Genomic DNA, 144,179 nt, shown 5'->3' with positions numbered 1-144,179 from the left:
CTACTTTTCACTCTTTTTATCCCTTAAGTTCTCTCAGCTACATAAGATATTGCTGAAGATGAAGATACAATTTATACATCGATATTTTAACGCTGTTTTTCTTTTATTTATGACAAATGAAGGCATATGTTTTAAAGTCTTTTAGCAGAACAGCTTCTTATCTGCATATCTAGACAACCAGGGAGAAACTCGTACTTGTTTCAAATCAAATTTCAATGTCATTCCATTTAATTCACACTTCAAGATGACAGTAATAAATTTATTTAAGTCATTTAATTCCTTGTAAGGTACATTTGTAATTATTCCTGTTATAAATGAGTCTCGGAATTTTATGCAAATTAGTTTTCCGTTTAGCAGAGACAAGTTTTATACAATTATTTTCAATTATTTGTTGTACTCTATGCCACTACTAAAATTTGAACTTAAATGAATTATATTACTTTTAATTAAAAAGCGTTTAAAAGATAACATGCACATACCTTAAATTTTGCCTTATTTTTCATAAACTGTATTAAGGTCAAAATGAATAGATAAGAAAGGCGTTAAGCGTTATTTTTATCAATGATCAGAATAACCGAGTTCAAAAATAGACAGTCATAATTATTGCGACTTACATCTACTTTAAATGATTAACTACTAATGTTGATTTTGAAATTTCAGACATAATTATTACAGTTTTTTCTGTTCATGAAAAACCTGCTTTAATATCAAATAAATTCACAATGCTTGTGCAATGCCCTTTTAACAATTTCCGCCAATAATATTTTGCAACTTATCATTCAATGAATAAGATTTAATTAGCTACGATATTGTCTAAGCAGTTACCTATTTTTGTGAATAACCCCTTGTAAGTACTATATGTAGCTGTAAGCAAAGCATCGTAATGTTTATTAATTTTGTTTTTATTTACTTTAATTAACCCCGAATACTAAAAGAGCATCGTTTTAACATTTTTGACGACTCATTGTATTATTACAACAAATGTTGATAATTTCAGTAAAATAGTTGTAAAGCATTATACTTGTGTGTTTAAGGTCCACGAAAATTATTCACACTGTTGGCCCTTCCCTTTTGTATAGTATGAAATTATGTTGATGTAAAATAATTTATGTATATTCATATATGCAATAAAATATTAAAACATGATTTAACTTCCAACTCATGAAAACGATCCTTTTGGCTTGTAATACTAATATGAATCAATTTTAATTGCTAACTACATTGAATGTATTCGTAAAACGATATGAAAAACATGAGATTTTAGGTTTATTGGCTCGTCTTAAAGGGATATTCAGGCAAAATATTGACAAAAATATTAAAATGATCTTTTCTAATCAACTCGCGCTAAAATGACATTTCTAAAAGTTCCAGCATGAATTTCTGTTTAAATTTTATTTATTTTGGGTTTGAAGCATAAATATATCTATATATGTTGAACAAAATTTAGACGCCAATAGAATTCATTTGATATGTTCTTTAACGTTTCCAGAGTTCACTGTGACAACTATTGTGAAATGATAACGCTCTAACTTGTTCCTTTGACTGTCTAATATATTCATTTTGAGGGCATTTACAGAATTAGGACTGAAAAATTCAAAACTAAGAATTGAAAATTTAGCCCGTGTCTCCCTTTAAACAATTTTATGAACCATTGACCTTTATTCGAACAAATCAAAGCAATGTATATTAAATTTCTCAAAATGCATTAATCGTAGAAAAGTTAGATTTCTTCCTTTGTCTGGAATTTATATCATCTGTCAGAGAACGTAATATAATTTCAAAATAGTGAAGGTCGACCATTGAATTAGTGCAGATGCAATTTGGTGCATTAAAGGCATGTTCTCGATAATTGCACTAGAATAATATTAGACCGACAGGCATCCATTAACTAAATAGAAAATGAGCTTACGAAATGTTATGCATTGAGAAATTACTTTATGTCAAACAAAGACACTTCCGATACTGATTTTGAAAGCTTTTCCTTTATAATATGATATATTCTATTCTAGAAAGGTTTTTTTATCTGTATTGATAGCTATTCAGTTAAAAATAAAATAAATCAGTTTGATTTAAGATTTAACAAAAAATTAATTTTGACCTTGATTGATTGATAACTTCTGTTAAAAACTAACTATATCAGTTTAATGTAAGATTTTCGAAAGAAATTTATGATGGTTTTACTTGAATTAAAATAAGTATGAAATAAATGCCAGACAATCATGTGAATGATATTATTCTGATGAGCAGAATAAAAAACTGTTATTGTTATATATAATGTCTCATTCTTATTCATTGGATGTAATTGGCTATAAACATGGGCTTCATTTATATTTTGGGTATAAATGAAAATACATTAAATATATGCTTGTTCTTACAACCAAAGGGACATAAATGTAAATGAAGGGAAATATATCTCCCAGCAGAGTAACATGAACCGTAGATATTGAATGAAAGGCAATGTTCAGTTAGTTGTTCCTTCATGAGTTGATTTGAATATTGCAACTAACTTAAAAGAACCCTTAAAATAGGGAAAACGGCAAACCTAGAATGTTCTTGAACAAAATAATATTCATCATTTGTTTTCAAAGAATGTTTTATAAGAATGTCCTAAACAAATACAAAACCAGTACATGTTTTTTGTTTTTTTTATCAATATTTGAAAACTTTATGGAAAATGTACCAGTTGTAGACTATTTACTTCAAATATTTACATGACTACAAGATAGTCTAACTGTTTCAGGAATCATTGATTACGTGTTTTTGTAATGCTATAATACATGAATTCATTAATTGTTTAATGTTAACTGTAACATCACCAGCCTGTCCGTCAGGTTGAATATTTCAAGTATGGTCTATCACATTACAGTAAATATATGTTTATCAGACAGTAATGTAAAATGATGCGTCTCGATTCGACAAGCACTATATTGTGTATTGTTGTTTGAAATAAATGAGAACAGCATATTGTTCTTATTGTTTAGAGATATACATTGCTTAAATTTGATATTAAAAGATATCGATAATTGCTACTCAGTCTCTTTGTAAATTTAAAATAATTATGTTTTGACTTTACACAAAGTAGATATGTAATGTTTCAAATTCTGCACACTATACGTGGTCATAATAGGAATATATTACAGTATATAACATCTTTAGAAAAGCAGACAATTTTTTAAGAAAAGACAAACTCTACTTGACCTGCTATAGGAAACGTAGCTTATCATACATATTTTATTCATTCTTTATTCCAATTAGATATATTCATTAAGAATTTCAAAGATTTAAGTAAATTAATTTCTGTGATTAAAATATCATACTAGATAAGCATAGTATATCTTTAAACAAAAAGTATGCATTGCATATGACTAAGCTTGAGAAGCTATTTGCAACTTTTCACAGTGATTGATAATTTAATAATCATTTAGTCAGTAGAATTGGATAATCAAATTAAATAATGAAATACACATATGCATAGAAATTATTGTGAAAGTTTCATAACTGTACAACCTTGAAATGAATACTCAAAACTTGAACCCTTACCAAAATTTAAATCACAGTCCAGGTACTCACATAAAATCTTTGATGTAAGACTAAATAAAAATAAATTTCAAATAAAACATTTACGTTATATAACGGATGCATGTTTGATCTTATTTTGCTTGTAAATTTTCTTTTACAATAGGGAAATTTCTGAAATTTGTTTGATTTTTAGAACGATCCTTTTTAATAATAAGTGTTACATTGAATCGGCAAAACTGCAAATCCTTTTGTACAGAAAAATAAAACAATCATCGCACCAAAATCAAAATGAAGATTGTATAATTTATATATACATTTTTAAATTGACTAGGAAACTACCCGCCTGTATGACTGAAATACTGTTGGAAAAAGGCGTAAAATGACACAAACAAACAAACAAACAATAAATTATATAACATCCCATTTGTTAAAGTGCACATTTGCACATCCCCTTACACAACCCAGAAACCAAAGGTTATTACAAGTATTTGATGCAATATGAGTACAATACGGTACATTAAATGCATGTAATTGATTTTTTTGGTATTAAGACATATGTCAGACAATATCCCATTAACTAAAGGAGAAAATAATATTACGAAATGAGTTACAATGCATTGATGAATTACTTAATGTCAAATAGGCAGAGAATTGTCTGATATTGATATTGACTATTTCCTGAATAATATCCTATCTTCCATTACACTAGGAGTTTAGTTGTTAAAGTAATGTGCAGTCAAATAGTTGATGTATGAAAGAAATATAATAGATAATTACAACAGTGGCTGACTAGGATTAAAATCAGTTTGATATGAAGTAAAAATGAGACCCTTTTTTGTTTTGTTTTTGTTCACAAGTCAAAGTAAGAAATTTTCAAAGTACAGCTCAGAAAAAAAAGCTGTGCTACTGGACTTGTTTCGCTTAAAGAGCTTGCTCACAGATAGGAAATTTGCTGATGATCAAGTTTAATTAACAAAATGGAAATTCCTTTCCAAATTTGTATTTGATGCCACATATTATTTGTACTTCAATATTCCAGGTACTAACATTGATTATTCGTAAGCCGTTGACCCATTTAGATGCATCCACGATAATCAAATAATTAATGGAAATTAGGAAATGAATGTCCTTGTTAAATAAGTAGTCAATGATGTAACTGAAAATTATGATTTATTTTATCGCCATATAATATATTGTATTCCATGTTTGCACCAATCAAACAAATCTCATAAAGCAAAATTTAGTGTTTTTCCAGACGATAATGTAAGATGATTGGTCTGCCTGATTACTTTACTTAATTGTTTATTGTCGTCTGCAGGTAACTACAAGGTTTGAACGCCGCCTTTCCTTGATGATCTTGTTTATCATATTTTATAAAATCATTGTATACATTATTATTAGGAATTTTCCAATTGAAAGAAATATATGCTGTTAAAAGATGTTTAAAATAATTTTGGACCTTTGGCATTTAGTTATATACGAGGAGTGTAAAATATAAATGCATGTAATATATGATAAACAAGATCAACAAGAAAAGGCGGCGTTCAATGAATGCAACCCCCGACCGACCAAGCAATAAGAACCAGCGGCAAGGAGCCCAGGAGGACCCAAACTAAAACAGGACATGACACAAGCACGTACAAGATGACTTTTCATAGGTTTCACTGATTTTTTTTATTTTGTTCCCTCAAAATATTCTCCTCCAAAGCAATGCATATGTCGATCGAACCAAATGTATATAAAACCAACCTACAAATTACAGTTAAAGAAATATTTGACAATTTAATATCAATATATCAATTTTTACTCTACACTTTTAACATTGTCAAAATGTTCAAGTAAATGTTTAAGTATGTTTTATACCCAATGATTCTCCTAGAATCGAAATTTAAAAAAAAAGAAAACTAATGTCAGTCTGCTTCTAACGAAATGGTATAATGTTACAATGATTGCGTAAATATAGTGAAAACATGATCTCAAACAATTCCGTGATACTTCCTGACAAGCAAAACTTGGAATATAAAAAACAAGATCAACAAGGAATGATGGCATTCAATAAACGCACCCTAAAATCCTGAAACGAGATTGTCACACTAAATAGAACCAAAATTCAAAGTTGGCTATAATCAATCATAGTTTATTATAAATGATAGGTGGAGGAATGTTTGACACAACAAATGATATATAACAAACAAATGCATAATATAGACCAATGCAATGTTACAAATGTAATACAAATATTTCAATACATAAAACATACTAATAGATGCACCCTGATTTGTAAGACTTGTACTTATCAAGTGTCGTGTGGCAGCTTAAAAAAGTTGCCTCTTACTTCACTTCAGTGTTGTGATATTTTTCTGGTCCTTCGAGATCATTGATGCCAGCACTATTAAGTGTTGAGAATTGAGTACCGCTCAAACCGGTGCTATAGGGGGGCGTGAGGGATGTTGCACTTATTCATTATCCTACATGTACAGACTCAATCAAACCGAGTCTGCAATTTTCATGTTATTTTGTTGTGATTAATGCTTAAGAGGGATCGCTTTGTTTCAAGATTTGTTTATGCTTTTGATAAGTTCAAATGAAATTGGAAAAAAACAAGATAATAAACAATAATGATGAAGAGTTTTGGTTATTTAAATAAGAAATGGGGACGGGACTTTGTAAAATCAGCCTCAAATTTATAAGACATGCGATGTAGCCATTTGAGTATAAAAACACATGTGGCAAGTTTAAAATAGATATATATGGACCTTTAGAATTATATCACCATTGTTGCACATTGTTAGTATACTTGATGTCATAGCAATCAGTTAAGTTTTGCAAGTACTTTTGAATAACCGTGTTTTCTGTAAGGACGTAAAGACGAATGCATCTTTGGATATTTTGGTGGCTACGTTTTATTCTTTTTTATCCCTTCAGTTCTCTAAGCTACATAAGATATTGCTGAAAGATGATGATACAATTTATCCATTAATATTAACGCTGTTTTTGTTTTAGCTATGACAAGTGAAGGTACATGTAGCAGAACTGCTTCTTTACTGAATACCTAGACAGACAGACAGAAACTTGTATCTGTTTCAAATCAAATTAAAAAGTCATTCCATTTAATGCACACTTCCAGATGACAGTAATTAATTTCTTTAAGTTATTTATTTCCTTGTAAGGTGCATTTGTAATTATTCCTGTTATAAATGAGTCTCGGAATTTTATGCAAATTAGTTTTCCGTTTTGCAGAGACTAGTTTTTTATAATTATTTTCAATTATTTGATGTACTCTATGCCACTACTGAAATTTGAACTTCAATGAATTATGTTACTTTCAATTAGAGAGCGATTTAAAAATAACATGCACATTACTTTCATTTTGCCTAATTTTTCATGTACTGTATAATACGATAATAAAGGCCAAAATGAATAGAAAGTCGTAAAGCTTTATATTTACCAATGATTATGTGGAATGCCTGCGAAAAAAATTACATTTTTGTTTGATATTACTTAAAACCTTACCTAGTAACCCCAACTTATATGATTTGTGTGTTGAATTTAAAGTGAGAACTTTAACATATAGTGGTACAATGACATTTGTCAACATCAACGAATGCGTGTAAGGTAGCAAAACAATGATCATAATAGCCGAGCTCAAAAATAGACAGTTATAATTATTGCAACTTACATATACTTTAAATGATAAACGATTCCCCTTTATTTTTTGCATTTCAGACATAATAATAAAAGTATATCTGTTCATAATAAACCTGCTTTGATATCAATAAAATTCACAATGCTTGCGCAATGCCCTTTCACAATTTCCGCCAATAACATTTTGCAATTCATCATTTAATAAATAAGATTAAATCAGCTACGATATTGTCTAAACTATTAATTTTATTTATCAGTAGTACATGTAGCAGTGAGCAAAGCATCATACTTGTATGTGTAATCAGTGATAAGAAGCTTCTATCCCATGCAGGGAAAGGTCCACAAAAAGTATGCACACTGTTGGCCCTACCCTTTTGTATAGTTTGTAATTATGTTGATGTAAAAGAATTTATGTATATTTATATATGCAATAAAATTTTAACACATGATAAAACTTCCAACGATGAAAACGATCCTTTTTGCTTGTAGTACATATATGAATCAATTTTAACTGTTAACTACATTAAATTTATTCATAAAACGATATGCAAAATATGAGATTATAGGTTTACTGGCTCGTCTTAAACAATTTTCTGAACCATTAACCTTTATTCGAACAAAACAAAACAACTTATATTAAATTTCTCAAGATGCATTAATCGTAGAAAAATTAGATTTCTTCCTTGTCTGGAATTTATATCATCTGTCAGAGAACGTAATATAATTTTAAAATAGTGGAGGCCGACAATTAAATTAGTGCAGATGCAATTCGGTGCATTAAAGGCATGTTCTCGATTATTGCACTAGAATAATATAAGACAGACAGACATCCATTAACTAAAGTAGAAAATGATCTTGAAAATGTTTTACATTGAGAAATTACTGTATGTCAAACAAACACATTTCCGATACTGATTTTGAAAGCGTGTTCTTTATAATAGGTTGTACACTATTTTTCTAAAAAATGTTTAATATATATTGATTACTATCTAGTTAAAGATAAAATATACCAGTTTGATGTAAGATTTTACAAAAAAAAAATTATCTTGACCTTTATTGATAAATATTCTGTTAAAAACTAAAAATATCAGTTTAATGTAAGATTTTCCAAAGAAATTTATCTTGATATATTTGAATTAATATAAATATGAGATAAATGCTTTTTGATCTTTCCAGACAATCATGTTAAAGATAAATGAATGATATTATTCTGATGAGAAGAATGAATCAAAGCACAGAAGGCGCTGAATTTGTTTGGGTCTCAGAATGTAAGAACAGGTACAGGTTGTGAGATTATATGTATAGTGCCACCAATGCTTTCCATCGTTTTAATTGTAGTAAATTGGCTATAAGACTAATTGCAACACTGATATTCAATCCAATGTTTATTTGACTTAAATCATTTGAAAAAGAAATGAGTTGCCTTTACTGGAATTTGAACTCCAGACCTCTCGCTTCCTAAGCGAGCGCGAAAACCCTTCAGCCACGGTGAATGTATATGTGAACGGCCTGAAGAAAACCATAAAGGGCTGCAAGTTCTGTGGTATTTTCTGATTGCAATCTAAATCGTACTGTACATCTGTATGTATTTTCCTGTATAAGTTTATTTTTATGTATTATAATTCATTTTGCAAGGCACCAGTGTTTGATACATACGGAATTCTGCATAACTAGAGTTGCATCAAAAAATCATTTATGTTCATTTTTAACGACAGCCACAATTTATCCGTGCATATCATGGCTACTTTCATTAACAAAGACACTTAAAAGGAATTTAAAAAAAAGTTTCCTCGACTGGGATTTGAACTCCAGACCTCTCACTCACTAAGCGAGCGCGTTACCCCTGCACCATGGAGAAGTTATACAAACGTTGTCTGAATAACATCAAGTCATTCTAAGTTTAGAACTTCCATTGCATTTTCGGGTTTGTAATTCCTTATTAATTTCGAGGTATTTTGTTCAGGTAAACCTGTTGTTTAAAATTGAAGTAAATAATTTAGCGAAAATCTTCTTGCCCAAACAGTCCGACATGTAGAATCGATATATTCCACTACTCGGTTTGTGTAGTATTCGGTAATCGACATCGCTAAAAATAGTATTTTCATTGATAAAATCATATTCATCTGCGTAATTTGTGATTGTGCATTTATTGACAATTCTATAAGCCAACGCTATTTTTAAAAACTTTGAATGCGTTGTAATTTGTTGGATACTTGTAACAAAATAAAAATATTTCTTTCTTTTAAATCGCTAGTTTTAAGCTGTTTTGAGAACTACTTGTTGTTAGGTTTGTCGTAAACTTCTGTGTCAGAGATTGAATCTCCGCTTTGTATTTACTTATTTTCGATCAGAAAATACAATAAAACAATATTAGAAATATTCGACCATTCGGGAATTATTTTGCTTGAAAATTAATGTGCCTGACTTTGACCATCTTTACGCAGTGATCTCCCCTGAATTTTTCGGCGTTAGTGTACATATAAAGGGAAGTAACCGCTTCCAAAATGTGGACTACTTTCGGCATTTGCAATTAACAGCATTAGACTCTGAAATGTATATACCATTATTTGTTTGGTCTGACGACCCAAACAAATAAAAACCTTATTATAACATCATATAAAATGTGTTGTATTCTAATACTGTGTAACATTAAATGTGATTGCCTATATACATTGATTTTATTTATATCATGAGGATAAATGAAATATGACAAACAAGATCAACAAGGAAAGGCGGCGTTCAATGAACGCAACCACCACACGACACAGTAACAAGAACTAGTGGCAAGGAGCACACGAGGACCCCAAACAAAAACAGGACACTGCACAAGGCAGCGCACGGACAGGCTATTCACTAAAATGATACGTAAGAAGAATTAATTTGTAACTGATAAAGAATTCAAAGAAAACAAATAAAGATGCATTACATCTATGGTTGTTTTCATAACCTTTACAATGCTTTTCGCATTCAAATACATTGAATGTGATTGGCTATAAACATTGGCTTGAGGATACATAAAGAAATGCATTACATAGATAAATGATTAATCTCATAAGTCTGCAATGTCACTTCTATGCTGACGATTCTCAAATATACATTTCTTTCAAACCGTTGGACAACACCAAAACTGAACTTGTACTTGATTCTGTCTCAAACTGCTTAAAAGAAATAACATTCTGGATGAACAGCAACATTCTCAAACTGAATTCAGACAAAACAGAACTTATAGTCCTTTTCGTCGGGTAGCAATACAGACTCAGTGAAAAATTAACTGTCAATGTGGACCCAAGTTGAATCAAACAGTCATCAAGTGTAAGGAATTTGGGTGCATTCCTTGATTCAAGGTTAATATGGAACATCATGTTAGCTCCGTGGCAGATCTTCGTATGCCCAAATAAGTAAGATAGGACGTATTCGAAAATATATCAACGAAGAAGCCTACAAAAAACAAACTCGTTAACTCTCTCGTGACATCAAGACTGGATTATTGCAATTGCTCTTTCTATATGGTATACCTCAACAAACCATGAAAAAACTTCAACTTGTTCAAAATACTTCAGCCCGTGTGATTAAAAACGTACATCTAGGAAAGATCATATTACACCAGTGATGAAAGATCTTCATTGGCTGCCAATCGAATATAGAGTGAATTACAAGATCTTATTACATACTTTCAAGTCACTGAAACAACAATCTCCATCATATATGCAGGAAATGATTCAAGTTTATTCCACTTCCCGAAATCTGCGCTCTTCGAATGCACCTGTACGATTAGTGCAACCAAAAACTAAACTGAAATTTGGGTGAAAGGAGTTTTTCGGCATCAGCTCCTAAGCTATGGAATTCCACTACCAAGTCATCTAAAAAACTGTAACACAGTAGAAAGTTTCAAAAAACATTCTTAAAACACCTACTTCAATTTAGCTTATGGAAAATAATCAGGCTGACTGTTATGAATGAATTTTATAAACAGTGAATACGAAGTATCTGTTATTTTTGAATATTAGTTTTATTTAAAAAGTTTTATTTTTTTTTTAAACAAACAATTTTAAATCAATTTAGTATTTCTATTGTTTTATAATGATGATTTAGCAAGATCTTATCTATTATTATATATTGAAGACAATTTTAAAGTATGACAATAATATTTTAAAGTGAGTTTTAAGGATCTTTAAGTTATATTGTATTAATATGTAAAAATAATTCCATAATTTATACTTTTAATTAGTTAATGCAAAATATTTTTAATGTTCATAATCCTGTTCATTTATATTGTTTTAGACATATATGATTGATGTAAAGCGCCTTTGAACATTTTAATGAAAAGGGCGCTATATAAATGTGGTATTTATTATTATTATTATTATATTATAACCAAAGGGACATTAATGTACATTAAAAGGAAAATATTAATTGTAGAGTAACCTGACCAAATATTTATTGCATGAAAGACAATATGCAGTCGTTTGTTTAAATGTTGAATAGACTAATGCATTTCTCACAACTGAAACAAAGATCTTACCTCAAGAAAACCTCAAAGAACACAACAAGGAAGACGACTAAAGTTTCGAAAAAGTTAATAAATGCAAATGATTTCGAAGAATTAAATAGACCAATAGTAGTGCTGCTACATGTATATATTCAGACTGCAATTCATTGTCACAAAAGAACTACAATTATGAGGAAATTGTTTGCAAATGTGAGATACACGATTCGATAAAACATATATTTATAAAGGCCATAAAATGTTCTAGAACAATTATTATTATTCATCATATTATTATCCACTCTAAGTCACTTAAAACTATATCAATATATGTTTTCAAAGAAGAGCTTTTTATATAAGCATACAATACAAATTCAAATATGTAACATTTCTATTGTTTTTTTTTTATCAATATTTGAAAACCTTATAGAAAATGTGCAAAATGAAGACCTTTTTACTTAAAACGTTTACATAACTGCAAGGTAGTCCGACTGTTTCATGAATTATTGATTACGTATTTTTGTAATGCTATGCATGAATACATTAGTTGTTTGAAGTTAACTGTAAGACCATTAGGCTGTCTGTCAGGTTGAATATTTCATGAAAGGTTTATCATATTACAGTAAAGATCTGTTAATCAGACAGTAATGTAAAATGATGCGTCTCGATTTGACAAACACTTTTATTGTTTATTGTTGTGTGAAATAAAACGAGAACAACATATTGTTTAAACTGAAAGCATATATTGCATATGAAGATCTGGGGAAAGAGTAATCCCTCGAAAGCACTAACAAAACTACATGAAAATTGCAGACTCAGTTAAATATTCAGTTAAAATAAGATATGTCAGTTTGATTTTACTATTTTACAACAATTTTATCTTGACCTTGATTGATATCCATTCTGTTAAAAAACATCAGTTTGATGTAAGATTTTACAAAAGAATTTATCTTGATATACTTAAATTGATATCAATATAAATTAAAACCTGTTTCATCTTGCTTAAAAATCAGGTATGAATGATATTATTCTGATGAGCAAATGAAAAACCTTATGATAATATACAATATATACTATGTTTTTCGCATTTAGATACATTTAATTTGATCGGCTATGGACATTGGCTTTATTTATATTATGAGGATAAATGAAAATACATAATATATATGTTTGTTCTCATAACGAATGTGACATAAATGTACGTTAAAAGGAAATATCACCAGCGGAGTAACCTGAATGAAAGGCAATGAACAGTTGTTTCTTCATAAGTTTAACAATGCACGTATCATTTGATTCTTCACTGGTTGCACTGAATGTTATTTTGAATGTGTGTTTCCTGAATATATTTATCTCCAACAATACACAAAGTTTCAGTCTCCAGATTTAATTTTTAAAGTCATTTTCAAAATCTCAAAGATAATGCTGTTCTAGTGAAATGTTTAAAGTATGTTATTTTACGCAATGATTCTCCTAGAATTGAAATTAAAGAAAGAAAAGTAATATCAGTCTATTTTCTTAAGAAATGGAACATTGTTACAATGATTTCGTAAATATAGTGATAAGATCATCTCAGACAATTCCGTGATATTTCCTGACAATCGGAAATTCGGTCTGTCAAAATAAAAAGAAATCTAAATGAAAGAATATTTTCTTTAAGTTCGTTTAAAGCTGTATTGTTTTCTTCAAATTTATCCCATTTTTACCCCCAGTGAAGGGCTAAGAACAGTTTAGAAATTGACACGAATGTCAAGAGAATTCTTTTTATAATATCTGTTGTTAAACGATTAAAAGAAGTTTATCCTTTTATCATCATTATCAACATTTTTATTATCTCTCATGTACAGACTCAATTAAACCGAGCCTGCAGTTTCCATGTAATTTTCTTGTGAATAATGTATCATACTTCATCCAGAGCTCTTATCTGTAAAACACAGTTTCTGTGCAAATTAAAATTAATATGATGATACTCTGTGATATCTAGTGTGGCATTATAAATGTAATATACATGAAAGATACTTTATGATGACAAACCTGTCATTGAAAAAACAATATTGTCAAGTAAAACAAAAACACTCAGTCTGAATACATAAATAGTGGATATTCAAGTGTTTTCCTATTAATACAGGATTTCTTTTCATTGAATGGTTTAAAAAAACTTCACGAGTGGCGGAGGTCACGGATGAAATATGTTGAGTTTGATTCCACGAAAAGAAAGAAAATTCAGTATTTATATAAATACTTGAATTTTCTGTTTATTAGTATAATTTTGACCTTATGGTTTCAAAGACAAGTGAAAATACCGAAATTTTGTTTCAAAGCAGTGAAAAATAAATGTGTGCGGTTTTAAATATACATCAAACAACTTCAATTTCAATTAATGGAGAAAAATAATATTTTTAATTTGTTGTGGTACACAGAAATATAACTTTATGTCAAACCGACAGTGAAAAATTGCCTATGTTGGAATATTGTAATGAAATTCAAGATGGTTCAATGATTAACAATAGAAATGAGATGTTACGAGAAATCGTGTCATCTATAAAAATGATTGTCTTTTTTTCAGATTGTCGGAAATAGAGATACTGTGTATGATCATTATTTATAACATCATACCACCACTGAGAAAACTTGGAATATAATAAATAAGATCAACAAGGAAGGATGGTATTCAATGAACGCATCCCAAAAGCCTACCTACAGGAAACGAGATTGTCACACTACATAGAGCAAAATTCAAAAATTGACGGTAAGTCATCTGAAATCAATAATCATAGTTTATTATAAATGATAGGTGAAGGTATGTTTGACACAACAAATTATATTTAGAAAACTTATGAATATTATAAATGAGTATAATATTACAAATAATACAAGTAAATATCTTTATGTTCCAATGCATAAAACAAACTATGATACTAAGTATTATAGATGCAGACTTTTAAGTTTTGGATAAGTTAAAAAAATTAATTGGAAGAAAACCCACACAAAAAACAATAATTATGATGAGTTTTGCTATTTTTATCTGAACAAAATGGGAGTGGGGGATGGGCGGAACTTTATGAAAACGAGTTATAAGACATAAAATGTGGCATTTTGAGTATAAAGGCAAGTTAAGAATATATATATATATATATGGGCCTATAAAATCATATCACAATTGTTGCAATATGATGTCATAGTAATCAATAAGGTTTTGCAGGTACTTTGGAATAACCTCCTTTTCTGTTCGACAGGCATGTGTATGAATCTTTGGATATTTTTGCAGCTACAGTTTTACTCTGTTTCTTTAAGCTACATAAGATGTTACTGAGGATGAAGATACAAGTTATGCATAAAATATTTTTGCCTCTATTTGTATTTTAGCTAGGGAAAATGAACCTTACATAAGGCATTGTAGCAGAAATGTTTCTTTGCGGCATACCTAGACAGACAGGAAGAAACTTATACTCGTTATAAATCAAATTAAAAAGTCATTCCATTTAATGCACACTTCGAGATGGTTGAAATTGAAATTGATTTCTTTAAGTTATCTATTTCCTTGTAAGGTACATTTGTAATTACTTCTGTTATAAATGAGTCACGGAATTTTATGCAATTAGTTTTCCGTTTTGCAGAGTCAAGTTTTTTACAATTATTTTCAATGATTTCTTGTACTCTACTGAAATTTGAACTTCAATGAATTATATTACTTTTAATTAGAAAGCGATTAAAAGATTTCATGCACATTACTTTCATTTTGCCTTATTTTTCATGTACTGTATTGTAAGATATTAAAGGCCAAAATGAATAAAAAATCGTAAAGCGTTATATTGATCAATGATTATGTGGAATGCCTCTGAAAAATTACATTTTCGTTTGATATTACTTAAAACTTTAACAAGGACTGGTGAAAAAGTACCCCATAACCTCCTCTTGTCAACATCAACGAATGCGTGTAAGGTAGCAAAACAATGATCAGAAATAACCGAGTTCAAAATAGGCAGATATAATTATTGCAATATGACATCTACTTTAAATGATCAACGATTCCCCCATTTTTTTTGCATTTCAGACATAATACTAAAAGTATATCTGTTCATAACACACCTGCTTTAATATTAATACAATCTACAATGCTGGCGGCAATGCCCTTTTAACAATTTCCGCCAATAATATTTTGCAACTTATCATTCAATGAATAAGATTAAATTAGTTACGATATTGTCTAAGCAGTTTTTTGTGAATAACCCCTTGTTAGTACTACATGTAGCTGTAAGTAAAGCATCGTAGTGTTTATAAGTTAAAAAAAGAGCATTGTTTCAACATTTTCGACGACTCATTGTATTATTACAACAAATGTTGATAATTTCAGTCAAATAATTGTTAAGCATCATACTTGTATGTTTAATCAGTGATAAGATGCTTCTGTCTCATACTTACAGGGAAAGGTCCACGAAAATTATGCACACTGTTAGCCCTACCCTTTTGTATATATAGTATGTAATTATGTTGATGTAAAAGAATTTATGTATATTTATATATGCAATAAAATTTTAACACATGATGAAACTTCCAACTCATGAAAACGATCCTTTTTTTCTTGTAGTACTAATATGAATCAATTTTAACTGTTAACTACATTGAATATATTCATAAAAGGATATGCAAAATATGAGATTTTAGGTTTACTGGCTCGTCTTAAACATTTTTCTGAACCATTAACCTTTATTCGAACAAAACAAAACAACTTATATTAAATTTCTCAAGATGCATTAATCGTAGAAAAATTAGATTTCTTCCTTGTCTGGAATTTATATCATCTGTCAGAGAACGTAATATAATTTTAAAATAGTGGAGGTCGACTATTAAATTAGTGCAGATGCAATTCGGTGCATTAAAGGCATGTTCTCGATTATTGCACTAGAATAATATAAGACAGACAGACATCCATTAACTAAAGTAGAAAATGATCTTGAAAATGTTTTACATTGAGAAATTACTGTATGTCAAACAAACACATTTCCGATACTGATTTTGAAAGCGTGTTCTTTATAATAGGTTGTATACTATTTTTCTAAAAAAAATGTTTCGTATATAATGATTACTATCTAGTTAAAGATAAAATATACCAGTTTGATGTAAGATTTTACAAAAACAATTATTTTGATTATTCTGTTAAAAACTAAAAATATCAGTTTAATGTAAGATTTTCCAAAGAAATTTATCTTGATATACTTGAATTAAAATAAATATGAATTAAATGCTGTTTGATCTTTCAAGACAATCATGTTAAAGATATATGAATGATATTTTTCTGATGATACATATATATGTACATACATCTTTTTCGAATTTAAATACATTGAATATGAATGGCTATTAACATTGGCTTTATTTATATTTTGAGGATAAATAAAGAAATACATAAGATAAATGATTGTTCTCAAAACCAAAGGGACATAAATGTACATTAAAAGGAAAATACTACTTATAGAGTAACCTGACCTAATATTTATTGCATGAAATACAATATACAGTGGTTTGTTTAAATGTTGAAGAGAATAATGCATTTCTCACAATTCAAACAAAGACCTTACCTCAAGCTTCCACAAAGAACACAAAAAGGAAGACGACTAAACTTTCGAAAAAACCTTGATCAATGCAAATGCTTTCGAAGAATGAAATAGACCAATAGTAGTGCTGCAACATGTACGAGTTGTGTATGCAGACTATAATTCATTGTCACAAACGAACTATAACCATGTTGAACTTGTAAATGTGAGATTCATGATTCGAAAAAACATATATTTATATAGGCAATAAAATGTTCTAGAACAAAATATTATTATTAATCATATTATCGTTCATTCTAAGTCACTTAAAACTATATCAATATCTGTTTTCAAAGAGCTTTTTATAAGAATAAGTTATACAAGTACAAATATTAAACATTTCCTCAGTTATCTTTATCATTTTTTAAAAACCTTATGGGAAATGTACCAGTTGTAGATCTTTTTTTCTTAAAACGTTTACATAACTGCAATGTAGTCCGACTGTTTCAGGAATTATTGATTACGTATTTTTGTAATGTAATACATGAATGCATTAATTGTTTGATATTCACGGTAAGATTATCAGACTGCTTGTCAGGTTGAATATTTCATGAAAGGTTAATCATATTACAGTAAAGATCTGTAAATCAGACAGTAATGTAAAATGATGCGTCCCGATTTGACAAACATTTCTATTGTTTATTGTTGTGTGAAATTAGATGAGAACAACATATTGTTTAAACTGAAAAGATACATTGCATATGTAGATCTAGGGAAAGAGTAATCGATAATAATGCGATATCAGCCCTACTTTCTTTTCAGTCAGCTGTAAAACATTTAACATCTATAAATGCATTATTCAATCATTATCAAATACATGCTTGACATTTCTAGATATCTAAAGAATATAGACATCAGATGCATAATGTGTTTTTAAGTGGTCCTTTGACTTTTAAATTATATTTGTTTCTTGTGTTAATATGTCTAGGTGTTTCTTATTTGCATAAACAATACTACCATATTATTAACTTATAGCTGATACGCGTATGCACCTGGCAGCATAGTAATTGTCAGCTTTATTGATAGGATTAATAATATTTGCTGTGATTAATTTCATCACAATAAATATGTTAACAAATTTATTATTGTAATCGTTTGACAGTAATTTCTTGCTCTATATAATTATGCGTTGACTTACAACGACCCACGTGCTGTAAGATATATATGTAATCATTAAATATACCTGGTCCATTAATTTTTTTTGTGATATGAGTCTAGACAATCAATCGAAATAAAAATATCAATATTTTTAACAAGACAATACACTTAGTTCATCTTAACCCCTCTTTATTCGCTTATCACGTGCAAAGACATTGCGTGATAGCTGGAAAATTCAGATAGAATATTTGAAGAATTTATTCTTTAAGAGATACATGAATACAAGATTAAGTTCACGTATCAGTATAACTACACATAATTATTATTAAAGATTTATTTTATGATAAACCGCTTAGGTATTCTAAATGTTACTATAATAATTGACACATTTGTTATATACTTTGCATGAATATGAAATGATATAAAGTTAAACATTTGTGGTGAACGTTATCGTAAACGTGATAAAATATCTTCAGTTTACGTTTTAGAATATTTCCTAAGAATATAGTATAAAAAATATTAGTTTGATATGCAATGCTTGTTTAGTTCAACCTGCCTTCCGAATCGAAACTTTTTCATATAATTGGTAAATCATATTTTTAATGTTACTCATGTTATAGCATCAGCTTAAAAGAGTAAGAAATATAAGAAATGTCAAAACAAAATCATATATCGAAAAAAAATTAAATGAAGTTTTCAGCTATATACTATCCTACACAAGTCAATGCTTTTAAGTACAGGAAATGTTTCGAAATGTTTGTTAAACATTTATTTTCATATATGAACACACGTTTACTAATAAATCTTTTATCTGAAATAAATAATTTTTTATTAATTGTGCACGTGCTACTTAAGGATTATTATCTCAAGCAAAACAACAATTTTATGATTTAAAGTGGTTATGTTCGTAGATAATGATTTATTTTTGTAAAATTATCTTAATTTATACAAATTTATTGTAAGTTATTTTGATCAGTATTTTGAACCAGATGCTGCAGTGTATTACAACTGTTCGAATATTCCTTTATGTGAATAACACTTGTATTATATATGTATATTTTATTAAACGATTTTCTGCAAAAGTTCTCGAACACCGTCGGCAGTATTGCACAGAGCTGAATATCCAATCCTCAAGATAAGATACGATATTTTTGTATAATTTTATGATATTCAAAATAGTATCAATTCATATGAGCATTTAACATGTTTCATATTAGGATAATTTGTTCATTATTGTATTATTTTATATTTAATTGTATTGTATAAATATTAAAACGAATTATAATTACAACATTAACGCTCACTAGCTTTTGTAGCTTTATTTGAAAAAGTTTTACTTTAAAATTTGAGTAAAAATCGTTAGTCTATTTCTAAAACTGTATTAGCGTCGATATAATTGCTTGTGAAATATATAAGATTCACATTTTGCAGCGTTTCGAACAATTCAAATACATGCATATAAATCAAATTCAATACAATAACGCCTTATTTTATAAGCATTTGTCAATTTCCTTTTATAGCCATGTGGCCTACTTTTGAAACTGACCTAAACAATTTGCTCCTCTTTATACGTATTTATAATTACCGCCATTGCCATAATGGCTCTTTATTGAAATAAACAACACATTTTCGTTGGTAAGGTATTAAATAATTTTTCATCTAGAAGGTGCAATGTAATAAAATAACCAAAATGCTTTCTACTAAAAACAACAATAATAATTACAAAACATACAATAAAGACAATCGCCGTATCTCAGTGATATTAAAATTCAAAGAAATAGCGTATGTTGCAATTTGCAATTGAACATTAAACAAACACGGTGGGAAATATGTACTTACACTTCAGTTCAATCTAATCACAAATTATATACAATATATAACAATCGCGTATACAGTTGATTTGTATATGTATAAATGTATATGTATATATTCGGGAAATAAATATGTTTAAACTTATGCAGTTGAGACATTCATGTTTACTATTAATGATCTTAAGTCTGTTAGAAATTGATATTTTTAATGCCTGCTTTTCTCTGATTTTAGTTCTATGTTCTAACCTATTGTACAGTATGTCATAATAGAAAATGGGATAGTTCACGAACAACACTTACTTCATCTGGAGAATTAAAAAAAATCAGTATTATGCGTTATGAAAAAAGTAGCAGCATACAAATGTGAGCTGTCAAAAATCATGATAAATGATGTACGGATGTTCTTTGCACAAAGGAGGTATAGTTCATACGAATTTATGTTGGTTTAATTTTTTGGAATCTATAAGCTATTTGAAACTTTCGAATCCGTTCCTGAAACCAACTAATACTAAGAATGAATCTATCAAATGAAATTCACTATTTGATTTACATTTTCTTATAGATAAATTATTTTGACCTCTATCAGAAATGCTTCAGAGGGTCAAATTTCATTTATTTAAAATTTTATACATATATTTGCTTTCTAATTTTCAGAATGTATTTTGAAACCAGGGTCACTAATAACTTTTCCTTTGAATGTTTATTTCTTTCAATTCCTAATGTAATGTTATTGTCATGTCTTCCTGACTTTGAAGTTGTTGTCAGTATAATAACAAATCTTATCTTCAAATATCATTCACGTCTAGACAGTCAAGGAAACATTTACCAGGTCAAACGCAGGTCACATCAACCTGAGTGTATGGATATCACTTGTTGAAGTGGATTGATAATGTTGTATTGCAAAAACATAGACCATTGGCAAGACAAATATCAGGATAAATTGATAAAACGTGTTTCCTATTGAAAGAACATAAACTGGTAGTTTTTAATTCGGTCATTTTTTGTGAGTTTACAACATTTTGTATTCCCCACTATAACAACACATTTTTAGAAATATGATGTTTGAAAACAACGATTGGTTTTAAAAAGAAATGACTTAGCCTTTATTTTAATTGAATAATTATTGCTAAAAAAATATAATTGAGCTTTTTCAATTTTGCTTTTAAATAAAGAATAATATTTGTTTTATTTTGAGAAAACAGTTTAATTGTAAACTTCAAGTTTGTGTATAGGTTAAGACGTCAAGTATATCGTTGTTATATATAAATAAAATCCAGACAACATGTAAAAAAGCAAACCAATGAAAGCATTATTTAGGCAAAGAGAAAAATGTTTCTACAAAAAGTTAAAACGTTACCAAAACTTTAGTACGTAAGTTTGTACTTGTATTAATGTGGCAGATAAGTCATTACGCAATAAATTTATCAAAGGCAAGCAGTTATTACAATGAAGTGATAAAGTTCTTATATTCCTGATCTTTATTACTTATTTTATAGTAGGTGTAGATTTCAAATTTCTTTGGCATAATTTATATTTTGATTATCCTATTAATTTCCCAGCACCTAAACAATTATAATTTCTTTAAAGAAGACGAAATACTGATGCTGGTACAAGTCACTTTATTTTAATTGTTAACGTAAAATATTGCTTTGTTGTAAAACATTGCCCTAACTTCAAGAAAAGGTTATTTTGTATAATCTATTCATTTATTGCTTGTTGAAATTTAAAGGAAACGCTTTATTTCACTATGTTTAGTTTTTACTGTTTGATGAAAATAATATAATATTATATTTATTTTGTTTTGATTTGATCTTTTATTGAATGTCTTTAATTAACAATTTTATATTTGAACAAATACTTTCTTTGCGTGTCGGAAAATTATTCAAGCTTTTTTACTTCTGGTTAATATCATTCCAACAAATCCGTCTGGGTTAATGTATTTGGCTTCAGTTCGTGTATTTTAAGCAATCCGGCAGGTAAGGTTAATAACCGTAAGACAGAAAACATTTTAAACATCATCGATAATTCAGACGAGCAAGCTAGCATGCAGTAACGCGTAATTTATTCATACAGTATTCCTGTTAATATTTTGAACTACATAATTATACAATATATGAATAAATTCGTCTCGATTAAAGTAACGTCGCCCTTATATAATTTATAATCCATTGCCCTGATATATATTAAGAGATATTTTATACATATATCTATTTATTTCATACTTTTATACTATTTATCGTACTGTTATCTTTTTGACTACTTTCTTCTAAATTCTGATATTTTGTAAAAAAAAAAACACCAGAATATCATTTATCATTTTTTACAGGTAATTTAAAAAAAATGTTCGCAAATCTTGTTTTAAAAATTAAAGACGTATTCCTACAGGTTGCAATTCTTGCATGTCCATTTTTTAATGTACTATTCAATACAAATAAATAGTTTAAAAGTACATATAAATATTTAAAAAAAGACATACAAATAAAATAAAAACGTACAAAGCGAATGCGGTAGCATAAATATTAAGCAACTTAAACCGCTTATCAGATCATGTTCTGCAAAAATATATGGTATGACATTAATTCTTGTTTTCGTAAAAATGACTTATTTAACATTTCAGAATTAAAACAAATTATATTTCACTCAAAAATCAAAGTTCACTTAAAAATCAATCTATGTCATATTCACACATCTTTTATTTGACAAACTTGTTATCTAAAATGCAAATATCGAAGTGCCATTAAATTGATTGATTTTCACTAAGGTTTTAATTCGGAATAACGTTAAATTATAACTCGTAGATGAAAAAAAAATGAGTTTTATATTTTTCTTTGATGGTTCAGATTTGTATCCTTTTTGATGTGACTAAGCACTCTATGTTGGCGGTTTATGTTTGCCAGATCTTTCAAATTACACTTTACTGACTGTTAGCTTGTTTGCCTGAATTATCGATGATGTTTAAAAAGTTTTCTGTCTAACGGTTATTAACCTTACCTACCAGACTGCTTAAAATACTCAAACTGAAGCCAAATACATTAACCCAGACTTAGAATGATATTCACCAGAAGTTAAAAAGCTTTAAGAATTTTCAGACAAGCGAAGAAAGTATTTGTTCAAATTTAAAATTGTTAATTCATACTTCGATATTCAATAAAAGACCAAATCAAAACAAATATAGAATCTATTTTTTCATTATCTCTTGTTTTATTATATTTGGATGATAACATTAGCTAAAGAACACTATAATGAAAATCTAAACGTAATGAAATAAAGCATTCCCTTTGAAATTAAACAAGCAGGAAATATCACATATGTATAAAATACCTCTTAATTAATGTAAGAGCAATGTTTGACATCAAAGCAATGTTCTACATAAGCAATTAAAATTAAGAGAATTGTACCAGCAGGAATAGCTAGTCTACTTAAAAGAAAGGCAATTGGTTAGGTGCTGGGAAATTAGTAAGATAGTTACACTATAAATTATGCCAAAGAAATTTGAAATTTAAACCTATAATAAATTAAGTAATAAAGATTAGGAATATAAGAGCGTTACCACTTCTTTATTATAACTGCTTGCCTTTGATGAAATTATTGCGTACCCACTAATCCGCTACTATATTACAAAATAAAACATTTTTCACGTTGTTGTATAAACATTATTATTATATTTGCCTTTAAAATTATAAACAGTACTAACGGGTATTGAAAGTGCTTAAATAATTTAATGTTCAAACGAAACTAGCGTTTGAGATGTAAATAGTGTGCAAACATACCGTTGCACTTCAGATATACGTTTATTGATATCCTGATGTTGTCTTTTTTTCTTTTATTTACAACTCACGATAGATGAAATAAAAGACATTTCAATTTTGATCCGAAATGAAGCATCATATTATTTAAATAATGTAAAAAAGACTAATGGAACTCTTTAAAGGCATTCAGCTTCAGAAATCCAAATTTAATGATAATGATAATAATAATGATGATGATGATGATTTGGATGATGATGATGATGATGACGACGACGACGACGATGATGATGATGATGATAAATAAAAAAATGACGATTATCAGAATTATAATCGCATTATGGAATTTCTTTTTTCTTCCTTGTTATAATTATTATTTTTGTCACCATCATAATTATCAATAATTCGTATATATCAAATAATCTGTTATTTAAAAGAAAATCAAAAAGAAAACCTGTCGAATTAACCTCTTACCAATAACTTTTTATAAAAAAGAATTCCAAATGGATATTTTTCCAACCTAATTGGAAATAGAATTAATGTAATTGGATTTACCTTTTTTTCAAAACAGCTTAAAGGTAATAAAGCGAGTATAATTATGTTTATTTTCAATCAACTATCATTTGACTTTAACTATAAACACTTATTAAAAATGTTCTGTAAAAATCCATTTTTTTGTCTTATCAAATGAATTCTTCAAACTCGACCAGAATGTTATTAAAGGATATTTTTATGATGATTTTTATAGTTTAAAAGTTTTTGGAAAAATTGAAATTCCCGTTGGAATAAATAAAATTGTTGGAACAAATTCCAATTGGATTTTCTGAAATTCCGCCCGGTCTGCATAATTCTTCGCATATTATATGAAAATCCGCCCGGAAAAATGTTTTTAAATAAAAATTTTATTAAAAAAATAATAAATAACATAAAATTAAGTCAATTATTTCTAATTAACCTTAAATCTATCATATGAAATGATTAAGGGCAAGTATAAGTGGTTGTGACGTTTGCTACATTTCCGGTGGTGCAAAGATTTTCTGCTGGTTGTTATATACAACATGCTAGGAGCTTTTACAATATAAAAATATGCAATCAAGCTATTGAATGTCCTGGAGAAGGTTTAAATGTTTCTGATACAGATTGACTGTGACCAAAGAAACGTTAAATACAAATAACATCAGCATACTTTATACAAGGCCAGCTGTAATATTTTACCAGATCTATTTTAAATTTTGTTCTCCTAATATTTAGCTTGTTACAACAGAATCTTGATAATGTTTAAAATTTATGTACCCTTAGGTCATTAGCCTATATTAACTTACCTTTGTTGTCAGAGTTAACTAAGCGAAAACGAATTTCATGCCAAAAATACTTGTATTAAGCAAGAAGGGTTCTTAAATATACCTGCGGCGATAAGTTAACGAACTTTAACAATAAATTTATGATTCCTTACAATAATATTACTTTTCATGTCTTTTAAGTGTATGCCTTTATTTTCCGTGTTTGTAAGAAAGCCGCCGAATACAAGATTGAATTTTGTCCCTGACTTCATTCTTTACTATTCAAAAGAAGATAGTATATTGATCATTTTCTTTGTACCTATTTCTACTAACATTTTCTCTTCTATAATTCTTTAATTCTTCGCTAGATTATAATAATTGCACTATATTTTTACTAATTTAATGTTTAAGTAAATAGAGAAAATAATTGGTTTTTAAATAGGCTTAAAAATCAAAACAGAAAACAAAGAAAAGCATAAAATTAAATGAATACTAAACAGAATGGCATCAATAAGGCAATGCTCTCTCATGTTAGTAGAAGTTGTAATATACGTGGCAAAATGCAAGAAACGTTATTTGTAATGTTTTCCTGTAGTAACCAAATTAAATTGAATTGTTACGATTTTTACCTGTTTGAATATAGTTATCAAGTAGTGTTTATTTATTGATATTAAATATTTTTACTCATAGAAGTTTAATTATAAATCGTTTACGCTTTAATCAGTAACGATCCATCGGTTTAATGACCGACCTCAAAGGATTATTCCGCTGTGCAAACTAATGTCTGTTTATTAAATATACATATGGTACAACCAAACCAGTCGTGGTCACCTGTGCGCAGATGCATATTGTTTGTTAGATATTGTTATTTATTGCAAAAGACATGATGCCGTTTAAAAAAGTGAACAGGTGAAAGTTAACAACTTGCCATAATTTCATTCAATTGATTAATAGTTTAGTACGTAGGCTAAATAATAAATAAATCACGTGGCCCGAGTATATCTTTGTAAATATCCATCGGAATATGCTTGTAATGTTGAATTTATAAAAATGCAGTCTTTTTATATTTTAGGAAAATTATATTTTATCATTAACATTTTTCAATATCAACTGTTGGTTAATCACCATGACTATATAAATTAATTTTCTTTTGAAATATAAAAGCAATTCAGCTCAACTAGAGAATAAAAACATGAGCATAATAGTGATACAGCAGTATATTATGTAGGCATTATGCACAACAAACCATACCTGTGCAAATATGAAAAATATTTAAACTCACTAGTAAATCACCTTACCAAAAAAGTTGCTATTGGAATCATACTAGTAATAATACGACGAGTGTTTTGTTTTGTCTATGGAATGATAACGGAATACGTCAGGTGTCTACGAACTTTCCCGATGACCCTCGTATAACTTGTTTCTCAATCATTCTTGAAAAATTATTCTTCCGATGGATCACCCTTTTTCCAGATTTTGATGAGACATTTATATTCGTAATTGATTTTTGTAAATGAAAACCTTAAATGTTGAATTCTGCTTAAGTGTGGACGGTAGTTTGCAATTAACACTATGAACAGACTCAACCTAACCGAGTCTGAAACAATTTTATTTTTGCAGTGTTGGGCTTTCTTTCGAAATTCTGTTGACATTAATAATCCGTCAACATTTTTTTTAAATAATTTTCATAATAGTGGTATTTTTTATAGCTTAAAGATATACTATGGTCATCTTAGAGTAAAATATTTTGTATCCCAGAATTTGATTGAAATCTATGTAATTCTTTCTGAAAATGTCTAATTTTAATAAAAGAATGCACAAACTGTTTGTTGGATGCTGCAAATCCTACAACAGGTCAAGTAAAGTTGGTCCTTTCTTAAAAAAACTGCCAGTTTCTTTAATGACACTATATATTCTTATTCTGTCTACCTATAGTGTGTAGATTTAAAACCTAAGATATATACTTGCTGTGTAGTCAAAACATGTTAATTCTATATTTAGAAAGAGACTGTGTAGCAATTATCAATATTTAACAATATGAAATTTAAGCATAGTATATCTTTAAATTACCGAAACTTTTTCTATAATTATTGCATAGGTTTTTGAACCTGTCTCTAACATGTGACCAAACGATTCATTTTGAGAATATAGATTTAACATTATCACCAGTGAAAACAATCGTTCTAATATATTCTATTAAATTGCATATGTAATTTATCATCTGTAGCATCTCATCCATCAAAAAGAATGCACACTTACACTAACGTTTGATGGTTTAACTGTATCGTAAGAAGGTCTTTACAAAAACAATGTTTTAACGACCCAATGTTCAAAGTGTAAAGCGTTCTTATGTTTGTTTTATGATAAGAGATTCACCTTTTATCATTTAGCTGGTAACATCTAGTAAGTGGAATATGAAAAGGTATACGATTTACAATAAACGTTTTTGATCATTTGCAATGATAAATGGATGTCAACAGTTACGATAAATACTTATTAGTCTATAAGTATGCTCTACTTTGGAATCTCTTGCTCAAATGCAATTGGTAGCTATATTTCAGTTTTGATAAAAGGTATACCGAATGTATGTAAGAAAGTAAAGGAGACCTATTTAACGTAAGATGAATGCTCAACAACAATATCAAAGATGCTCATTACTTTAGAAATTGATACTCACCATTTGATTCAGATTAAAATGTAAATATTATTATTCATCAAAATGATTAAGTTGTTAAATATAATTTGTTTGCATTAATGATAATGATATAATTCATTATTTTTAATGGTATAGTTTAAGGACTTTTTACAATAGTTCTTTGTTATAATGTTTACTTTTTTGAAGTTCGCGAAGAAATGCATACAAATTTGGAACAATAAAACAACAAAATAATATTGCAATTGTAGATTCGATTTTATTCAGTCTGTTCTGGAAGTGCAACATCTCTCAACCACAAGCATAGGTTTAGGTGGTATTCAATCTTCATCATTGACGTGCTGAAATCCCAAAGGACCAGAAAGATAAAACAACACTGAATTGAAGTACTATTGCGTTTTGTATTACAGCCAAACCTGTGTAAAGATCCACTTGTCAATAACGTTAACCCTGCATTAAAGGTTACATTGTGATAACCCTTCATTTATATAATTGAATAAAGTAAATTCCAAATTTGACAGCAATTTGTTACAAAGATAATTTTCAAGTGAGGTTGGTAAATACGATTAAAATTTACCTCGAAATTTTTTCTTGACAAAAAAATACGTACCCTTACTACAAACAAGTAAATATAATTTCGAAAACAATGAATGTCTTCAGAATATTTCACTTTTCATAGTTAATCATTTATTGAACTTAAATCAAATAGAGAGAAACCCCAAAGAACGACCAACACGACAAAATCCAAAATGTTGCAGACTTGGTTTGATTAAGCCTGTTCATGGACGGTACTGAAAGTGCAAGTTACCGTATACGCCCCCTAGCACCGGCTTAAGCAGTATTCAACATTTAACATGAACTGGCAATTTTGTTTTCAATGTTCTCGAAGAATCTAATTTGTTCGTGGCATTGAAAGTTTATATATTCCATACGTTATCTGTCATGAAAAGACTCACAAGGAGTCTGCAATTTTCATACATTTTGTTGTTACCATTGATTCAAAATTAGTTCTTCTTTTCAAGATTTATATAAAATATATCCCTTTATGAATATTGTTCACGAAAGACTAAATTATATGAAAGACATGATAAATAGACGCACTTACCGCTATAATTGCGTTAAAGTCAATAGCTTATAAATGTTACGATTGTTTAACACATTCATTGACAATGTCAGGGATTATACAAATACCATCCTAATATATGATCAAGCTTATAAGATAGCATGGTTATTATATCTTTCATTAGTGGTATGTGTATGAATATAAAACATGTTTATTTTGATGAATGTACTATTAAAATGTATGTCAAGTAGAGCTAATCAGTGCAGCATTACATTTTATGTGTCTTTTGTGATTGATGAGAAATAGATCTTACGTACTGTTATTGTTCCGATTGTTGTTAACACAATTATAGTCACTATGATATTTTTGTTCTTTAATCTTTATCCTTTTTACTTACAAGATCTTAAAATTTTAAATTGATTAATTGTGTCAGTATTGTTCTGATTTATGTTACGTTATGTGCCACAAAGATTTTCATGTCTATCAGCAGACTGTTTTTATTTACATCTGAACGAAATATTTACAATTATAAAACATTAAAGATGTTACTTCTTTATGATCTTGTTAACCCTTTATAATAATTATAAACACTTGCAAAAAAATCTGTAAGATATGAAAACACACTCTTTCCTACTTTAAGTAAACAACTCTTTTTGGAATCATTTATTCCCTTCCCTGCGCTTTTTGAAAGAAGCGGTTTGGAATTATTTGAAATATGGTTAAAACATGATGATATCTTTTAAATACTAGTACATGTATACACCCAAATAAAAACATTATACAATTTTGAAACTTGATTATTGCATAAAGAATATCAATATGATACCAGAACTCGACATTTGTACAAAGCCAAAGTTTTAATGAACATTATGGTTCAGAAATTGCGGTAGATCCTGTTGTTGTGTGTATTATATGGTTTCAGTTTCTGTAGCAAATGAAGTGGAGAAATCTGCAGACTAACCTACTCTCCCAAGAATGTCTCACGGATAGGATTTTGGAATGTACAAACTTTATACGATGGGGAGAAGCCAAGGGTCAGGCAATGGACCGTAGCAAATGGCGTGATGTGGTGAAAGCCCTATGCTCCAAAAGGAGAGAAGAGGATTAAGTAAGTTAATAAGTATGATTCAAAAATTAATATCAATTTTGTTTAAATTCTTTAGATAAGTCTTTAGAAAAGTGAAACATGTTTTTAAATACTATGTATTAAATAATTGATATGTCAGAAATTAAACACCTGACGAAAGAAGTGTCGAACATGCAGCTGTTTGCGGTTATGACTGCAAAATGAAAAAGGAATAGTATTTTGATTTTCATACAAATTACTATGGTATATTATTATATTTATACTAATTGCCAATAAGCAAAAGCAACAAAAGATAGTTAATCTTTCTGTCGATGTGTACTGTTACAAGACACAAAAAATGTTTTTAAGGCAATAATTGATACGATAGCTTCAAATAAAATAAAGGTATTGAAAGTGAAAATACATGTATCTAAAATGAACAATGCAATATATGCAGGATGTTTACAATTATAATATTGTCCAAAATGGAAATTTAAAGAACGCTGAAAACGGCAAAATATGTTTTCCCAAACCCAAGCTTCCCTTGTTTTATTTCAATTTGAAGTATATTTCCTTGCTAAGTACTTGTAACTCAGTTATAAGATATTGAAGTTTAAATAAGAGCTCAGCATTGATACTTAACGTTTACTTTTATCGTTTTGCATTGTGTAACCTGCCAAGCACAAAGTTAAAATGACGATGTTGTAATAATCAGGACAAATTGACATATACCTTTCCAAAAAAAAAAAGAATAATAAAAAAAAACTAAAAAAAAAAATTAAAAATTTTTATAATTAAAAAAAAAAAAAATAATGTATTAAAAAAAAAAAAAAAAAAAAATAATTAAAAAATAAAAAAATTAATTTTAAAAAAAGAAAGATTTTTTAAAAATATTTTTAAAAACAAAAGTTCACGATCTGCAAGTTAAGTATACACATATTAAGACGTACCGACGTGAAAATGCAGTTTAACATATAATTCTTATGAACATACATTATATAACAAAACATTAACATAAAAAGGTAGTCAAAACATTTTAGCGATCATAAACAAACACAAAAATTCATCTATTAGTAATATACTCAAATATCATACCTTTTGCATGATACCTCATTCTGACTCAATTCAACAAATAGCATTGAGAAGTGACAGGTATGTACTAGAATGAATTCCATAATTAGAATTACACTAATTGCTTTCGCAGAGCATACAAACGTCCAATATATCAACAAAACTGAATCATAAACAGGTAGAACAACTACTTAAAGAATAAAATACTACATTTGAAACAACATTCATATATAATTGTTATCCAGCATGCGAATAATTGTATTTCAATTTTCTTATTTAACCATTTTTATTGATCAATATATATGTGAGGCTCAGAAAAAAAATCATTATTTTTGTTTCACTTACTTTTGTTAAAAACTTTGCATCAGTAGTAAGTGTTTCAAATTATTCCGTACGGTTAGACTCGGTTTCACGACATTGTGACATCTTTAGCTTTTTGATATGCATTTTAAACTAGTTCTTCAATAATCAATGTAAATGTATTTTAGTATACAGGTCTTCAATAATTAATATAAAAGAATTTTAGTATACATGTCTTCAATAATCAATATAAATAAATTTTAGTATTCAGGTCTTCAATAGTCAATATAAATGAATTTTAGTATACAGATCTTCAATGATCAATATTATAAATGAATTCAAGTATTCAGGTATACAATAATTAATAAAGAAAATTATTTCAGGTCTTCAATAATCAATATAAATTAATTTTATTATTCAGGTCTTCGATAAATAATTTGAAATATATTTAGGAAATAGATATCAATTCTGAATGCATTGTTGTAGAATAATGCACGGTTTGAGTTCAAATGCGTAGTAATATAATCACGAAGGCCGATAGGCCTGAGTGATTAATTACAAAGCATTTGAACGAAAAACGTGCATTATTATACAATAATGCACGAAGAATTGATATCTATTTCCATTCTAACACGTCAAGAAAAAATATAATTATTATTATAACGTTGGACTTTATGTTTGGTGGTTGAATTTGTTTTTGCCTCAGAGTTTCCAATAGAAACGTTCTTTAAAGGCTGTTCCAGTGGGTTGAAAAAAAAACTGTCGTTAAATCTACCGTGTGTAGAAACATTTTGAAAATAACGAATTTTGAAAACGTTGATACAACTTTGTTTGTTTATTTATTTCAGTTTATAATTTTCCAAGCGAAATACAAATTATTAAAAGTGAAATAAATGTAAAACTAAACTCGTTTGCGACATTAAAATAGCGTACTTGATTTGATTGTTTTGCACGTGCTGTTTGGCGCTACATTGTGACGTCACGTAAACAACACTTTAAACGTCTGTACAGCGTTAACGACTGAATTAAAGATATTGGTGTTCGGATTAATTTTCTTAGTTAGACCATTTTCTTTCATTCTAGATAGTTTTCACAACAAAATTCGACAAAAATTGTTTTAATTTATCAGATTTTTTAAACAAAATGGCGCCTTCAATGTGAAAATACACAGGGAGATAATAAGAACGACGAGTGCATTGTTGTAGAATAATGCACGCTTCCGGCCTTCTTTGTCTATATAGAAAAAATTCCGATAGTGTTAGAATTAAATATTCAGTACAATTATCAATATAAATGAATTGTAGAATTCATATTTTGTGAGCAAATCTCTTGAATGAGTTTAATGAACAAAATGTTGAAAGTTCATTTTTAAAAGAATATCGAGCTGACAATAATTGTATTCTTCAACAATAGCAATATTAAGCTTCATTATAATTCAACATCAAAGATATTTTACCAATGACTATTTATACATACAAATTATGAAAAAAAATAATTGTAGATTGTAAACATCAAAAACAGACATAGATAATAATACAGGAACAAACATAGATTTCGTTTTTTGCACGATGACTGTGTGATTAATGGTAAGTATAAAAACAGATCTCAGAATGCTTTATGCAGATGTAATTATTATTTATTTGTGATTTACTGGCTTATGTTGTTATTGTTTTAGAGAAAATGTAGCATTTGAGTTAATTGACTTAGTCTGGCTTTGAATATGATAACTTACATTTTAGTTTGTTGACAAAGACAAAAGTAATACCATTTTATAAATTGATGCTTTTATAAAAAAAAACAACATTGCGTGAATGGAAAAATATATGTAATTATGTTGTACTTGAAAAAATAACAACTTTTATTTTAAGCTAAAATCAATATGCACATCGATTTTTAGATGAAATAGTTTTGTAAGTAATGTTTTTTGCATATGTTTGACTTTTACTGATAACACAAACTTTGTTGTGATATTCGCTTGCTAACTACAGCAAGATATACAAGCCTAGTACAGTTAAGTGAACTTACTGATGTAGTATGAAACATTTATATTTATTACCTTATGTGTTCTATTAATACTAATTCCCTATCTAAAATTGTTTAATTAAACCACTGAAATCCTGTTCATGCGCAGTGATGAAGTGAACTGTTGACCGGCTAACCTTCGGCATCTTGCAACAATTCTAAATATCATCTCTGATACCTTAGAGCAACAGTTTTGACTGTTCAACAAACAACAAACAGCCATAAAACAACTGTATAATACTATCAACACGATTTTATGTTGTTTATATACTTTTTATACTGTATAAGTTATTTGATTTTGATTCTGTTTAATATGGTAATATAAAGTATTATAGACACAAACATACCTTTTTGGAAAAGCATAAAATTATATGATATTTTCAAATGCAATTGTTAAAATAATTATGCATTTTCTAAATATAAATTCGTTATTCTACTAACACAGTTATTTTTATAATTTACAATTATAATCAAGGATAAGATAAAAAAAATCTTCTTTTATTCTTTTATTTATTTATTTATTTATCTAATTATGTATTTAAATAGTAAATTCATTTTAAAAAATAAGAAGATATAATTGTGTAGTTTGCGAATTAAAGTAGATATATTTGAACAGATACATTTCAGTTTCTTCTTTTATTCTCACAATGTCATTTTAAAGGAGTATACCTTTTTGCAGGTTGATAACTCATAATGTTCATCAAGTAATTTTGAATATAAATGATCAGATATAGGAATAACATTTAGTAGAATTATAAAATATACAGTCCATAACCCCAATCATTCCTATTATTTTTTTAATCATACACTATTTCCATTATATTTCAACTAACATTTTTGATTGGATAAGATGCTATCTTAAAGAATCAACAACCTGATTATTTTAGAAGTTTACATAAAATATATATTGATCAAAATAACAATGTTTAGGTTACAAAGTTATCAAAAGATTTTAACAACTGTTATCTCTTTCACAGATAATTACTCTCAAAAATGCAGCTGTTTTATGGATCTTTAAATTTATCGGTTTGGTAAAAATTATCGATTAAGTTTTAAAAGTGCTTAAGACAATTAATCATTATGCTTATCAATCTGTTGAATACAATAAATTTGTACATATTTAACCAATAAAATGTTTATAATAGCATAGAAATTTAAAAATAAGAGTAAAATAAATGTTTTTTTCCGCTCGTTATTAAATGTACATGTACTCATATGTTAAATTTAAATTGTCTTTATGCCAATGTATGAGAATAATTGTGTTTTCACGTGCATTTCATAATGTTCATTTATATTTGGAACCCAAAGTCTCATTTTCTTACATTGTGTGTCGATAATTCGAATTCGTGTGTTCAAAACTAATGCATGATAAAAGAATTCTGAATTTCATGTCTCCAAACAGATGTACTCTCTTAAAGGCACAGTTTGCCTTAGAAACAAATAAATGTTTACTTCCTTATAATGGGCAAATTTGTATTTTATAATGTTGAAATAATGGTATTCTAGAATGTGAGATGATTGATATCTGAAGAATGGAAAGTAGCGATAAATGTGAAATAACGTGTCATAAAATTAGTAAAATGTAAACGGAGAAGTATTATGACTTATACAAATTCACTAATATTTATTGCCAAAAAGCAACAAATGAAAAGGTTATTTCAGGTAATTGTCAAATGAGTATTGTTTTGGATACTATAGAAGTACACCAACATTATAACAAAAACTTCTGTGCAATAAAATAAAATCATTTCTGAAGCATATTGGACCTTTAATATGAGTTTTGTTAAGTAACCACTATAGTTCATTGTATAATGATTCAAGAATTTATAGTTTATGTTTGTTTTGTTTTTTTTCTTCAAGTTTTTATATTAAGTATTAATCACTTTTTATATGTTACAATTTTACAAAAAAAATAAGACTATAGATATAACACGTTTTGCTATTTGCTATTTACGATATATTAATTAATCCCAAATCTTTACCACTTTCTCTTGTTCTCATGCAAACAAATATTGGCGTCTACCTCAATTGTTAGTACGTGAGTACTTAAAGAGATATTTTCAGTTATGTTCAAATCCAAGACATTGCATCAATGGGTTTAAGAAGTTATCAATCTATTTGCCATAAATAAATCTAAAGAGAATCAAGAATCCTTAATAATGTCAATCATACTGCATAGATGCTTTTCACAAAGCAATTATTACCTCCCCCTGGTCGCCATCTTGGGAGTCGTTGCCAATTTATGGTAAGATTAAAATTTAATAAATACCATCTGAATGAAAACTGATGAAATTGTTTTACACATTGGTGTTAGAATTATAATTTGCTGCATATGTATAACAATTTGACAATGCACGTAAATCTGCTGATAATGCCAATCATCACATCTGAAACATATCTATATACATTATAATAATTAAAAAGAACGAAATACACAGACACAAATGAATATTTTTACAGTGTAATTACAGTTTGCCCAATCTTTTTTTATTTACATATGTTTCAAGTCATAACAAAGAATAGTCACAAACAGCAAAGTTGTGTTACCTTTATAAAAGAAAACGTTTGGAGTTGTAAGGGACATGGTCTGAATTGTGTTGACATACTTCTGTAAGCTTGATTCACATCATAACATGATAGCATGCGACAAATAAAATCTTTGTTTCGATGACATTTACAAAGCAATAAATTGAAGAGAAATGTATAATATAACATTGTGATGTTTCATTAACTTTTCTTTACAAAATGGAGAGAAACGGAATTCCTAAAGGACAAAATTAAAAATGTTGCAGGCTCGGTTTGATTGTGACTGTTCCTGGACGGTATCGGAAATTTCAACTTACCGCCCACGCCCCCTAGCACCGGCTCAAGTAGAATTCAACATTTAATAATGGTAATGGTAAAATTTTGAATTTTGAAACATCCGCAGATGTGTTTATACGGCGTTAATCATGGAACCTTCAATGTTTCACGTTAGTGCCATTTTATGAAAATCGACGTATGGTCCCAAATTAAAAATGCTTTTGTCCTCAGAAAAGAGGCGGACTTAACATTTGTGGTAAATGCCCTACCATTATTTACAACAATGAATCAATTCTAAAAGTTTGACAATTACTGAGTACATTGGTGGTCTTTAACGCTATTGTTTGTACCAGTATACATCAAGAGGTACAATAGTTAGAACAAAACAGTCATGTGAATAATCAGACTGTTGGAGATTATTAACGAATCTTAATCACAAATTCAAAGAACATTTTGGCATAAAAATATTTTTCTGTCGTTATCCAAGCTCAAAGACTTTTTGAAATAACATTTTTATGTAAAAGAAAAAGTGTAATAAAAGCTTCAGTCTAAATATATCTTTTCAGGAATTGTCAGTCAGTTAAATAATGATTTTATTGTGAAAAGAATATGATCTAAAACAATAAAACTCTAATGAAAATTAATGTTTATTAAAAAGGGACACTTTACAACTTTAATAATTTATTTAAGTATTTTAATGCTCACGACAGTGATTGATTATAATGTGATGTGTGCCTTTCTCTCAATGTTGCAATAAAGAATTTGTCATGAATAGTATACATATATGGCGCCTCTTGTGAGCTCTTGGGCGCTTTCATGATTATTATATTGTAAAAGCCTTCTTTTTGTTAAGGTAGCTTAAACCTTGGAACAAAGAAAAATAGAATATCCGTAAGATATTAGTCTATCTTCTACATTATAGCAATGCTGACTTCAAAATGCATTTATTTTGTTGTTAAAATCGAAGAACTGATTCATGCAAAATACATAAATATTTACTCATAATTATGAGCAACTACTGTACTGATATTTCGATTAACATTTTCAATATGATTGGCTACATAATAAACATAGCATTCTTTTGGCTAAAACAAGGGTTTGACGGATGAGACTGAAGAAGATGATGCTTTTGTTCAGTTCTGTTATTTATAATATATTTCCCACCTGGGTAGCTGTCTAGGGAAAACAAGGTGTATAATCTTCTTCCAATTATTTTGCAATATTGTATAAAAATTGCTCCGTTTTTTTCTATGTTAAAATCAATCATTGGTGCAAAATGTTTCGTGCTTATAGGTAATTGATACAGTTATAATTACCGTGTGAAACAATAATGTTTGTTCTTATTATAAACGATGCTGCAATGTTATTTTAATTTTAAGATCGTAACATAAGTTAGTACGTTGTGAATATAAATATTAAAAAAATATAAAAATAAAATGGCGTAGCAAAGCAGAATACAGAATCTGTTTATTTTAATATTGTATGTGTATTACCTGCCAATGTTCTGGGTTCTTGTTTTTGCTTTCTTTTTTTTTCTTTTATCTATTTATTCTGTAAGGTGATTATATTAGCTATATTTAGTGTATAATAAATCAACGCCAACTTTCTGAAAGGCTAAGCAAATGGAAAAAATATAAGTTAGTACTGAGTGTTTGCTGTTGAAATATTCGTGTACAAAGACAAATGTTATCATAGCATTCATTATACATTGATCATAAAAATCTTGTCATTTTTTTAAGTATATTTGTTTTTTATTCTGACAAAAAGTATATTATATTTGACTTGAAAAATAAATATATATATATATTTTTTTTTCTTTTGCACAACTTTGTATTAATATACATTATTATAAAAATTGTTAGATTGTTAAAAAATAAGTATTGAAAATGTCTTACATATTTTTGGAATAAAAATTGTTATAAAAAGCAAGATATATGCATGATTGTATTCGTTTTGTTTGATAGCTTTTAAGCATTTAATATCAAAATATTGTGATGCAAAATACAATGTATATTCGTGCTTATATGTGAAAATTATTACACAGAGATTATAGGAGGTACCCTTGCATTTTAAAATAAAGAAATTATTCACTCATTGATATGTAGTTTACATAGTCATAGTCAATTCAGTTTTTAATCATAAAGGCCGAATAACGTAATAAAACAAATCAAACTGTAACTTACCTTTGGTTAGCTTTTGACAAACTAGTAATTTAAATCCTTAATTTTGCACAATTTAATTATGATCTACGCAATTGACTCAAAATAATCCAATTTTGAAAAGGTATTCTTCGATTGTTTTATTTCAAAAATTAGATATATTTTTTTACAAATATATTCACTTAAACGAAGATATTAACACTAACATTGATTTTATTTCTTATTCAATAGTTAACTCACGACACAATATAACACCCGGATGCGCAATGCTATTTTCTCGATCAAAGCACTCAATCAGGGGTAACAATTCTGTTCACCTGCTGTATGTAAAAACTATACAAGCAAAGGTACATTAGCACACGAGTAGATTATCCTTAACGTTATTACAAGTTCACAAACAGTAACATAACAGAAAGAGGATGTTGCTTTCACTAGTTTACAACTCAGAGCAAGTAGGTCATTTGTCTTTTTAAGCGGCTTTTAGCTTATATTTTATGTTGCAAAAAGAAAACAACAACAAGAAAAACAATTCTGTGTCTGACTTTGTTTTGTTTTTATTGTCTCTGTGGTAGGAACAAAGTACACATATTTTGGATGTATAATGCAGTTGTAAATACATGTATTGTCAACGAAAATATATTAAGTTTTTAAAAATATGCAATATATATCAAATCTGATCATAGAGAAGCGCTTATAATAAAACAATTACCGAATGCATTTGACTGATAATATAACATATCTTACTTTAGTAAAATGAACATTTGGATTTGCTGGGGATATTTGTGCATTATGCTGAATTGTTTTTTAAGCATGATATATATCGTTACATTATTACATCTGACAAATAAATCTTTATTATGATAATAAAGATGAGTTAAATGCCAGGCAATGGAAAACATAATACTTTGTTGTTTTTAAAAATAAGTAATGTTGCTGTAGCAAAATACGGTGAAATAAACAATTAAATTATATTGCATGCCCTTTCATTATTACAATAATTTAATCTGGGAGAGGACATTCATAAGCTTTATAGCTTTCTGCCCAATCCCAAAATGTACTTTGTAAATATTGTTCACTTGTTAAATGTTTTGTTGAATAAATATGTTTAAACCAATAATTTTATCCAATATTAATCAACTAATAAGTATGATGTATATCAATTAATCGGTTTGTTACTTGTGTTTTTTTCTTCAGATTAACAATACATTATGCAATTAACAGTTTTAATTAATAGAGGATGATATGTGTGTTCGATTTGTCGAGGAACACCAAAACAACTCAAAATACGGGGAAATTATAAAAAGTATAATGTATCTCATTCATGATTTTATATTTGATAACATTTTATACTACTAATATTTGTCATGGTATAAAACTGTTTCTCATATGTGTAAGCGAAATGGATGTTCAGTCAATAGAGCTGCGGGACGGTATTACGAGGGTCTCGGGATTGAAGTCTCGGCAAGGCTTTATATCTTTCTTTACATGTGAAACCATTCTATACTTATATAAAAAGACGAAATGGACATTTGTATTTTGCGGAAGCCAAGTCCTTTCAAGACATTCATCAGGCACGGGTTTATATCGTACCGAAAAGACTGGTTCATTATACACGATTTTATTCTGCTTCCCTTCAGATTAGATAGTACCAATACAAACGGTGAACGTTGGGTTACTGAAAAAAATCATATTTATAAAGATAATCGTTGAACGGATATGAGAAGCGATAAAGATACAGGTGGCCCTTTTATCAGATATTTTACTTCATTTGATAAATCTATCTTTATAATCATCAAATTGTTTAACAATCAAGTAGCCATGATCATAGCTAATTTGTATGAACAAGTTTGAAATTCTTTCTTATCTCTAATTTAATACGTTAAACATTCCATCAGTATTTTGAAAAGCTGCGTTTATTTGTTGCAGTGGAATAGATTTATTTGCTGTATGTTTTCTTATTTCGGATAATCTTAACATTTTTTATGATTTTTGTAGATGTTTTACATAATTTGAATCATGGCTTTAGGCAAAAGATTATTGTCATGCAAATCGAGTGAATTTCATGATATGATTTGGTGTTATAACTGATAAAAGCAAATCTTATTAATAAGGTTTATTTTGCTGATGATGTATTTGCATAATGATATTTATAAGTTTATAGAAATCAATGTGAAAGGATAGTTAAAAGAACATTTATCTTTGAAATAAGAATACAGATATAGGAAGACTTCTGTATGGCATTGATTTTCCAACACATAAAAGCCTAACAGATATATTTGAAATCTAAAATAATTTCATCCATTGCACTTTGATACAAAACCAAAATTTAATAGATAAGTAAATTGTATATGAAATCACAGATTAATTTCATATATACATTAAATAACGTCTTTTAGATACTACTACTCTTATATGTATATTGTTTATGTGTTTGTTATTTACTTAAATATAAGAATATGATTGCTCTTCCATTTAATGTAAGATAATTTACAGGGTATCAGGTAGAAACTGCTACTAGTATTTCAAAGGATAATTTCTGTTTGTGCTTTATGTATGTTTGTACACATAATATTAATCATTACTTTTGTGTGTTTACAAAAGGTCTGCATGTTAAAATATGCAACAGTAAAACTGTTCTTCGAGTAGTTTCTCGTCAAAGTAATCGTTGTTTGTCCAACGAAACATTGTATAGTATAGTGTATTGAACAATTTTCTAAAGTACATACTTCTATATACTCGTATACAAAAACAATCATGTACATCATAACCTATGAAAAGTAGGTCATTTCCAAAATCGTGAACGCCCTAAATTCAAGTGTTAACACCACCCATGAGAAACTCGTGCTAAAACGATAAGTGGTTCTATTTTTAGAATCAATTTAGAGAATTGGCGAAGAGGTACGACAGTTTATGCTTAGTCGCTTTCTAAAATTAGGTTTACACTAATTGGTTTTGCAGTGGTGAAATGTTCAATATATCATCCAGATGGAAAAAGTAGCAATATTGTAAAAAAATTCTTAGGTAACAATATTTCAGGTAAGCAATAAACAAACATTTTTACATGCAATTCGTAAATTTGTTTTATCTATTTAGTCATAGTTTTAAATTTAAAACATAAGCCTGAGATAGACAACAAATGTCTTCTGTTTGATCGTATTAATTTTATACGTCAAGAACCAAACCATGAAAAAGGAAGATCATCAAAGTTTTAAAAACCATGAAATCAAAAAAGTAGTTGCAATCGATAGAACCAATTTTATTGAATGTGCTCTTGAAAAAAAATAGCGCAACGTTATTTCGCACACTTGCAATGTCACCTAAATCTCAGCTATTCTAAAGTATATATAAACCATGCGAAATTCGCTTAAATTTTGTTTCAGTTGTCTTACTAAAATTAATGTGTAGCAGTCAAAGTCATCAACTCGGCATTTCTCTACAAATAATCCTTAGCAAATGATAATTCAATTATATGCTTGAAATGAAATTTAAGAATTATTGAATGATTCATCTTGTGAGTTTTCATGTACTTTTATTGCATGTTTTACATTAATAAGTACAAGCTTATTCATACTCGACAGATAAGTACATATGGGGAAAAGGTAATAAAAACAAAGTAACGTACCGTGCATGGAGCGCAGACCCTGAAACTTTGTTATCATTAAAATTCAACCTTCCTTACAGATATTTTTGTTATCAATATGACAATGGTAATTTTCAAAATGATTATATTATTAAAACGAAAGTACAATCTCTAAATGATAGAGAATAAAAATATAAATTCATGTTTACTCATAACATTGAGCAACCGCTGATTTTTCCATTAACATTGCAAATGTGATGAGCTAGTTTTTAAAGTATATACTAAACATAACATTCTCTTGCGGCTAAAACAAGGGTTTGACGGATGTGACAGCGGATAATGCTTTTGCTCAGTACCGTTATTCATAATATATCTACCACCTGGGTAACATTCTATTGGGAAACAAGGTATTATCTGCAGCCAATTATTTAGCAATAATGTAAATTGTTTTTGCTTCATTATCCTATGTTAAAATCAGTCATTGGAACAAAACGTTTTCGTGTGCATAATAATTGATATCTAACTTGTAAGATAAATGCTTTTTGAATGTTTCTTCTTAAAAATGATTTTAGTATTTATATTCAATGATACGAAAATAAGTTTCGTAACAAATATTAACAACGTTAATAATTTTAGCATTTAGCGAGAAAAATAATAAACTATTTCTTGTAACTACTCACTCATTAAGGATTAAATTACATGTTCACATCTTGATAAAATGATTATTCTAGTAGATGATTCTAACTGCACATTATGCATCAGGAACATGAATATTATTCTATTTTACTTCTCTTTAGAAAGGTCAAACATGAATTTTCTAACGGTAAATAATGGTTTAAGAACATGTTTGTTGCTTGTTGTATGAAGGAAGTAGCGCCAAATGTGAAACAGTTAGTCCTAAAAATTAAAAATAGCAAAATGTAAACAATAACAGTATTGACTTCCATATAAAACACTATAACAGTAACTGTGCGAATTGCCAAACAGCATTAGATGACAAAAATGGTTCTTGTTATTTGCCGATGAGTAACATTTTTAAAACTATAAACGTACACCTAATATGAAAAAGCTTTTGAGAAATACAAGATAAACGCATTTCTGGGGCTTAATGGGACCTAAAGTCATGAAGGTATAACAAAACAAGCAAACTATAAAATATGATATTTCTAATTGTAACTTACGTTTATTTGTCTTTGCTTCTGGCATAACTTAAATCCTTGTTATGTATTTTGAAATCAAAATTATTATCTTAACCATATGACACACAATTATCTGAAAAAAATATATTCTTCAATTGTTATTCTTTTACAAGTATAATAATGTATCTAATTTGCTTTAATTAACTCACTATTACTAGTTATACTCGCATTATATCTCTGTTTTTGGTTTGTAAATTGGAAATATACAATAAAGTGTAACAGTTTTGCTCACCTGATGCACGTAAAAACTATATAAGCAAAGATACATTAGCGCACGAGTAAATAAATATTTCTGAATGTTCATAACCAGTCTAAAAATAGTAACATAACACAAACAGTATAATCCGTATACTTGTTTACAATTCAGAGTAACTTGGCCAATTGTCTGGAAAAAAAATTTGCCAAATATTTTTTTTAAAAAACATGTGAAACTTTGGAATGTATGATTCATTTAACACAAAATTATTCACAATTGCTCTTTATATTTTGTGAAATCTATCCTACATGTGGTATCCGCATTTTGAAATTATTTACCTAGATACATGTATAAGACGACGGTGTCCGACAAACCAAAGGTTTTGATAAAATGAAATTTCCTTCCTTATAAAAATAAGAAAAACAGAATCCCTAAAGAACGTCCAAAACAACAGAATTGAAAATGTTGCAGGCCCAGTTTGATTAAGTCTGTTCATGGACTGTACTGAAAAGTGCAAGTTACCGTCCACGCCATGTAGCACCGGCTTAAGCAGAATTCAACATTTGAACATAGTAATTGTGCAATTTTGAATTTAGAAACGTTTATACCTCATCATTGAACCTTCAATAAGACATTAGTGTCATTCAGTCTTTTTAAAATGTAATGCTTTAATTGTATTTAGGAAACTTGTATGTTACAAATATTTAAATTTAAAAGATGACATCTTTGCTAGAAGACCTTAATAACATAGGAAGAATGAGGGTATGTACGCATTTCATAACAAATTGCAATGAAAATTAAATATGTATATATATATAACCACGGTAACTGTGTCTTTGGTTAGATATTGGTCTGACAATAATGAGCTTGAAACCCTTTTGCTTTTAAGATACCATTTGTACATGCACTCCAAAGATCGTAAATGCCACAAAACATATTATTCTTCAAAAAGTATTTACCAGTTGTTGTTAATTAGGAATGATTAGCTGTTGTATATGTAACAAAACATCTACGTTACGATACCAGGTGATATGACAGTTAATGTCGGAAGTTAGAGACGGTTATGCAAAACACGTCGGAAAAACGGAGGTAAAATGACATTAAATTTTATTGATAAAATGTGTTACATGCGCAGTAATTTCATGTTTAATTACACAATTAGCGAATTAAATCTCATGTTCAACATGTTATGATCTCATAATCATTGAAATGATCAATCATTCTCTGAAATAGATAAAACAATACCATTGCTCTAATATAATTGTGATAAGCATCATTTCCGATAAATAAAATAGAGAAAAAAGATACTTTAAATTTTCCAAAATAGAACTATTGAAAATGTTGTAGGTACAGTTTGATTAAGCGTGTGTATGGACAGTAGTTGAAAGTCAAGCTACCGTCCATTTCTCTCGACCGAGTTAAGCAATTAAACAAAAAGCGTGTTCTTTTAAATAACAAACAAATATATTTTATGGAACTTTAAATGTGACACTTTCGTGCCGTTCCACGAAAATCATTCTAAGCTCTACAATTTAAATAGTACATGTGATACAAATAATTGGTAGAACTAAAACTTATGGAATTTTGTTTGTTTTAAATTTGAATGACAATTTTAAAGGTCGATCTTATAATGATTATTCTTTAACTGCCTTGACGAAACACAAACTATAAATAAACTTTCAACTGTTTATATTGAAATGTTATAACACGAAAAAGGAAAAACAACAGTGAAAAATTAAAAAAAACGACCACAAAAAACAACAACAAAAAAACAACCAAACAAACTCACGTTAAAATACAATATTTATTATTCTACTTTGATATGCAATTTATCCAAAGATCCTTGGCATACAATTATGTAAACAAGTATTAGTATATTATTAGTATACAAAATACAGTTTTGTAACACTGGAACAAAAAGTAAATTAAGGCGCAATTCAAGGAACACATCCCCAATTTAAACCCAGCAAAACAGGTATACAGAATGGGACGTTATTAAAAGCTTCCTTGCAATAAACCGCTTTTGATATTGAATTTCCTACTATTGACACATGTACGGTTGTTAAACATAATCATAAGATGAATTATCATTGAAAAGTGATTTAAACTATGTGCAATATAATTTTTATAGTTACTATGAAGTATTTAACGTTAGTTAGATTTTTTTCTTCAGTTTATATTTCGGCACGAAAATCATATCCATGTAAAATATTGAACGGTGTCGGTTCATACTCGCTAAATAGAGTGCAAATGAAAGAAAAACATAACCTTTGGCGGTTTTGGAACACTGCCCAGCTGCAGAATGATTTAATATATTTCTTGTAAAAGATATTATGCATTCCGATGTCAAAACCTTATAACATCTGTTTTCACAGACTTAACAACTTAAAAAGATCATCTTAAGATTAGCTCACTAGTTGACGTTTGGTAAGCTTACATTGATGTCTTCAGTTTTAGTAAATGATTAATCGATAAACATTATTATATTTACAATTTAAATAGACACCTGCAGAACTTCTCTCAGAAGTGTTCCGTTGATGAGAAATATTTTCTGTATGTTTTGTTTCTATCTTGTCAACGTCTGATTTTTTAATAACCATTAGGTTTTTGTTAATGTTATTACAGAACAGAAATTGCCTTTAATAAACAGTTCGATTCTCTGTTTAATCGATGACCTAATAAATATATTTTTTGAAGGAAAACAGTGTTTCTTTGTTGTAGTTGTTAATTATTTTACCACTATGGGCTGACTTAGTCTGAGGGAAGGAAGTTTTAGGCAATGATTCACAGATTTTTACGTCAATATTTTTTAGTGCTATAAGTTATTAACTCCTATTCAATTTAGAAGGACTTAACCGGTTAATGCACTAAGGTGACGAGAAGAGTCACGTAGCGTTAAAATATATGCAAATTGTATATGAAGGAAGTTTACGTAATTATTTATATAAACATATGAAATTTAGTCATATTTTCTTCACAGAGATAAATAGTTTTGTCTTTGAATAACATTGTGGAATACTTATTATAACAAAAATGCATTTTAGGCATGGCGCTTAATTAATATGTGATTTGGACAAAGAATGTTGTAACCCGTTCAACCTTTTTAGATTTTTTATTTTCTGAAACATTAAGGATAATATTTAGATTTAAAAAGTACTTCATTCAGTCAAGCACATCTATTGTGCAGTAGCTGTTTTAAAGAACTATTTCTTGTTAACCTTATTTCTATTATCTTCTTGAGATAAAGTAGAAAGAGACAGAAAAAGACAGAAAATAAGAAAAGTTTTAAAAAACATGACTAATAGACAAATCTATCTTTTGAGTTCCCAGATGCTTACATTTTACTTTCCTTAAGCTTGATCAGTCATACAAGACATACTAGTGTCGTTTTCAATATCATCTTCAAAATATAAAATCAATTGATTCATTAAAACTCATATGTGTCCTTCTAAAATCATGGTAATATTCAGAGAAATTTTATAAATAATGAGAACAAAATAAAACAAGGCAATGTGATGTTTACAGACAAAACCCAGATCACACCAGCAGGACACCAAGGAGTTATCGAACCAAAAACGGGAGAGGACACAGGGGAGGTATCAGGAGGGGAGGGACATGTGATTAGATAAATGATAAGAACTATAAGCCCGATCAGATTCATAAAATGTGCATTTACGTTTTACTCATGTCTTGGAGCAACACTTCTGATATTCCGATTAGCATACGTGATAAACACAATATTCTCTTGGCTAAAACAATGGTTTAAAAGATGAGGCTGAAGACGATGATGCTTTTCTTCCGTGCTGTTACTTATAATACATCTTCCACCTGGATAGCTGTCTATGTGAAAGAAGAAATATTAAATTAATATTCTACCAATTGTTTAACAATATTTTTAATATTAAATTTGTGCTTCGTTTTCTTGTATTAAAATCAGCCATTCGGACAAATTGGTTTGTGTCGTTTTTTAGTCATTTCCTGTAAACAGGTATGCCTAATGAAGACTTTTGAGTCGAAACGTTGTGTTTTGTTTCAAATAAAACAATACATTTTTAAATTGAAACTGGAGTTGATGTCTGGTTATTGATAATTTAATTTATATTTGGCACTTGTTCTTTCTTATGGACGATATTCAAACTTAAGTATTTTAGAAAATGAAAATTGAAAAACTTTATATTCTTCAGTATATAATCTAAAATCAAAATTGAAAATAATAAGTACGCCGTGTTCATATTTTGTACGAGAACTTAACAATATTATCGAACTTATTTTATGTGTCAATTAAATTCAAAACAGTTTTAATCTTAAAGCTATATATCGATAATTATTGTGTTACGATTAAGATGTTTAAAGAATGCTTCAAAATGTTTGTATGAAAGATATATGGTTGTAAATTGTCCTAAAAATGAATGGTGGATGCACAAAATCATTTCTAAACGCATAAAAGCCTACTTGAAACAGCAACATATCATTTTATTCCGTAAAATTTATTTTGATTACGTATTACTACACTATTCTAACAGAGACAATTTATGTCACTTTTTTTGAAGATTCACCATAAGATCATTGGAACAATATAATTGTACTGTTGGTAAATTTTATAAAAAAATAATGCTTTACCAGGTAAAGCTTTACACTTTGTTAAATATGACATCAATTTCTACAAGAATTAATTGAAAAAAAAAATGATAATGTTGTTTTTGTTGAATTGCAATATGAACAGCATCAACAAAACAAAAGTTATATCTGTGTACCTTATTTTGCAAAGATTCAAACCATTATTTAATACTTTGGAATTATTTTTGAAAAATAACAGATGAAACGAATAGCAAAAATTTATTCCAATATGGGAAGAGTAAAGATAACTTCAATTTGTATCCTTTAAATCAAAAGTAGAATTAAAGCATTCGTGCTGTGTTTATTTGATAGTATTTAAATAGCTGTAATAAACTTCTCGGGTTTTAGCAAAGAGCTGTTTCTGAACGTACATAGACAGTCGTCTATCATTATTTACACAAAGAAAGTGTTTACAGTGCAGTGGAACTTGGCTGTTTGTCTGAAAACGAGCCCAAAAATAATAATAAAACAAACGCGACTGTTCTGTCTAAGACGATAATGTTACAAATAATAAAGCAAAAACTTAGTAAACAAATTGTGCAAAATTCATCAAGGCAAGACAATAAATGATATTAAGTCTTATCAAACCAAATGCATTCAATTATTTTATAAAATTATCAATTCAAAAGAGTAATAAGACCCAAACAAACCATCAACACGCAGTGCAGGAAACAAAAAAAACAACATTTTTTATTGTTCGCTTTGAAATATTTTTAGATTTCTATATATAATCGTTGCGTTTTATTGATCTGTTTAGCTGCCATTGAACTCTCATTACTTTGTCTGTTAAAAATCAACTGCAATCTTGAAAACAAAAGTGATTGTGTGCTAATAGCTTTTCACTTATTTTGTTTATCTCAACGTCTAGACTTAATTTTAACCGATTTATATGCCTGAGAATGAAATACAGTTTTGAGTAAATTCTGCTCTACAAGTAAATTACTTTCATTTTCGCTGTTACGGTAAAGGCTTGAAGGAAACTATAAAGTTATTGTGAAACTGCAATTACATTTTAAGAACTAAAGGTGTAATAACTTGTTTATCCTTGTAAAATTAAGGCGTTTTTGATTAATATCTACTAATCGAAATCTGGAAGAAGGGTAATCCCTCGGAAGCATTAATCACAAAATTACATGAAAATTGCAGACCCGGTTTAATTGAGTCTGTCCACAAGGGATAATTATTTAAATGCAACTACCTTTAAGGGTATTTGAAAAACTGTGTTGATTTTCCGAAATATATAATAACGTAATGCTATAGTCAAGCAGCTTGTAAATAAACATCGTTTATTTTTTGCTAACACAATATGCCATGTTTATAACAAAGGAAATCTATTAAATAGTGTCTATATATATATATATATATATATATATATGTTTGTCGTAAAGCTTTCAGATTATGAAAATTTTGAATAATATTATTATACTCACAGCAAATCTTTAATTTTCAACATATAAATTGTACTTACAAAATAAATGGTATGAACAAATGAGATATCTTTAAAATTATTCACAAAAATATTCAACAGCTTCAAGTTCTCCTCTATACTTGTATAGTGTAAGTCTGATTTTTCAATTACCATTGACTTTTGTTTATGTTATTACAGAACAGAATTTTCCTTTTATAAACAGAGCATTTCTATGTTCAATCTTTGAACTGGTTAATAAGACTTGAAAGAAAAATGTACCCTTTGTTGTAAATGTTAATTATTTTGCCACTTCATACTTTAGGTTTGGAAATTAAGGTTTTGTAATTATTGAGGATTTTTTTTTATTATATAACATGAAACATTTGGACATACTTGCATCATAAAAACAATTTGTTCTATCAAATAATTCAGATTACCTCGCTATAATTTGTTTTTTGTTCATTTTTTTCTAATTTTCATTATGATGTAGTGTGTGCGCGTGAGTGAGTGAGTGTGTGAGTTGGTGCGCGCGTGCGTGATTGCGCAAGGGTGTGAGTGTGACACCAAAAGAAATGAAACCTAGCGTATGTATAAAATACACTGCATTTTTTAGCAACGACACGGAAAACCTATCTAGTTTCCTTACTTGTTGTTAGGACATGTATTTTAAAACTGGCAGAAGAGCTTTGCAATGACTAAAATTTATGGAACGCCGTGACTGTCTTATGTAATCAATGTTTTTGTTATCTTGTGAAACGATGATATTATTTTGTCGTTTGAGCATGTTAACATGTGCAATTTACATCATGTCTTGTCAAAGGAACATGCTGACTTGTACAAACAGCATGTTAACTTGTCAAATTATTATGATGACATGTGCAGACAACATGCTAACTTGTCAAGGTATCGTGATGACTTGTGCAAACAACATGTTAACTTGTCAAAGTATAATGATGACTTGTGCAAATGACATGGTAACATGTCAAAATGTAATGATGACTTGTGCAAACGAAATGTAAACATGTCGAATTATTGTGTTGACATGTGCAAACAGCATGTTAACTTGTCAAAGTGTCATGATGACTTGTGCAAATACCATGTTTACTTGTCAAAGTATAATGATGACTTGTGAAAACGACATGTTAACTTGTCGAATTATCGTGATGACATGTGCAAACAGCATGTTAACTTGTCAAAGTATCATGATGACTTGTGCAAACAGCATGTTAACATGTCAAATAACCATGATGACTTGTGAAGACAACATGTGAACTTGTCAAAGAATCTTGATGACTTGTGCAAATGACATGTTATCTTGTATCATGCTGACATGTCAAAACGTACTGTTAACTTGTCAAAGTATCATGATTACTTGGGCAAATACCATGCTAACATGTCAAAATTCTATAATGACATGTGAAAACAGCATGTTAACTTGTCGAATTATCGTTATGACATGTGCATACAGCATGTTAACTTGTCCAAGTATCATGCTAACTTGTGCAAACGACATTTTAATTTGTCCAAGTATAATGATGACTTGTGAAAATGCCATGCTAACTTGTCAAAATTCCATGATGACATGTGCAAACAGTATGTTAACTTGTCAGATCATCGTGATAACATGTGCAAACAACATGCTAACTTGTCCAAGTATCATTGTGACTTGTGGAAGCGACATGTTAACTTGTCAAAATTTCATGATGACATGTGCAAACAGCATGTTAACTTGTCAAGGTATCGTGATGACTTGTGCAAACTCCATTCTAACTTGTCAATGTATCATGATGACTTGTGCAAATGCCATGTTAACTTGTCAATGTATCATGATGACTTGTGCAGACAACATGTTAATTTGTCAAAGAATCGTGATGACTTGTGCAAAACACATGTTTACTTGTTAAGGTTTTATGAGCATGTCATCACGATAATTCGACAAGTAAACATGCTGTTTGCACATGTCATCATGAAATCTCGACAAGTTAACATGTTGTCTGCACATGTCATAATGATTATTTGACAAGTTAACATGCTGTTTGAACAAGTCAGCATTGTCTTTAGACAAGATATGATGTAAATTGCACATGTTAATATACTTAAATGACAAAATAATATCATCATTTCACAAGATATCAAAAACATTGATAGCATAAGACAGTCACGGCGTTCCATAAAAATTGATAATCCAAAAATCATTTGAGGCTATTCAACTTCAATCACAATGGTGCACGTTCTATTTCCATGCTCAAAACACACAATAAAATGCAACAGTTAAGTTCACCTGCTGCACGTCAAAATATACGAGGGAAGGGCACAATATCGCACGAGTAAATTATCCAGAACGTTCAATACCTGTCCGTCAACAGTAACATTGCGCAAAACGGATGATGTTTTCATTTGTTTACAATACAGATGAACTTGGCCATTTGTCTGAAAACGAGCTTGAATTATTATAGAAAACAATATTGAATTTGTGAAACCTATAAATAGTTGATTTTTCAGCAACAGTTCATCTCCTCATTTTCAAATGTCATAAGTTTTTGTGATCATGTATTCGTACCCATCTTGCAAGCACGTTTTTTTTTTGGCACACAAAGGATTCAGTTGGTCACTATGGAAACAGGACTCCTCATTTAATAAAGTGCTATCTGATCAATCTGGCTGTATAAAGCAAAAGGATGTATGTCATTTGGGGCTATAAACAAGTTATCATTATAAAAATTGAAAGTCTTTTTCTACAAGTGTGTCCTTTTCCTAGAACGTATCAAACAAGGAAATGAATAGAAGTTTTATTTTGGTACAAGTACGGAGTTTTCCAAGAACAAATAAAACAATGAAATAAATAGAGGTTTTATTTTGGCCTTCCAAGAACGAATCAAACAGGGAAAATGTTAGACCATGAACGCACATCAAATTAGATGGATATCAAGTATGTGTAAGCTTGGCAAATCTTGGATTGTAAAATGTTCGGAAAATTAGTACTTAAAAGAACAAAGCCTTTTTTTTAATAACGTGTACTTCATTAGTTAAAGAGCACAAATTCAAAATATCATAAATGTCATAATAAGAATTATTTCACAGAAAGCACTTATACTTCCAACCAACTGTCGATTTTTTTTCTTTATTGAAGTCATGATTGCACAATGTATATACTAAAACATATTAAGTGTTAAAGGAAAACTGTTATCATAGTAAACAAATTCGTTTTGGATTGGTTTTAAAAAGTATAAATGAGTACGAAAGAGTACGAAATTGACAATGATATTTGAGATCTTTAGCCATAATATCATTTGAAATAGAGCTATAATTATTCTACAGGGAATCATCATAATTCAAATAAAATAATTTTATTTATTTAATCTATTTATTTATCTTTTTTATTTTTGGATGGGGATGGGGCTGTTTACGTCGCACTAAATCAGTATAGATCATATGACGATTTTCAAGCTTTAATGGTGAAGGAAGACCTCATGCAGGTGCTCTTCCATGCACTATTTCTAGCACGAACGGGCACCACAGACTTTCCGTAAGCTAGCTTGATCATAGCTTACTCACATAACAGAATCCAAAGTCCTGTTGGTATTCGAACCCACAGTGGTTTACCTTATAAACTCTAAACAGCAGAGAGATGAACAATGCTATAAAGATGCAATATACATTGGATTTTTACTAGAACAGCCCTCATGATTGATCTGATTTCCAGCGTGTGGCACTATAACAATGTAATAAACACCACACACGTGTATATCGTGCAACAAAGTAAACATTGAAGATGAATTACATTCCCCGTCTTTCATGTCTGAACTTTTATGATGTGAAGAAAGAAACATTTATCGCGTACTGTTGCATTTGGCACGGCACTGAAATTTGAGCAATATTTTGTCTGCAAACCTTTGCATAACTAGTTTTCAGCCTGTCTTTCCAACAAAGAACAATTAGCGCAGCAATAGATCATGTAAATAGACTCTTACTTAGACAAAATGTCATGAAATGCGTAATTCAAGAACCTTTTACTTAGAATTCTTTGAGTCATAGGGGTACTTATATTTACAGAACTATTTCTCAGTTGTGATGTACTGTACATGCGAAATCTTTGCCAAATATTCAAATAAGTCATCGGGTGGATTTTATTTACATGGTTCTCTAGTATATACAAGTTCAGTGAAGTTGATGGAAAATTCAAATAGTTATAGGACTGAGGTAGCATAAATGCCATATAAATTTGTCTTAGTATGACGGTATATCTGTAACATATACAAGGTACAATAGCGTAATCAGTGAGTTCAATCTGCGGTGATATGACTGTAAATGTCGGAAGCTGTCGGAGATAATGTAATATTATGTCAGGCGGAAAAAGAAGGAAAAGTGAAAGATATTGGTATATAATTGCATTTGCACATTAAAACAATGCAGTATATATAAAACAACAGCAGATAAAGACAGTATGTCTCCAGATGTAGAATTATTGGTGGGTTTCCAGTAAATCGTATTTCAACCTTTGCCAATCTTTCAATCTGGAAAAAAATCATTTATCGTCCTAGGGCAAATTTCAAAATATGTACTGACTGAATAGTGAACAGTGCAGACCATGATCTGATGGCACGTATCTTTGTCGGCACTTCTCGAATAGGAAGTATCAGTTGCCACCAGTAGGCCAAAGGTTATATAAGGTCGAGCTATCGGATAAGTTATTCTAGTTTTTAGAGCATCCACCTCCGTAGCCGGGTGGTTAAGGTCACTGGTTCAGATTAGCTTGCCCCATCGACGCTATGGGCTCGATTTCCTTTAAAACCCTTAATGCCGTAGACTTGAAAAATACTTTTGAGTCGGAGCGTTGTTTTATGAAGAATTTAAAATACATGTGTATTGTAATTATACCATATATTTGAAGTTGACTTCTTTATGATTCCTGCTTTATAATATAAAACCTCAGTAGACATCAGAAGGATACAAAAAGGATATTTATACCATCAAGTTTCATGCTATTTAAATTTGATCTAGGACGGTGACATACACTTATGGCTTCAAGGACAAGATTGTTTCACTGCAAAGATTGCCGTTCAAGGAAAACAGTCTCAATAGCATGCAGTCAAACAAGGTCACTGAACAGAAGGCCTCTATGTTATAAAGCATTTTTACTGAGCTCTGTCTCAAACCTCATGATTTTCATCGGTCAATATATACAACTATAGTCTGTGCTTGATTCTGACTATTCAAATACCTGAGATGGATAAAGAGTTTTAGCATAGAAAAGTCCTTTATAACATTGGGCCCTTGCAGGCATAGGCTTTCAAGAGAATCCTTTAATCATTTAGATATGAAAATCTGGAAGAAGAGTGATCCCTTGAAAGCATTAATCACAACAAAATCAGATGCACTCAATATCTAACCAAATGTTTTCAAAATAATAGGGACAGACAGAACCGCCTATGCAGCATTTGAAATTGAATAGCTGTGCTAAAATTTACCGACTCAAGAGAAGTTGTTTTAGGTTATCTTCTTAAAAAAAAATCTATTTTAGCTGAGGAGCACCTACATGAAAAAAGAGTGGTAAGCTTCGTTGCAGAGTTATTCAGGCTGCTGGCTTGCACTCATTTACTCTTTACTGTTATAGAATAGAATCAAGCAAGGATTTTTGGAGTTTAAAGCAGCATGCCTCCAGATTCATGCTAATTTTCATGAAAATATTGAAAATGTGTCTAAAAGAAAAAATGTTGTAAAGTGAACAAAGGAGTGATTTAGGCATTGCAAACGCACTTTCAATCCAATTGAAGTACCAAAAAGAGGTCAAAATACGCAAAATGAATATGGTGATAAATAATGCAAAATCAGTCATTAATCGCAACTAGCATGTATATTTTTAATTGAATATTATATCATTTTACTTTTCTTATAATCTTAGTACATTTTTCTCAACTTTGATTTTCTTGAAATATTTTGGCTCATCTGGAGACATGCCGCTTTAAAAGTTGTTCAAAGGGTTTTTATTTCATTCCAGATCGACCTATCGTCTTCTAGACCATTTAATAGGCAACTTAAAACACAACTAAACAAGACCTATCATTGAAGATGATTAATACCCGCACCAGTAACTTTGACTTTTTTCAAAAATAAGTGGTCTGAAGAAAAATTTGAACTCAACCTATAATAAATGAAATGTAAACTGTGTACAAACAATTATTTCAATTAATTGCAAAACCAACCGGGGTCTTCATATAAGCTTGCTATACACCATGCTTGATTAAAATAACCCATTCCTAACTCAAATTATTGTCCGGAAACCATTTTTCTGTTTTTAGTAACGGTGACCTTGACCCCAGGGGTCCAAATGCAATACCAACCGGGGTCTTCATATAAGCTTGCTATACACAAAGTTTGATTACGAAATCTCATTCCTAACTTTAGCTATTGTCCGGAAACATTTTTCTATTTTTAGTAACGGTGACCTTGACCCCAGGGGGTCCAAATGCAATACCAGCCAGGGTCTTCATATAAGCTTGCTATACACCAAGTGCGATTACAATATCTCATTCCTTACTTTATAGTTAGTGTCCAGAAACCTTTGTTCTATTTTAAGTAACAGTGATCTTGACCCTAGGGGGTCCAAATGCAATACCAGCCAGGGTCTTCATACAATCTTGCTATACACCAAGTTTGATTACAATATCTCATTTTTAACTCTAGTTATTGTCCGGAAACCATTTTTCTATTTTAAGTAACCTTGACCTCAGGGGTCAAAATGCAATACCAATGGGAGTCTCCACATAAGGTTGCTATACACAAAGTTTGATTACAATATTTCATTCCAAACTCTTGTTATCGTCTGGAAACCATGATGTGGACGGACCGACAGACCAACAAGCTGACTAATATATACCCCCCTCCCCTGGGATATAATAATCCAGACATGTCATAAGAAAACATATTTTCTTGCAGTATTTCTTGGATAATCTACATATTTCTCAATAAGAATCACAAATTTCATTTTCGAACAATCTTTATTACAATTTTACTATTTTCAAAAAAATTCAGTACACAATTTTTTTCAATATGTCTTAAAAGTAAAATGAGTTTTGATAACTATAATCAAACACACACATAACTCCTTGCATCAGTTGAATCCGCAGGCTGGTCCACTACTATACTGTTGCAACAATATTAATTACAAAAATTTTATAATTTCTTTTCAAAAAATACAGTACACAATTTCTTTCTTAAAGTATATAATTTTGCAAAATGTCTTGAACATAAAATCAGTTAAGAAAACCATGTTCGCACATGCACAGCCTCAAGCATCTGTTGAAATTTCAGACTGGTTCACTGCTATTGCAGACTGGTCCACTGCTATACGGTTGAGTTCCCTGTTTGTACTATATCTCTTTTATGTGTTCCATCACAGAACGGTCTATTACCAGTTTGTTTACAGTTACATAACCAGTATTCTCCATCTTCCTCTACCTCAAACTTAACTGGCTGATATTTAATTGCTTTCTTCTGTCCTTCCCTTTCTAAACGTTCTTGATACAAAGCAGTAAATACCCTTTTATGTGTCCCATCGCAAAATGGCTGAAATATAAGAAAAGAGAAACTGAAACTGTTCTATTTATTTAAACGCCTATTCATATTCAATGGCGTTGTACAAAAGGATAATAAAAGTATGTACATATAGATAAAAAAAAGACACATATGCATGACAAATGAACTACAAAAAATATGTTAAAGATATCAGCCGTGTAAAATATAAAGTATTAAAAACTTTAAAAAAAAAATAATAGTTATTCACAATCTTAAAACAATGCGTAAAAATCTCTAAAATAGTAGGTTTTGACATTTTTCTTGAACATGTCCAAAGTCGAAGACTGTCTTATATACAGAGGCAATTTATTCCAGAGAGTTGGACCAACGGTACTAAAACTTCTGTCGTTAAATGTTTTCCTTTTGTTAAAGGGGACAGCAAAACAATAATCCATATTATCAACAGATCTGAGATTTGGTCTTTTTATGACAGGCTTGTGTAACACTGTTCTGTTAGATAAACCGGAGCATTGCCCATAAAACAGTTATACATTGTACATAGTATTTTAATATTGATCCTAGCTTTAATTGGTAACCAATGCAGTTCCAACAAAGAGTCTTTGGAACTATCATATTTTTCGCGTTGCAAAACAAGTTTAGCGCACATATTCTGGATACGCTGTAATTTCTGTAACTCACTTTCTGAAATGCCAAACAATATAGCGTTGCAATAATCCAAATGTGAGATTACAAGCGACAATACTAGGATTTTTGTGGCGTCCTGAGTCAGATATTTGCGAATGCTCTTTCTTCTCAAATAATTTAACATGGCAGTTCTACACTTGGTCTTAACATGTGTTGAGAATCTTAGGCCCTCGTCTAAGTAGGCACCTAAGTATCTTATGACACTGACATTTTGAATTTTATCACCGGCGATATCAATTTCTTTAATTGAACATTTACCAAGTTGGGCTTTACTACCAAACATAATGAATTCTGTCTTAGTGGTGTTCATTTTGAGTTTATTGGCATTCATCCAGTCATTGATGATTACAGCACTGTCTTCAAGTTGCTTTATAGCGTTAAGTTCATTGGTCACTGAAGTTGGTCGAAAGCGTTGACTAGCAATGTGGTCAGCACAGCCGTACACAGATATGGATGGTGGTATCACATCAAATAGGGTTCCTGCAATATGTGAGATAGAGCCACGGACCAAGACAGCTCCCCTGAGGTACACTGCATTCCAGCAATCGTGGAGTCGATTCAGTAGAATTAACACTGACGCGACAACCACGAGGTCGCAGGTACGAGTCCACCCAAGCTAACACGGTACCATTGACACCGTTCTGACTGTGTAACACGTCGAGTAGAATGTTGTGGTCAACGGTGTCAAAAGCTGCAATTAGATCTATTGCAATTAGAGCTGTGACCTCTTGCTTCTCCATACCGTCTAGAAGATCATTGACAAGTCTGAGTAAAGCAGTCTCACATGAATAATGACGCCTGTTTGCTGATTGATTTTTGGGTAACAAATAATGGGTATCGACATGGTTATTTAGTCTGAAGAGCGCAGCCTTTTCTATCAATTTTGAAAGAAACGATAAGTTACTGACAGGCCTGTAGTTTGACAATTGTAATTCTAAACCAGACTTCTTAAGAAGGGGTCTAACGATCGCCTGTTTCCAGTGTGTTGGAAATACGCCTTTAGACAGAGATAGATTGACCAGTTTGGTAATGGTTGGCAGAAGCTCATCTAGATGTGACTTTAATATTAGTGTGGGTATTAAGTCCAGCTCACACGATTTGGTATTTAGTTCACAAATAAGGCTCTTCACCTGTGTTTCTGTAAGATCCTCGAAATTTTCTAAAGGTTGAATTTGTTTGACATTTGGAATGAAGCTTGGAAAATCTTGAAGTGATTTACGAATTTTAGCTATTTTGTCCATAAAAAAGTTTGCAAACTTTTCAGCTAGCTCACTGTCATTTGTAGACTGTGGCATAGGATTTTCAGCTTTAGTACCAGTTAATTCCGAAATTAAACCATAGAGTTTTTTTGAATCACCTTTGGCATTTTCTCACTTATTACTAGTTTTTTCTCAGAATCAATTTTTTTACAGTATCTATTCCGTGCTTCTTTAAATTTCTTGAACTATTCTGGCTTTTTGTACTTTCTCCAAATTCTCTCTTTTTTTCGGACAATACGCTTAGATTCCAATATTGACTCATTGAACCAAGGTTTTTGAGTTCTGCATATCCTAGTTTGTTCCTTTGTTGGAGCATGTTTGTCGATAACAGATTGGATTTCTGATTCAAACAAGTTTACAAAAGTATTGACATCTTCACTATCAACTGAAATCTTCGTTAAATCATCAGAGAATTCAGAATGGGAATTGCTTTCCCATTTTCTAAATTATACAGTTTTACTGGTAATGTTTTCTTTCTTCACATTAATGACTACGTGGACAGCACAGTGATCGGAGAGAAAAGGTCCTTGTTCACATTTAAGTACACATACACCATTAATCGATTCAGTGATAACCAAGTCTAAACAGTTTCCAGCAGTGTGTGTACTAAAGTTGACATGTTGCTCTAAACCCATAGCATGAAGGCAATTTTGAAAGTTTGTAGATGCACCACTACCATTGTCAAGGTGAAGGTTGAAGTCTCCCATAATTAACAAGTTAGAGTATGTAGGTAAGATATCTTCTATGAAATTTGAAAAGTCAGTTACGATAACGGATTGGATTTCTGATTCAAACAAGAAAAGAGGAAGGTATAACTTATAACGCCAGTGTTGGACAAGAATTATTTGATAGCTTACAATAATAAAACTTCCAGGAAAAGGCTCAATCAAACAAAATAGAGAAAAACGGGATCTATAAAGAATGCCCAAAACAACAAAATTGAAAATGTTGCACGCTCGGTTTCACTGAACCTGGTAATTGCAAGCTACCATCCACAACCCCTAGCACGAGCTTATTGTGAAATTTTGAATCAGATGTGCTCATAGGGCGTTAGAAAGACTTTCAATTTTACTATTTCGGGCATTCTTTAGAATTTTCATTTTTCTCTATTTTATTTACAGACGAAATTATATATTGCAAATACATTGATGCAAACATGTTAAAAGGGCATGTTGAAATTATATATTGCAAATACATTGATGCAAACATGTTAAAAGGGCCTGATTATCTTATGAAGAAAATATAGAGATTTTCTAAGCTGAAAACAGTATCTCATTTTGGATGCCAAATAGAGTAATTGTACATGTAACATCAAATGGCAGACAAAAGACAAAATGCCATCACAAAAGCTCAACTCTGAGTACTTTATGCACAGGTGAGCTAAAAATGCAAGATTAATCAACCACTGTTTATATCCAGGCTCTCTGGTCACTGTTAATCAGAAACTCTTCAGGGCCGTGTTGCTGACTTAAACAGTTACCGTGGCCGAGTGGTTAAGGTAGTTGACTTCAAACCACTTACCCCACACCGCTGTGGGTTCGAATCTCGTCAGGGACTTTGGATTCTTTCATGTGAAGAAGCTAACCAGCTAGCTTAAGGAACGTCGGTTGTTCTTCTCAGGTGCCCGTTCGTGCCTGAAATAATTCACGGAAGGGCACCTGAGGTCCTCCTCCACCAGTAAAGCTGGAGCGTCGCCAAATGACCTATACTGTATCGCTTTGACGTAAAACCCAATCAAACAAATTAACCAGTTACATTCAAGCCAGATAATCTGTTTTGTACTGGCAGCCAATTTAAGATTCTTATATTCATACAATTGCCAAATGTTATTCCCTTAAAGAATTTAAACCCTTCAAATTCTATTCTCAAAACTTTAGTGAAGTTAATACTTGAGGTATGATAAAATACCTGATGTTTGCTGTATCCACACGTACACCAAAAGTATTGTTTGCCTGCCTTTAGAAGTGCTGGGAAAGGTTTCTTGTCGTATATTCTCCCTTTTACTGGTTCCACATCAAACTCGCCTCTGAACAAAGTCTCTGGATGATTTTTAACCTTCTTTGGCAGACCTACAATTCTGTCAGTAATGGTTTCCCCCTTTTCTCTCAAGCTATCTTCACCGACTTCCCAGTATTTTTTCAACCGTACAGGATTTTTTATCTGAAAATACAGTACAAATCTAAATGAATATAAATATATTTAAAAGGAAAACAAATAATAAAAAAAAAAACATTAAAAAAAATAAAAAATTCTATACCCTTCACTAAGTTTTAGTGAAATTTACAGTATTATTTCTTATTGGGCGCCACCATTTTCAATATAACACTATGAAAAATGAAAAGGTATTCCGATAATAGACCAACTGCAACTTTTTGGCTTAACAATAAGGTAACATTGTATCATAGTTTGGGGACTTCCTGTTGAAAATGTGTCACAGTAAAATCGTATATACATATACATGCACAGTGCGTTAATAACTGAAGTGCAGGTATTAGTTACCCACACTCCAGAGCATGCCCATTGATTGGCTTATTTTTGCTGGGGTTTACTTATTGTGACGGCAGAGAAAGAGAAAGCAACAGCAATATCAAATTTAGATGCTCGTTCATTGGTTCCTTCTTTTGCGGGTTTCATATTAAGACAACAGGGAACGTGTTTTTATGTTTGACTATGACACAAAGAACATCAAAACACTCGGCAAACTGATTAATACTCAGGGGCTACGCCCACTCGTACAAATCAGATAGCCTCGTGTTTCGATGCTCTTTCTATTACATAATCTCCGAGGTGTTCTGACTGAAAATGAAAGGGGTGTATAATTTAATACCGGATGACACTTTAAAAATGAAATAGTAAAATGAGTATTATGACTCCCCATTCAATATACCTAAAACATATATTGCAAATTTTTCAAAAAATAAATTGTTTATAATGAAAATAAATAAAATTTTAACAGTCGTAGTGGAATCTTCAATCATAAATAGAGATATTTTCTGCAAAAACCTTTGTATTAACTTTATTTTTTGTATGGGATTATTCATACAATGATATTTAATTATTTTCTTACAAAGAAATAACTGCTTTATTTCACTTTAATTTAAAAAAAGTCCAAAAACATAGAGTTTGTTATTACACTCCATTTGGTGAATTCCCCAGAGCTATGTACAGAAAGTACCGGAAAACGGCGTTTAGCTAGGTTTTCTTAAATTCATGAATAAATATAGAAATCTATATTATACGGGGAAGTCAAAGACCGGGCCCGCGAAGCGGGTCCGGGCTTTGGCTCGCCCAGCTATAGACTACACGTGTATATTTAAAAGAAAATCAAGTAAAAAACAATTAAAAAATATATAGAATTCTTTACCTATCAATGAAATTTTCAGTGTCAGTTCTAGTCGGGTGCCGCCATTTACAATGTAACTCAATGATAATACCGAATGACACCTTTAAAACGGAAAGAATGAACAGATGAAAGGACTTTTTTTAACGACTTCCCCGTTTATAGGCTTTGCCTATTTTCATATTAGGCGGGGTATTCCGATAATGGAACAAATCTCAACTTTTCAGATAAATAATAATCGTCCAGTGTTCCGAGTGAAAACGGAAGCATGTAATACGGGGAAGTCAAAGACCGGGCCCGCAAAGCGGGTCCGGGCTTTGGCTTGCCCGGCTATAGACTACACGTGTATATGTAAAAGAAAATCAAATAAAAAACAATTAAAAAATATATAGAATTCTATACCTATCAATAAAATTTTCAGTGTCAGTTGTAGTCGGGTGCCTCCATTTTCAATGTAACTCAATGATAATTGGCAGGGTATTACGATAACGGAACAAATCTCAACTTTTCGGATAAATGATAATCGTCGAGTGTTCCGAGTGAAAACGGAAGCGGTGCATGTAATACCGAATAACACCTTTAAAACGGAAAGAATGAAAGGAATTTTTAACGACTTCCCCGTTCATAGGCCTTGCCTAATTTCATATTACCGGATGACACCTTTAAAACGGAAAGAATGAAAGGAATTTTTTAACGACTTCCCCATTCATAGGCTTTGCCTAATTTCATATTATTTTTTTAATTGTTTTTGATTTGATTTCCTTTTAAATATACATTTAGTGTACAGTCAGGTGAGCAAAAATACGTCATTTTTAATTTTAGCTTTAAAAAGCTTGACAAACGAAAGTTATTTTTAAATCTCACAGCTAGGTTTTCGAATTCGTGAATGTTCATTTGTCAAACGTAAAACGGCAGGTACGAAATTTACTGTGTACGAAAGAATGATCTTCTCTTGTGAAATAGTTTAACGAGCAAAATATTTAGATAAAAAGTGAAACATGCATCGAAAATAGTTTCATTTTTTTCAGTTATTGCATAGTTAAAAGTTTCGCAATTACATGTACCTGCTTAATTTTGGAAACCAAAAATGTTTGCGAATATTTTCTCAAGGGCGCAGCCATGTTGGAGTATCACAGAAAATAAATAACTAAATAAATACTGATGTTTTTTATGAAAAGTACATAATTATTTACTAGGAAAATATAATTGGTTATTTTTCTTATCACTAACTATATCGTGTTTAAAAATATTCATGTTTAAACACATTCAATTTTAAACAATTGAAAACGTTATAATATTCACCTCGATACTGTTTGTTGCTACGTTGCATGGTAACCAGTATAGTTTGGCTAGAGATTTTGGTAACAAGTCAGTTCAGTTGAGATTATATTGGATTGTGTTTTAAAGAGAAAAACAAATAAAAATGAGCCAGCGACAGGTTCTTCAAGGTAAATTCTGCACAGTTTTATTAATTTATTTTGATTTAATAAGCTAGAAAACTACGATTTAAAATTAAAATCTTGAAATATTCAGCATGTTGTCAAATTGGTCTTGCAGGAGTTAGAATGTTGTGAAGTACCACACCTCTTCTTGTTCTGTATGTAGGTCTACCATAAAATGATAATTACTTTTACTACTATTGGCACCATTTGACTTTGCTAGTTGCTTGTTTAACAAAGATTTAATTGCACATAAATAGCTAAAAATGATGAAAAATTCAGTGGTGAAACTAATATCCATTTTCATGAAAGTTTCAGTCCAATATGCATGCATATTTTGTTACAGATTTGATGTATATCATATACAGTACCTCTTGACACAAAAATGCTAGAGACTCATTTATTTTTAAGCTAAATAACTTAGAAATTTATAGTTTGTTTGTTCCTGAATTTTGAGTCTCAACTCAGATACAACAAATGACAGCATCTAGTGATATTGCTTGTCTATTAACTTATATTGGCCCTTATTTTGTAAACTCACAATATTTTTTATTAAACCAAAATTATTGTATATATATTGTTTATATAACTAGATACATAATATTAACAGCCACTTGCTTATTGGCCAGGGGCCGGAGCACTACATGCACATTCTGGTGTCTGCTTAGCTATAGAATGGTCTTGCTAATGAAAATCTGGAAAAAAAAAGATCCCTCAAAAGCATTAAAAAAATTTTAACAGCAAAATTACATGAAAATTTGGCACATTTAACGAAAATATACCACAGTTGTTTATATTTTTTATCTTGAATTTCAGTTTTTGAGCAGTACCAGAAAGCTCGAACTCAGTTTGTGCAGACAGTGGCTGAATTAGCTTCAAGGCCACAAAACATAGAGACACTGCAAAATGCCGGAGTTATGTCATTATTGCGCCCACTCTTGTTGGATATTGTACCAACCATCCAGCAGACTGCGGCCCTTGCTCTCGGCAGGCTAGCCAACTATAACGATGATCTAGCCGAGGCTGTTGTGAAGGGAGATATTCTACCACAGCTGGTGTATTCTCTTGCTGAACAAAATGTAAGTGTTAATTCTTAATTACTTAAAGTATAAATCATTTTGATTGAAATATGAATAGAAGCTATGTTTTTCATTGAATGCTTTAAAAAGCAAAGTGTTTAAGCCAGAGAATTCAACTTTTCATCTGTAAATTTTCTTTTAGCCCATTCAAACCACAAATAGTGGTTATTTTTAAAGAATTTTTGTACTAGAATCACATACTTAATATAGTACATTTTTGTATTAGGAAAATAGTACAAATGTATATTTTTTATATACATGTATATGAGAACTTTTCAAACATAAATAGAATGTTTTATTTTAGATCTGAAATGATGAATATTTTTTATTAGTATACACACATGTGTGTGCTGTTATTTATTCATTTATCTTCCAAATTAACTCTGCTCACTTACTTATTGTCTTTATCTATTACAGAGGTTTTACAAAAAAGCAGCTGCCTTTGTTTTACGCGCTGTAGCAAAACATTCTCCACAGCTAGCACAATCAGTAGTTGACTGTGGAGCATTAGATGCCCTAGTTATCTGTCTGGAGGAGTTTGATCCTGGTGTGAAGGAGGCTGCTGCCTGGGCACTTGGTTATATTGCCAGACACAATGCTGGTAAGTAGAATTTGAATATATATTGCCAAAAAAAAAAATTGAGAGATAATTTGACTTTTAGTTCTATTTGAGTCAGATGAACCTAATGTTTATCCTGAATAGCTTGTTATTTAACTAATTGTCATCTATTAAAATTTATCAGTACACATAAGTGTAATATCTATTATATATACAATCAGTTCAGACTATGATATATTGTTACCTTCATGCAATAACATGTTAACTCCTATTAAATTAAATAAGGAGTAAACTCGTTACTGCACAAATGTTACAATTATGTTCAAGGAAAACAGAATTTAAGTTATCAAATGAATAACTGAAAATCAAGAATTTAAGAGTGCAAATATTTTTACTCTCTTTTTAAACATACTGAATACCAGCACTCATAATGAATAGTTTTAATGGTTTTTGTATGTCTTGAAGTATATTTTCAATAAAAGCATAAACATGTACATAAATATACATGTTAAATATATCACTTTCTGTGCTTTACAGAGTTGGCCCAAGCTGTTGTAGACGCAGGCGCAGTACCACTACTTGTCCTGTGTATACAAGAACCAGAACTGTCGCTGAAACGTATCGCTGCCTCAGCTCTCAGTGATATCTGTAAACATTCTCCAGAACTCGCACAGACCGTCGTCGATGCTGGAGCCATTGCCCATCTAGCCCAGATGATCTTGAACCCTGATGCTAAACTCAAGGTATTTTAAATTCCTGTAAATCTTTCTCAATTGCGGTTAATTGAAAAGTTTTTAGTTTGAATGTTTTACTAAACCCCAGTACTAAACCCTCAGACAGAATCCCTTTTAAATGCTAAAATTGTAAAAAAAACACTAGTAATTATAAATTGTGGAGAAGTATGAAGATTTGGTTGTTTAACTTTGGCTTTGAGTGTTCATGTGAATGGTAAAATAGCATTAGCTCAGCATTGGCTCATTTTTCTTAATATGAATTACCTGAGCTGCCTGAATTGACAGTTATTCTCTCATTGGACAACAATTGAACTGTAAATGATCTATTAAACCTTAAGTACATTCTGAGGCTGTTATCATTAGTGAAACTCTTTCTTTTTATCTCTTTTATACAAAATTGCTTTTTTATATGAATTACACTTTTTTGCTAATGAACTTATTGATATTTAAACAATAAATTTATTTTTATTGTTTTATTAAAAAATTGCATCAAAATACTCAATCCAGTAATGGAAGGATTCAAATAAAACTATTTATATCAGCAGATAAGACAGTCATTTCAAAAAAAAAAAAATTAAGTTTTTCTTCAAGTTTTAAATATCTTATTCCAAAGTAAATATTCTATATTCTTGACACATCATGATCTACTTATGTTTTACAGAGGCAGGTGTTCTCCGCACTCAGTCAAATCTCCAAACATTCAGTAGACTTGGCTGAAATGGTTGTTGAAGCAGAGATATTCCCAGCAGTGCTCACTTGTCTTAAAGATCCCGACGAGTATGTGAAGAAAAATGTTGCCACCTTGATCAGAGAGATCGCCAAACATACCCCAGAGGTAAGCAATAACTTATTTGTAGTTTGTTCAATGGTCAAAAAAATTTTTTTTTTTTAAATCTTTTTTAGTTTGTAAAATGATCTTTGATCCATAGTGCACCAATTTGCAAAATGGTATTGCTGCAGAGCTCATACCCATTCAGGTTTAACAGTCTTCCCAGGATTTTGGGAACATATGCCTTTCCCATGGTATTGGGAATTTTAGCAATTTTGTTGTTGTTTTTTAATTTGGAAAAAATGCATCACTTAAATTTTGCAGTTTTTAAATGAATGCAAACAATCACTTTCTAGGATGACATCTTCCAACGTTTAAGAGAGAGTTAACAGTGAAGAAGCCCTTATTTTCAAAGATTTAAAAAAAAAATATTTAATATTTTCATTTTGTAACTCTTGGAAATTTTTTCCTGTGGATTTGTAAAATAATATTCTATTTTCAATTGGGAATATGACCCAATAACAGCTATAAATAAGCCCAAAAATCCTTGATACCGTCTTCTAACTGTTAAAACTTTATACAACTTTTGTCATATTTCACTTGCAGTTATCTCAGCTGATCGTGAACGCAGGAGGTGTTGCTGCCGTGGTGGACTACGTTGGCGAGTCACGTGGAAATGTCCGGTTACCTGGAATCATGATGTTGGGTTACGTCGCTGCACACAGTGAGAATCTCGCTATGGCTGTCATTGTTTCGAAGGTAAAATTCTCTCTTCATAAATTTCACAGTTGTTCCCCCTTTTTTCAAAGTTGATGTTTTAACAGAAATTTTAACTTTTCTTGCCAAAGTAAAAGAGCTAATTTGTCCTGAATTGGAAATTCAAATGCCACCATCGATATATTTTGTCTTAAATTGACAACATTATTATCTTTGAATATGAGAACAAATAATTTGTAAAGGTGTCATTCCATAATGCCATTGTATTTAATTTTCTCATTATTTTTATTTAAAATTTTCTCTATTTTTTTGCATAATTTTCTTCAATTCCTGACGCATTAATTATTTCAGGGGGTGGTACAGCTGGCTATTGCCCTGTCTGAAGAGGTAGAGGACCACATACAAGCTGCTGCAGCATGGGCTCTCGGACAGATTGGTCGGCATACACCCGAACATGCCAAGGCAGTTGCTGTGGCAAATGTTTTACCAAGGCTTCTACAATGTTACCTCAGAGCCGACGCCTCAGAAGATCTACAGACAAAGGTTTACTTTATACTGCTTTAATTCATGATATTTCCCTGAGAATGCCGTTGATATGCCTTTTATAAACATCATAAAAGACCACTTTAGGCTAAAATTCTGCTTCTCGAGTTTGTTCTAGCGACTTCATTGCACAAGTTTGCTGTACTGAGTGAATATACTACTGCTAATGTTTAAGACTGTTACACAAATTCAAAAAAAAAAAATTTTTCCAGCCAAAGATGTTATTTTGGTGAGCACCATTATTAAGATTATGGAATATTAAATTCATGTATACATTTAACCTTTTTACATAACCAAATTTTATTTTTTAAAAATTGTTTTTTTGACACAATTTTAATTACCAATATTTTTATAAAAATTGTATACTTTAATTTCTGATTTACTTTAATAAAACTTCGTCTTTCATTGAGCATTTAAGTTTTTTAAAATAAAATGTGGTCATTTTTAGTTTAACTGTTTCTATTTTCACAGACAAAAAGCCCTCAAAAAAAAATCCTCCCGAAATGTTCCATCGCCTCCCTCGAACCTCTTTACATGACCTCCTCCAAAAATCCTCAAACACGTTGTCGGACAATTCAGCAAAGTACTTCCTCACGACTCCAAGGCTCGTAGATTATTCGTTACAAGTGCTGGTTTGAAAAAGATACAAGAAATTAAGGCCGAGCCTGGATCAGCATTAGCGGAATATATCAACACTATAAATAACTGTTATCCAGAAGAAATTGTCAAGTAAGTAGTAATTCTTTGACTTCTTATGACTGTAATAGTACTATACATCGCTTTAGAACTTCATTTTAGCTGAGGTTATTAGAGTAAGAAATCTGTCATTCCAGAATTGTTTTTAACTTCAAAACATGAAAAAAGATGGATTGGGATTGTGAAAAAATAAAGAAATCTGAGTGAAAATATTGAAAATATGTGTATAACAGTGAAAAATAAATTTTTACAGTGAAAATGAGGTAAATAAAAAAAAAAGCATTTTATTTCATCAATATTTCTCAATATTTTACATACAGTATATAAAATAATTTCTTTCTTTCTTTAACAGATACTACTCCCCCGGTTATTCCGATGCTTTGTTAGAGAGAGTCGAACAGTATCATCCACAGAACTAAGTCAACGTTTAGACGCACTTCTCTCATCACGTGTTATCATCTCTTGCATTTACATAAAAAACAATCATTTTTACATTGTTAGTGAAAACCTGTTATTTGATATACTCTTAAAAAATTATTATCTTAAAAGTAAAACTTTTTATATTATCTCGGCAACAAAATTATGTGTTGAATTTGTTTATTTTTCTTTTTTTTCTGTGTGACTGTAGAGTAAAATTGTGTTACCGGTAACAAAAAGTGTACATGGAATTTTTATCGTTTTAATATGTGCTCAATATATATATATTATTTTTTTCTTGTGACTGAATGAAAATAATGTAATATAAACAATTAAACAGCAGTTGCCATTAAAGAATTTAAATTCAGCATTACAAAAATCATCCTCATTGTCATTTAAGGTAGTCATACTGTTTTTATGCTTTCCCGCTAAAAAAATCTAAAACCAGCCAATATCGTACCATTACAGTTATTTCCGGAATGTTATTTTTTCAAAATCTTGGACATAAGATTATTCACAATCACTCATCCTTTATCACTATGTACTTAATTCCAGTTATAAACTGTTATTATTGAATACCGAAGATAATACAAAAAATTTAACCTTCCGGAAATGACCGATTTATTACGATATTGGCTGGTGTTTGAATTATTTTGGCTGTAAAGCATTACAGTAAAGACTACCTTTAAAAGAAGAAAGGTGTGTATAAAGTAAAGATACGAAGACATATTTTGTTTAAATAAAACCTTTCCAAGCAATTTGTCGGAAAATTGCTGAAGATTTAAACAGGATCAAAAAATTACAAAACCAGATGCCAACTTAAATAATGAAGGAAATTTGAAACAGTATCACAAGTGTTATTTGGTTACAAAGAGGAAGAAATCGGAATGTTTCAGATTTTGTGTGTGTTCAATTTTAGGTTTATTGGAACAATGTTTTAGTGCGAAGAAGTTCTATCATGTCGGCAAAATAACTGTGATATTGGGAAAACGTTTTGTTATTTCTATGTTTAATTTATATAACGGAATTTGTGCTATTTCTAAGAGGAAATGACTGCCAATAAAAATAAGGTGTGTACTGCATTTGAAACTGAGAAATTTATTTACAGAAAAAAATATATAATGTAATATTTAATTTTAAAGTTGTCATAATTTTACAGATATTATACCAGGACAATTTTATTATAAATTTTGAAGCCTAAAGAAGTGGAAAAAAATTAATTTGAAAATGTCAAAAAATGTGACAACTTCAATTCTAGTTTTTTTTAAATATGTTTTATTATTGTATTTAAGACCAATAAGATTATCTTAAGTGTGACTTTTTAAGAAGCAAAATTGTTAACTATTTAATAAATTAAAATTATAAAAACAATGTATTGTGTTATTTCTATAACAGATCAGGCTAACAAGAAGACCTGTACAGTAAACTAAAATTTACATCAAGGTAATTAAACCTACAGTGGTGGAGACATATATTTATTAATTAAAGTTGTTTAACCACTTAAGCCACTTATTTTGTTACCAAATTTATTTATAAACCCTTGCCATTCTAAATATGTTAAAGGGACTCCACTGAGTTTTTTTTTTGACATGATGGAACTGGAAATAATTTCTTGAGATAGATGCTCCATTTGATGTAGGTCTAGACTACTAACTTGTGTACAAAATTTCAGATCATTCGCTCCTGTTTTTCCACAGTGATTAGTCTAATTTATTGAGGGAAAAAAAACGCTTTTCATTTAAATCGGACTAAAACTTGCACAAAAATACGATTTTCAATTAATTTCTTGGTTTTCCATTACACATCTTTCAACATGAAATGCCCCAACTGATTTTTGTATGAATTTCAAATTTTACATTTTTATGCTTTTGGACTGTGGGGGAGTTCCTTTAAATGGTCAAGTGCAATTAAACTGTTGATTATCAATTTTTGGTTATCAAGATGAAAATTTAAACTTGAACAGCCAACCAAACACGTAAAGAGCCTGGTCAGATTGCAAGGATAGCAAGTAAAGCTTATCACTTTTTTGGACACAATCTGGGTAAAGGTTAAAAGTACAGTCACAGGAAATGTGACCCAAAGCAATAAACACCAACACAGTAAAGGTCATAAGGAGATGTACCAACATTACTGGTGGAAGAAGTGCCCTTCTGTACATTATTTCAGGCAAGAACGGGCACCTGTACAGAGCCACTGACGTTCTGGATATAGATTCCTTACACGAAAGATTCCAAAGTTCCTGTCAGGATTCAAACCCAAAGCGGTGAGGTAGTGAAGTGGTATAATATACATGTTCTAGACTGGTATTTGTGTTTGTAGTGAAGTGAATGAAGAGATTAGTGTTGTTTTTTTTGTTCAACCTCTTATAATTATATCTTAAGTAGAAGTTTGTCCAATTATACGTAGAAACAGGATATGAGCTCTACAAATGTAAGGCCACTAGAATGTATTCATATTGCATATTTGTTTCACATGTCATTAAGACAAAAATGACAAAACATTTTTATGTTACTCATGAGTTAATTACACACATAAGACGATTAAATGCCTTTTCCTCCTAAAGCTGCACACCTCCAGATGAGCCAAAATATTCAAGAAAATGAAATTTGAGAAAAATGTACTAATATTTCAAGAAAGGTAAAAACAATCAAGATCAGTGTTTAAGTTTACATGTTATTTGCCATTTAAGACTGATTTTGCAGTATTTTATCACCATATTTCTACTGCGTTACTAATGCAGTAAGGGCTTTTTTGCACATTTTGACCTCTTTTTGGTTATTTGCATGGATTGTAAGTGCCAATTGCAATATGTAAATAACTTAATTTGTTCACCTCACAATATTTAACTGTCAAATACATTATCAAAATTTTCATGAAATTTAACATGAATCTGGAGGCATGCTGCTTTAAGATTCAAATTGAAAATATATTAATTTCATTAAACCATCAAAATAGTATTGTATATTTCAAATACAAATCATTCTCAACTTTGTTCAACATTAAGAGAGATATAAAAACAGGGAAAAAATAAGCACAGCCTTTTAAGGCATTAATACATCTTAACATAGATTTCTTTTCTTTTTGTTTCTCAAGATATAGGAAGTAGCAATAAAAATTGACATACTAGTATATTGTTGTAGAATTATAGCAATCATTCACTTTAGGGGTCCGATATACAAGTTGTTTAATATTTGAATGAAACCGTGATTAAGCAAAATAAAACATGTGGATTTATACTTTCCTCGTATACCTTGCAATCAGCAATGGGATTGTTGCAAACAAATTTAAGATAAGAAAGCTAGAGAAGGATATTAGACAGCTGCAATCTGACCAAGATTTTATCTATGAAACTTTAGAGCAACTTGAAAAAAATCTTACTGCTAAGATTAGCCAATCAAAGACAATTGGACAGAGTGTTGAAATCGAAATTCCAGACAAACCACAAGTTGTGGAGATCGGAGCCACTTTCCAGACCCGACTTTCAGACTTGGAAGGGAAAATTGAAACTATAAAGAATTATCTTATGGGAGAAAAGAAAGGAGATATAAAGCTTAGGAAGGAGTCGAAAAAAGTAATCGAAGAAATGAACGGCAAAGTGAGACAAACAGAGACTGTAATCGCTGCTTTGCAAAAGGATGTGAAGGAATCTCTGGAAGTCTTTGAGGACAAGATTTCACTAGTAAACAAAACGGCTAACGTGAAAATAAACGCAAATGGTGCAGTGCTGTATGGCGGTATAGGAAGTGCGTGCACCGATAACGGTGGAGAATGTCTCGGAGATGACAGCGAATGTCGAGGGGGGCGTTGCCAATGTCTCCCTGGGCTAAGTTACGACATACAGGCCCAGTCTTGCGTGTCGAGCTGTAACAAGTACGGTGAGACGTACCAAAGCGTGAGCAGGAAAATCATCCGCGGGTTCAATGACAAGACAGTTGAGAAAACAACCCTGGCTAAATGCAAGAAAGACTGTGTCGATGAGAAAACTTTCCTGTGCAGGTCGTTTGACTATTTCCCGCAGTGGCGCACATGCTATATGTCGGCAAGCGTTGTATCTGACGCAACTGAAGATGGGTGGGAGTACAACTCGGAAGGTCACCACTTTCAGAGGGACTGTCAGTAAAAATGTAAAGATGTTGAACTCAACAGTCTGTTTGGAATGGCTAACACTATAAATAAACTTTCAGAGTGACTTGGAATCTAGCTGTGTACAATACAAAGATTTTAAGTTTTGTTTTAGTTTTGGACTTGCTGTTTAATGATATTCATTACTGAACAGACAATACCTTACAATGAACCAGCTGTAAATTGTTCATTTAAATAAGTTTTTATGTATTTTGTACATAGATTTTTTAAAAAATTTACCTTTGTACATGTGTACTTTAATATTTCAAGATATAAATTTTAGCTTTAATAATAAAAAATCAAATTTAAATGATCAACTTTTATGTAATTAATTACTTGGATAAACAAAAAGTTTGTAAAATCATTAAGCTATACAATTTTCAAAAGAAAAACAGTTACTCTATAGTACAATTGTATACTATAGTAGATTAATTAAGAAGTATATTTTTTAACACAAATGGAATTAATCCAGCTTTCAATCACATATGTAAACTATTATAAAATGTTATTCTCATGAATAATTTCTAAAATAAAGCCAATTAAATAAAATTTTGCAGTTTAATTGATCTTATTTATTTTTCTCCTTGTTGAATTTTTATGTTACACCAATACTGCAAAAATCATACAGCTATTTTCCATCTTTACTGGTTGAAAAAGACCTCAGGTGCCCCCTCCATGCAATATAAACACCGCCACACTGAGGGTATTATTTCAGTTCGAGGGTTGCTTATATGAAATATTACCCAGAGAGATGTGTGTAATTATTTTCATTAATATTATTTCTCACCACTGCATTATTTCTCCCAGAGCCATTTATCAGTGATTTTTCATCAGGGGAGAAAACTACAACATTACTTTTTCTTAAGTTTATACAGATTACTCTCCCCTGGGAATTATTGTCAAAACCTAATGACCAGGTGATATTCATTTCCAGGACGATAGATCAAAATACCACCCTGTGACGTCACATTAGGCTATATAGTAAAAAGTTTTCAAGAGGTACAATAAATGCTAATATTTTACTTATTTATCACAGATGCAATAATATGCTATTATCTTAAAGATGATACAATAAATATTAGAGTTATCTATATAAACAACTCATTAATGTGAAAATCTGTTAACTTAATCAATTAAAAATCAAATCCTTTTTTCTTTCTGGTAAATAATCATTTATTTATCATACTAAGCAAGAACACTTGATATCATTAAGTGAAAAATAATGTTTGAAAATAAACACAATGCACTAAAACGATAAATTATCACAGACATGCTCTTCAATTAATGACATATATATATATATCTAAAACAGGATTTGGACTCACAGTGATGAGGGGCAAGTTGTTTGAAGTCAACGACCTTAACCATTGGGCCACAAATGCACCGTGTAAAAATAATAACTGTTCAAAATAGTTATCCCAAATTCCATGAATTATTTATGTTTCTCAAAACTAAAAGCACACATTCTTTAAGCCAACTGTATCTGTATAATAAAATGAAGAGCTGGACTTCCTTTTTTCTTCAGACTTGAAATATTCACTTTTTTCACATTTGAAAAAATCTTGAACTTCCTTGAATTTCAAATATTCCAATTTTATGTAATTCAAAAAAGTTCACTACACTGTCAAGGATAAGTATATAAGTATTCCCTTTTTGTTGACATCAAAACATTCACTGTGTCGAATTTAAAATATTCAAATTTTTACAGACTTTTATGATATTCACTTTTCATCATATTTGAAAACATTCGACACCATATCGCGTCTCGGAGCTTGTGGTGGAGCCACCTGTTTCAATATCTGTCGAGCATAATTTGATGTGTGTAATCCCGCCTCTCGTAATTTCTGTTCTAGTCTAACTCGGTTGTCAGAGGTAACCTATAAAATAAAAGTTAAAACACATAGTAAAATTGTAAATTACGTTTACCAAAACTTATAGCTACAACTTTACAACAAGAGCTGTTAGAAGGATAACATGCTCTGCTATTCTTAGTGCTTGATAGTAAAACAAGAGTCTGGATAATGTACAATTATCAAAGTTCAAAAACAGCCATAATTCTGTGAAAATTCATGTCAGAGTTATGGACCTTAGAAAGTGACCTCCTATTATGCTTTCTAACAATCATGTGAAGTTTCAACCAATTCCCTTGAGTAGTTTTGACGATACCAACATACACACAAAAACTTAACCGAGGTGTGACACCTGGGTGAGTTCAATAGCTTTCCCTTTTCTTTAACTAGTCAAGCTAATAACTTAATTGGACTTGTCCATTTTTAATCCCGACTAAACCATTTATCATTTTTAGGGAAAATTAAAAAAAATAATGGTCGCATTGGTAGAATCAGTTGCAGCCATGAGACTCAGAGTTATGGTCACATGGTACTATGTTACAATTTTTGTAGCTGACGAAGCTAAAGAAAAACTCTCTCTCTTTGTTATTATTCCTTCTGTGACGAAAATAGCCTGATACCTTTATTGATTAATTAACAGAGTTATTTCCCTTTGTTTTAGAAACCCTATTTGCATAGATCACTTAAAGACTTTAGAATTAGTTATTTAAGGAAGTTCATATAAATATGATTATTGTTTATAAGTAATAGATTTTTTAGACACTTGTCAAGCAAGTTAATCATTAAACTTTTAGACGCTCTTTGAGCAAGAATAGTTCTTAGCCAGCCAATCAGAGTACAGTAAGGTATGTTGATTGATTTCATTGGTTATCAGAGATCACGTGGTTCTACCATTTAAATAAAAAGCAGAGACACAGATAGATTTTGGGAGTTTCAGCTGAGACGTCGTCAAGGAAGGTCAGACAAATAAATAATTATTATCAGCTAATTAATATAATACTGGGGACTTTGTGCCGTAAAGACAACATAATAAGATTAACCACAGATATTTAGAGCATTGCGTTCTGATATCTTAACATTAAAGCATTGCGCTTTGTGTTCAGGGTTAAATCTTAGTTATATTTTAGTTGTACGGGTCGCTAGTGAGATTAGTGAAAAGCTGGACATATAGAAAGTAAAGTTATTCCCATAGGTTGAAGTGTAAAATTACTAGGAAACATTTATAGAAAGCTAACCATGAGAGTGATATAGTATTTCCCATTGGTTGTGTTTTAAATAGAAGACGTTGACTTGATAAAGTAAACTGTTTGAGGAAACATTGAACTATATTGACAACATCGTGTTTATTAATTCCCATTGATTTTACTGTTATTTAAATAATTTGAGAATCATTTATTTCTAATCATAAGGCAAAGTAGCCTGAGAAAAATTATATATATTATAATAGTCAAAGCTATAATTTTGCATAGTTCAAACGCTACCTAAATGATAAGACAGATGCACGGACACGTTACACTTCTACCAACAGGTATGCATGTAATACGTTTGTTCATCACATAAACCATAGCGCAGGAGTTAAATAAAACCATAAATAACTTTTAACTGCCATATTTCAACAAAAACAGTACGAGATTCCTTGATTTTCAGATCAACATGAAATGTTGCCGTAGAAGTACTTCCACAACCAAAATGTTTGAATTTCGAAGAATCGTTTAAACAAATTCAAACAAATCATAAATGCATCATGTTTGGAATTCAGCTTTATTGGTTGAGGAAGACCGTTGGCACCTCTTTTGTACATTATTTCAGGCACAAGCGGGCAGTCCTGAGTAGGATCATAAAGGTATTTATTTGTGAATTAGATTATAATTGAGCCATGTCATGACAAAACCAACATAGTGCGTTTGCGACCAGCATGGATCCAGACCAGCCTGCGCATCCGCGCAGTCTGATCAGGATCCATGCTGTATGCTATCAGTTTCTCTACTTGTTATAGGGTTTGTAAGTGAACAGCATGGATCCTGATCAGACTGCGCGGATGCGCAGGCTGGTCTGGATCCATGCTGGTCGCAAACACACTATGTTGGTTTTGTTGTGACGCGGCTCATATGATTTAAACATAACAAACCTGTGTAGCAGTGAACCCATGTACATCAAACAACGGTTTCTGAATATCTACTGTCTCGTCTTCTTTCAATCGGGCCTGCCAGGCTTGTGTCTGTGACATCAAACGGTCAGGGTTACTCTCTGCCACCACTCTCACCTGTAATAGCCGTACCAACTCTGATATCACATTTGTACCAAATATTCATATTGTAAGTATTCTAGGCTTAATGAAGGTCCATCAACCCTTTCAGGCACAGTCACTAAAAGTACGAACCCCAGACATGTCACCATTCATGTCCATAAATGTTATTATGAATTTATCAACTGAAAAGTGACCTATAAATTTTGAATTCAGTAATTAACTGAAAGATACTCAATATGTATGCAAGTCGATTTTAAAATGCTCATACTGTACTATCCTTCATTTATATACTCACACTTTTATGTGTGTGGGGTGGGGGCGGAGCCTCCTAGCACTAGCCTAAGCAGAATTATTGACCATAAAAAATGAATAATTATGAATTCGGAAACAAAGACTGGTAAGTCAAACATTGACTTCATATAGGTGTTCAGGGTCAGTTAACCTACCTTAAGAGTGTTTTTAATTCATTAATTGTTTCTTTTTTCAAATAATGATAATATTATCACAAAAAAAAACGTTCATTATCACAAGAAAAAACATTCAACAATGTAAAATATCTTGCTCAAATTTACCTTTTCCCTCAACATTTCTAGTCTATATTCCTTCTCCCTCTCTTCTAGATCTTTTTCTTCCTGTAGAAATTTCCTTTCTTCTATCTTTCTTTGTATCTGTTCCTCTCTATATTGGATCCTGTAAAATAATGTTGATATTTTATAAGATATGATGAAGAATAAAAACCTTTCAAGACCATACAAAACAGGTACATGTATTACTAATGGAAAGCTTGTAATTTGCTTTCAACCACTCACAAGCCTGATTTATGGAACTAAACACTGCTGGTGTTGTATCAGGAAACAATATGTGGACAATGTAACATTCAGGGTGTACACTTTTATCTGAAGTAACAGATAAGCCTACTTAAAACAACCAATTTGGCCAGGGATCAAGAGGTATTTTAATCTACAAGCTGATAATACGACCAATTTGAACAGCATTTCAACTGATGAAATGGATGGCCAATCTGTTAAATACTGAAAACCCTGAATGTTTATTAATCCATGATCTCTTGATTGAAAAGAAAGATTTTAGACACACTAACCACCATAAAGGCCATATCTCCTGATTTACAGATGCATGCCTTTTCCCAGCGTCAGAGATTCCTAGGCTTACATAAGTTACCAGATTTTATGATTCTGCTGGAAGATAAGGGAAAGGATGAAGTGTCCATTACATACTCAAAGATAAAACTAATATTGATAACTTATTAATTTAAAGCAAATTCTACAACCTAAAAATATGAGTTAATATCATACCTTTCTTTATCAAATACAGCTTGTTCAGCTAAAGCTTTATGTAATTCCTCAAGCCTCCTTTTGTCTGCCTCTTCTCTCAATCTTTTCTTCTCCTCTTTTTCATGTTGAAAAACTTTTATCTGTAAAACAATTAAACAGAAGAAATCACAGGTCTCTTCAGCACCTAATCATTAAAACCATAAAACTATATATTTAAATAATGAAACTTATAATGAAAGTTTTTAGGGTCCTTTGTTGTTCTTTTTTTTAATTGGGTTTTACATCACACCAACACAGAATAGGCCTTATGGTAACTTTCCAGCTTTACTAGTAGAGGAAGACCTCAGATGCCCTTCCTTGCAATATTTCAGGCACAAATGGGACCCCGAGTATAATAGCCAACATTTAGTAAGCAAGCTGGATAGCTTCCTCACATGAAAGAATCCAAAGTCTGTCAGTCCCTATTGGGATTCAATTCAACAGCGATAAGGGGCAAATGAAACAAGAAGTGTCCATAAAACATGTCCTCAACTTTTGCATAATTTTGTCAAATATTTCAATTTTGATGGGAAACAAGGACATGTCTTTAAAGTTTTAATCCTATGTCTTTTGTGGATTGTGAGAAATTAACATTATATATAAAAACAGCTTAATTTAACTAGCACTTCCTAGAAAACAAATATTTTAGAACTATAAATTAAATGCCCATTAAAGTGTAAATGGTGGCTGCACAGGTCAAAGTCAAAATTAGTTTACATTTTCATAAATAATAAAAGTTCATCAATAATCAAAGGGACCCATGGATATTTCTATAAATATCAGTCGGAATGTATCAGTAAGTCGTTTTGTAATTTAAGTAGTTCTAAATATTTTTTTTAATATCAATTATAAGTCAATCACCAACAAAATAGTCAATCTCTTGAAATAGATTACTAATTCAACTCAACCTTACTATGAAAAAAATGAGCATAATGTCACTTTAACAATTTTATTGATATAATATGCTCATCCTTGAGTAAAATATTTTATTCACAGAATTTTATTGAAATCTATGAAATTCTTGCTAAATACATGTATGTCTTATTTGAATAAAAAGAATGAATAAACTATATATGGGAAGCTGGGCTCCCTATTACAGGTCAAGTCAAGAAGGTCTTTTCTTAAAAAAAATACAGCTAGTTTTTTTAATAAAACTATGTATTCATATTGTGACCACCTATCCTATTTACTGTCCAACTTTATTTGTCACCAATGAAAATGCTGTATTATTTAAAAATCCTGTGTGTTAATTTTCATAGAAGAACAGGAGTCAAAAGTAAATCGAATTTTGTTCATAGTCGACTTCTATTTTTCATAGTACTTCATAGAACAGCATAGTGACGTAATAAAGTGAGTGATTATGAGGCCAAATAAAGTTTGACACTAAATATGTTAGTATTCATCCGTAGCTGTTCTACAGAAATTAGAAACATTCTCCTGTCACCATCGCTCCCGTCAAGGTTACTAATTGCTGTAGAACAACACGGATGAACACTAACATATACATAGAATTTTCAACATATTATATCTGCTCAGTGTAAAGTCGAAACATGTTTATTTTATATTTACAAAGAGACTGTGTAGCAATTATCAAGATTTTCTATTATTACATTTAAGCATAGTATATCTTTAATCTGTGTTAAAAGAGAAATTGTATGTACAAAATTTCAGAATTAATACTTGTTTCTTATCCTCATTTCTTCTTTTGCTTTCTTTCTCTTTCTGTTCATTGGCCTTCATTTCAATCTCCTCCCTTTGTTGATTCCACATCTCCTCTTGTATCTTTTGTACCTCCATCTTGTGCTCACGCCATTGTTTAACCTTTAATGCAAACAATAATTGGTTTACCTTTGATGTAAACAATTATTGGTTTACCTTTAATGTAAACAATAATTGGTTAACCTTTAAATAGTGTAGACAATAATTGTTCTACCTTTAGATGATGTAAACAAGAATTGTTTTACTTTTAATGTAAACAATAATTGTTTCACCTTTAATGTAAACAATAATTGCTTTACCTTTTTTGTAAACAATAATTGTTTAACCTTTAAAAGATGTAAACAATAATTGTTTTAACTTTAGATAATGTAAACAATAATTGTTTTACCTTTACATAATGTGTTTACCTTTAGATTATGTAAACAATAATTGTTTTTTTAACAATATGTGTTTACCCTTTATAATTGTTTCACCTTTAGATTAATTTTAAACAATAAATTAATTACATTTAGTTCATTTAAACAATAATTGTTTTACCTTTAATGTAAACAATTATTGTTTTACCTTATATGTAAACAATAATTGTTTTTACCTTTAGATAATGTAAACAATAATTGTTCTACCTTTAGATAATGTAAACAATAATTGCTTTACCTTTAGTTAAAATGTAAACAATAATTCATCAAGACAATTTTGTTTAAGCTTTCTTTTTCCTCTTTTTTGTCATGTCTTTTTTGTTGGGTTTATTTGATGTTCAGTCAAAATTTTGCATACTGACTAACCCTACTCAAAAAAAGGGAGACAAGTTTGTAAACACACTTTGGACATCTATTCTGGAGTAACATCCCTTTGACTTTCATTCCCACTTACGTGGGTGAAATGTCCTTGTTATTTCCAAAAAATATCCAGTTAGCCCAATCAAAGCATTTTAAACAAGAGCTCTTTGTTGGACAGCACACTTGACTATTTTCAGTGCTTGATACTTAAACAGCCTGGATAGTGTTGGCGATAACAAATCAAAATACATGACATAACTTATGAATCTTGAATAGCACAACCCAAAGATACTTCAGAGATATATCCAACCTACCTGGTTATATAGGGCGTCCCTCAAAGCTTCATGTTTCTTTGTATATTCTAGTTTAACTTCCTCCAACTCGTGAGCTACACAGGCTTCAGTGAACACGGCTCTTGCTTTCTCCATAAGTTCTTCCCTGTCCCGTTTCCAGTCTGCCATAATACCTTTACTTCTCTGGTTGAAAAATTTGTAAGTGTCCCACCAGAACTCATGCTCTACCTGAAAAATAATTTAGTATTTAAAATGATTAATTTATCTGAAACAAATATTTAGTTAATTCATTTATAGGAAAAGACATTTAAATAATCAATACAAGCATTATACAAGCATGATCTAAATGAAAATATGACCAAAAAAAATTGTAAGTTGATATTTTACAAATTGTGTCAATTATAAACATCTTCTTTGTAATTTTATGGAAAATAACTCTACTTGAACAATTTCAAGAAAAAAATCGACATTGTCTTAAAAAAAAAATCTTCACAATTTAGTGAAACAAAGCTTAAATTTAACGTAGATCTAACTTGTCAGTATACTCACAATGTCGGCCCTGGTTTTTCCGGGTACTTGTCGTTTTATTCGGTCAAATATCAACATCCTACGGTTGGCTAGATCGTACGTATACTGGTCATATATAACAACAAAATGCGTATGGTCAGACTCACTCCATCCTCCATATTGTCCGTGACTGGAAAAAATAAAGTTTTATTTTACTTCTTTCTTTGGTACAGATCAAGACATTAAAACCCCATAACTATGGATTTACTTCTTTGGTACAAGTCATATAAAAAATCTGAACATTTCCAGGTCCATCCAATTACATTAATTCAAGTATAGAAATTAGGTAAAAACATAAAAAGAAACTTCCAAATTATCTATTTTTGTTGTTATTGGGGGATACATTTACTTGACACCATTTTAGACATTTTTTTTTGCAATTTTGAAAGACCACCCATCTAAAAAAGGAAACTCAGTACAAGTTACTGAAAAGAAGGAAACCCTTAAGAAATGAGAAAGTTAAAAAAAAATGTATTTAAAAAATCATTTTTTAACATAAATTCAAGGGGTAATAATTCTGGAAAAATGTGTGCTAGAGTTATGAATCCTGAGTCACACATGATGTGGGTGATGATAAGGGACATACATTTAAAGTAGATATCTTGAGAAATAAAGAAGTTTTTAGCACAAAGATAACATTTTTTATGGAAAAAATCTCCATGGGAAGATAATTCTGGAAAAATTGGTGCTAGATATAAATACCTCGTAGTAAATATGATGAGGTTGATGATAAGGTTTATATTTTTGAAGTTTGAAGTTTATACCTTAAAAAATAAATAAGTTACAGTAAATAGAGGATATTGAATGAGTGTAGTTCAATACTAAATTTATTGAACAAGTTGAATAAAATCATATTATGCGAGCCTCTGGCGAGCATAATATTGTTTTATTTGAAAGTTCAATGAATTTAGAATTTAATCTACACAAATATAATATTCTATTTATCATGTATATATAAAATAAGAACAGTAAACTGTTAAAATGAGTAATTTTTCAATGACGCGCCCATAGTGAAACGCTAACATTAGCGCGTTTTAACGCTATGTTTCTATATAGCGCAAATGACGTCACATCAAAGTGTTATTACACTAGTGTAATATCGTTTTTATTTAATGGCTTTTTTACACTCCTGTGCCGCAGTTTATGTGATAAAAAAATATATTACTGCACAGTAACTTTATTCTGAAATCTGGACATATAGTAGAGCTAAAAACAGAAGGCCAACAAGTCCATTTAAGATATTCAGAAGGTAAAGCATTAAAACAACTTTACTAACAATCTCACCTTAAAGTCCATTCATGATCTTCTTCTAGATTATTTAACCGCTCCAGATACTTTTCATCAATGTATATAAATTCTTTTAAAACATTGGCTTTCAGATCTTCGTCCGGGCACTCCATATCAAAGGCTTCCTCAGGTATCCCTTGTTGAATATGGGGTCTACGATATAAATTGGCACTCCCAAATTCACCATGCTCACCTGAAGACAATTCCAATTTGAACAATAATCATTCACTATTATCAATTTTATACTAGTATTACTGTTACAATACATACAAAACATGTCCCGTTGAAAAAATAATATACTGTTAAGGTAGTCTTACTGCAATACTTTCTCCCAAAAAAATCTCTAACATTGGCCAATATCATAATAAATTGGTTATTTCTGGAATGTTATTTTTCACAATCTCCGGTATTCGACAATTTTTCACTGTTTATAGCCTAAATTTAGTACAAAGCGATGAAGGATGAGTGATTGTAAATAATCTAATGCACAAGATTTAGAATAAATAAAGTTTCGAAAATAACCGATTTGCTAAATACTTGCCGATGTCATAATTTTTTGGTGGGAAAACATAACAGTAAGACTTTAACAAGAGCTGTCACAGGAGACAGCGAAGCTCGACTAATAAAATACTGGACGCAGTAAGGAGGACAAAACTATGAAAGAAAAATCAATTATGTATAATTATGTATTACGTTATAGTAAAAAAATAACATTTGTTAACATTAATTCCAAGGTCAAGGGGAATAATTCTAGAAATAGTCATGCTAGAGTTATGGACCTTGTCACACAACATTTGTGTAATGATAAGAAATATATATTTGAAGTTTGAAGTTGATACCTTAAAAAGTAAAGAAGTTATTATATTTCTTAAAGAAAATCCTAAGTTCAAAGAGAGATAAATCTGTAAATATTGCTTCAAGAGTTATGAACATTGTCACATAAAATGTAATTGATGATAAGGAATAAGTATTTGAAGTTTGAAGTAGATACCTTTAAAAATAAAAATGTTGTAATAAAAAATAACATTTTTTCTAGTAAAAAAATCTAAGTTTATGGGAGATAATTCTTGCAATATTGGTGCTAGAGTTATGAACCTTGTCACATAAGATGTGGATGATGATAACGTAAATATATTTGAAGTATGAAGTTGATCCCTTTAGAAATAAATAAGTAACAGGTAAAAAATAATATTTTTTATGGAAAATTCTAAGTTCAAAGGGAGATAAATCTGAAAATATTGGTGCATAGAGTTATGAACCTTGTCACATAAAATGGGGATGATGATAACGTAAATATATTTGAAGTATGAGGTTGATCCCTTAAGAAATTAATAAGAAACAGTAAGAAATAGTATTTTTTGAGGAAAATTCTAAGTTCAAGGGGAGATAAATCTGAAAATATTGGTGCTAGAGTTATGAACCTTGTCACATAAGATGGGGATGATGATAAGGTACATATATTTGAAGTATGAGGTTGATCCCTTAAGAAATAAAGAAGTAACAGTAAAAAATTGTATTTTTTAAGGAAAATTCTAAGTTCAAGGGGTGATAAATCTGAAAATATTGGTGCTAGAGTTATGAACCTTGTCACATAAGATGTGGTTGATGATAAGGAACATATATTTGAAGTTGATACCTTAAGAAATGACAAAGTTATAGTGAAAAATATTTTACTGCACCAAAACTTTAATCTAAAATCTGGACGCGGACGCCGACGCCGGGGCGAGTAGGACAGCTCTCCATATACTTCGTATAGTCAAGCTAAAAAAAGAGACCAAAACTTATCAACTTTATTCGATGGTTTGTCTTAAAGTGTAATATAATTGTGTACATTGTATAAAACCTTGACAACAAACACTGCATGAAGCCTATATAGATTTACAAACTTTATACCATTATTATTATTATTATTATTGCAACCATTATAAGTATATACTAAATCAGAATAAAAAACTTAAAGGATCATACACTGCGGCTGCCGGTACAGGCCAGAGTACACATGTATATAGCTCTCAGTTTAACTGTTTACAGCGGTAACGAGGCTCTTCCAAGTTTCTACAACACAGTTACTCAAACAGTGGATATTCAAGTGTGTATCTGCAGCCAGTGTTGACGGACTATCAATTTGAATATAATCATATTCACTCAGTTAAAATTGAACTATTTTTATTTAATTACAGATCTATGCAAAAAAAATCTGGGGAAAGGGTGATCCCTCGGAAGCATTTCTCACAACAAGATAATGTGAAACTTATCTCTATAAAGAACAACCTCCATGTCTTGTTCCTTTTTTGTTTTTTTTTCTTACCAAGTTTCAATTCTTGTTCTAAACAGATTTGCTCATGTTTTAACCTCTCAAGTACTTGTTGTTGTTGAGTTTTTACCGAGTCTACCATTGATCTGATCTCCTTGTGTTTTTCTACTGTCTCCGGTGCACCAAGTCTCAGATCAGCCAAATTCTCCTGCATCCAAAACTGTAAATCTTCCCTACATATATATAAAATGTACATGATTAACCCTTTACCACATATATACGCGAAACAACGCACTTTCGACCCCCCCCCCCTTTTTTAGGCCTCAAATAGTGAAAAAATGTCCTATTTGGGCCCCAAACATAAGTTTTCGTTTGAGAAATGTTGCCAAAAAAATTGAGCACTTTTTCGGCGCCGCCCCCCATCCAAAAGATACATCAGGGGGTTGCCAGAAGGGGGATGTGCCCCCTTCTGTTAGGGGGGTTTGAAGGGGGGCGGAGTCCCCCTCATCGCCAAGAAAATTTTGGACTTGTGAGAGGCTAAAAATGACCCCAGGTCGATCACAATGTAACGTTTAACCAACGCTGAAAAGCCTTTGACTCTATCTCAATCCCTTGAGCAGTTGCAGCACTTTGAAATAAATTTTGATGGAAAAATCGAGGCAAAATAGTGATTTTTGGCAATTTTGAGATGTCCCCTCGATGCCATGGTAACAGGAAATTTAAGACTGAGCATGTCGTTACAAAGGCAATGGTCCAGTCAACATTTGTGCCAAGTTTGATTAGTATTGAAGCATTTTTCATAGTTTCATAGCAGTTTGAACTTGTAACAGGAGGCTTTTCAGTGAAAACGGCCATTTTTCACAATATGCTCATGGGGGAAAGGGTTAAAAACACTTACTTGCTGTAGCTTTCAGCGTTTAAGCCTTCTACAGCGGCATTTATTTTACCTTTAGCGTTTTTAATACACATGTACAGCAAATCAGAGATTTTATCTATATGGTACATATATATAGATTTGTTTTAATGAAACAGTTTGATTAGATTACATTCACAGAGATTATACTCAACACAGATTGAGTTTCAGCAGTGTATGCAGTATGAGAATTTGTATGTAAATTTGAATGTATTTCAACCCCCCCCCCCCCCCCCCCCCCCCCCCCCCCCCCCCCCCCCCCCCCCCCCCCCCCCCCCCCCCCCCCCCCCCCCCCCCCCCCCCCCCCCCCCCCCCCCCCCTAAAAAAAAACAAACAAAAAAACAAAATTTTAACAAAGATACAAAAATGAATAACATTAATAACATTGCAGTAATTTTTCTTTTTTCCCTTGCAAGTTTTAATAATGCAAGTTTCCACAACTAAAAAAAATGGAAATTCATAGATAATAACCACTTTAATATGCAATTAAAATAACCTGTAACTCATACAAAATATATAATTAAAGGAACTCCACTGAGGTAAAAAAAAACCCTAAAACATAAATTTAAAATTTGAACATCTAAATCTGCAAAGGGTTATACAGAAAGTTCATCACAATTAACTTCAAAATCTTTTTTTTTTGTGTGATTCTTAGCCTGATTTGAGTACAAAGCTTTGCACTGATTTTCATTTTTGGACCTTCAAATTTGCACAATAGAAATTACTTTTCTGGAAAAACAGGACAAGGGAATTATCTGAAAATTTGCAAACATTTAGTTTTTGGTCTGAACCTGCATTGAATTGTACACAAATCTCGGAAATGTCCAAAAACTTCAACTGGGTCCCTTTATTACTCAATTCTGATAAAATATAAAATTGTAACTGATTAAAACTAATTACCTTAAGTTCCAGACAGGTTCTGTTGTTGATTTTTTAAAAGCTGCAAAGTCGGAATCCAAGCGAGACTGGTTGTCTTCAAACTCCTGATAAATCTGCGCACATATACCGGTATCACCTGCATTTGTTCTTATATGATTATCAATATCAGCTTGAGTACGTTTTCGTAAACTATTCAACTTGATAAACTCTTTCTGCCACACCATTTTATGCTGTTTTAAAAGGTTGTTTTCTTTATTCTGTTTCGATAAATGCTCAAATTTTTTGACTTTCAACAAAGTTTTGTGTGCAGAGAATTTCTTTTCAGCTGCAATGTTTTTTAATTTTTCATAGTCAACAGGTCTGATCTTGTTACTTCTAACTCCATCTATTGCCCTGTGTGCCAAGCGGTCTAAAATAAAAAAAGAAATAATTACTTTATCATTTAAAGGTCTAGTGATAAATTTATCCACTCCATTCATTTGTTTAAATAGTGTGTGAAGTGGTTAAAGAAATGTTCTTGCATGTCACAAAATATCAACTTAAATACATTATGAATAATTAAACACAACAGGTAGAAAATTATATTTACTTTTTAATACAAAAATTGATTGATTGATTGATTTATTTGAGTTTTATGTCACACCGACACAGTATAGGTCATCTGGCGACATTCCAGCTTAACTGGAGGAGGAAGACCTTAAGGTGCAGAATCTAAAGTCCAAGTCGGGATTCGAACCCACAGTGGTGAGGGTAAAATGGTTTGAAGTCATCGACCTTAACCACTCGGGAACGGACACCCCTTAAAAATTGATTTAAATACATAGAGAAATCAATACATTAGCCTAGCCCAACAAATTGTGCACTTTAGGGCTTTTTTATATAGACGATGGTCGCCCTTCGTAAAGACAGACATCTATGAAATATCAGATTATAAAATCGGTCTGTCTTGCCGTCGAAATATTGAGACTATACATTAGCCCAGTTAGATACGAAGTTAGATCTTTGTCACTCTTAAAAATGTGACTCAACAACTAAACATACAATGTACATAGGGCTGGGATTAATGAATTAATATTTCGTATTTAAATATCTATCAGATCCAATGAAATGCTACAGTTCAGTTAAATCCTGCAGTACAGTACTGTTGTATGTGTACATGGTGTAACATCCTATACTGTTAAAAACTTTTAAAAAATGTCAGAATTATGAAGTCAAGAAATCGACTAGCATATCAGACTGAGAGTGATGTCAAAGTAGTAGTAACTTTAAAGAACTGTTGGGTGTTCATATGAGCCACATATGCAGGTTCATATGAGCCACATATGCAGACACAGTTCTCTCCACAATAGCAGGACAATATCTCAGGAGATAAAAAAAACTGGTATAAGGAGGAGAAAATCTGACTCAGACTAGCATTTGTAAACACTGACTGGCATGTTGAAACTGTACAAAATATATTTACCTATTTCATCCGACTTGTAGGTTAGCACAAATGGCTTTTGGTCTGTCATATTTAAAAATGCCCTACCACATCAGCTGACCTATAAAAGACATCAAAATGGTTCAATCTATAAATGTGTTGGGCTAGAGTCAGTGTACCCGGAGTCGTACACTTTTTTAAGGAAAAATAAGAAAATTATCTTATAGTTAAAAATTCTTCTTATAATTGATATTATTTTGAAAATTACATCCTTTGCCCATAAAAACTGATGACCAAAACGTTTCTATCTTAAGTAGGTCATACTTCTAGGCGCACTTAATTTTAAGCAACAGGTATGGGCCAAATATGATAGATAGTGGACTCGATTCCGCACACAAGGCCATTTTTATACTGAAAGGTTATTGTACATCTTAAACATGTTTTATAAATTATTTAACATCTCTAAGTCCAGATAAGTTATATTGTTTTGCAAATTTTCAGGAGTTCAAATAAATTTAAAGCACATTCTTACTACAGTATACAAACATTTATTTCCAAGCATAGTAGCAAACAGGAAACATGTAACAGAAATTGAAATATACTTTTTTACCACTTGTAGATAGTAAACACAGACATAAAACATTATTATTGAAGGTTTTTTCATCTGTTTAGTTATGACTTGTTCGATTAAGAGTTTGGTATCATTTTAAACAAAAGAATCAAGGTGAAATGACTTGACGTTTGGTTATTGGGAGAAGTTAAATCATGTGCATATATTTCATAACTAACAGCAAATTTGCCAAAACAAAAACATACATTTATTTTCGAATAGATATTTTATAAATATCTTAACACTGAAATAGAAATTAGCATGGTTTAATTGCTGAAAAAGATGTTTTTATGTGTGACCTACACAGCCATGTACATGTATTTACATTTTCGTGTGCACTCTTTAGGGAAAGGCTGGGGTGCAAGATCCCAGATTATGTCATATCCTGTTGAAAACATGCCAGTTCAGTAAAACACAAATGAAAACTGAATAAAATCATTTGATTTTTAAAGAAAAAAATGAAAAATGGGAAAGTGTGCGGGACCGGGTCCTGTGCGGAACCGGGTACACTGACTCTAGACTCTTTTTTTATGCTGTTATGGTCTTGACAAATTCATGAAATTCGACGAAATGTAGAGGGAAATGATATCTGTAACTTTACACAAGTATAGTTTTTTACCAATTGGATGGTATGATGAATTTCTCGTTTACGTTAGCTATAAGGCTTTGTTGTTACATAGGCCTAAGTATAATTGAATGGTCAAATAAAAAATATTTGTTGACATTCGCTACGCGCCATCATGAATGGTTCATTCTGGGTAAACGTGCTGACTAATTTCCAGTAGTCGTGCCGGGTAAAATATCAACTCGGCCTTATACCGTCGTGCCGTGCCATTCCGTGTAGTTTTCTTCTGACGAAATTGGTAAGCAAGCACAAAACGCGAATAGTATATCTGTAAAACTTGGCAGATTATCTAAGGTTCTATCAATGAACTTAATTGGTCAAATGCATGCATTATTACGCACGCTCTTGTAATTTCGATCGAAAATCACTCGATCAATATTTTTGCAAGGGAGACTAATCTATAAAGACTTATGAAAATGTAATGTTCTAGTTTTCTCCCATGGCCGCAGTGTTTTATCGACATAGTGAAAAATTACATTAAATTCTTAAAAAGCACATATATTTCTGAGGGTAATAGTACACTGGGTAATAATAAACATGAATTGTACTCGTTTTCCTCAATTACATTACGGATCTTAATTCCGTGAATACATATGTACATTGTAAGTATTTGACGAAAAACGCACCAACATTCCAGAAAATTTGATATTTGGTTTATAGACAATTAACAACAGTTGCAAAATCTTGTTTTCAAGGCATTTATGTTACACAACATCTTAAGATTCAAATAAATGAATGATAAAATGATAAATTGGGGCTATGATTCAATACTTGTATCTTTTTCAGTTTGAAGTGCAATATTACGCACGTGACAGCTGCATCCGTTAAATTTCCGAGAATATTACGAAGTAAAGTAAGCGCAAATCAAACATGACAGGCGAAAAATGCTGAAAAAACGTTTCTAAAGTTTCTGAATAACTCAATTTCTGGGATAAATCCGTGGTCCCAGTCAATATGTACAATTATAATACATGTACATGGTAATTATGGAACATTAAAGCGGCATGTTACCAGATGAGCAAAACTATTTCAAGAAATCAAACTAATTAAAGATCTATAGAACAAAATGTACTAAGATTTTAAGAAAAGTAAAAAGTAAAAAGATTCATGATTCAAGTAATAACGTGCGATTTATGACTGATTTTGCAGTTTTTATCACCATATTCTACTGCGTGACTATAACGCAATAAGGACAATTTTTGCATATCTTTACCTCTTTTTGGAAATTTACGTTGATTGCTAGTGCCGTTTTCAATGTGTCTAATACTGTCTGCATGTCTTCACTACACAATATTTTACTTTTAAATACATTTTCAAAATTTTCATGACAATTAGCATGACTCTGAAAGCATGCTGCTTTAATACATGACTTGTAAAACAAAATATATAAAGTAATCATATCAAATATATTATTTTCGAAGAAAAGTTGTAAATGGAAATCATGTCATCATCATCATCATCATCATCATCATCATCATCATCATCATCATCGTCATCATCATCATCATCATCATCATCATTATTATTATTATTATTATTATTATTATTGTTATTATTATTATTGGACAGAGAAGAAATAAAATGCCCGGCGGTTTAGGTAATTTCTGATCTTGAAAATGTACATTGAAATTTCTGAGAATATCTAAATAAAATCTTTTAGAAGTACGACACACGGTTCTTCTTAAAGGCACACATTAATTATAAAAGGTTCCAAAATGCTGCTGCAGCACTTGAGGGTTTTTAGAAAACTTTGGATTGGAAGTAGGTGACGCAGTGTTAATGGAAAATTGTACCATATGAAGCTTTTAGAGAAATTAATGTGCCGTCTGTCTTCTTTAATATCATAATATAATATATGGCTTCAACTAGGGCGGATCATTCTGAAACCATTTCCGTTTATATACAAAATACCAATCGCAACTGTTCGGCCCTTTCCGTCAGTCTTCGGATGAGATAAGAGCCGAGGACTTTCCGATTGATAAAATACAGCAAGACTCCTCATTTTTAAGAACATTTGAGATTCGTAACGGAAAAATGCATCTGGAAATACCGGTAATCAACCCGGCAGGGTATTCGAACTTGCGACCCAGAAAACAACTTCCGCTCTAGACGTCTGAGCCAAAGCATCCATTCCTTTGTGCAGATGTTACAGGTTGTATTTATAGCACTGTAGGTTTTGTTTGTTTGATTGAGTTTTACGTCTCACTGACACATTATATCATATGGCGACGTTCCAGCTTTACTGGTGAAGGAAGACCTCAGGTGCCCTTCCGTGCATTATTTCAGGCACGAACGGGCACCTGAGTAGAAACACCGACGTTCCGTAAGCTAGCTGGATAGCTTCCTCACATGAAAGAATCCAAAGTCCCTGTCGGGATTCGAACCCACAGCGGTGAGGGGCAAGTGGTAGCACTTTTGGTAGCTGTGCAATCTCACGTTAATGTCAACAACAAATTTTAGCAACAGTACTAAGTGGAGAAGTTGTAGCCTCTAGTGGTTGAGATCTTGTCTTTTTGTAGTCTATGTTCTTCTACTGACAATGTAAAATAAGCAATTCTTCTCTGATATCTTACGCAAAAACCCTATATTTTCAGGTTGTATGGATGCCTTGCTCAGAAAAAAAATCAAATTTTGTCAACTACATGTATTGTAGTATTTTCCTAAGAATAAAGTAAGTTGTATCACGAATATGTGGAATTTTGAGGGATTTTTGTCCATAGATTTTATATTTATTCACTGCTTAATAAGGGGTGCATTCGACTTTCATTCCTTAAATGTATTTTGAGCTGTATAAGAACTTTGCGTCTTCTAAAGGAGTAAAAACGAACGGAGTCACTTCATATGGATGGCATTTATTGCTTTCATAAAGATACTTACACGAAATAGGAACGAGCTCTGCATTTTAACTTGTCAGTTAATTTCTAAATATATTATATATACGCATGTTTTCATTTGTGATTCTTTATTTGTTTGGGGACTCTTTTTGGATTTTTTTTGTAGAAAATTAAATTCATTGTTTTCGGGGTAAATGAAAAATAAACATAAATTGAAATAATGTTTCATTTGCAATTTATTCAATATATACACTATATAAATAGTAAATTGGATTTCAAGTTTCCATAGGAGACGAAAGCTTATTATAGTAATACTATAATGCTCGTGGACTAGCAAACGGTGCATCTCTGTATCTCGCGGGTGTTTCCTTCGCACGACAGACCGCCGAACCTCGCTGCCGGGTTCGAACACGATCGAGACCTCTCGGAGAATCCGGTACAATAGCCAGCATCGAAGGCTTGACAAGCGCTCCATTCAGACCAGTCTGTGAAACCATCTTTGATTGCTACATAAAATATACAGATTAAAGAATATTTACTCTGATAAGCAAACAAAGCTTAACCATCCCACACCTTCACGCCATTAGTTATCACTTACAAGAAGTAGATTCTTCAATTTAGTATACATGCCTATAAATGAAATACATGTATTGAGAATTATTGATGAAATGATATGCTTATTTTCATTTTCCGTACAGTCACTGTAAATTTTTTCCCGTATATTCACTGGTTTCTTGTCGGACTACATTTGTACTTTGCCAATACAACAAAATTTAGGGAAAGTCTTTTTAATTGTGACAAAGAAAAAAAAGAGGAAAATGTATATAATGTTTTATCTATAAATGCAGGATTTATTTATCATCTTGTGGTATGGAAATCATCATATTTCACTCGTGGCTATAACATTTTATTAAAAATACAACAAAAAGCGCACTAATGCAATTTTGAATTACATGAGAAAAACGGAGTTTTTATTACAAATAATATTGCAATAGAATATTTTTAATGAACATTGCTTGCAAATGATGTAATATAATGGTTTTTTTAGTTTCTTCACAAAAAATATATCTTCTTTTAACTAAATTGTAAGAAATTATTACCACAAGGCTCTAGGTTGCAAGTCTGAGATTCCAAGTGTGCCCCAACACATTCAGCTCCTCCATTGGCCGGAAGTGGACTGTAACAACGCCGGGTTCGATACTTCGTACCCTCTGAAAAAGTTGAGTTTATTTCTATTTATAAAGCATCAAGAGGTGCGATGAAAAATAAAAATAAATGCATTTGAGTATAGAATTAAACAATTAAATTTGCACCATTGCAAAAAATGCATGCATGTCATAACTATATTATGTCAAGAGATGAATTGCAAAGATGGAAAAAAGATGAAAAAAATAGAAAAGATGGAAAACAGACGGGAAAAAAAGATGAAACAAAATTTGAAAAGTGTGGCTCTCTAACGATAAAACCTGTACTCCCATATGTCAATGTAAATGTTACAGAGCCCTTTTCAGTAAAATAAAACCCCTATAATTTGTTTGTTTACTTCTATTTAAAGAAAAGCTCCTCTTTGTTTTATTTCAAATTTCGCAAAACAGCTCTACTTATAAATCACATCGGCCATCATTTTTATTTTAAAACTGCTTGTAACATTGAAATATGTCATCAAGTATGGTTTTTAATCTGTATGGCCTTGAACTTTATGTGTGGAGCAAATAGTATAACGATGATACCACGTATGTTTGAAAACTTGGAATATGCAGGGTACCTTCTTCAATGTGGTAATAACTCGCGCTTCATTACCGCTTATTATCCGATGACAAGTTAGTGACATTCTTTTTGTTTGAACAGTAAAAAAGCACTAAAGATGCCGTAGAATTATGTTTTAATGATAAAAATACATACCATCACATGTGGTGAAGCACTGTGACCATTCCGTTCATTGACCATATTGTCCATCTACGGGGTTTTCACAATTAACGAACGGTCTAGTAATTCCAGCACCATACCCCTAACGAACAAAAATATTGCAAAGTATTGTCAAAAAAATTGAAACGTCAAATCTATAAACTATCTGTTTTTATTACTAAAAGACTGTTTGGTGAACGGATTTTGAATTCACAAGCTAGAAGTTTGAGCGCATGTATCATATTTTTCATTTACGACGGACGCCTTTATGTCTTATGCGGTACGTCCTCCTTTACTCTCTGAGAAATGGGGAATATTGTATAATTCCCACAGGGAAACGTGTATTTATACCTCTACGTAGTCGAAAAACACTCGTTATGTTAGTGTTTTATGTAAACGGTTGTTAATGAAACTACATATCACAACTTTTATACTTTTTTAGTAATACTGATTAAAAAGACCCACATACCTCCGGGGGATTGGCTCGTCCATTTGCTTTTATCGTTTCAGAAAAAGTAGAAAGAGGGGGCTGAAATAAAAACGTAATCTCTACGTTTGTTAATCCATTACTTGCATCAATAAATTCCATATGTTTCAAACCATACGCGGAAGTAAATCTTCAATACAATCAAGTTCACGTAATGTAAAAAGTATAATTGTAAAACTTCGCACATTATCTGGGGTTTATCTATGAACTTTATAGGCCAGTTGCATGTATTATTATACAGTCGAAAATCACCCGGTCAATATTTTTTTTTGCAGGGGAGACTAATCTATAAAGCCTTATTAAAATGTAATGTTCTAGTTTTCTCCTCTGGTCGCAAAAAATTATGCATTACAGTGAAAAATTACATAATTTTTTTTTTTAAATACGCTGATTCGGTATACTAAAAAAGCACATATTTCTAAGGGTAATATTACACAGGGTGATAATATACTCGTTTTCCTTAATTACATCACGGATGTTAATTCCGTGAATACATGTATTTGATGAAAAACGAACCAACATTTTAGAAAACTTGATACTAGTATTTGGTTTTCTAGACAATAAACAACAGTTGCAAAATCTTGCTTTCATGTTATTTATGCTACACAACATCTGAAGATTCAAATAAATGAATGACAAAATTATAAATTAGGGTTATGATTCAATAACTGTATCTTTTTCAGTTTAAAGTGCAATATTACGCACGTGACAACTGCATTCATAAAATTTTTATGTTTTGACCTTTTTGTATTTTACGTTGATTGTAAGTGCGGTTTGCAATGTGTAAATTACTGTCTTTTTTGCTTCACAATATTTTACTTTTAAAATACATTTTTAAAATTTTCATGACAATTAGCATGACTCTGGAGGAATGCTGCTTTAATACATGACTTGAAAAACAAAACATAAAATAAAGAGATCAAATAATATTATATTATTTTCGAAGAAAACTTGTAAATGGAAATCATCATCATCATCGTTATTATTATTATTATTATTATTTTTATTATTATTATTATTATTATTATTATTATTATTATTATTATTATTATTATATAAATGCCCGGCGGTTTAGATAATTTCTGATGTTGAAAATGTACATTGAAATTTCTAAAATATTTAAATAGAATTATCTTTTAGAAATACGAAACACGTACGGTTCTTCTTAAAGACACACATGTATTATAAAAGCTTCCAAAATGCCGCTGCAGCTCTTGAGGGTATTTAGAAAACTTTGGATTGAAAGTAGGTGACGCAGTGTTAATGGAAAGATGTACAATTTGAAGCTTTTAGAGAAATTAATGTGTCGTCTGTCGTCTCTAATATCATAATAATATATGGCTTCAACTAGGGCGGATCATTCCGAAACCATTTCCGTTTATATACAAAATACCAATCGCAACTGTTCGGCCCTTTCCGTCAGTCTTCGGATGAGATAAGAGCCGAGGACTTTCCGATTGATAAAATACAGCAAGACTCCTCATTTTTAAGAACATTTTAGATTTGTAACGGAAAAATGCATCTGGAAATACCGGTAATCAACCCGGCAGGGTATTCGAACTTGCGACCAGAAAACAACTTACGCTCTAGACGTCTGAGCCAAAGCATCCATTCCTTTGTGCAGATGTTAGAGGTTGTATTTATAGCACTGTAGGTTTTGTTTGTTTGTTTGATTGGGTTTTACGTCACACTGACACAGTATAGGTCATATGGCGACGTTCCAGCTTTACTGGTGAAAGAAGACCTCAGGTGCCCTTCCGTGCATTATTTCAGGCACTAACGGGCACCTGAGTAGAAACACCGACGTTCCGTAAGCTAGCTGGATAGCTTCCTCACATGAAAGAATCCAAAGTCCCTGTTGGGATTCGAACCCACAGCGGTAAGAGGCAAGTGGTAGCACTGTTGGTGTGCAATCTCACGTAATGTCAACAACAAATTTTTATTTTCAGTGAACAACCTTCGTGACATTTTTTTTTTAAATTTACAAACATCACAACATTAAATAATCTTTTAAATATTATGTTGACAAAAACAAGACTTTGAAAGTGGAAACAGGTCATTTGTTGAAAAATGGCATTTAACAACAGTCCAATTTATTATATTTAGCGCAATATACACTTGCGTGATAATAGTTATGTTTAATGTAGATACATATATTATCCATGCATTATGCTCTTCTGTAAACCATGTCTTTGTATTGAAAATTGTACTTATTGCTAGGAAAGAAGTTGTTTTAATGCAATAAAATATTTGTAGTTGTTGTAGTTTTATTACGAAGTGGAAAAAGATGTAGCCTCTAGTGGGTAAGATACTGTCTTTTTGTAGTCTATATGCTCGTCTACTGACAACGTAAAATAAGCAAGCAGTTTTCTCTGATATCTTACGCAAACTCCCTGTATTTTCAGGTTGTATGGATGGCTCGCTCAGAAAAAAAATCAAATTTTGTCAATTATTGTGGTATTTTCCTAAAGTATAAAGTAAGTAGTATCACGAATATGTGGAATTTTTAGTTATTTTGCATAGATTTTATATTCATTCACTGCTTAAAAAGAGGGACATATACTTTCTTTCTGAAATGTATTTTGAGCTGGATAAGAACTTTGAGTAAAAACGGAAGGGTTTACTTAATATAAATAGAATTTATTGCTTTCATGGGGAACTATTTACATGAAATAGGGACAAGCTGTGTGTGTGTGTTGTCTTGTCAGTTAAATGAACTTTAATTAAAAATTAAAGACCGTTGTACGTCTCTTTCGATTTGTGAGTCTTTATTTAGGGGGATTTTGTTTGGATTTTTTGGGGTAGAGAATTAAGATATATTCATTGTTTTCGGGGTATATGAAAAATAAACATATATTTTCATAATGATTCTTTTGCAATTTATTCAATATATACACTATAAATAGTAAATTGGATTTCAAGTTTCCATAGGAGACGAATGCGTGTTATAGTAACATTATGCTGCTTGTGGTCTAGCAAACGGTGCATCTCTGTATCTCGCGGGTGTTTCCTTCGCACGACAGACCGCCGAACCTCGCTGCCGGGTTCGAACATGACCGAGACCGCTCAGAGAATCCGGTACAATAGCCAGCATCGAAGGCTTGACAAGCGCTCCATTCTGACCAGTCTGTGAAACCACCTTTGATTGCTAGATAAAATATACAGATAAAATATTTATTTACTCTGATAAGTAAAAACAAACCTTAATCACCCCACACATTCACACCATTAGTAATCACTTACAAGAAGTAGATACTTCAATTTAGTATATGCCTATAAATGAAATACATGTATTGAGAATAACTGATGAAATGATATGCGTATTTTCATTTCCCGTACAGTCACTGTAAATTTTTCCCGTATATTCACTGGTTTCTTGTCGGACTACATTTGTACTTTGCCAATACAACACAATTTAGGAAAAGTCTTTTTAATTGTGACAAAGAAAAAAAAGAGGAAAATGTATATAATGTTTTATCTATAAATGCAGGATTTATTTATCATCTTGTGGTATGGAAATCATCATATTTCACTCGTGGCTATAACATTTTATTAAAAATACAACAAAAAGCGCACTAATGCAATTTTGAATTACATGAGAAAAACGGAGTTTATTTACAAATAATATTGCAATAGAATATTTTTAATGAAAATTGCTTGCAAATGATGTAATATAATGGTTTTAATAGAACTGTTGTTTTAGTTTCTTCACAAAAAATATATCTTCTTTTTACTTAATTGTAAGAAATTATTACCACAAGGCTCTAGGTTGCAAGTTTGAGATTCCAAGTGTGCCCCATTACATTCAGCTCCTCCGTTGGCCGGAAGTGGACTGTCACAACGACGTGTTCGATACCTTGTACCCTCTGAAAACGTATAGTTTTTCTTCTATTAATCAACTTGTAACATTAAAATAGGTTATCTAGGTTCGTTTAGCAGTTTAACCGCTAACTTTGTGAGTGATGCGAATAGTTTAAAAGTTGATACAAGAAAACAACGGCTTGCCCTTGACGGGGTTTGAACCCATGCGACCAACAATCCTTAGATCACTATAGTACTTCATATGGACCATTCATCCCCATCGCCATTGTTATTGATACTAAAGCAGACGCCATAGAAATTACGTTTTAATGATAAAAATACATACGATCACATGTAGTGGAACACTGTGACCATTCCGTCCATTGACCATATTGTCCATCTACGGGGTTTTGACGATTAACGAAAGGTCTTGTAATGCCAGCACCATATCCCTTACGAACAAAAACAAAAATATTGCATTGTATAGTCAAAAAATTTGAAATGTAAAATCTGTTAACTATCTGTTTATATTAGTTAAAGGTCGTTTGGTGAACGAACATGTTTTCCAGGTATGACAGACGCCTTTATGTCTTATGTCATGCGTCCTCATTTGTTCTCTGAGAAATGGGGAACATTTTATAATAAGTCGCAGAAAAACAGGTATTTATACCTTTACGTAGTCGAAAAACACTCGTTATGTTACTGTCTAATGTAAGTTTACTTACATTGATTAAAAAGAACTACATACCTCCGGGGGATTGGCTCCTCCATTTGCTTTTATCGTTTCCGAAAATGTAGGAAGAGGAGGCTGAAATTAAAAATTAAAAAAAAGATTTCTGAATGCTCAAACCATTTCTTTCATCTATAAAGTTCAAAATTTACAAATCATACACGGAAGTTACATCATCGATATAATAACTTTCGAAGGTACATGTATACATGAAGAGTATGGACGTACTTGAAATACTAAACTATTTAAAGCTTTTGTATTATTTTACCAGTATTTTATAAGAATTCATTACTTTTTTAATCAGGTTTTACAGCGGAAATAACATAATTGCTTGATGTCGGTAGGTAGGCAGCTGAACAAAAACAATTTCTTCCGGGCTTAACTAATCTCACATTTCAAAAAAAAAATATCATCAATAATGACTCCATATGTTTTTTATCAACTTATTTTACATTGGCAGAAACCTCTTTTTGTGTGACACAATGCGGTAAGTTTCCTGTCTCCAGATAACTGTTGCAAAAGAGTTCCTATAGATACTATATTGTCCGGCATTTTTATGTAACTAGAACTATGAAGTTTCCGGAATCTAGCTGGGAGGGCTTTCTCAAAAGTCAGAATTAACTAAAAGTACTCATGCAAACATACCTTTGCCATATTTAAACTACTTCCATACAATCTTTGACGACAATCCCCGTCGGAAAGGTCACCTGAATTAATGATCACTCTAAAATCAGGGCACCGCCCGCCACCGCAAGTCTCTCCGGTTGAAATGTCAATGTCAGAGTTACCGACAAATTTGAAATACACCATTCTGTAAACATTAAATTTTATAGTTTTTACAAGATTGTGTTTGAATAATATGACTTGAATATCAATTTCTGCTACAAAATGAAACAAATATGTCTACAAGGAAATACGTGTATTAGATCCATAATAACATTTTTTTCGACGACACTTAAAGTGACATTATGGTCATCCAAGTGTAAATGGCCGGTGAACAAGTAAAAATAAAAATGCCTTGTTATTTTGCCATAATTGTGTTAAGTTGATATTTACGTGACCGACAGAATTTTCTATAAATATCGTTTAAAATGTATCGGTAACTCTCAATTTTTAAAAAGAGTGGGACAGTCTTTTATTTTTATAATTTACATAGTTTTTATATTGTATCATTCATATTTTTCATTAACAATTATTCTTAAATCACCATTATAATAGACCATCTTTAGAAATACGTAACTAATTCAACTCGATTTGACAGCGAAAGATAAACATAGTGTCACTTTAAATTATCACAACATTAGAACGTCTGCATTTAAAGTGGAGCAAATTAATTACATAATTATAAAAAACCTTGAATTTTCATGTTTTATTCGTTTCGTTATTGCGTTTTTTAGCCCTACGCAGAATGCACATTCGCGAAAAGCAACATACGTTACTATGGAAAAATGGTTTTGTAGAAAGATCTATATTGATCAATAATCTGTTTAAGCAATTTTTGTCATTATTATTTACGTCTATAATTTTAAAACGTTCTTTTGAAAAGAAAGACCTCGATTTTTGCATAGCCGGCGATCAAAATACTCTTGAAAGTGCAGTTCGATTTGAATAAGCTTGAATCATCACTTACAAAATATATATTAAGTTTAAAGCTACATGCGCCTCCAGATAAGCCAAACTAGTTTAAGAAAATCAAACTTGAGAAAAATTTCCTGGGATTTTAAGAACAGTAAAAAGATTCAAGATTCAAGTAATGATTTACATGCTTTGTCCGTTTAATGACTGATTTTTGTTATATTTATCAGCATATATATCTACTGCGTGACTAATGCAGTAAGGGTTATTTAACATACCTTTCTGTTAGTTACGTGGATTGCAAGCGCAAATTACTTTTTTAATTCCCTTCACAATAGTTTTACATTTAAATACATATCCAAAATGTTCATGAAAATTAGCACGACCCTAGAGTCATGCTGATATTTCAGTAAAATACTTTCCGATTTTATTTTTTTAATATGTACAAAACAATTACCCTGTTGTGTCGTTCATGAAATATTTCTTGCCATCTAGATCTGCATCCGGTGCATCAAGTTCACCAAGGGAGTTAACTCGCGTGAATCGACTTCTTGTAATAAGTCGTTCTTTTCCGCTCAATCTCGGAATTAAACTCTGAATTTCAACCTCAGCTCCGATTGGTGTGCACACGCCTATCCTGAGAGTGTCGCCCCTGTTAAAAAAACAGATATCATAAAATTTTATTACATGCATGTATTGCTTATGTATTAAAGGCACATTGTGCCTCGAAATCCATTTCTTAAAAATTCTTTAGAAAACGTCGGATAATTAAATAATGCATAAAGGACATGTTAGATGTTTTACAAAAACACAGATTGCGCTGAGCATGCAGAAATGCGTCGCACATGTAGCAAAATGTTAACAAAGAAGTATTTTGACTTCCATACAAAATACTTATTCACTATAGTTATACCAAAATTAATTGCAAACAGAACTCAAGATGCAAAAGATAGTTAAAGTATATAGCTAATTAATATGTTTTTGGAAACTGCATCAAGATACCAAATGTAAACAGTCTGTCACAGTAATGCCATAGATAATTATGTTGGTAGTATTCAGTACCATATGTGAAAACAAACCACAAAATAATTATATAAGGATATTGTTGGCAAGTATTGGATACATGATCCGATGTGACATATAAATATATAGCAGATTAAACAGAAATATTGTTATTTATTGTAATGTCCATATTAAACATTTTATCATTAAACTCCTATTTTATCAATAATATATATAAGATTTATTCATTCAGAAGTTAGATTATCTGAAAAATCTTACGTCTCAATACCATCTGCAGTAAACCGAAGCTTGTATGGCATTTGGCCGACACTGTGGAACGTGTATGTTCGACTCCCATCCAGTACCACCGGTGGGCCTGTTCTGGTTTCAAGCTTTAACTCGAGTTGAGCGCTTGGTAAATCATCGCGCACGAAAATACCATTAGATTTAGTATTTTTGAACTCTCTAGAAAGTCGCAGCTGTAAAATAATGCAATGAAAATATTTTGTTAAAACTGAAAAGTTATACTTTTATCAAATACAATTCTTTTACATTGTAGGCCATTTTTAGTAACAACTTTGGTCCGGTTTTAGAGCTAGCAAGTTCATGTGTTGGTACATTTAAGGTTCACATTGAAATATGTAAATGAAAATGTCCAGTTTCTAGTTCGGAGTTGATATATTGCTGTTTCATTTAAGCACTTTGCATAAGAAAACATTAATTAACGCCAGACCAAAAATATTTCAACGTTTCAAAAAAAATATTTCTTCTTTTTTTTCCTCTTACGCATGTAAAGGTCATCTATGAAATCAATGCCATAAACAATGTACAATGTATATTTTTTGATTCGCTTACATTTCCGTATTTAGTTTTGCAGATAGCGAGTCGCCAGTTTGGTCGGACTTTGCAATCGGCAGCCGCCGCCGAGAAATGGTCGTGTTTTACAATGTAAAGTTTCTCCTCCTGCGTAGAAGTGCTATTATAGAAAGTGAAACCGGAAATCTTTCCGCCGTCTTTTTCAGAATCCCATCCGGGGTCAACGCCGTTAACTCCTGATATTGCGTAGTTACCTTGACCCTCCTGTACAAAAAAAATTATATGAGTTTAGGTCAAATACAAACAACACTAAACAATAAGGAAAACTCGAAAATTACTAAATTAACCAAAAAGTAATTCATATAAATTTTGAATGTTCTTAATTCGACTTCTTAAAAAACAGCATATATATACTTTTTTCATTATGTAAAAGAACGATGGACGTAGAAAAAATACGCTAGAATTCCACTTTACCAAACTGGCGCTAACTTGACACCAGAAGCACTTTAAAAAAGTCTTGTTAAAATTGAACCAGCATTTTTTTTTTTAGATATATAGGACTTTCTTATAATTTTTTTGAATGGAAACAAATAGGCAGTTAATGTTCTTAGAAGGAAATACAGTCAAATATCGTTCGCTTGAACACGGAGGGCCTGTGAAAATTTGTTCGAGAGATCGGTACTTCGAGTCACCCGATGTTGAACCATTATCACGTAGAACATATGCCGAAAGGTTTTCAAACAGGCTTGCCGGGACTGGGCGATGAGTTTGAGCGAAGATAGGTATTCGAGCGATCAGAGTTCGAGCGAACGAAGTTTAACTGTAACACGAAAGTGGCATGTGTAAGGAAAAGAATTAAGATATTCCTTGTTAAAAACTTACCCCGTCATCAAAGGCAAACTGTAAATTTTTGAGCGGCGTGGTGACGGAGAAAAAGTAGGGCGAGTTACGTCTCTTTGCAATTGCGGCAATATCATAGAAATTGTTTGACTGAAATCCGTTAAACCAGATATCACTGTATTGTGTTGGTCCTTTCCACATAGTAATTCCTGAGTGAGGCTTTACTCTGAATTTCCTGAAGTAAATAAAAGTATTTAAAGTTGTTTTTTTACGTCAAATGAAAGGGGGCAATGTAACTATGCATTGAATGCATTTTGTTTACATGAAGACGTAAATTGGTACATAAGGGATTATCGAGCATATATAGTTGTTTTTCTATCCAATTTATTAAAGTGTATCTTGTCTTCTATTTAAAATAACACAAAACATTATTAAAAAAAAAAACAACAAACAAAAACGCATTTAATTCAAAGCAGACTATATATGAAGTATCACATAAAAAATAAAAATGCCAAAAAAATACAGAGGACGTTGGTGGTGAACATTTGCCTTTAAAGATGGGCGAAAACATTGTTAACGGTATCTGCTAACAAAGGCATAGCGGATCTGAAGCCTCTCTCGGGTCACGATGATATTTCCTAATATTCCACTGGCTTGTCCCAGGAAGCGGACTCAAAAGTGTTTTAAGTAGATCATTATTCCCTTCATAACAAAATAAACTGATAATGTTTAAACTACTTTTTCCCCTAAAATGCACATGAAAGAAACAAGATTTTTGTCATCAAATATCTGGGATCAAGAAAGAGTTAAACAATTGAATCGGAATGCTCCTTGTTCAAATACTTACATTTCTAAAATGATAATACAGTAAAGAAAATCATTATCAGTTATTAGAAAGTATCTAGAAATTAAGAAGCTTAATATTTGAACTTCTTTTGAGTCTGCTACTTTGCTAACCAATATGACGTTGCATGAGGAAACATGGTCATAACAACCCAATTAGGGCTCAAACCTACGCTCCCTGTGCTGAGAGGTCAACATGTAAATAACTATGTCTATTATCTCCGCGAGATGTCTCGCTAGTCTACTTACTCATTCCATGGTAACGGGAAGCTTCTTTCAAATCCAGCAATGCTTGGCTCACCAACATTCTCACTGTCACCAAGTATGACAGCATGGCTAAGACGACCGGAACGTCTGTCTTGTTGGCCTTCACTGTATAAACACACACACAAAAAATAAAAAAATATAATCAAGCCTAGACTCTGCTTTATGCAATGGCTAAACAGGCATTCACAAGTCAATACTAGACTCTGTTTTATTGATTGGCAAAATAGGACTTCATATTTTTGCAGATTCTTTTATTAAACATACGCTCCAAACATACGCTCTATGGCATAGCGGACAATTTAAATAATACACATTTTACAAAATATGGTATTTGTAATTGTTTGGACACTGGACATCCATTATTTAGAGACAATTGAGGTTTCAAAATTTGGCTGATTATCTTTAAAAGTATAAAATACAAAAGATGAAGCATCTGTAGGCAACCGTAAGGTGCTATAGATAATTGATATTTATTAAATGATTATGGGGCTGAAAATAACAAAATAATTTTTTTCATGGTAATGAATTTTTGAATGATATAAGAGCTTACTTTGTAACAAAAATTCCATTCCGGCTGTCCGAAACACTGCAATATAAGATGTATGTTATAGAGACTAAATAAATAAATAAATAAATAGATAAATTACCCTTTATCATAACTGCACTGATAATGTCATTTATTTACTTATAACATTTTAAAACAACATATTCTTGTTTACTATCATGTTTAAATTTCTCACAATGTTACCATTATTACCTTTAGGAATTAAAAGTTAACATAACTTACGATATACGAGAGACGTTAAGATAACCGCCTTCTATCCATATATTTGTTCCCCTACATTTATACCCTGAAACAGACAAACTATGTTACCAAACATTTTATATCTTATAAATAGAGCCTCCATTTAGTTTTGATATAGCTATTTTGGTATCATGTTTAACTACTTGAACTTAATCTAGTGACTCCATATTGTGATATTATGATTAACAAAACATTGCTTGTTTACAAACTAAGGTCACAAATCAACTGAAAAACTTGTAATCGTATTATCCCTCATTTTTTTCGGTTATATGTTTAAGTTTCGAATACACTCAAACAATAAAACGAGTTACATATATAAATAAAAAATTCATAGTTATACGCACAAAAGCAAGTCGTTAAAGACATACATGCATCAAATTGGCAATACTTTAAAAGTAAAACCAGTTATGGAATTATCATATTAATTAATATATTGGCATACAATATTAAATAAATTATGAAAGCTGTTTGCTTTTGAGATGAAATTCATCATATTAGGGTAAATTAAAAAACCATTAAAGTTGTGGATAGTGCAAAAAGTTTGACATATTAATTTAAAAGAAAGTGAGAATAAATTAAAAAATTATGAGAAACTTTTGCAATGTAATATGTTAACCTGCTATGGGTTCGGGCAGGGGTAAAACTGTGCTTTAATTTCTTAAAAAAATATATACTGTGGAAATTATACCTGTAAGTTTTGAAATTGGAATGTCAATTGGACTGGAAGTCGGATCTTTGGGGTCCACCAGAGGTTGCCATTTGTTGCTATGTTCAACATTTCTCTCATCTGTTTCTTTATTCCCGATCATGATACCAAACTAAATGATGACAAAATAGTTTCAAACATCATATTACAGTACTAACGCAGTAATGGTTATTTAAAAAAAATAGTTTGACCTTTTTAGTATTGCTGTTTGCAATATGTAAATTATGATCTTTGTTCGCTTCACAATATTTCATTTTTAAATACATTTTTGAAATTTTCATGAAAAAATTAGCATGCCCCTTTAAACTTGGCTCAAACTCCACACCGTCAAATGTTCAGGAAGAAAGTTGTGACGCGGACTCATATATGCTAGTTATCAACATTTAGGTCTCACATACCTGACCCTGGGAGTGACCCACGTTGTTGTCGAACTCCATCAGCATCGTCTGTCTTGCTTCAAACTTGTCGTACAAACCATAGGTTCTTGACGGAGGGAGGGGTTCGTCAGGAAATACAACCCAAATACCGGTACCTTCACCGCCAGCTGCAACGTTGTTTCTAAATCGGTTGAGTGGACTTGTAAACCAAAATCCCGCCGGCCGACTGTTTAAACATAAAGAAACAGAATAAATAATTTGCAAGAAATATCCGCTTGGATTTTCTAGTTTTAAGACATTAATACCAAAATGACCATTTTGCAATCGGGCGCACTCTCGTAGTGAATTGTTGACCCATTTTTAAATTCGACCGATGTAACTTGGATAATGTTCACGACAATGTCTTCCGTAAAATACGATCTTATTATACACGATAATACTTCAATCTCGGTTAGCTCGAACTACCCATATCTCGAACAAATTTGCACAGACCCTCTGTGTTTGAGACAACGAAGTTCGACTGTATGTCACCTCTCATATCAAAAGTAACGTGTATAATAGATAATATTCAAGAACATAGTTACGAATTAAGTTTTTTTAAATACCCATTTGGCTTTTGAAACACTTTTCCATTTACATAAAATGCAATATCGTCTAGGTAAATTTCAATTATTTTGTAAGCTTGCGCGACAAATATGTGTGGCTAATTGGACAGTCGGTACGTTATTAACGTTTCTATCTTCATTGGATATGTCGATATGTTTTAGCACTCAGAAGATACTTACAATCTGTCAACTGGTTCGAGAGATCCGTTACCACTTCTTGTTGACATTGCAAGGTTACCGTCAAATACGTTATTCTTTTCTCCCCCGTCTTCCAAAAAGAAACCATGGCCCATGTGGTTGTAACAAAAGTTATCCAGAACCTACATCCATCAAAAATTGAAAAATAAATAAATATATTAGATTATGAACCGACAAATGTGGTAAACGGCAGTGAAACAATTAGAATATTTTTCGATGTCATAAAAGTTAGTAACAGCATAAAATCAAAAGGTCACGTCCGTATTGCTTGTACGTGTATAAATGGCACATAGAATTAGGAAAGCGGTTTCGTATTTAAAGAAAAAAACAACAACCCCCACAAAATAAATACGAACCTGAACACCGTGTGTGCCGTGAATGGTGACGCACCTGGCAAACGTGTTGTGGATTGAGTTTCCTCTAAGATAAGGGACCCTGGCCCCCGGATTCTTGTCAAAGGTCATGTGAAAATGCACCGGGTACCGCCCATTATCTGTTTGCTGACCAACGTTTATCAGTTCGGCATATCCAATATGAACATTGGAATAGTTCTGAAGAATCTGAAAACAGATTTTTGTATTAAAGGCCTATTACGCCAGAGAAATATTTTAATTTTCAGGTCTCAAAAGTTGATTTCTGTTTTTTTGTTTGTTTTTTCTTTTTTTCTTTTGGCGTTCTGTTAAAGTTTTCGAACATTTACTCATTGGTCAGTTTCGGAACCAATTTTGCTTCTGTTGGCTTTTTGGCAATTAGGGCATGGATAGTGATTTTCACAGTTTGTATGGAATTCAGAATACTACTTTGTTTAAATTTTGCTACTTAAATGACTAATACTCTCACGTGCAGCGTTACATTTGTCACGTGATGATAATGTAACATGCTAATATTTCATTACGTTCAATAATATTTCAAACGTTATAAAACTTATAATTTCCTCTTCTCAGAATGGCAAAAAAAATTGTTTGCGAGGCATAATGTGCCTTTAAACTACGGTTTCCTTTTATAATATTAGTATAGATTCATTAATAATTTTCAACAGTTGAGAAAAAACAACAACAAACAATAAAAAAAAAACAAAAAAAAACAACAACAAATAAACAAGACAAAAAGAAAAGCCCAAGATTAAATTAAGTTATAAATAAATCTGCCGCATGCAGTATAAAATTATATATTTTTTTATTACTTTTTATAGCTTGAAAATCTCTCGATTTTTTTGGATTTTTAATACATGTATTCTGACAGGTGCATAAAATGTGAACTGTCCCGCTTATATTTTTTCCTTTAACAATTTATTTACATATTTACCATTCTAAAATTTGGAAACTTTATCATACCTTGATGTGGGCACCAAATGTATCTAGTTTGCGGACCTTGGAGTCGTGGCAGTTTTCGTTAAACTCTGGACACTCAGCCTCCATCTCTCCACTTATTACAACATTTTTAGTTAACATACCGACTTCAGCACGCATGTCTACAGCGCCATACAAGACATTTCCAAAATGCATGAATTTCACTGGTTCTGTAAAAAATCGTGTAATCATATTATAATATTTCTGAAAAAAGGCTTTGTATTATTCTTTCAAACTGATTTCTTTATTATTAAGTTTGTCAGACGTATAGATATTGACTAGGCAAACTCTTCACAGTGATCTGGTTGGCTACGCTCAAAAAGTGAAGCAAAGGTGGACCAATGGGTTGGAGTTTGATCAACTAGAGTAAAGACCAACATAGGAGAGCACTACAACGCTCCTCACTAACTCTCCACTTAGAAGGAGGCGACACACAGGCAGTAATACAAAACAAGTACCAAACGCGGCAAGTCTCAAAACAGTTACCATGTTACCTAAAATTTGTAATAGTAATCAAAAGAAGTAACAAAAAATGATATTTAAAAAATGTAAAAAAGAAGCAATAAAAAATTAAGTAGATATAAATTATTCTTATTAAGATGGCGGAACTTAGCCAATGAATCTCCCGCAAGGGATTGCGGGTCAGGATTGGTAATTTTTCTATTTTTAGAGCTTCTTATCCCTCTGTATTGTAAGTATCTGTTCATATATGTAAGAATAGTGTTTTGAATCTTAGTGGAAATCGTATATCATTCTGCAACATACCGTTAATACGAAACTGGTTCTTCTGACAATCTGGGCAGAACACAATAGTCCGTTCTTCAGCTTGTTCCCAGTCATAGTCCGTGGAGGCTATTACAATTTGATCTCCTGTAATTTATCAAAATCAAATTACTATCATGTAAAATCAAAAGCAAAGATCAACAAGAAAAATCAACATTCTCAAAATGCAATCTTCACAATATTCTGTCGCGAAAGCAACAGTAAGTAACTATCAAAAAGGAGCTCCTGAAGGTCAAATAGAAAAATTGTAAATTGGTGTTAAAAATGTGTTGTAAAAAGTCTGTAAATGCTCTATTGTGCCATAAATAAAGAAGCCATCTGCAAAGTATTTATTATAAAGTTCGATACCTTGACATATTTGTGATCACTGAGTCTGAGATATTCCCGTAATTTGCTTGTTTTCTAGGCTTCAAAGGAATCTCCCTTGCCCAAAATTTTTGTTAACAGAATTGTTGAGAAATAAATGATTTTACTTAAAGGATGTTTTCATTATTTAATTTTTGATTATTTTTCCGTTAAGGCCGCTTTTTATATTCAATAAAATTATTGTAGAAAACGTTACTACCTGGCTGCCATGTTGTAACGTCATCAACGGCTTCAACCAATGGATTTAGCGCATTTCTGTTTGAAATCATGAAGTTCTCTTGTTGCAGCCCTTTGCGGAGATTTCCAACGGTTTCTGCCGTAAAAATCATGTCTTCACTCATGACATATCTAGCTGTTGACGTGGTACCAAATGCGTTGGTCTCCTCACTCAAACTTTTGGAGTTTCCTTTTGTATCAGAAATAAACATCAATTTAAATGGAGGCAAATATATACATGTAGATAAAGATTGCATCAAATTTGCTTGTACATGACATGATTACTCTCTCTTGTACAAAATATCATTTTGAAGACACTTGTCCTTCCTTTGACGTTTGTTTGTCTTATTTATCAAATTGTATCAACAACTCAACCAAGCAGCGTTACTTTGATTTGATAAAAAGTAGCATAATTAACTGCCAAATATATATTTATTACAGCAGATGTTGCATTACCTTTCTGGTAGACAAATGCCCACGTGCTGCCGTCATCCTGCAATGACCTTAACATACTGTTGCCCGTGACTTCACCGTGCACGAGTGTCTCGTAAGCGTCATAAACCCCCGTACTCTGTACGCTCGGGTCTCTAAGACGTATTTGTACCTGAACAGCCATCATAAGTATATCCCCATCTACCACTCCTTAAAACAAATTATTATCTCTTTAAAAAATAATTCGAGATAAAATTATTATTCGAGATAAACATATGATTCGAAATAAACATGATTCGAGATAAACATAATGTTTTGAGATAAAGATATGATTTGAGATTAACACATAATTCGAGATAAACATATGAGTTTTTGTATGTTTAGCTTTTTGCATCATTGTTGTAGCTTCATCAGCAGCCTTGGTACATTAACTCAAGCCTAGGATAATAGAAAATGCCACCAGAGAGCTTTACCGGCTGAAATGAGCTTCGAAGCGGCTAAAACCTTAACTTCCATGTGACTTATGTAACACGCTCCGCCGTTCTATTATGAAGTTCGTTATCGAATTAGTGGCCGTGACATATATCATCCGAGAACCAGTGGACGGCCTGGCGAGAAACCAAGGGTTTTATATTTCGGAATACCGTTCGGTTGCTCCGATTTTACCAATTACAATTAAGTATTTCCATCATATATATCATATAGACATCGCTTAATCATTGTCTATTTTATTATATTAACCCTGTTAACACGAGAGATCAATATATTATAATGTTTATGTATGGTTTATGAACATACATGTAGTAATATTTTTTCTTTAAGTCGTTTAAAAAGGACAATATTTTATCAAGTTCACTTACTCCCAATATGGCGGACGAGTTCATCGCTACGGAATGACATCTCGTATAACCCGAAGTCCTTCACAAACGGATATCCGGTAGAATTGAGGCCAAAGGTGTAAGCAACTATACGTGGTGCAAGAGGTTCAATGCTGTTATACTGGTTCTCCCACTACAATATACAATAAACAAATATGCGTAACGTCTAAAAATACATGTATATGATACATTCATTGTAAAAAATAACAAGGGCAGCTGACAAGGAGACAGGAGGCAAATTGTTTGCATTACCTTGAATAGATATGTATTCAAGGTGCCAATCTAAACTGATTTCTACAACAACAACATCATCATCATCATCATCATCAACAACAACAACAGCAACAACAAGAACAATTCTACAACTGTTTACCTCATATGTACAATTTATATAAACGGAGCTAAACATAAAAAAGCTGTTTTTCTGAACTCTGTTGCTAAATACATGTATTATTAGTTCAATGCATGTTGACTGTTAGAAAATTAAAGTAGAATATTAAAGAAACGTGCCGGTGCTTTAATGTAGTAAAGGAAGATTTGTTTCAAATGTTTGAAAGTTGAGTGTCCTTTTCGAGTACGAGGCGGGTGGGCGATTGAGACTGCGTTCGGAAGGGAAATGAATATATATCTTATTAAAACAAAATTAATTTCCAAGATGATACAAATCGTTTGTTATCTTTTTAATTAATATCTATATAACAAGAGGTGATGGTAGAAATATTACGATTGAAAAATAACTTGAACATATGTTTATTCTAGAAAATATGCGTTTGACCAATAAAAGCCACCTGGGAAACGCTGTCGGCAAAGATAATTTGGTATGAACTATCGATATAATTTGTTTGAAAGTTCATTACAAAAAGTTCATTACCATCACACCGCATCGTTACTTTTAAAGGGACTCCGCTTAGACTTTTTGACATGATTGGACTGGATATGATTTTTCGAGATTTAATGTTCTATTTAATGTAGAACTAGACCGAAAATTAATGTGCAAAATATTAGATCGTTTGCTCACTCCGTTTTTCCAGAATAAGTATACAAATTGCGAAAAATAACCAAAAATTAAAAAGTGTTGCACCGCTTTTCTCTCAAAACCGACCAAGAATAGCACAAAAAATAATTTTGAATTTATTTCCGGGCATATTACTAAATTAGAGTTCGCATATCTATGTAGTTCAAGTATCCAAGTTCATCTGTGGAAGTTTTTTTATGTTTTAAGCTTTTGAACCTCAGTTCCTTTAAACTGTACCACGCTAAACAGCATACACTGGTTTGTCCATCTGTCAAAACCATTCTTTTTATTTTTGGAGGGGGAATAATAAATAGGTACAGTTTGAATGACTAACAGTGCAGACCACGAAAGCACGGATGTGCCGGCTGACCTTGGTCTGTACTGGTCGCTTAATAAAAGCTATTTTCGCCAGCAGAAACCAAGTTGCCTGAATTCCAGTAAATGTACACTGTGTCAGTTATAAATAGGACACTTCCAATGTTAAATAACATTATTATGAATGCTCGTGGCTAAGCAAAACTGCAATAATAGATATCAATATTTAAGTTTCTTTTTTTATTATTCTTATAAAACTTACAATACGTATCTTAAAAAATATCACTTGGCGCCATTTTTGTCTTGTTTTTAACGGTTGGATCATTTGAACAGAAGAAAATTATATCAATTTCAGTAGGACTTGGAATTTGCTTAAAAGCACAAATCTAATATACGGTCATTCCGCAAAACAAAGCCTTAGACAATCCTTGCGCTGAACATAGTTAAATTCCAGGATGCGGCTTATGGGGTTTATGCAAGTAAGAAACTTATTTTCATAGGCTGTTTAGACCCTAATAAACTATTTTCGACCGCTCATTATGATTTGAAAACTGTATTCATTAAGATTTAAAACTAAAACAGACAAAAAGGTTGAAACTGAACGGTTTACGGTTTTTATACCGGTCTTTTATCACGGATTTTAATTGAGCAGTACACTGTGACCAGTGACCGTCATATATCCGTACAAATCATCCTGCGTGGGTTATAAACATGCCCCAGTCTGACCTTGGCGATGACATATCATACTTATAGTCACGGCGGGAAAACACGCACGCGTCTGTGCACAAAAATAACAAACAAGTCATAAATCTGCATGATGTACAGATAATTGAAACTTATTTATGTATCACTGTTCTGCCTGGGGTCTTTCCGAATTTAACAGTATAGTGGTTTTCTTATCGCTTGTTTGTTTATATTTTCGTCATCAAATGTTATTATGTAGACATAATTATGCAGTCGACTTAATTAATGACGACAAATGACGCGACCATAATACTTTTTAAGGATAGTCACTTAATTCATTTATCTTTATCACGATCGCACAATAATAATAATAATAATAATAATAATAATAATAATAATAATAATAATAATAATAATGATAATAATAATAATAATAATAATTGTCATTAATTATTTTCATTATTTCTGAATTAATAAAACAAAGTTCATAAAACAAAAGAAGAAATTGCGGGCACAAAATTCCTCGTTTACCAACGTATATTTCAATACAGAATGCTTTGATTTCTTTCTTCCGATTCCATGCTAGCTAGTGTGTACTTAACTACTTCTAATCAAGAAAGTTACGTCTCAATAATGCAAATATGGTTTTATGAATTAAACTAACTTAACGTTCTCTGTGTAGACAATGTTTGATGGCACCGTCTAGGTTAGTTGAAGTACAAATGTAGATTAAAATTGATAAGCAAATCTTTGTTTTATCATAATAGTGAAATTTCTTACACTGTAAAGGAAAATTGAAAGTTCATCGTGAAAGTGTATAAAGCTATATATCTGCTGCATTTATTTATTTATTAATTAATTAAAACGCATAAATTATGCTTCCAAAATGCTTGTATGAATGTAATATGCTAGTATGTTGCCTTAAAAGTGAATGACACATTTACAAAATCATTGCTAAATGATTAAAATCCTACCTAAAATAGCATCAAAATATTTCGTTTCTGGAACATTTTTTTCTGATTACGTACAATATTCATGTGTGTTAAAAGGCATAGACATTTTATGTGACAATCTTTTTCGAGAATAGACCATAAAAGTATGGAAACAACATAATTTTATTGTTGATAATTTTATAAAATTATTCATAAGATATATCTTTATACCCTCAAAAGACTTTGACATAAACAATTGATCTTTAAATCAAATAGATTATAAACATTTGTTTATATACCTGGTGGTTAAAGAAGATGTTCCCGCCGTCATAGCCTCTCTCGGGATTTAACGTCTTGTCGATTTTTGTCCAGGACAGTTTGGGCGCGCCGTGAATCTCCAAGGTACCCCCCTCATCTACCAGAATGGCTTTTGGGTGAGTCTCATGCACATGCGACTTCCGGTTTCCTTTTCATTTAAAAAGTATACAAAGAATGTTGCAAAATCAAATAATTTTATATAATTATGTATTATACTGACTGATCCGGGCATGAACACGGATGCCTCGTCTCTGCTAATCAAGCTTCATATTAGCTTACGCATTTTTCACCTTTATATTGAGCATTTCTATACTGCGACAATTTAGGTAAAAAATCCTTAATTATAATATAGTTAAACCTTTTTGCCTTTAACTATCCAAACTGAGAAAAGAAAGAAATTTAAGGCGTTTCACGAGTTTGTTAAAAAAATAAAAAAAGCTTATCGAATACAACATAACCTATAAGCTCTTCAGGCAGTCGCAAAACTCGCATCACTTTTTACAGTAATATAAGAAAACTAGGTTCTTTCAAATTTTAGACATTTTGCTATGAAAAGTACCTGGTACAATGGCATTCTGAACATTATATATATTTATAAAGACACACAAAAGTAGGGCCTTTCGAATTTGAGAAATTTTGTTATAGAAAAACCCCTAACGCAATGGGAATTCTGAACGTTCTAAAGACACACAAGATTTTTACCTGTAAGGACGATTTCAAGTTTTCCTCGGTACGGACAATCCCCGCATCCAATAAGCATAGAGCCGTGTTTCTGTATATAAATATTTGCTGCTTTCAGGGTGAGATCTACTTCCGGTGAAAACGTTAACATTCCACCATCTTTAATTGAAATGTTATACAGCGGTGGCGGTGATACGTCCATTAAGATTTTGTCGGTGATGGTTATACTGTCTCCAGATTGTGGCTGCAATTCATATTAATCAAATAATAATAATAATAATAATAATAATAATAATAATAATGTTGATAATGATGATGATAATGATAATGATAACAATGACAATTATAATGATAATGATGATAATAATAATAATAATAATAATAATAATAATAATGATAATAATAATAATAATAATAATAATGATGATGATGATGATGATGATGATTATTATGAATGATGGTGATGATGAAGATGATGATAATAATAGTAATAATAATAATAATGATAATAATAATAATAATAATAATAATGATAATGATATAATAATAATGATAAAAAACAACATGGCAAATGAAAACTGTCAAAATGTTCATAAATATTGGTTTTATTTAATATATGCTTTTTTAATTTGTCAAATCAACTCAGATATTGAATGCAACATCATGTACAAATAAGTAATTTTTGCATACGCGATGCACAAATTGTATTCTTTCAGATCGACTTTATAGATATGGAAATTGTTGAAACATAACTACTGTCATATATTTATCTAGAACTTCTCACAGAAAGATCCACTTGATTCATAGCAAATAGTCAATCTTTTCAAAAGAAAGAAAGAAAGAAAGAAAGAAAGAAGAAAGAAAGAAGAATGAAAGAAAGAAAGAAAGAAAAAAAGAAATAAAAAAAGAAAGAAGAAATACATGAATAAATAAATAATAAATAAAAATAAATAAATAAATAAATAAATAAATAAATAAATAAATAAATAAATAAATAAATAAATAAATAAATAAATAAATAAATAAATTTATTAATTAAAATAAAAAAATAGATAAATAAATAAATAAATAAATAAATTGATAAATTAAATAAATAAATAAATTTACTTACAGCTCCGTTCACTCCCCATGTGGATGCTTGTGACCAAGCCTTCAATCCCGCTCGCTCGTGCGGGCAATCCGCACGTGCATGAATAAACAACAAGGCCAATATTTCAAATATTAGAAGACTCCTCATTGTTTTGTATTCTATTATGTTCAAAACTTTACACCTAAATAATGAAGTTACTTTTTAGATGAATTAATACCAGTCGCTATGCCTTCTTAACATTAAATCTTTACATACGAAAATACTTTCAAAATATAAAAAATGTAACAAAATAGATAATAATTTTTCAAGCAGGGAGGTCCGCTGCTTAAAGTGTGCTGTACTGTATGCCGGTTGAGCAGGATATTTTGTACACTTATAACCAATCCCGCAGCCCCCGGGCATATTTTGATGACGTCAGAGAATTATATCACTCCTTTCTTTGTGTAAAGATATATGTATATGATAATAGCTTTTATACTATTTTTATTATTAACTTTTTCCTTTTGAGCTGTATATGTCATTAGCTTGTCATAAGCGGTCAAGGTACGGCTAAACAAATAAAGGCATATGCGTATATCATTAACATAAACAATGCGTATACACAGTGGTTACTCAATTACGTTTTAAGAACACAAATGAGTTAATTTTAAAAAAGCTAACGTCAAGGCATGCTATACTTATGTTTTGATAAGAAAATTATTAAATTGATGTGGTTAAGAAGTGTGAAAACAAAGTGAAGCAAACTTTACTTTGAGAAGGTGACATATTCAGAGTACATATCACTCGCGATAAACATACATTTTGCCTTCTATCTATAAAAAAACAACAACATAATTATGTAAGCAGAAACAGAAACACCAAGCAAAGTACGTGCATTTTTTTTATAAAAAAAAGATAATATATTTGTAAATTATGCGGTTTTATTTTCATCGATATGTTCAAATTGATGCCATTTGACTACATATAAATATGATATTTCATCTGAAGGCAATGCATAGACGTGTTTTATACTGTTTTGATGTATAGACATAGTGTATGTTACATCCTTATTCCGTAAAGAAAGCAGCGTTAAATGTAAAATCATTTGTCATAAAGGTGCGAAAATGTAAAAAAGTGATATTTTGTCTCCCATACCACATACTTATTACTGTAACTTTCTTTATGATAAAAAAGAAGATTCATTTATATTGGCAATAAAAAACCAAAACAAAACAACAAACACCCCCCACAAACAACAACAGAAAAGAACAACAACAACAAAATACAAAACAAACTACAGCAACATCAAATAAAAAAAACAACCCACAAAACAGCAACAAAACAACAATAAAAAGTACAATAACGACAAAATAGAACAAAAACAAAAACAACAAAGAACGACAACAACAAACAAAAGAACAACCACAACAACAAACAATAAAACAGGAACAAAGCAACAACAACAACAACAACAAAAAACAGCAACAAAAGAACAAAAACAAACAAACAACAACAAAAACAAAAAAAAAACAACCACAAAACAATGTTACACTAAAACGATCAGCAACGACATAAAAGAAAAATAAAAGATAATAATAATTAAAAAAAATCACCGAAAACAATGTAAAAAAAAAACAATCTTAAAAATACCAGTTACAAAACAACAATAACAAAAAAAATCAACGGCCGAGAAACACTTTGTCCAATAATTATGATATACATTATTAATTACTGTTCTGTCCCGACGGCGTTAATGACTAATGATAGATTTACATCACATGATATAGGTGTTAATCTTAACAATCAACAAATCTATTTTCTACTTTACAAACAAGATAAAACTACTGTCACCAGGTGCATACTTATATCCGGTTTTAGTTGCGAATGTAGACAAATCCTGTTTACTTATTTTGGCAAAATATTGGGATAATAGGTATTAAAAAATGTTTTTACTATCAAATGATTTACTTTAGATTGAAAAATTAGGTTTATCGGAAATTTGTTGTTTGTGCAAAAGGCGGATTACAATAATTATAACATAACTTGCCATTTTTTTATTGTTGTAAATCTTTTTTTCCTTTACTCATGAGACAGCCTATGGTTATCTGTCCTACCTATCCTGTATACGGATCGACACACGTGTTCTTGACCGTATAATTGTGAAAAAAAGTCTTATGTATTTTGCTGGTATAGCGTTCCATTCATGTATCTAAGTAACCGACAACAGCAAAAAACAACAGCAAAAAAAAAAAAAAATAATGAAATAAATAAATAAAAATAAAATAAACAAACAACAACAACAAAGGAAAAAAAACATTTATAAAAATTACAGATTTGCACTGTTTTTTACTCTTTCAAGTGTATACATAAAGCAAAACTCTGGTCCAGAAAAACGTTGGTTATTGTAGTTATTATAGTTGCATGAAAACAGTTTATGATTGTCAAGGGTTCCTCTGTGGTCAAATTAGCAAATTATGCAGACATGAACTTCTTTTGACGTCGCCCAATTCAGATTAACCATTTTACATAATGTTGAACATGCATTTTGTATATTGTTAAGAAATGAATATTAAAGTACAAAGTATCACATCATTATTATAAAATAAAAATAAAACACACCATTTGTCTTCATATTACGTCTATGGAAAAACAACAATAATATTTCTCGGAAAATTGTGAAATTACTAATAATTGATATTTTTTTCAAACAAAAAAACCGATATTCGTTTCAAATATCACTTGCAGAGAATGCGTCGTTAAGCAAGAAAATACACACATATAAACAGATAACAGCAAACAGAGAGGGATAATTACATGTACGAAAAAAAAATGGCAAAATTATTTAAAGCCTTATTCGCGAAAGTAAACACACAGCTTCTTAGGCTTTTAACACTTTACCAACCGCACTTGCAAATAGCTATTATAAGTAGTAAGTTGTGTAAATGTAACTTCATATGTTTGAATCATTACGAAAAGAAAAGATATATTTTCTATAGAAACTTTTATGTGCATCTTTTAATAAAAAAATATTGTCATTAAAGCATGTTTTCAAAATAACTTATGATTTGTGAGTGTTATTTATTTATAATTGACTTATATCATTTCACCTCACATCAGCTAAATAAATAAAGGTTATTGTCCTTTAGCAACATGAAACTTAACTCATTTCTGATTGTAAATGAACAAGAAAATGTCTATTAATTTAGCAATCTTCCAGACGTTTCCGTTATCGCCACCTACGGTAATCATTTTAAGAATAAAAGTTTAATTTAAGAACGTTTTTGCTGCTTCTCCTGCTGCTGCTGTCATTTCTGTTTGCCCAAAAGGATTGTTTTATAAGATAGTTCAGTTTTAATAATTACATTGAATTACGACATGTTAAATTCTTATCCCTGCAGATATTACCATGCCACGAGACATGTTTCATTTTTATCCGTGAAGATATTACCATGCAAAAAGACCTATTATGCCTCAGAAATGCTATCATTTTTATTTCTCAAACACTATCTTTGTTTGGTATCTTGTTACAGTTTCTAAAACCATACGCAATTGCTACAGACACATATTAACTTCTGTTGGCAATTGGTTAAATTATAGTGAATAAGTATTGTGTATAAAAGTAAAAATTCTACATTAGTTACATTTTGCTACCTCTACGACATAAAACTGTATGGTCAGCGCTTTTTTTCAGTTGTAAAACAACTAGCATGCGCTCAATCCATTATTTAATGTTTGACCTTTCTAAAGAATTACAAAATATGGATTTCTGGGGCAAAAAGTGCATTTAAATTGTGAGCAGTGAGGATATTACCTTGTCAACAGCTCAAAGTCTTATCCGTGCTGATACATAATGAATGGTCTAATATTTACTAAATAACCATGAAATTTATTGTTTTGCTATAGAATACAACAATTACCTATCTAAAACAGAATTCCATCGAAAAGTATGATAAGTCTAGAATGTGTATAATTATGTACATTCTATAAACAGTTTAGACTCTTTCTTATTTGTTTCTTAATTCAAGATTTCGTCATATACATGTCTAAGTGTAGAATTCCGCATGAGGCGGTGCTAGGGGCTCTGGACGGTAGCTTATAGTTACCACTATCCTCTTGAACGGGCCCGATAAAACGAACCCTGTAGCAGTGTCAAATTTTTCGGTTTGGGCGTTCTTTAAGGATTTCGTTTTTCTCTATTTCATACTTATAAAGTAAGTAAATTAGGTTAAATTAGCATAAAACAAACCTGATGAAATATAAAAGAAATAACATACTTTGAATAGATTCAATTTCTTCTTTTTACGAATGATTCAGCTGGAAAGTCTGTGTTGATACTATTTTGTATCAGGGATCGATATAAACAAAACGCTTCAATTTTTAAAGTAGTATATATACATGTACATTCATTTATACTCATCTTAGAATTAAACCTTAGCAGTTGAAAACATTCAGGCTTCAATGGTATTTGATTTACAAGTCAATGTTTATTGAGGTGTGAACAAATCAACTTTATAATAGCTAAAATATTAATGAAAGCAAGGGTAAAAAGTAGTATCTTTAAGACATTCAACTTTAAACTGTTTCCCAACCTTACTAGTTTGCAAAAAAAACATGTATCCGTTTGATTGATACTGTCCTATACGTATGTACATTTAAATAAACATGTTAATTAAGCATATTATTTTTGAATTCCTTCTGTACATTAGACGGTAACTTATTGTCATAATAATTCTTATATAAAGAATGGGTTGAATATCAGGTTTTTGTAACTGTAACCCTCTATTCGTTGTAAACACTATAATCTTTATCTAATTTGTTTTCGGAATTATTATACTAAGCTTTTCATTTAAATAATTATTGTGATACCAACCTTGATTAATGCAATATTGTTTACTGACATTAAATCATGAACAAATCATAAATAATTGTTGATATCTCGAGCTTTAATAATGCGAAATGCTGACATTATATCATGAACCGAACACATCTCGAGCAAAAAAGGTTCAAATCGTGTTAATAATCTATCTTTGCTCTGGCTTTACGTCATTTTGTCTTTCTTTATTTAGGTTAACCTTTAGAAATGTCTTTAACGAAATAATATTTAAACACTTATTATTGTCTATGCTTAAACATTCAGATTAAATTTAGATAAAATTGTATATAATGCATAAAAAATCAAAAATGATTTATATTAATTTCATAAGGACTTTTGTCCAGGGAGAACTTAAACAAAATCTATTTGTCTGCATTGCAAGTTTTATATTTTTTTGTTCCATATCAATTCCAATTTTCTGGCGACACGATGTACTTAATCAATTTGAAATACGTACAAAATATATAGATGAAGCAGTCATCTTTAAAATGTATTGCGAACCAGCAAACTGTATCTGTTTTTTGTTGGGAAGTTTCAATTGATGTATACTTTTGTTCTCGCCCTTTTCCTCGTGTTAAACTACGGGGATATCGCCGCTATCTAAAGAAAATAAAAAGAATAATGTTTCACTAATTGTCACGTTTTTTTTTTCCTTTTCAAAATTTGTTTTAATTAAGTTGAACGCTTAGATTATCAAATTTAATAAGATTGTAATAAAATATATTGTAACGAAGCTGCTGTTTTACTGAATCACATAAATAAATATTGAAAATAAAATACGTATTGTTGTTGGACTTTTTTGTTTGTATATGACCGTATTAAAATGCTATATTCGTTTTTTATTGAAAGTATTAATTGCTATATTGTCAATACGGACTGAAATTACTTTGATTAAAGTATACAAATAAATCGGTATGCATACATTGTGATGTAATGGAAATCAGATTTAACATTAACTGGCATGTATTTACTTCTTATATTCAAGAGCGCGGATGTTTGAAATTCAATTAAATTCCATGTACAAAATAATTTTGTGTTCTCAATGATGCAATGCGGCCATAGAAGTCTTTAAATGTATTCAACGTACGTGACTGTTACAAATAAATCAGTATGCAAATGTTGCTATAGAAATAGATTGAAATAAATTGGCATGTACTACTTTTTATATTTATGTGTGCAGATGTTTGAAATTCAATGAAATGCCATGTGAAAAAAAAATTGTGGTCTCAAATGATGCGGCTTAGAAGCCTTTAGTCACTGCAGGATGAATTCTTTCGTTTTGGTGTCATGGTTAAAGTTAAGTATGTATACACAATAAATTAAACTTAAAAGTGGTAATACAATATCTACTTAATGCAACGATATTATATTTCTTTCAAGATATCATGCTTCAGGAATGCGACGTACTTCAATGGCATTAGGTAAAAAATAAATACATTAGACACTAGATGGTTCACTGCTATGCATTTGAATTGCATCCATTATTGATTTTGGAATTTATGCTGTTAATGATGACCTACTTTATAACCATTTATTTACGATGTCATTAACAGTTTTAAAACGAGCACTTTATTACCATAAAACCGGGCATTAGCAATTTAGCATATCTATTGTGACTGCGGTAAGAACGTAGAGGCTAAAGACAATACCGTAAACTATTTGTTACATTCCCTAAATTTATCACATGATTATATGGAACAATCAGCTTATCCAGGATATCAAAATGAATATACGAAAGAATTTTTTCCCCTATAGGATTAGGTCTTTTAAAATTACCATAGCAATGATACAGGCAAACAGACATGTTCATTTTTTTTAAAAAATCTCCAACAATATCGGTGGTTTATCAAAATATACGTTTTTCGGAATTTTAATTATTTATTTTATGTTTTAGTTTTAAGGCGCACCAACATGGTTAATCGGAATATGAAATAAGATTTGGACTTATTCTATAACAGGTTTTGAAATAAAACATTGAAGTACAAATCAAGTTTCCATTAGCCTGCAGGAAATTGCTAATTAAGATTTTTCCCAGTTGAAACCAATATTACTTTCAAGTCATTCTTTAAACTGCTAAAGCTTTACTTTAAAACTCAGATAATTAACTCAAAACTGTTATAAATATTGAACTCCGTATCAATTACAAGGTAGTATTGTTATGATCACGAAACCATTCTCCTTATTTTATCATTATATCTCCTTCCCATGCTTTCTAGTAATTTTTGAAGCGTATTAAACATAAAACTCAATTTGATTTTGCAATCAATCATAATAGTTACTTTCTCTCACAAATAGACACATATTAATTTTATTTTTCCTTAAGGTTAATTGAATAAGCATTGATTGTAATGTCTGAAGTTGTCATTGAATAGCTCTTGGAACGCTGCTTTGAAGAAGGCCTAACAGTTATATGATACACCTTTCCAAGATAGAATTAAATAAACTAAGTTTGAGACAACACAAAATTGTTTTTCCAAAAATAAATGCTAAAGGCTCCTTTACAGCTATGAGACAAAATACAGTTCAAGATATTTCAACGTTTAGACAACATTTATATCGTTAGCTGGAGTAAGGTTACATCCTTTGTGTAAAAGATAACACTGATACAGCGTTAATGTATTTTCGCGACACAAGTGGTAAACTACTGATTGTTGAGTAATGGAATTTACGAAAGAAAATTGTTTATTTATTCATTTCTTTATTAAAGTCTAGCCGTCATAAATGTAACACAAAATAAAGGGAATAATTACATAAGATTAGTTGCTATTCAAGAAAGAAAACCCAGGTCATTGCCTTTCCTATTATAATTTGTTTTCTTTATATACATATACGTGATTAATAGTCCTTGCACAGTGTTTAAATAAACAAATAATTACGAAATAACAGCATGTTCCATATTTTTAACAACTTGTGTAGCTTTTCAATCTCGGAAAGTTGGAAATACAATGTCATATGATTAACGACTTTCAATATTGCTGTACTTTTATATACAAAACCCACAGGTATGTTGATGCTAGTGGTGTTTGTGTTTTTGTGCCAAAAAATCACAAAATGTCTATGTTAATGTTTATATTTGCCAAAAAGGCTATTTGTCATTACAAATACGGGTTAAAATGTCTGGAAACAGTTTTTATTTTAAAAAAAATTACTTTATCTAAACTATTAGGCATGAATACACTGACAGAGCATAAATATATACAATATGAAAAACAAGATCAACAAGGAAAAGCGCCGTACCCCTCACGACCAAGCCGCGCAGGACCACCGGCAAGGAGCCCAGCAGGACCCCTACCCCCAAAAAATAAATAAAATAAAATAAATAAATAAAAAATAAATAAACGACAGGGCACAAGGCAAATATATGTAACTAAATTACTTACTACATATTGCATATTGTCTAGTAATTACCTAGGCATAATGTGCTTTTATTTCTAATTCGTGCTGTCTCCAATTAGTGGCACCAGTGTATGATTTACTGCATCGGTTATAGAACACAACATATTGAAGCTAATTTATGTTCAACAAGTTGCCACTACATTAGTCTAAGGGTGACTTTAAGTAAAGTTTATTTGTCCGCAGTACCTTTTTTTATGTGAAATATGTGGTTATGCAGGGAAAAACGTTAAAAACCCGGGCGATGATATATACGAGTATAAGATATTACCAATAAATTAAAAAAACTCAAACTTGTAACGTGTTTCTCAAGATGTTATCACTTTAATGTTATTATAATTTTCTTGTTCTTCGGGATCATTGATTCTAGCACTTTTAACACTTGTTGAAAATTGAGTTCTGCTCAAGCCGGGGATGTGAGAGATATTACATTATCCCTCATTTACAGACTCAATCAAACCGAGTCTGTAATTTTCATGTAATTTTGTCGTAGTTAAAGCTTCCAAGAGACCATCCTTCTATTATGATTTTTGCACTAGGCAAAGTTTATGAAACTCATCTTGAAAGTGCAGCCATAATTTCCTGTAAAAATTAAACGCTAATGAATATAGTATCTTTACACGAGCAAATAGGGACATGACTAAGACGCCTCTATTTGTCATTTTATTCCAAATTAAGGGTCTTTAACGTGCATAATAATAGTAAATTTTGTTAAAATGACAGAGGTGTTATTGTAATTCCCGGCAAAAATGATTACCCACGTCATTGATGTCTTTAAAGCGGTGCAATGACAATCAATTGATATAATCGTTAAACAAGGAGTCAGTTAGTTATTTATTACCTAAGAGCGTCATATATTTTACCAGCTGAAAAATACCTTAAAACGCAATGCAGGAATAAAAGCGAATGGTGATAGATAGCATGCGCATTGTGTTTAAAACAAATGCGATTGTTAAATAGAAGACTAATTTACAACGGTTATCATAGATTAAAAGCTTTTACAACAAGTTTTAATTTAAAAAGTGTTGAGTTCATATGGCATTGCCCTGTTTATGTATATGCATATAAGTCCTCATTAAATACGGAAAATCAGGAAAAATATCACAAATTATTCACACACACTTCTGATTTATGTCATATTGCTTGACCTACAGCAATTAAGGAAATTGTCTTGGAGGTCTTAATTGTGTACTATAACTTCAATGTTGTAAATATAATAGCTCTTGAGGGAGATACATAAATGATCTTGCAGCCTACCCTAGATCATTTACAACTTGACTGATCTTCCTATCTGGATATTTCATTTGAGGCTGTGATCGTGTTCATTAGACAGATACTGAATCATAAATAAAACTCACATTTCTAATGTTCCTTCTTAAACGCAGTTTGAATCATACACTGGTTGCTTGCTCAACAAATAAGTAAAAGGAAAGCTGAGTGACGAAACGTTGGATAATAAGTTTGAGACACAGGGAAATAATAATAAATAATAAGAAAGTTCAGAAATTATTTAATCTTGGCCAGTTTCTCCATCTGATTATATAGTCACTGGGTGACTCCGAAAATAGCGCTTAACTGAAGAAAAGGTTAAGTGTGTTTTAATTTGAAAATTCCAAAAAGGTCGTCTATTTCATAAATAATTCCTCTTACAATCGTGATGTTTGAGAGTTCTAAAATATGATAAAAAGATCCGCAAGGAAAGGCGGCATTCAACGAACGCATCCCTCAGCAGGACGACCACCAGCAATAATCCCGACAGGGCGACACCAAACAGGACACAGCAAACGAACGAACCTCGGAACTTAGGCAATTTTAAATTGTTCAAAATAGGAAATCTCAAACACCTAAATAGTGGGAAGAGATGCTATTATCGTAGACGGGAGAAAACAAGAAGGGTTTTTGTTTACGCTCCTAAAGTGTAACGCTACCATTAGCGCGGTTTTTGTGATAATTAAATTATTACACCATTATTACTCTTTACACATCGAATCTCTTTTATTGAGAGCACGATTTACTGTATGAAAGCTACAGGAATTCAAACAAGATTGCATTTGAGAAAAATGCTATGCCACCGCTTGGTTCAAATTTCATAGCTGTACATCAAAGGACAAGAAAGTAGGTCACATCATCAAAATCTAGGTCACCTGATATCAAAATTAAAACTGTGCACATGGTCAAAATTTCATTGCTGTACATCAAAGGACAAGAAAGTAGGTCACTGTCCCCTTGGGCAAGGCAAAGTTTTGACCCAAGGGTTTAATTCAAAACAATCTTGATACAGGTCCACCAAACAACATTTCAAGTCAAATATCTAAGCTGTAGCTTTCTCCCATTCAGAAAACATTTGTTTTATTTTCTGTTTTTACTATGTGTACATAATGAGAATCACTGCCCCTGGGCAGGGCCAATTTTAACACAAGGGGAAAAATTTGAACAACTTTGGTAGAGGACCTATAAATGATATTATATATCAAACATCAAAGCTCTATGCCTTGTACCTTCAGACAAAAATATTTTTTATTTTTTCAATATATGTACATAATGAAAATCAATGACCCCTGGGGCGGAACCAATTTTGACCCAAGGGCTATAATTTGAACAATCTTGGTAGAGGTTCACTTGGCAAAAACTCATGCCATATATTTAACCTCAAGCCTCAGAGATGAAGATTTTTCAATTTTTTACTTTATACATATAAGGAAAACTATTGCCTCTGGGGCAGGGCAATTTTAACACTAAGGACATAATTAAAACAACTTTAGTAGAGGACCCATAGATGATATTATATACCAAATCTTAAAGCTCTAAGCCTTGTACCTTCAGACAAAAATAGAGAATTTTTTTTAAATTTTTTACTATATGTACATAGTGATAATCAATGACCCCTGGGGGTGGGGCCAATTTTGACCCCAGGGCTATAATTTGTACAATCTTGCTAGAGGTTCACTACACAATGTTTCATGCAAAATATCTTAACTCTAGGCTTTGTAAATTTAGAGAAGATGATTTTTTAAGTTTTTACTATATACATATAAGAAAAACCTATGGCCCCCGGGGTGGGGCTAATTTTGACACTAGAGGCAAAATTTGAACAACTTTGGTAGAGTACCTATAGATGATATTATTTAACAAATATTAAAGCTCTTAGCCTTGTTCCTTCAGACAATAAGACTTTTTGATTTTTTACTATATGTATACATTGAAATCAATGACCCCCAGGGCGGAGGCAATTTTGACCCCAGGGCTATAATTTGAACAATCTTGCTAGAGGTTTACTACACAATGTTTCATGCAAAATATCTAACCTCTAGCATTTGTCAATTGCTAGAAGAATTTTTTTTAAAGTTTTTACTTTAAGTTTTTACTATATACATATAAGAAAAACCAATGACCCCCAGGGCGGGGCCGATTTTGACCCCCAGGGCTATAATTTGAACAATCTGGGTAGAGGTCTACCAGACAATGCCTTATGCAAAATATCTAAGCTCTAGGTCTTTACAAGAAGGTATTTTAAGTTTTTACTGTATGTACATATAGTGAAAATCAATGACCCCCGGGGCGTGGCCAATTTTGACCCCAAGGCTATAATTTGAACCTCTTGTTAGAGGTCTACCAGACGATGCCTTATGCAAAATATCTAAGCTCTAGGCCTTTTGGGTCTTTACAAGAAGATTTTTTAAATTTATTCTTATAATTCCTTTTGGTTGCCATGGCAACCAGATTTCTGCATGGAATGAAGTTCTTTGAACAACTTTGGAAGCTCTTCACCCAAGGATCAATCCTGCCAAGTTTGGTTAAAATTGGACTAGTGGTTTTTCACAAGAAGATTTTTTAAGTTCACTATATAATCTATATAACACACACACAAACACGCACACGCAAACACACACACACACAGGTGAATCACTATATGCCACCGCATCGCAGATGCTGCGGTGGCATAAAAAGAATGGTTGGAACAGAATTTTCAGGATGATCCGACATAAAAAATTTAACATGCAACTGCACAAACGATCAATCAATATATGGTCCTGCAAAATATACTGTGTCATTAATCTTGGTTTTATTCACCGGTGTCTCTCTTACAAGCCTTTAACACTGTTAAAACTATTTGCCACTACCCTGAATTATTTAAGTAACGTTTTACCCTATTTACAGCAATTATAATTATGATATTATTGTTGCGGCTGTGTTCAAAAACACTGACAAAAGGCAAATGACTTGAAAACCTTTTGTTCGGACTTTAATCTTGTTTCAGAAGAAAAATGGTTTAGATCTTCTCATACTACTAAAACATAATAACTTTGAGACGAATAATGTATAAAAAAGACCCCAACTATAATTTCATTTTATAGTTTTAATTAAAACATTCCTTTACCTTCTCGAACACAGTGCCCTTCTAAAATTGCCTATTGACTACATGATCTGATGGATAAGGCAGTTGAGTAAATCATCAAAATCAAAATAATTTCTGAACCTGATGTTCTCCTATTACAATAAAATAAAAATATATTGATATGAAGAGCAGTCAAGTTATAAATGATTTAAGACTGGCTGTCTGGAATCATTCATCACTTGTCACTGAAGACCTTTGATATATTTACAACAATAAGGCCTTCAAGACAAGAGCGAGCATTGCCTTTTTTGCAGTAGGTCAGGTCATAAGACATAAATCAAAAGTGTGTGAAAATTTCGTAAAAGTGTGTGAACATTTTTTTAAAAATGAAATATAGAGGACAACTGTGATTGTTTAAATAAAAATAAAAATATTGCTTTATCAAAATAACAAAACGTTTTGACAAGAAAATGTCTAGCACATGTGTTACATATTTATATATGTAATATATCGAGTGATAATGACCTCGACTTTACACGAAATAGTAAGCGATAAATGTTAAACTGTTGAATATGTGATTTATGAATAATACTAATAACTAATTAGAGTAAGCATTTAATCTTATAATCAAACTTAAAGTATCTGTCAAATATTCTATGAAAAGTACATCATTCTATAAAATGCTGAATAACTAATTCATAGAGAAGTTTTAATTTACAGCCAATTCTGATTAAATCGCAACATAACATTCAGCTCTAAATTCCTTCATTTAAAATAATTAATATATTGACAATACCAGGCTTGTTAGTGCTCATACAATGGTATTAAATTCATTAGCGTTTGTTTCTGCAGGGAAATGACTGCACTTTCAAGACGAGGTTGATAAACTTTAACTAGTGCAAGAAAATATTTAATGATTATTCAAAGAGGAAAATTTTATGGGTTTTAAATTGTAAATTGTGATTCATAGCACATTTCTTGTGATCTTCAAGAGCAGAAAAGTTGTGATATTACGTTTCATTAAAAAACAAAAACATTACGGCACCCATATGTAAAAATCCCCAACTTTTACAGCCTTTTTAACATGGCTTAAAAGAAAGCATTTTTTGTTACATAACAGTGCAATACATTTATCATATACATGTATATTTTATAATATTGAAAACAAATTAATATAATGAATTTGTTCTTCAGCAGAAACATATTCAACCTGACCGGATTTGCTGTCTGAAATTAAACACAAGGAAACTAGTTCAAAGATAAATGGAACTGTGCATGGTTTTAATTAGTTTAAAAGAAAGCGTTTGCTGTCAGTTAAATAAATGTTATCGTTAACTCGTATATAAAATCGACCGATTTTCGATATTTTCCCTGCAAAACAACATATTTTGCATAAAATGTGCAATGCAGACAAATAAATTTCACTCAAAATCACCCTTACATGAATAATTCAAAGTCAGATTGTTATAATCGTGCATTTGTTAGCTTAAATAGTTTTTGTTCTATAACCGGTATTATAAATCATTTACATATTTTGCTAATGGGAGATCACACGAATAGGAAATAAAATTTATTGCATCTAGGTCATAGCAAGTGATTTGGTTGCAAAGAAAATATTCTTACACTGCGTCGGTAATATTCACGATGAATGTAATGCATGACGCGACTGATTAAGTTATCAAAATGTACAAAAATATAGAAACTCACACATTAAATATCTTGAAATATCCTACTTTTATATAGGAAAATGTATACAGATGTGTTATAAATTCGTTACGAATATTTCTATCAGTTTATATGGCTGTATATAAACAGTTGTTTGCAATATAATCTTCGACTAGCGACTCGGGACACACACAACTGCTTATACAAGGCCATATAACTTGTCAAAAATCTTATCACTTATAATGTTACTGCGTTTTGTAGAATATATGGTATCGACAAGAACTTGTAGGCAGCTGACAATTTTTCAAATAGACCGGCGTACTCCTGAGAATTAATTTTATAATTTTATTTTTAAATCCCTCTGAAACGTAGTGGTATTATGTGGTATTTAACATAAGAACTTGTACCCAACTGAATATCATTGAAGACTTGTTCGGTTTACTCCTGCGAATTTGATTTATAATATATTCTTAAAAGCCCTACAATTATCGCTTGGGAACAATACGGAACAATTGGCAAAAAATAATTAGGTCATATACTGAGAATTAAATTGAAAATAGTATTTTTTGTGCAATTTCCTAATAAGTCATTTGAGCTTATAGCGTTTATTGTTTTGGTCATTGGCTCAATTCAAAATAAAATGTAATTCTAAAACACGCCATGGGCAAATGATCAGGTATTTTGCACGCAAGTAGTTTTAGTTTGTCTGTAATCAAATAGTATTTTTTATTCAGGAAAAAACACGGTGGAAAAATACAAATGCTATGTCATGTTGCCTTATATGATGAATATTAAAGACAACTTCAGACATGACAATCAATGGTGATTCAATCTTCCTGGAGAAAATTCTTAATTCATTTGTGTCAGCATCTGTCAATAAGTATTGTGAATAATTGTAAAATCAAATAGAGTTGATACAATTTGCTAGAAATTTCTAGAAAACATTTAAACGGGATTTAATGATACTAAAAGTTTGATGGTTTCCTTATTAAAAAACTAACAATGTAATTGATAGCTAAAAATTCATTACAGTTTTTCATTAATTTTCTGTTGGATTGTGAGCGATTTGAAAAATCTTAAGAAATTATTTAAAGTTTATTTTGAATAAATTGAGAAAAGTGTTTTTTCCTTGCAATTCAAATCAATATGTACTTTTATGTTTTATAACAGAATCTCTTGTAAAATCCCAATTTGATTTTGTTTTTGTTCGAATTTGCGTTTTTGGCGTTCTTAAGGTATTCTACTTTTCTCTTTTGTTGATAAACATATGAAAAAGTTTGAGATATAAAATGTTTCAGCTTTTTAAAAAGGTCAGCTGAGTATTTGTATTTCCTTGTTTCGATGTTCATATAATTCTTAAATGCCTGAACCTTTCTTACAAACATACGCACAAAAGTACGTTGATTTGCTTTATATCCACGACAAATTTATTCCTAAAATAACCTAAATTCTAAATTCCTAAATAACATAAATATGCCATTAGAATAATAACAAAAAGGTTAACGTAGTGTTCTCAAGCTACATACGCTTCTCAAATTGCGTTTAAATACTCAGTCACAATTGATATGCTAAACTGATACTGTCCGGCTTAATGGAGATTCTTTATAATCTGTTACTGACTTTGTTATATTAAACTTCCGGATAAAGAGTTTTTAAGTATGTCATTATTGTCCGCATTCGTTTAAAATATCAATAGTGGATGCAATTGTTATGCTAACAAGTGAGCCAATTAAGGTTTCATGTATTCAGCAGTTCTAGTAGAAGGTAAATACGTCTCCTTCCTGAAACATGATCATTTGAATAACAATATATTTTGAGACGTATGTACATTTATGGTGTAAACATTTTAAGTGTTTCTAATTGATTTCATAGATTTTATTGATTTCATTTAGATAGATAAAAAAACTTGACTTTAACAATGGTCCAAAAATCGTTACAAAATATCTGCAGAACATTTACTGAATTTAAAGGCTTACAAGGCTCGTTATTTTTTACTTTTTTAAATTGTTCCAACTTTATTGACTTTCAGATATCCACGAACATGAATTTAAACAGTTAATATATGCCAATGTATATAAAGTAATTTTATGCTCAATTATTTCATTGTCAAGTTGAGCGATCTGAATTGACCAGTATTTCTAAAAATTGTCTGATGTAGTGGTAATTGTCTAAACGTTGGTATCTGAAACAATTGTCCAAAAGATGGTATCGGAAACAATTTGGGATGAAATAAAGATATGCCTTCGTGTTAAATATGAAAAGACTGCACCAATCTTTTTACAGGTTGAAAGCTACAGGCGAATTCTGATGGATATTTACATTAGTTACCTTGGGCCATATGAGTTTTTTTTATCGTTCATGCAGAGTGAATTATAAAATTGAAAGTAAGTACGGCACAATGTTCACTTATTTTGACTTTTACATGTTTACTTACTTTAAATCATTGAGAGGGCATAATGTCACTTTATAACTTGTTTCCATTACACCATTTACTGATATTCTTTTAACAAATTACAAAAAAAAACATTCTCCTTGTATAGTATTTTTTAGGTGTTTAAGTGACAAAATAATCACCGTTATTCAAAACAAAGCAAACAAATATCGTTTACATAATCTACCTTACGAACAGAACATTGGCTGTACACAAGTAACAATGGTAACTCCCGAAAATTCAAATTGTCGGAGATGATTAATATGAAAGGTAGATCTAAGTGTTGACTTATTTCTATACATTGCGTCAAATTAAAACATTGCTGATAATCGATAAATAAGATAAATTGGTTCAGCTTAAAGGGACTTAACAAAATACTGATTTTTGTGGAACAAGACGAAACCAGTGAACTTGGTGCTTTGATGTTTTTCTTAATTGGTCAATAATCTTTACAACCTTGGTGCTTTGGTTTTTTTTCCTAATTGGTCAATAACCTTTACTTCATTGCTTATCTTTTCCATTAACAACTAATAGACTACACCTATCAATTTCAACCATTTTTCTGAAACTTCTAAAACATAACACCAGCTTGAGTGTCAGGATGTTCAGAAAAACATTAACGCTTCATTAAACAATATATTAGACTAATGGTGTTTACATAAAGGGTGTAACAGTTCTTCCGGCTACATTATAAAGTTGTCTAGACGTTGAAACGCAATCATGTTGTGTATTTCGTCTGATAGAGTGTTAACCTAACTTGTTACATAGATGCAAAATATACAGTTGTATTTTCTTTCTGAAGTCTCATACAAAATGATTGCATGTGTAGCTTCATTTTTATTACGGTTTTCATGAATATGTATTTCAGGTGAGGTCAACACAGTTTTCAAAAATATGTTTTACAGGTCATACCAAAATTGATTTATGACTGATAATGAATTTCAGGTCAGATTCATTTAAAGGAATGTGTCCATAAGGTTAGATCCATAAGTGTGTCCTTCAGGTGAAACCTATAGGTGAGATCCATACGGTGTCATGCGTATACATATGCATTTCAGGTAAGATCAATTTGATTTTCATGAAAGTGTACTTTTGGTAAAATTTATACACTCCAGTCTTTATATATGACTCTTCAGGTGAGATCCATACGGTGTTGTGTATACATATGCATTTCAGGGAGATCCATCCGATTTTCATGAATGTGTACTTCTGGTAAATATTACTGTACACAGTTTTTCTGAACATGTACTTTCAGGTAAGATCTTAATTAAAGATTTCATCAATGACTCAAAAGGTTTTTGTGACCGTGAATTTTACGTTTTATTCTGCAAAATTTAGTATGCATAGAAATGTTTTTACTTACGTATAAAACACTGTAATTTTACACAAATATTTTCTCTGAGATACACTATTTTTCATAAGAATGATCCCATAAAATTGTAACATAATCATATATCAACTTTTATTTGATAAGAGTTAACATAATCATGTATCAACTTTTATTTGATAAGAGTTTCTCTATTTTTGCCAATAATATTAAGATATAGACACACATCATTTTATATCGTGTCACGACGGAATTTAATAAAAATCATTGTGACAAAAATTAGGCCATAGAATAAAGTACATCTCAAATTACACCATAACGAATATATAGTTTTTATACGATGAGAAGATTGGTTTCCTTGCAATTTAATTTTGTATATCTTTTTTTTTGCTATAAAAAGTTATATCAAAAATACATTAATTTGTCATATTCATTGTCAGAAAAGAGCTTGGGAAAGGCTGGATATAATGTTAGAAGAACTTGTTGCCAAACCAATTTTTGTATTGTAGTGTTTTTTTATGTATTTTCTTTGGTGTTCACATGTTTTTAAAGTAATAAAGTGAAACAATTACAAAACAGCAATATACAATTATCTTTTATTGTTGAAAATTAAACTTTTGATATGTTCTGCATTGATTTAATAACAGTCTAGATAATTAAAAACTTCCAAGTTATGAGAAAAATCAAAATTTAAAAAGTGCAATATCGAAATAATAACTTTAACCCCTAATTACATGTTTCTGTCTTTGTAACAAAATTTGCACCCAAACTTATATAATTATTTGTCTTTTATAAGATTAAGTCCATACGACAACAGTGTGTATGTTTTAACCGATATAAAAAACGATTTAAAATTTCAACATTTTTTATGCATTTTGAAAAGGAAACTCCAACCAAGGGACCAGTGTGACAATTGGAACACAGCTTTTGATTTATGAGAAATTATCTGTCTAGCCATCAGAATCGAAAGCATTATATCTTTATATTAAGACTAATAACATCTTCGTCTTGATGTATCATCTGTCGGAATATATCAATCATAATAATAATATTTACGTAATTCGAAATAAAGAAAGAAAAATTAATCTTTGGCAATGGGCCACATTTTATTAACCAGAGCACAGTTTAGCCACTGCATCGTTGCTTGGCAGGCTATAAAGCAGTTTACCAGTACTAGCTGCCTTGACATTCACAAGAAACTGAAACGTCTGTAGACACCAGAGCAGAGGTACCGTGCGAATGACCATTGGAAATATTTCATGATCTATCGCAACATAAATGATCTCACCGTCCTGGAATGGAATTCCTGGTTCACAGTCCAATTATCTTCTTATTGAACTAAAAGGATGGTCTTTTATGCAAGTAACCAAATTCTCACAGAATTCCTAAAAGGCTTCATTAGCTTTAAGCTGGGATGATACGACTGTTCATATTTGTAATCTACAATTATAGCGAATCATGCATGTGAGAGAGTCAGTCATTCTATTTTCACATATACTTTGTTTTATCTGGTACATGTATGTTCAAATGTAGGATAAACACATCAAAATCTACTCAGGTGCCCGTTCGTCCCTGAAATAATGCACGGAAGGGCACCTAAGGTTTTACTCCACCAGTAAAGCTGGAACGTCGCGATATGACCTATACTGTGTCGATGTGATGTAAAACCCAATCAAACAAACAAACAAAACATCAAAATCTTGGACACGCCCTATAATATAACCCCTTTATATTCGTATTCATATGGTAAAATACTATAAAATATGTAAAATAAGATCATCAAGGAATGGCAGCATTCTAAATGAACGCATCCCCCCAAACAGGACCACCGGGAAGCAGGACACCAAACAGAACAGGAATATTGGGCAAAGAACGGACATTATGTCATTATAAACCATCATAGACCCAAACAAGGTAAGGTAAATGAAGATGATAATGAATTAAAAGGCCTACAAAAGGATAAGGATGTAGGGGACATAACGACGGACATGGGGAGAGTGATAATGTAAAAAGAACAAAAACAACAACAACAATAACAACAACATAAAACAACAACAAAAACCCATATCATAAACTTATTTAAAGAGGACGCCTTGATGATCTCATAAAATGAAAGAAATGTTCGCTACAATTGCTTAAGACAAAGCTTAGATTATATTGTTGTAATTTAAATATTGCAGATATGGTCGGGAGTTGGATTTGCATGTGAGCAAACTGTTTACAATTACGTCTATGTCGTCAGAAAAATGAAATGTGATTTGTGTTACATTGCCTTCCAATCTTTACACAATGTGTGCACGTCTGGCATGAGTAGTCGAAAAGGATTCAAAAAAGAAAAGAAACTAACACATTGCCTCTTTTTTTCTTCATTTCTATCCATACAAAAAACCCGAAAAATGTACAATCTTAATTAAATCTCTTCGTTATATTCCTTATACATGTAAGTAAATAAAAATTCTCTATTGCTAAAATGTCAACTTTTCGATCTGTGGTCTATTCCAATAAAATCACAGTCTTAATGAATTTAATTCACTGCTTTTACATGCTCTATTTAAGTGAATCTGTTTTAAGATATTGTCCTTCATGAAAAACCTATTATATCGTTCAAACCGCTGTCTAGTAAAATTTTTGCGCATGAAATTGCGGCCAAAAACAAATCATGAATGATTTTAAAATTAGTTTAAAATTAACAAGTTACGTATCATACTAAGTAATAAAATTTAATAATAAATGTCATTGACGGGCATTCGCTCAGAATTAGACTGTAATTACACAGTCACGCGTTTATTTCGATACTAATTATCATTGATATTGTTTATTTACTTATGTTAAATTCATTGGTTCAAAATAAAGATTTTAAGCCTGTATAATTATAATGCTTCAAATATCCATATTTTTTAAATTCTTTTAAAATATCAAAATTGAGTTTAATAATGGATTTAGAGCATATATTTAGATGTATAACAACTGCAGAAAGGTGCAATGAGTCTGCAAAATTTATGTGGCAAATGAATATTTCCCGGAAACTATTACCAAGAAAAGAAAGTTTTTTGATAAAATAAAAATGAAAGCATTTCTGAGGCACAATTGGTGTTTAATTACCAATATTTACGACTGTATCAAAGCGCTAGAATGCCTGGCTTGCAAAATTAATCTAATTATTTCCTTGTCAAATAAAATAAAATACAATCATATAATATTGTCATATTATATCAAATCATATCATGTTACAATACATTTAGTATTCACTTCCTCAGTTAAAAAGCCAATTTCCTATTTTATCTACTGGAATTCTCATAGCAAAATACTTTGATTATACATCTGCAACAAAAAGCATTCATAATTATGCTTTATTACATGCATTTCTGTTTTGGAATATGTTGCTACACGTTTTACAGACCAGCTGAAGGCGCAAAATTGAAAACATTTTTCTTTTTAAATAGTCGGGAAATTGTCGGTCTCTTACTGAATTATTACGTTACTACAATGCTATTTAATTGAAACGCTGTATCATGCATATTAAGATTTTATGAAATGAAATAATTTCTAATTACATGATAATTTATTATGCATATGCGCAAATTACCTTTATTTCTGAGTATTTGTGTATATCAGCGTGCTACAAAGTCTGAAATGTTCGGGTCATTGCTTAAGATAAGTATTATTTTTCTGGAACAAGAAGATATTGCAGGATTATATGAAAATATGTATTGTCATTAAGACTTTTAAATAAGAAAGTAATAAATCCAATATCATGTTTAAGATACTGACAATTATTAGTTAATACATTAAATTCAAGCTTTTCTTCAACCTCATTGGAGTCCCTTTCATATTAATTATAATAATATAAATTTATAGTTTCAGTCATTTTCTACTTTCTGTTTTCAAGTTTGTGTGGACTTGCTATTCTGCAACATTTTTATTCTCTTGCCAATACTAAATTGATGGCTAAACATCACACAGCAATATAAATGTATTTTGTACATAAATTTATGAAAAGAAACCCCAAATAAATGTTATTCTATGTCTTAGAACTGAATAATGTGAACATTATGACAATCAGTCACCGGAATATAGACATATCTTAAATATGTAGCATGTATATTACACGAAGCATCAGGGAGCTGTTTGTCTTCAATGCAAGGAAATTGTAAACGAATTTCATTGCTTATTGAATGTATATCTTTCGCGGAAGGAGAGGACAAGTCATACGTAATTCTATTTGTTTTTCCCTGAGGAACTGTTTTATTTATTTGTATCAGAAAGATGTCAATCACTTTATGCTCTGAACATGTTCAGTACATTGTGCATTTTATATCAGCAGAAGTAGAATTGCGGGACTTGAAATTGAATTATCTTTCATATAATAAATGTGCATGGAAGCAAAAGTATCAACAAATTAAAACAAGAAAAATGTTTTAAAATAACGGGGGGAAAATGAATGGATTGAAACATGAATTATTGTAATTTATAGAAATAAGTTGTAATTATAAGAAACAAGTCAGCGGTCGGTAGATCTAAAGACAACCCTAATCACCTAATCACAGACATTATAGCTGCAATTAACAGCACGCAGATCTGTCTAAGTACATATTTATTATTATTACAGTGTTACAATGGCGTTGCATAAACACATTGCATGATAACTTCTTTGTTTGTCCAACTCGGTTGTTTGTCCAAATAAATTAAAATTACGTAAGCAGCTTGCATTGATTTTCCCTTGAATGATTCGACTCTTGCTTACGATTATTTCTTATTTATTTGTCCCTAGTACTTACCTTTCCTAGACTATCAATGAACTTTGTACATCAGACTTTTGGCATTGGGACTGCATACTGCATTAATTCTCAAATGCTGAATTTGAGTTTCTATGCATACATTATCTATATAACAAACTTGGAGGTATAAAATCTATTACTCTTTTTCTTTTCAGTGTAAATTTTAAACAGTTTTATTTGAGTCGTTTTTTTTCAAATATTCTAAATAAAGTACGATGTTTGTGCATAAAATCGACAGTTTATAAGGCCCTTGTGAAGAAATGTCTGAAGTTACAAATATTTCAAAGGTTTCGGAATAAATTTGATGATCAGATATCCATTAGCTTTATATGTTGTAATAATGCTTCCTAAAAATATCAATAATTCTTTTTTCCCTGAATCTTTAGTATAGACCGAGGACAGCCCGCACATTTGAACATCTGACATGATGCTATAGTATTGTCTGTCCAGCTTAACATTTTCAGCTTGATGTCCCAGAAATAATAATGAAAAGTTCTAAATAGTGGAAGCTGGATTGGATTGCTGGCACATAAAATAATTAGTTATTATGTTACTTATAAAACAAATTAATTGGTGCCCTCAAGGTTTTATTTAAGTAAATTTGGATGTTGAAACGAGGTCATTTACTTTAAAATTAGATTTCAAGCAGACACTGATTGTGAAAAGCTCCTGTATAAAATTGTAGCAAAACATTTTCAGTCGAGAAATGTTACGTAATGAGAAAGCTATCTTGACATGCTCCTTCCTTCAAATGATGAACGACTTTTCCGACTGAGTGACACAGGCCATGTCAACCTGACAATTAGCGAAAATTTAAATGTCATTTAAATTTAATGACATTATCAAAATCATAACATGAACTTTTTTTCACAATGGCCATATTTTTTCATTTTTCTTTAAAGAAACAGATTAAAGGGATACAATTATGCTTGAAGGAAATAGCATGTGAAGGCTTTACTGCGCTATTGATAATTCAAGCGATTTAAATCGTTTTTCTAGGGATAGAGGAACTAAACATTTTTATTACAACGTACCCTTGTTTTTATTGACACTGATAATCCTGAGCGAAACACCAAAGCAAAACCTTATAGTATTTGTGCGATTTACCAAACATTTGAACTACGGAATTAACTATAATAAATTTATGATACCACTCATTATCTCGCCAATAGGTCCATTCCGTCTTTTACTACAGTGTCTGTTTGGTTATATACCGGGTACCTCTGGGACAGTCATGTGAGGTTGGAATATGTAAAGGCTGCATTCCGTGGACGTCGCCTTCTTTTCATATTTTGTTCTTGTTTTACAAATATATGTCTCTTACTCGATTTTAGATTTCTTTCTTGCAAGCAAACTTAAAATATTTTCCTGAATTATTTATTAAAATCAAAATCGTGTATCTTTAAGACAAAGTTGATGGTAAGTATTAAGCATTTATTCATCTGCAAAATTTTATTAAACTATTTCCTTTTTATTAAACAATATGGAGAAAATTGATATTTACAGCACGTTATTATAACCGAAAGGCGTCCGAATGAAATCATTTCTGTATGGAAAATACAATAAAGCTTAAAGTTACGATCAATCTGTCTGAAATGTAACAGTTCTTTGACCCAAAAGGCATCATGTTTGTAATAAACCTGCTTTTTCGATGGTACACTAACGTAATTTCGGATGTCTGGTATAAATGAAATCTAAGTAATTTATAGCTTGTAAACATAAATTCATATATTTTTTTCCGTTTTAAGTAACTATTACATGAACGAATTTCAGACAGATTTGTTTCATACAGATATTTGATTTAGCGTAAAATAATGTTCTTACAATATCTTTATCTTCATGAATTTAAGTGCAGTTATGATAATTTTTCAACTATAACTTTAAAGAATCTGTTTTACAATGTAGCGTCTCACGCGTAGACAACATTTATAAATGTTATCAAAATCTGGAAACAAAGTGATTCCTCGGAGGCACTAATCACAAGAAAATCACAAGAGAATTGCAGTAGCAAGTAGCATAGAGGGAATGGCAAATATTGAGGGGTTTGAACATGAAAATTAAATTTGATTGGAGGCTTTTTTTTCTTTCATACTTTTTACTTATCCTCGAATATTATCCAGTGTACAATAATTTTATAGTGCAAAAAAGGAAAGAAAAAAAAGGAAGATTTGTATATGATAAACAGTGATTAACAGAAAATTTAAATCTTCTTTAAATACAGAATTTATTTCCATATTGAGGTATGAAAATAATCATATTTCACTGGTGGTTACCGCCACTCATGAAATATTTATTTTCATACCACTTGATTAAATAGTTTCTGTATTTATAGAAAAATATTCAATATATACGTATATTAATATATAAAGCTGACATTTATTAGAGAAAAAAAACCGCAAGACATGGATAAATATTTATTTTGACAAGCAGCAATGATGGTGAAAAAAATAAAATAACATTTACAATGTAATGCGTCTTTGCATTCTACTGTTTCTACTTTTTTTGTTTTGTTTTACTGGGTACTGAGTATTTTTTATATACAATAGACGTAAAACATCTTCATTTCATTTTGTTTTCATTTCACATTAACAAAAAGAAGAAAATTGCGTGATCTAAAATACAACTTGGATTATTTTATGCCACTTTTGACATTCAAAACTAACAGTTTCTTTTAGAGGATTGACCATTAAGTGCAAGGAAGAATCTAACATTGTTAACATGTTCAATTATGTTTCGCATCTCAATTATGTTTATTTTAATGATCTTTCGTTTAAATGCATTTTATGCGTCAGGAATGCTTTTGAAATTTGGTGTACTTTTACTGTATCTAAATGTTACTCATTGGCTAATTAAATGAACCATCTTGTTTTTATATGTTGCTTTTTGACAGTAAGTACAGTTAATAGTGAATTTGTATTTTTTATAATAGAAGTCAAAATGCTACTTTGTTTACATTTTGCTACTTTTATCACAAATTATATCACATTTATCGCTACTTCTGTCACGTAAACGGCATTATCATTATCTGAAATCATTATATAAACCTTATAAAATTCATGTTTGTTCTTTCTAAAGAAGTACAAATTTATTTGTTTCAGAGGCATACTGTACCTTTAATTTAACAACGCTTTTAAATGACCTGGTTTTATTTAATTAATGTCATCACATGCATTTCTCCTGAAAATATATGTGCTTAACATGTTAACGAATTTTCTAAAGACGTTAATGAAACAGTTTTTTTTGACACATCTTTAATTAAACCTTACACATTGTCGTATAATTACTGGTTACTGCTTTCCACTTATTTATGTCATTCTCGTTACGAAATAAATTTCATTTTTGTAAGCAAATAAATGTTAAATAAATGTAAAATGAAAATCACAATAGGGAGTTTGCATTCCTTCAGCAATTAAAATGATAACGAACATGGCGAATGTAATTAATTCAGCTGAAAAATAATTTAAGATAAAAACCAAATGCTTCTGTACATCATTATCAAGTTCATTAAGATTGGCATGTCAAAAATAGAGATATATGTGTACGAGTAAATTCTGAAATAGAAATACCCAGATATTTCTGCAGCTTTATTCAAGTCCATGTGTTGTATACGGATAATATGTTTTGGTGGGGTCTCCAGCTTTATTAGTGGAGAAATCTTTAGGTGCCCCTCTGTTCATTATTTCAGGTAGAAACGGGCACCTGAGTAGAACCAACTACGTTCCGTAAGCTTGCTGGATGGCTTTTTCGCATGTAGAAATTTATGACGCTTGCATAATATCATATTTTTATATTACTTTGTTCACTGTTGTGAAATATGATTGGCTTGTTCATCAGACAATTTATTTAGGAGCCGAACTGGATGTTTTCTTTTGCACTGACGGAACAATATGCCACCTACTGAACTGTTAAATTTGTCTGTTATTTAAATATTGGCTAGACGGCATTTCAATATAAATCTATCATACTGTGTTGATATTACATTTCATGCATATCCTCTACTATGTTGAATGCAATGCTTCTATTTGTTATGTTAAGATGATTATGCAATTATCTATTTGTAAGCCAGCCGAGGGTTATCACAATCAAATTTATTGCAAGAGAGGACTCAATATTCTCATCCCCAAATTGAAATTTTGCAACGAATATGGCATTGCCTTTCTAACCAATCACATTTACTATTATCTAATTGGCTAGACATCGTAAAGGGAAATTCTTTTTAATATTTTCTTCCTGTTTACATGTTTAGGAGTACAAAATAGGTGAACAATTTATCATCTTGAAATTGGCAACACTTTGCTGTGAGTTTTACATGATATTTGCTGTCTGTAAGATTTGAATTTAACCAGCCATCCCAGGGACGTTTGATTCGATCCAAAATAATGCACGGAAGGGCATCTGAGGTCTTACTTTACCAGTTCAGCTGGACAGTCGGCATATGACATATGATATGTTGGTGCGATAAAAATACAAAATCAATCGTAATTTGAGTTTAATGATAAGAAGAAACTGAACAATTTCAAATATACAGATACAGATTATTGGGATAATTAAGTATTTTGTTTTTTTAGA

At 30.9% G+C, this 144,179-nt stretch overlaps 4 protein-coding genes and 1 long non-coding RNA gene across 5 annotated transcripts; 1 reads left to right on the top strand and 4 right to left on the bottom strand.

Moving 5' to 3' along the window:
* Positions 1-56,638: 56,638 nt before the first annotated feature.
* On the bottom strand, positions 56,639-63,327 carry LOC132751848 (CDGSH iron-sulfur domain-containing protein 3, mitochondrial-like). The gene is made up of 3 exons (XM_060742059.1): positions 63,196-63,327; positions 60,700-60,951; positions 56,639-56,878 (listed from the first exon to the last, which is right to left on the bottom strand). Exons 1-3 carry the CDS (start codon positions 63,250-63,252, stop codon positions 56,657-56,659), a joined length of 531 nt encoding a protein of 176 aa, XP_060598042.1. The 5' UTR covers positions 63,253-63,327; the 3' UTR covers positions 56,639-56,656.
* A 96-nt stretch (positions 63,328-63,423) lies between these two features.
* On the top strand, positions 63,424-69,904 carry LOC132751847 (sperm-associated antigen 6-like). The gene is given in 10 exon segments (XM_060742058.1): positions 63,424-63,579; positions 64,387-64,649; positions 65,067-65,250; positions 65,746-65,951; positions 66,604-66,777; positions 67,318-67,470; positions 67,780-67,971; positions 68,443-68,507; positions 68,509-68,700; positions 69,020-69,904. Coding segments are annotated over 10 exon segments (1,521 nt in total). The 5' UTR covers positions 63,424-63,554; the 3' UTR covers positions 69,087-69,904.
* Positions 69,905-74,732: 4,828 nt separating this feature from the next.
* LOC132751846 (coiled-coil domain-containing protein 148-like) lies at positions 74,733-90,109 on the bottom strand. The gene is made up of 12 exons (XM_060742057.1): positions 89,973-90,109; positions 88,786-88,864; positions 87,345-87,732; positions 85,586-85,764; positions 83,275-83,470; positions 81,973-82,120; positions 81,445-81,651; positions 80,316-80,456; positions 78,618-78,736; positions 77,877-77,994; positions 77,185-77,319; positions 74,733-75,083 (listed from the first exon to the last, which is right to left on the bottom strand). The coding sequence occupies exons 2-12, from the start codon at positions 88,832-88,834 to the stop codon at positions 74,928-74,930; spliced, it is 1,836 nt and encodes a 611-aa protein (XP_060598040.1). The 5' UTR covers positions 88,835-88,864; positions 89,973-90,109; the 3' UTR covers positions 74,733-74,927.
* A 2,915-nt stretch (positions 90,110-93,024) lies between these two features.
* Positions 93,025-94,820, bottom strand: LOC132751845 (uncharacterized). Its single transcript, XR_009628730.1, has 3 exons — positions 94,715-94,820; positions 93,913-94,023; positions 93,025-93,318 (listed from the first exon to the last, which is right to left on the bottom strand). It is a non-coding gene; the product is annotated as an uncharacterized LOC132751845 (long non-coding RNA).
* Positions 94,821-98,060: 3,240 nt separating this feature from the next.
* Positions 98,061-117,103, bottom strand: LOC132751844 (cell migration-inducing and hyaluronan-binding protein-like). Its single transcript, XM_060742056.1, has 24 exons — positions 116,850-117,103; positions 115,760-115,982; positions 115,039-115,205; positions 111,776-111,926; positions 110,940-111,125; positions 110,467-110,673; positions 109,884-109,988; positions 109,104-109,288; positions 108,126-108,329; positions 107,752-107,891; positions 106,988-107,192; positions 106,572-106,701; positions 105,866-105,929; positions 105,629-105,664; positions 105,061-105,183; positions 104,011-104,203; positions 103,168-103,392; positions 102,592-102,791; positions 101,768-101,962; positions 100,381-100,546; positions 99,754-99,813; positions 99,352-99,457; positions 98,960-99,070; positions 98,061-98,352 (listed from the first exon to the last, which is right to left on the bottom strand). Exons 1-24 carry the CDS (start codon positions 116,973-116,975, stop codon positions 98,177-98,179), a joined length of 3,684 nt encoding a protein of 1,227 aa, XP_060598039.1. The 5' UTR covers positions 116,976-117,103; the 3' UTR covers positions 98,061-98,176.
* Between the last annotated feature and the right edge of the window lie 27,076 nt (positions 117,104-144,179).

The sequence above is a fragment of the Ruditapes philippinarum genome, unplaced genomic scaffold, assembly GCF_026571515.1.
Source record: "Ruditapes philippinarum isolate M1 unplaced genomic scaffold, ASM2657151v2 ctg494_1_1_1_1, whole genome shotgun sequence".
Taxonomy (NCBI): domain Eukaryota; kingdom Metazoa; phylum Mollusca; class Bivalvia; order Venerida; family Veneridae; genus Ruditapes; species Ruditapes philippinarum.
The sequence above is the reverse complement of the archived record's forward strand: the minus strand, read 5'-3'. Positions and strand labels throughout refer to the sequence as shown.

Bases quoted from the DNA above. Each gene is read 5' to 3' on its own strand.
- LOC132751844 (XM_060742056.1), bottom strand. From the start codon at position 116,975: ATGAGGAGTCTTCTAATATTTGAAATATTGGCCTTGTTGTTTATTCAT. The intron at 105,665-105,865 runs GTAAGTTATGTT...CTTATATTGCAG, and splicing joins CTTAACGTCTCTCGTATATC to TGTTTCGGACAGCCGGAATG. The intron at 99,458-99,753 runs GTATGTAGTTCT...TTTGTTCGTAAG, and splicing joins GAGGAGCCAATCCCCCGGAG to GGATATGGTGCTGGCATTAC.
- LOC132751848 (XM_060742059.1), bottom strand. From the start codon at position 63,252: ATGGCTGCGCCCTTGAGAAAATATTCGCAAACATTTTTGGTTTCCAAA. The intron at 60,952-63,195 runs GTACATGTAATT...CTGTATTTTCAG, and splicing joins TGGTTTCCAAAATTAAGCAG to ATAAAAAATCCTGTACGGTT. The intron at 56,879-60,699 runs GTATTTTATCAT...CTTATATTTCAG, and splicing joins GTGGATACAGCAAACATCAG to CCATTTTGCGATGGGACACA.
- LOC132751846 (XM_060742057.1), bottom strand. From the start codon at position 88,834: ATGACAGACCAAAAGCCATTTGTGCTAACCTACAAGTCGGATGAAATA. The intron at 87,733-88,785 runs GTAAATATATTT...TTTTTATTTTAG, and splicing joins CTACAAGTCGGATGAAATAG to ACCGCTTGGCACACAGGGCA. The intron at 75,084-77,184 runs GTTTGTTATGTT...TTTATTTTATAG, and splicing joins ATGGGTTCACTGCTACACAG to GTTACCTCTGACAACCGAGT.